Source organism: Anabas testudineus, chromosome 22, assembly GCF_900324465.2.
Source record: "Anabas testudineus chromosome 22, fAnaTes1.2, whole genome shotgun sequence".
Taxonomy (NCBI): domain Eukaryota; kingdom Metazoa; phylum Chordata; class Actinopteri; order Anabantiformes; family Anabantidae; genus Anabas; species Anabas testudineus.
This window is the reverse complement of record NC_046630.1, coordinates 13668729-13812907: the sequence shown is the minus strand read 5'-3', so window position 1 is coordinate 13812907 and position 144179 is coordinate 13668729. Positions and strand designations below refer to the sequence as shown.

The following is a 144179-nucleotide window of genomic DNA, read 5'->3' as shown; positions in this document are numbered from 1 at the left end:
CTTCTGTTTCCTCTGGGTCCAGACAGAGCCTGGGGACTGTGGCTCCACACAAACACCATTATATCATCTTTCGGTTCTTCGCTCATCCTCTTACTCATCCTCCCTTCCCTCTCTTGCATCCTTTCACCTTTTCATTTTCTCCTTTCCTCCCTCCCACCCTTTTCAACCCAGGCGGTGGACTGTGGAATCATACCCTCATTACTGGCCTGTCTATATGACGGCTTGCAGCGTCCTGCGCCAATCCACAAAAGTGATCATTTCTCACAGACTGCTGCAGGAGGTGAAGCAGGAGGAAGCTGGAGGCTCAGACTTCTGCAGCGTTCTCACATATGTGCCTGTCAAAGCGGCTCATAAACATACAAGGGGAGCAGCAACATGCATGCCACTCTCGCAAAACAAATCGCGTCACATAACTAATTCAGAAGCCATTTGATGACATTCTTTGTATGACAAAGGCTTTTAGCTCAACACTCTGGGAGAACCAAAGAGGCATATTGCATAACACCACATTACCTTTCGACCTCGAGCTCCAATTTGCTCTGTTGGAAGAAATTAAAAAGAAGACAAAGAACAGAGAAACAATATGTGGCCATGCAACTTAAACACTCAGATGAACTCAGGTAAACAAAATGTGCCTATCTTATTATTCTGCCCTGAGGGACTACAGGTTGTTTTGGGATTCAGGGCTCAACCTCTAAACATTTGTCAGTTCATTAAAGTTAAGACAGGCTGTCTGCTTACTTCAGACTGAACAGAGCAATTGTCTCCCAATCAATACTTTGAACAGGTACCTCACTGAACCTCATATATAATCAATTTGCTACAGAGCATTATAGCAGAACTTCACCTCCATTACTTTTACACTCTGTTACAAAACAAGTCTTCACGCCTGTCACAGAGAGTTGAACCAAAGTGGTAAATGAATTCTTCAATTGAATATTCCCAACAGTGGCGGCAGCTGTGCCGAGACACCATATGCTGGCTGCTTTGTATGAACGATGTGATATAGTGCGGGCGCAAAATAATAAATCACTTTTCATGAGGTTAAAGTGATAGTCCACACATGATCTATCTTTTGGGTGTCAGACACTCACCTCCTGTCAGTGTGAACAGCGGCTGTAAAGATAGCTGTTTGTATTTTTCTTTACTGAGACAGAGCAACACATGTGGTCACCTTGAACCGAGTCACTTACAGTGCGTGACAAGTTTTCAAGGTGGGAAAACTTGTCCAGGGAAACATGTCAGACTGCTCCACTATCTGTCTGCATGCTCATAGTGTATTACAACTCGCTGCTTCAACAGTTTCTTGCAATATGAACACTGGTGAATCAGTTGAATCAGTCAGTTACTGCATCCATTTTAATGCAACCCAGTCCTGCAGCATCAGCTCATGGGCGAATCAGTGACCGTTGCACAGCTCTCACAACCCAAAGGCCTTAAAGTATGTTCTACTGGTGCAGGCATAAGATGGAAAATGTCTCTGGATAATTATAAACAACACAGTGTTTCAGCCTGCTCTCTGGCTCTATTTATCTGTTTACACTATTTGTTTGACTCTGAAATGTTTGTTTTGATGTTTATTTCTCAATTGTTTTTGCCGCTTTTTTTTTTACCCATTCTAAATTTCCATCTTCTCCAAATTATGCAATTAATTTATTTAAATGAAAAAAAAAAACTAATTAAATTGTAGCTACTGTACAGATCAACATTGCTTGGCATTCCAGAAAACTGCAAAATTTTCATGTGGGTGTCAGGTAATAACCACGCGTATGGTGACTAATATTTGCAGTGATGAACATTTCTTGCAGCTCAGGGAGTAAAATGCCAAGTCTGGGTTTCATGGTAGCATCTATACGTCCTGAGGCGGTGGTCAGGATAAAATGGGCTTTACTCAGCACCAATTTAATTCGGCTAAGAGCTGCTGTCTCGCAGCATTTTAATTCTTCCCAGGAAAAGGCCACAGGAAAAGGTCGGTGTAGTCAGGGAAATGTTCTGCTGATTATTAAAATGGTTGCCTTTAAATAGTTGTGATGATAGCAGCAAAATAGATTTCTTCTTTTCGCACTTCCTTATTCAGCTAGTAGCTGGTATTTCAGTGAATTAAGCTATTGTACCTGGTTATATAAGCAACTGAAAGCTAATGGGTCCAAGTAAGTGAGGAAATGAGAAAATGGATTCTGAACAGTGAATTTTGTAAATGATTTTTCTTCACCAATTAGCGACTTTTCTGAATAAGCAGCCCCCTACGGACAGAACTTTACCCAAAGACCAACTGGTGGTAGACTCGACCTTGATTATTAGCCATCCTCGCCTGTATTTGCGGATCATTTTCTCCCTGTGTGCATGTAATTACGCCTCATTTTGTGATAGAACCTAAAGCATCCGTGGCAGAAATAAGAGGCTGATGAAAAACAAAATACATCTTTGGTGAGATTTAATCAATGCATTGATCACTTGCTCATAATGAACACCTGAGATAAACAGCCTGGAGGAGCCAGCTCAAAGGATCTAATCTACAGCAACCCTACAAACAAAATCCACATGGATTAGTGGGGTTTCATTAGGAAGCCCATTAATATTTATAAATTAATTTCACACATTGTTTAACCTGAGCTGGTAAAAAGGCTTGTTGCTTTGTGAAACAATCACAGGCACCCAGGAGGTTCATTAAGCCTCTGCCAAATTCCAGCAAATCCACTCATTCCCCAGAACTCTCTAACCTGAATTGTCTTACTTCTAAACAATAGCGACACCTGCCACATGAAGACACTCGTCCTTGTTGCCTCCTGTCTCACTCATCTGGTTTGGTGGCAGTACAAGCCAACACTGGTGAAGTAGCCAAATGGTTTTTCCTGGGGGCATTGAAGTGGCTTTTTGGTATTTCTTATGTTTCCAGTTTGAATCTCCAGTATATTCAATTGTGAGGAAAGGGCAGCATGTGTCAGTGCTGCCATCTATGCTTTGCACAACCTGAACATCACTGCAGTGTATGACCCACCCAGCTTGTTTGATGTGTCAGTCATAAATCATTGTAAAAAGCATGAGGAGCAACACTGAGCACCGTCTGAAGACCGTATTAGGAGGTTAAGATGTGGCGTGTGGAGCCTCAGAGCAAACTCTTGCCTATAGCTCACTAACAGACAAGACTTGTACGTATCACATTGTGAATCTAAATTAGAAAGTTCTATATAAAGTTGAACCTTGGAAACAGAAGTTGACGAAACAATTTCACCTCAGGGTCCGTGCAGGAAGTGCTCTGTATGGGACGCTAAAGGAGGTCACCATTTGTTTCCTTTTTCCCCTGTGTTTGGTGTTTTATACCTGTTGTAATTCAGTTTTATATCAGCAGCAGGCACTTATAAACAATGTAATAAATGGATTATGAGTTTGTATACGCAACTCTGCCAGCTGCTTTTTTACTTTTTGGTGAGTATATGAACGCTGTCCTGTTGTATGGAGATTAAACCGCCAGCACGTGTGTGTTTATTCCTGTGAAATGCATTGGCTCCCTACATGCAAATATAATTGACAAAAGGTTGAAGGGGAATGAATTGTATATATATATATATATATATATATATATATATATATATATATATATATATATATATATATATATATATATATATATATATATATACACACACACACACACACACACACACACAATCTGGTTTCAGATCCTGATGCAGCCTCGTCTGACAGTTAATGACAGACGGTGTGTGAGTACAAGGTTGTCAGTGTGGTATTAATGGAACAAGCCCATTCTGGTTGGACATTTTGTACAATATATACTTTGTACAAACATGAAATATGTATGCCAAATATTTTTGGCAGGACTATAGATCCTTTACTCTCTTGTCACCAATGAATTCTGACACATTGTATAATGCATGACAAGCAATGGTAAACCTAATGTGGAGGGTTTGCATTTTTCAAACCCTGTTGTGTGTGGCAGGATGTAAAAGGTTACAGATTTCACTGCTGAGACTTGGAGGATTTATATTTATCCCCTGAGAGGCAAATCTATCTAATATGACAGTTTAATCCTCTTAGAGAAGTATTAACTGTGATCAAAGAGAGGACTTCAGCATTCAAGTTTCCCCATGTTTTTGCCACTGTCTAGTAGCCTAACTCTCAACATAAAGCATAACCTCACTGATTGTTTTATCCAAACATATTCTGAAATTCAATCTGATTAAAAATACAGTAGCATATACGTTTCTAAACGGCTATGATTACTGTCACCTACAATCAAAATCACAATAGCATCATCCTGCTAAATCCATATTGAAGTCAAATTTCGCAGAATGGTGTCACCAAACAGTGCTTCGTGCTTCAGCTGGATCTTTATGTGAAGGCAGTTAAAGGCTATTTTCAGAGTTTCTTAATTGTGGCACTCAGTTGGGACTAAGAGTAAACCCTGCAGCATCGCAAGCTGATTGTTAAGGGGAAAAAAATGGGCTGTATATTTTTTAATTGGGACGCACAGAGAAGGGTGTGTGGTGTCGACGTTTAGGATTCATCAGTATGGAAAACGAATCTTTGAAGAGATGTTTGAAGTTCAGTACGACCTATGAAGACGACCACTCCTGTCTTTGCACAGTGGAAACAGACAGTTTACCAAAATTGGTAAAAAAAAAGAAAAATTTTCATGCAGTGTACTGTGTGGACCAACCTGTGAAACACCTACATGAAGGTGATGCCAGGATCAGTGTATGTCCTCATCCAACTGTAAATCTTATGTTTTACTAATTGACCTGAACTGACCACCAGAGAAGTGATGTTGAGCTATAGAAAACCAGTTTTGTCTCCAGGCACAAGCTATTTTTTACAGCCTTACAGGGTACATGTGTTGTCATAGGATTAGTTGTTTTATCCCCTGTCTTGCTTGAGGGCGTACTCAAGCAAGACGAAGCACAAGGTAGTTACCTGCATACAAAAGCAAAAGTATGTGTAAAAAGTCCTCGAAGGAGGAGTGATTTCCGCAGTTTCAAATGTTATCTTCTATTAAGACTTTCAAACAGGACAACAACTGCTCATTTCCCATTTCAAATCAAATCAAATTGCTGGTGTTTAGTAGGTATTTCAGTAAGTAGTTGAACTCAAATGATGTTTACCTATTCTTAACCAAGACCTTTGTGCCTTTGTCCCTAAGCTTGAAAAGTCTCTGTGATGACTATTGTAACTATTACAACAAAGGTCTAAGTCACTAATTGAGATCAGGAAGAGGTGGAGTGGGGTCTTACTAACCCACACAGATACTCCTGATGATGACAAAGGAGTCAACAAGACAATTTAGTATGGGGTTGATTTGTGGAGACACTATAAATCATCATTCATCCATCCATGTGAGTGATCCCATGTTATGTTTTGTGGCAATCACATCTTAACTTAACTTAAAAATCATATTATACTCATATAATAGAACTCATCACCTATTAATAATTGATGTGTGTTAAGACAAACCTCAAGTCTTAACTCAAAGAATTTTTTTTCCTGGTGACTTATATGGTATGGGGTATTTGTAGCTACAGTATTATTATAATTATCACTAGTTACCTTCTGTATTAATCTACTTTAGCCAGTTTTTTTTTGTCCTGCTGCCAAGTTATTATATAACTATTAAATTAACTGTGTTTTATTTTAATCACACACAATACACAATTTTCCAAAAAGCCATTAACAAGATATTCTGGGGTCAGGTATGTGTTGTTGCATTCAGAAAATACCTAGAATAGAAAATGAAGAAATAGTCTGAAAATAATTAAGTGGCAGGAATCAGATTTTATAACAGAACAACTTGGATGCAGACGAAAAAAAATGGCTACAAAAAGAAACCTGTTTGAAACAAACACTGGGAAGAATGAAACAAAACTATACATATCTAACAAGTATATTATATATATATATATATATATATATATATATATATATATATATATATATATATATATATATATATATATATATATATATGTATATATACTATACTATACTGAGTATACTGCATTCAGCTTCATTCTTCTTCATCTGACATAAATAGGCTGGGGGACATAACTATAGCAATTCATAGCTGCAAACAGAAGTGGCTGTTTGCACATGCCACTGTTTTGTAGAGGATTCTGTTTGAGTCCAAGTATAAAAAATCTTTAATCTTTAAATCATTTGGTGTAAATCTGCTGATTTTGACACTACAGTATATGCTCCTTTGATTTCTTTGTGCTATTACACAACTTCAGCCAAAACAAATAGTTTCACAGCTGGAGTGGCACTTTATTGTTGCCAAGCAACACAAACAATGATCCCACACATTGGCTTAACTAACTAACTACATTACATGTTACAGCAAGTCACTACTTTGTTTCATGAACATTGATCTGTATGTTTCCATTTATCGTGCAACCAGAGAATAAAGTGTCTGTGGAGGTCGGACCTATGTGTGAATCCACAGCGAGTTAACAGCTTGATCCAGCAGTAACTCTACTCTGCTCCATCATTTCCTGCTCTCAGCTGATGATCAGTGGGCATTAACTCTGTATGGCTTATAAAGTATAGTAAAGTACATTTCACATGGCTCTGCCCACTTACTGAGTTTGACAGATATCGTACAAGCACATGGGAGATTTGCTCAGAAATATCCCGGCGTCCTTCCTTCTTCTCGTCCTCACCTGATGCCCATTCATATTTAAATTCAATTATTCGATTATATTTCAATTATAGGGATAGATACAGTTAAATGTTGTTGTTGGTGCTGTTATAGTCTATATCAGGATCCATGGTCTCTTGTTCAAACAAATTACTTGGTCAGAACTAACTGTTGTACAAGCATAGCTATCTGCACACTCAACAAAGCATGTTCTTATATCCTTATATATGACAACAATTACATTTAAATTCCTTCCTAAAAACGTTCAATGTTCAAGTTCTGTAGTGTTCCCAGTGCTCTGTTATACATTTTCTCATAATTACTAGATCCAGATCTCACGCTGAAACCAGCAGAATTAATAAGAAAACACACATTTCAAAGCAGACGTTTAAACCAATTATTTTATTGAACTCAATTAATAGAGATGTGGGAGGAAATCAGAGCACCCGGAGTAAACCCACCACACCTGGAGAGCTGAGGGCTGAGTTTGCTCCATAACTTTTCTGCCAGTTCTATGAGCACGTTTCTGTTCATTGTTCTAACAGAACTGATCTGACTGTTGTGTGTTCTCTACTCATATCAACTACTTTCACTAAATCTTTCCCTTTAAGGACTTTTTAAAGCACTCTGTGACATTATCACTGATGTCATTGACTTCAGTGTAAACATGCTGTCCTATGAGCATGTTGTCATGGCAACAAATTGTATTATTAAGTTTAAAATGGTGACATTGGAGGGATCACTCCTTAATTCTCTTGTTTTTACAAATAATGAAACAAGTAACAGGTTGTAAAAATATTACAGATATGTCTATTTGAAGAAACCCCTCGTTAAATGACTTTTAAAACAATATTACTAGGACTATTATATTTATTTCTCTTATTTTCTTTTTTTTTATTTTGTTTTGCTTGTGTATTGTGTACTTGCCCTTGATGTATATGATGTGCTATTAATTTTTTGAATGCAATATGGGAATACAAATTGCTATTAGCCTTCATGTTGCTGTCATTAAAGCATATATTGTTTAATATCACATTGCAACAAGAAAGCTAGAAAAATACTTTTATTAACTTTTTTAAACAAGTAATTTAACTTTTACTTGAGTACAGTTTTACGATAGTAACAGTACTTTTACTTGAGTTAAATAATTTAACACTCTTTGCACTTCTCCAAACAACACAAATCTATGGAGACTTTAATCTTACATTTCAGGGCACTGAATTACCAACAAAATGCCAAGGGGTCCAGCAGCGAGATGGAGTTCATGAATTTTTTATATATTCCCTAATGTCAGACGCTATGCTTGGTGAAGAGACCTGATATTTGGTGTTGAAAAAAAAAAAATGCTGTGATTAATTCTTTAGTATTGCAGATGCCTTCATGTAGCATAAATCAACTATTTGAAGAGACAGTGTTATTAAAAATAATAATAGTTTTACATATTACAATACCAATTCCCAAAAACAATTTGACACTGAACACAATGCAACAATACTTTATTCCCAATAGAAAACATATGAAATGTTTAACCTGGGACAATGTACTTTTTTTTTTTTTAGAAAAAAATGCTTAGGCTTTTGAACTTGCATTGAAGCATTGATAATAAGCCAGAATGTTCCTTTAAACATTTTATATGCTTCTCTTTTGAGAATAAAATACAAGTTTGAGATTTGCAAATCATTGCATTCTGCTTATGTGTAGAGTTGATACAGTTTCCCAACTATATTGAAATTCTTCAGCTGCCAATACTCATAATAAAAAGAGTTGGTTATTACCCTGGCATAATGAAAGAAACTTTAAGAAGCAAAAAATCTGAAAAAAAAAAAAACAAAAACAAAAAAATACACACAACCTTGAAAATAGTGAGTCATTAGTGGCAGAATGTTGAAAATGAAGACTGAGCAAAGTAAAGTTTGAACAAATGTGACCTGTGCCGCTGCAAAGTCTTGGAATTTACATCATTTAAGAAACTTTTCATCTCATCTCCCTGCTTGATCTGGTCACATTCACCTCCACACCAACAATATTTACAACACTAGAACAATTATTGCCACTTTAAAACTTCACATCCAACTTTAGCTCTTGTGGGAAGAGGACACCTGTTACCTTTGTGTCATTGATTTCGCGATATGTCACCACGGGCTCAGCACGTGGAACCGCCTTCGTAACACAGCAGGACCTGCAGCTGTTAGCCAAGTAGCCAACCAGTTATTGAACTATGCACTTAATAACTGTAACATTAGTTTCACAAAACTCACCAGAAAGTTAAGTGCTGACACCGCGCGCCAGAGAACAGCAGCGAAAGCGTGACTCACCTCCACGGTGAGTATATATACACATCCGTCAATGGAAACCACACAACTACGCATTCACTCCACAGACACAAGACGTGAACTATACTGTACATATAGGCAACCCAAATACATATAGTTAATATAGCCGTGGTGTTTGTTGCTGCACAGGTATAAAAACCATAACAAGATATTTAAACATGAAGAAGGCAGAGGTGCCAATGTGAAGGTTAAGATAAAGATTCACTTTCTGTCAACAGACCAGCTGTGGTCTGAACAAGTTAACTGAATTAAAAGATTGATTGGGTTATACTGATACCATAATCGCTTCATTCAAAGCCACACTGCCTGTGTCTTCTGATCTAAACTGACAGCATATATCTCACAAACCATTCCCAGTAAGATAAAATGCTACTTTTATGAGTGCTAGTGGCCTCTTAATGACGGTAAATACTGTGGTCATTAATAATGAATATGCTGCAGTCACTAAAGGTTCACTGGAGTCTGAAGAGTGTTGTATTGTTTGTCACTATGCGTTAATGAAAATCATTTGTTAAGTCATTCTGTTGGCTTTGCATTTACAGCAGCTACAATAGTTTTCTGTTTGTATGAAGACACAAGAGTTTGAGCCGTTTGGTTTAAGTCTGGTTGGTGTTTCTTTGTCTTGTTGTTTATTTCTCTAAGTTATACTTAGAGTAAATTAGAGCCTGTTATGTGAAGCCTGTATGGTCTTGTGGTTCTATGGATTAAATATTTAAAGGTGTCATATTATCCTTTTGTGAAAGACCATAACTGGCCATCTATTTTGGGCTCCTATGCGCATTATGCCATACACCATCGTGCCCACCCTCTCAAGTTAGATGTGACTCTTCCCTAACAGCTAGCACTAGTTCGAGTGCTCAGGCAGAAATTGATATGCCTCACAAAAAGATGTTTGCTAATTTACACCATATACATAAGCAAAAGCATGATGAAAATGGCAACTGTGATAGGGAGTTTGGGTTATGTAGGAAAATGATTTACCTTAAACACCTTAAATTACCTTAAATACCTTTAACAACGAGGGGCCTCGTGCATAAAGAGGATTTTATTTGCCATTTTTAACATGAAAATCATATAATCATGTATCATTGAAGCACCAAAATGAAATAATAAATAAACCCTAAATCAAGCACAATATTTGTCATAAAAAATACCCAAGTGTAATTTATTCTATAGTCCTATTTTATTATCTGCCTTCATTCAGCATAATTGTGACAGTGATGAAATGTCTAATTCCATTTTGTATATACAGCAATTCATGAATCTTATGAGTTATTTGAGTTGGACTTAAAACATTGCCCTGAATAAAACTCATTCATAGCCAGCAGGATTTGTTGGCTGAGATTTTATGTGTGTTATAAATTAATAAGAGCACAATATGTTCTTCATTTAGTTTAAGTAATTTTTATATTTTTGGTAAAGCTTGTTTTACGTTTCAGATTTTCTTTGACGCAAATACCACAGTAAAATTCAGCTGAAGCTGGACACCTGCAGCTCAGAACAAGTGTCTAGATAAGGTCATTATCTATTATTCATATTTCGAAGCCTAGGAGAAGATATGCTCTTCTGGAGACTTCTCTGTTGTTTCCAGGTAATGACAATGATTCATCACTGCAAGCACAAGGGAGAGCAATAATGAATTATTGAACTTTTGCACATATTTCCTTCCCATGTGTATTTTTGCAGTCTATATCTAATAAATAAGAGAGAACGAGCTTCTGAAACAAAAAACAAAAGATTTCTCTGTCTAAAGCCTGTGGCCCTAGCATGTTGGCTGTTACTGTTTTTCTAAAAAAAAGCTGTCATTCTAGAAACCACTTGGTCTTATTCTATTTTGGAGATCATTTTTATGTCTGGCAGGAAGTTTTCTTGTTGGAATCAGAGACCATTAGAAGTCGTGTTCTGCATTTTGTCTATAGCACCATCCAGCATCTTGTTGAGCTGTATCAGGGGTAAAAAGCATCCTTGGACATTCAGCCAAAATCATTTTTCCATTTGATAAATGGACATATCCACTCTCAGTGAGTGTTCTGGTTTCTGAAAATCCAAACATATATACCGGGTGGATGTAATCCACTTTAATAGTAGCAATTATTGCTACTTTTGTTGCTCACATTGGTGAGGGTGTTTATCCAACTGCGTTGACATTTTGAAGGCTGTTAAAAATGTCATTTTTATGTTGGCACAATACCCTGCCTGATATTTTACCTGTATTATTATTAATATTTTGTCTACTCCTGTACATACTGAACACAAAATCCCCAAAAGACTTTCAGCTCAAGAAAGTGCTTTCACTCCACTTTTTTTTTTTTTTTATTTCTCCTGCTGGTGACCGCCATGACCCATTCTGCTGCAGAGGTCAGGCAACCTTTATATGTCAGCATGAGCCTCAGTTTGAAATGATGCTGAAAAATAACAAGGCCGACATCTCCCAGTTTGACTTTCTTCAGTTCCACCATTACCTGAACCCCTGCTAGTCATAAATGAAGGTCATTACAGCCTGTTCATTTGAAATTAGCAAGCCAGAGCTGTCACAGAGTGAAAGTTACCGAATCCACTGCTGTTAACATTCATGAATGTTTGCATGAAGGCTGTACTCCTGGTGTTCAGTAAGAGGAACACAACTCTTCTAGAGTTCATTATAATATGAAACACTTTTTTATGCAGAACTTCTGCAGCTTGTATTTTGCGTCTGTGAAGAAAAGAACTGCAGCTACGTCTTTTTCAGTCCATTTGCCTTAAAAAAAAGCACTCTCACCAGGAGGAGCTGATGAAATTAGTAATTTATTTGGATATAGGCCATTTTCACTGGACCTTTAGCTCTCACAGTTATTACTTTCGAAAAGCCTGCTCATCTGCTAAGCTCAGCCTGAAAATCTTCGCCTTCTATCCTCTTCACTTTAGACTTATTTATAAGGGGTTGGATGGTATTGTTATGAAATGGAACCATTTCATATTACTACGTTCCATTACTGTGTCTATATTCTATTACGACTCCCACCTGTGCTGCGCGGAAAGTCATTTATTTTTGACAGAGCAGGGAGAATGGAAGTCTGCAGTCTTAGAGACATAAAATAAGATCTTTGTGGATTTCCCATCCATACAGACTGTTCCTCTTCAAATATTACATCTTATATGGAAGATAGGTCCATACTAATTTTGACAATGTATATTAGTTTTGTATTATTTATTACATCTGACTTTAATTTTTAAAAATAGTTCAATCTCTCCATCTAAATTATTAGTATAGTTGTGTACTTCATTCACCAAGCGTTGTGTTATTTGAAATAATTAAAAAAAGTTAATTTATAATATCCACCCGGTGTTAATTGCTCTGATAAGAAAAGGACGACACTTTTTTTAATATACATTTGCACGTTATTGAGCTTTTACAATGTTAATTGAAAATGAAAGGCTTTTTTTTTTTGTGAATTTTCTATTGCTAATTTATTATCTTATTATCAAAGTCAAACAAATTTATTTGATCTTACAAGTTTCCAGTTAGTTAATTAAATAATCATTTCAAAAACACCTCTTTGGCTCCTCCTCCTTGCACTTTATTGAGTCCATTTTCTAGTATTAAAAATAATTTCTGCCAAGAATGCATATGCCACGATTAGCATTATCAGTACTGGGTGAGTATAAATTGTATAACCAATTGGTGTTGTTGACCTGCATCTTATGAATGCCCCATTGGTAACTTTAGGTTAGCCAAAGATATAAAATCAGATTAACATTATACATTATCATTTTCATTTATTAATCACCCCTTCAAAGTCTGATGGTAAAAAAAAGCCTCCTTGTCATAAAATTGTCAACTACTGTGCCATATTTCTGTCATACTCCTGCTTTTTCTACAAACCATGGGCAATCAGGAAGACTTCTTCCACTTTTTACTTTAAAACCATGCCTCTTCCTCACTATAAAGGCTCCCTGCAGGAAGGGCCACCCACTATGCTTTTTAAGTTGAAGCAGAGTGCTGCACACACAAAGGAAATACAGCTCTTAATAAAACACTACAGTTCTTAAAGTACCATTACAGTATAGTACCATTTTTATTGGCAGGGTATTCCAATATTTTTCTAGTATTGGTGTACTGCACAACAATAATGACACCTTAACATCTGAAAACATCATCCAAATGTGGCCCACTTTTATCCTTCACACCTACAGTAGGTGCCTCTACAGTTCACAAAAACAAAAATGTTTACTGTAAGATGACACCAGCCCGACTCTTCATTGACTCTATTTCAGTGTAAATCGAGGTAAGTCTGACTTCCCTCGCCTCCGTGTTAGAGGTTAAATTCCCCGGTGGCTGTGAGATTTGGTGACTGATCTCAGTTTGTTTTGTCTCCAGTAGACTGTGATGGAACTCCAGAGGCAAACGTCTCTCGGGGGATTGTGGCTGACAGGGTGAAAGTTGGCGAGAGAAAGATCGATGAGCTTCACAAGAGGTTGGACTGGACTGCAGTGGGTACAGGCAGGCTACAGGCCTTTGCTTGTAAACACATGCTTGTTTATTATTTGTTTGTTCTTTGGTTTTTGCATTTTACAATTTCTATTTGTGGTAGATATTACATAATTAATCTATTAGTCAAATTGCCCCTTTTTCCAAATGTAACATGTTGAGTTCAAGAACAGAACAGGCTTCCCACTTCCTTCTTTTACATATGGTCACATTTGGAAAGCACTCCTTCCGATATCTGAACAGCCAGTGGCTACAACTCTTTAAATTATATTTTCAGTATATATAATCATCTGTTTTGTCAGTTATGTTATATATTATATATTATATCAAGTTTTTGCCTGTGTGTTGCTTGTCTGTTCCATGTACCTGACTTCATCCAACTCTATATCCCCCTTACCTGTCTGCCCTTACACGGTGAGTTGTGGATTTGAGTCCAGTATTTTCTGAGCTGCAGGTAATAAGTTAGCTTGAGTGGATGGTTGGGCACAGGACTGTAGGAAAGAAAGGAATGTGTTTTTGACTGGTACACATGTATTTTCTTTTATTATAGGCTAAAAAAATACAGTGGGCTTTAAGTGCACCTGATTTTAAAGAACACTATGTGAATGTCAAAGTATACTTATTTTTTTACCTGGGAAGAAATGTTTGTTGCTCATGTAAGAAGGTGCCGTTACTACTCTGCCCACAACTGTGAGAGCTTTGAATCCGATGTCACTGAGAGCCAGTGCAGAGTCTTATTAGTGTTGTGTTGTGTCCTTTTTGGCTGATCATAAGGAAGACATGCTGCTTCATTTTTTATTTTTTTGCATATGATGGTAGATTAGTCAGTAGGACATTGCAGTAGTCAACACGAGAGATAACAGATGCCTGTACTGGGAGCAGAGGCAGGGTCTGACTTTTCTGATGTAGGATGCCTGAGAGATGGAGTCGGATGGAGATGAAGATGTGGTCAGCAAAACTTAGTTTGTTGTCAGCAATGACCTCCAGATTCCCAGGAGACTTTGTGGAGACAACTGTAACAGATCCACAGTTTATGCTGATGCTGTGCTGAGGTCAGAGAAGATCTGTGGTCTTGCGTGATTGGGTTAAAGGCATGTTTCCATGCAGATGAATGATTATCTGTGTCCTGATTTCTACTGACATGAGTCATCTTAGAGTTACTCAAATGTGTTTTTACATAGTGGTAGTTACACAAGATTTCTTTCTCTTCTTATGCCACCCCTTCTATTACTTTTTTTGTCTGATTGAGAGTCTAAGGACAAAGATGCTTTTAGTTTTTAAAGCCCACTGAGATAAAGTTGATCTTCAACACCAGGTAGTTGTGATTTGACACGATCATGTAACTATTTGCTTCTAGGTTGATATGAAGCAGCTTGTATTGCAACGAAAAGTGTTCTATAAATAAATTTGACTTGACTATGTAGCCTATACTTAAAAACAGCTCTGCTCCAGGTCATAGATCATCCCAGTATTTCGCAAATCTTTGAATAGATGTGCATTGTTCACAGATTATTCTGTTCAGATGGTTTTTGCTGGAGGCGTTTTGTTGCTCTACCTTCCGCTTTAAAATACTCCAAAGGTGTTTGATTGAATTTAAGTCAGGGGACACACTAGGCCAGGTGATAGTTTTCACTTTTCCTCTTTCTAGTCTGTGATTTTTGCACTGTGCTTGGTATCGTTGTCATGTTGTAAAATTCCTATCCTGCCAAGTTTCACGAGCAGGGATCGTTTTTGTAAAAAAGTTGCACAGCGCATCTATAAATGCAGCTTCATATCAGCACGCTCCCACCTCCATGGTTTACTATGAAGTTACAGTGGTAGTCCTCACCAGGACAGCGCCAAACAAGCTGGAATCCATGTGATCCAAACAAATTTGTTTTGGTTTCATTTAACAGCATGCTGCCAATATTCATCAGGCTTCTTTCAATAACAGTTCATCTGCAGTTCTGAGTCACAGTGTGAGCAATGGGCTTTTTCTTGGATGCTATTCTTGGATTTTGTCTGATCAGTCATTGAAACACCAGTTTTCACAGATAATCCTGCCAATGCGAAGAAACTTACTGTCTGATTTTACTGTAAAGTGTGTCAATAGTGAAATAACTTCACTATTATATATCTATAAAAGATTACCACTGTGACTTCTGTTACCGGTAGTGTGACATTACCTCCTGATCACAGATGCAGCTACATGTAGGTCAGTGGACAGTCTGGTTTAATTTTTATTTAAGGCAGTTCCTCACTACTTTTTTTTTACCTTAACTAAATAATACAATTATTGTAGGGTGTTACAGTTTTGAATCATTTTACATCTCAGTGATATTCACACTTTTGTTGTGTATATATAATATAGTTTTAGTAATGTAATTTGTTATTTGCTGTTCTGGTGAAATTACAGGACACAAGGTAGGTATTGTCTTGATGAGTGGATGGATGTGGATCTACAGGATCAGTTCTGGTTTTATTTTAAACAAAAAGTTAAAAGACTGGGTTGAAAGTTTGGACTGGATCAAACTGTTAGTAAACATTATAAAATAAAATGTCACTGTACAATATAACACAAGTGAAATGTTTTATTTTTTTGGCTGGTATTAAAAATGCATAAACATTTATTTGCAATTCAGTCTTAACTGGAGTTCATTTTACCATCTTAGGATGTTCTTGCAGTTCTTCATACAGTAATTGAATATTTTCAGCCATGATGGTGCATTTAAGTACTTAAACAAAATACCATGGAGATCTAATTATTAGATAGACAATACATTCAAGACAGGTAAAGACTTCTAGCTGGTGACTACCCCGGCTCGTGTCTTTGAGCCACATGCGCCTACACTGAAGCTATTCCAACAAGCAGCTCCAACAATGTGTGCCAATTAATGCTGAATGCAGCCAGCTGAAACCGTCACTTAAATAAAGTTATGGCCATTAGTGCCTGCTGATCCATGAGAGTTTTACGTTCTCATTACTGGTGTCTATTCATCCCTGTGACAGCTGTGGAGGATGTTTACTGACCTGTGATTTGTTACAGAGGGGAAACAATTGCTACCATTAAATTAGTCCCAGACACCATGGCTGCTCAATGGGGCTGACAGACATGATTCATGTTCATAAAGTGGGTTTCTAGTTTTCTTTACCTGCTTTGAGAAGTACCTTTGTTTTCATCTGGTTTTCATACGTTTTGATAGCTTCTTTTTATTCTAAAGAGATGGTAGGGCTTTGTGTACAGAGCTGCGATGAAGAGCTGCCTCTATATAAAAACTGTGTTGTGCAGTGGATGAAGGAGAGGAAGATTGAAATGCGCATTGTGTCTGCTGTCACTATTCTGACACACTCTTGAGCTATAGACACAAATCTTTGTTAACAGGAATAAGTCTGTTTTGAGGTTTTTTGTTTATTTTTTTATTGATATATTTGTGAGCAGACTGCACTTTGAACTTAAGGGCACAGAGGTGGAGAGATCCACCCTGGAGAGTAACAGCTTCCCTTGGTTTATCCAAACAACACTTTCATTCAAGGAGAGCAATACAGCAGGACTCATGGTATCATGGTATGCTGTACTTAGTGCTGTTTACTTTTATCCTTCTCATCTGTGTTTCTCTCCTCTTTGGTTAAGATTTTTTTTGCTTCTTGTAGCTTCTCCGTGGCTTCCCACTCTTGTCCTCATCTGTTTTCATGCCAACTCTGTGCACAATGGAAAAAAGGGTTTTAGCATGTGACAATAAATCCTAATCTCTAAACCAGCACCCTGGGGAGGACTGAGGAAAACACATGTGAAATGTATGCCTAATGCGTGCTGGTTTCCATATCTCCTTAATAGAGGTATCATTATAGTCAACCAAAGCAATGACTAATGTTTTAATATCCCACTCAGCCCTCTTTTTGATGACACCAGTGATTTGGTTAAGTTTAGTTTTCTCTCTTATTCTGCAACCTTTCATTTTCATCTGTACTGCATGTGCATTGCATGTTTTTTTTACATCCTGAAAAAATATGTCGTCAGTGACTTCACAGTTCTATATGTTCATCAATACATCCTACTCACGATTGTATAAAAGCTGTACAGTCTGTTGTTTCCAAGACTCCTACACGCAGCCGCGTGCGCTACATACTGTAGATTTATATATATTCCACCAACATCAATCTTGATTCAAGAGCAATTGTCCTGCTGGCAAAGCTTGCAACGCTTTAAATTTTCAAATGCCCTCACTTCTCTTCGATTCTGTTTCCAGTGTGTGTTCAGCATGCAAAATCTAGGAAAGGAACATACAGTACAGTATACAGCACAAGTTAAGTCTTTTTTCCCCATTAGACCATTCATGACATACAGAGAGTTAGATAAGAAGACTGAAATTCTTCTCTGACTTTATTCTCTGTATGCTAAAATATTATATTATATATATTTTTATATATTCGCTTCGCAAAAGACCAGAACCACATTATAACAACTAGCTTTACTCTGTCCAAAAAGCAACTCTACAGCAATACGTCTTGTTGAACAGGTTTAAAATGAGATGTGATAAATTATATCCAAAGTATAAAAAAAAAAAAATACATGTAAGAAAGAGCAGTTGTGTGAACAGCACAGCACAGTAGTCAGATTTCAGCAGCCCAGATACAGACACGTTGACAGGATAGGAGATGAGATTTAGCGAGGTCATCTAGAGAAATTACACACTAATGGGCATCGACTCGTTACCAAAAACGTTCTGTTTTGCTTTACTGGCAATGGTTGTTATGGTCACCATCATATTTGTGAGTAAGTAAGTCTCCAAAATCAGGTCCAGGATTTGGGAGGAGCTAAACAAAACATCCTGAACAAAATCCTACTGATATAAATGCTTCAATTGGAACAGAGGTATTGTGACTTCTTAATGAAATAAAAAGGACAAGGTGTTGTTGGCAGGCATCTCTCAGACAACTTTAACAAATTAAACTATTTCCTGAACTTTTTCTTCAAACACACGGCAGCAACAGAGTGAAAGGTTCATACACTGTACATTTTCCCACCTTACATTAAAACTGCTTCCTCCTCCTATACTGTATATACTGGATCTGCCGTGAAGTTGCTCCTCGTGCTATTATAAGCAGAGCTGTCCATATATCTTAGTCGCTTAAAACAGAAATGTGTATGCTTTGCCTCACATCACCTCCACACTAACAGAGTTGTCCCACCTAACTACACCTTAGTAAGTCTGATTGGTAATGAGGGAGAAATGAAACAAAACACAGCTGCATAAATATGTCTCTGGCCCCAAATGTACATCCAGATTGTAACTAATGGTTTCCTTCTAATTTGTCCTTGCAACTGCAGCAGCTTTGCTACCAGACAGAGACTTAGTGCTTACCTCTGTCTCTCTCTGACAACAATTACCTGAATGGTCCCTGAATGCCCACGTACTGTACCTTCTGTCACCATAAGCATGGCAGCAAAATCCATAGCCACCTGTGCTTTTCTTCCCATTAGACCTGCTAGGGTTTGTGACTCATATTGAATTGTTACATATCGAATCACATTTTAGTGACTTTAATGAACACATTTCCAGTTCCATTCATCTCTTTTTTGTGGATTTTAACATCATTTATATCAGTTACTACACTGCACACAACAAAATATGATACTATAGTAATAATACCTGATTGCCAGAAAAACTAAATTGACTTAATAAATGATTTTAATATATTGTGATTAAATAAAAAATGACTCATAAAGTATCTTAACTATCATTGGATGAACCAGTTGATGTTCTTTTGCTGGCCTTCATAATTTACCCAATTTCACAGGGTTACAGGGAAGAGTACTCACCCAAACAATCTTTATGCAAGTGAGTTTTTCCAAAATCAATTCTTGCCCTTAGGCTGCAGCTCAACCATTGTTCCCCCACAGCCTGACAACCAATCATAGATAGGGTGTTCGATATTGCCAAGAATAGCATCAAACATAAAAAACTCCTAACCTGCAGTAGTCTGATCAGGAATACATTTGTTTGAAGAAACCTTCCTTGGTTTACTCATGGGTTGAAACAACACAACACCAATTACAAGTTTCATTTCATGCTTCTCTCTCTCTGTCCCGCTCCTTTTCTCTCTGTGCATTAATCTGTGAAAAAGATGAATAACTGAGACTTACCCTGCAACAAGATCTAACACACAAATAACAAAAATGGTCGAATGCCATTGCTTTGTAAAAGGGCCCAAAGGACCAATACAAAAATGGATTCAAACATTTTGTCATCTTCCTATGGATGTGGTTTAGGCACTTAAACTACTTGGCAAAGCCTAGGGAGTGATTGTGACCGTGGATAAAGGACACCATTATTGACTTGTAGGGAATGGGATGTCAAGTTCAGACACACAAAACTCATTAACACTTTATGTATCGTTAAATGACTCTTTGATTTGCATGTAGCTTGAGTAAGCCAAGATGAACTGCAATGCTGGACAACAGAGGTGCATCTGGGTAACTGTCAGTGAAAGGGTACAGTATTCAATCTTATCTGGGTTTAAAATGGCAAGAGAAATATATAAATACCCAGTGTAAGCCACAACAACGTCATACTGTTCATCTTTTTGTTGTAGAGAGAGAGAGAGCAGCAACTGGTTTGGAAAATAAAAGGTATTCTGCCACTGTGTGGCATCAACATGGCTTTGTAACCATAGCAACATCAGCTAGATTTATCGAGCCATGATTTGAGGATGGACGGCCATGTTTCAGCGTCTTCAACTAGACTATTTGCAAATTAGAAACTTCTTTAGAAGTAACTTTGCCACTTTAACAGATGCAGACCTAAAGTTTGGTGTGATAGAGGCTGATAGTGAAAATCATTGTTGGCTAAGAGACCCAGAGGATATTTCATCTTACTGATGCAAAGGCTTAAGGGAGCTTCAGAGACAGACTTTAAAGTAACAATGTTTAAAGATAAATGAACAGAAGATCTCTGCAGTAACCTATCAGATGATCCAGTACAAAGTAGAACAGATTGGTAACGTAAAGCTGAGAAAGTGTATAGTCAGTGCATCTGCTGTTTCTGTCAACTATGTCAAGGGATCCCTTGCTCATCATTTCTAGCTTTCCTCAAAGCATCAAAAGTTTTCCTTGCAATCATTACTGTTCTGACAGTTCTGATCTGTCTGCTGCCTTGATTTTAAGTTGGTCATAAAAGCTAGAAAGCCGCAGTCGAATCAAAATTCTGGCAATTCATTATGTTGTGGTAATAGCCAAGAAAACAATTTTAGAAGTGTAAAAGGAACCTGTGATCATTTCAAGGCTTGCATGACAGAATTTAGCAATATGTAACACATGGAGAAAATGAAATAGGAGATTGCTATGAAACCAGGACCTAAACATACATGCTTTTGAAAAACCTGTCAGTTACTTGTCAGCATGAGGAGATTTGATTTTCTAATTTGAATTTAAACATTCATTAATGCATGTGAAATATCCTTTTATCACTGATATAACATGGGGCTACAGAGGAAAATTGGTCTGTGTGTGTGTGTGTGTGTGTGTGTGTGTGTGTGTGTGTGTGTGTGTGTGTGTGTGTGTGTGTGTGTGTGTGTGTTTGTGTGCATTCAATGTGGCTTTTGGTCACCTGGTTAAATGAATTTATTGACTATGTCTCATTTGCTGCCAGAAATTGAATTAGCCTCTGAAATATTAAATTGAAAACTCAGTTAATGCTGCAAACAGAAAGTTACAGGAGGATAAACAGGCACTCTGACTAATTGAAAATAAATCATTAGAATATGGTACAAGGTGCCTGCATCTCACTTTATTTGTGTTGTCTCTTTGTGTTTATCTTTGTCTTTCAATTTTAATTAATTGAGCTTATTATAAATTGAGGCAGCATTTTTATAAATCAGTTTTAAAGCAGATTACTATAAGTATCCTTAGAGAGTTTTTGGCAGATAAGAACTTGTTTATTTATTTTGAAAATCCCGTAAAACGTGAATGTAATTTTACAACAGATGTCAGAGCTTTTGGAAAAGCAAGGTGTAAAAGTAATGAGTAGACATTCAAAAAGATTATAGCCATTAATCAGATTTAAAGGAGTAGGGGTTTTGTGAAGCTTGTCTTAATACAATATCGAGATGCTTATATGCATGTACTACAAGACTCTTTTCATTATACAGGATGTATCACATTTGTCCTGATATTACCTGAAACTTGGAAACACACCTACTCAATTAAGCTTAGTGGGACAGTTAAAGTTTCATATTCACCTCATATTTCAGTGTTTAAAGTGCAGTTTGCAGCTGTATATTTTGGTGTTCTAGGTGAAATCTGATGTAATAATTCTACACCCACAACATGTCCTCATCCCACAGTCGTATAATGACGCTTCCCAGGTTCTCAAATTGCTTCCTTTGGCATCTCATACATCTATATCTATATCTATATCTATATCTATATCTATATATACATATATACAATTGATCAGTGTGTGATTTTACAGATGGTACCTTTGGCATCAGCCTGCAAAAGAACTTTACAAAGTGTGACTATATATAAATATGGGCATGAGAATCATCTGCACATATAAGTATCTCAACACTGTATTAAGACGTGCTTCAGTGTAATTTTACGCTGAACAAAACAAACAAAGTAATTATATTAGCCATTTTAATTATAAGTGTAAAATGTTCTCAAACTATTTTCTAAATTTGTTTAATAGTTAATCTTCTAATTATTTTAGTTGTCATCTTAATTTAGCACAGAGTAAACACCCATAGTATGTTAAATTCATTAATGTACAAAATTAATTGGACTGATCTTACATTGCAACTATTAAACTATACTATATCATTATAAATATTGGATATTATTATTATCATTATACAGATGTGGACAAAATTGGTAGTACCCATCCCTTAAAGAAAGAAACTGCTCCAGCCATCTTAGGCTTGAAGAGTACCTCCTCCAGACTGTATGTTTCAGCTCTTTCCACATATGTTAAATATGATTTAGATCAGGACTCATAGAAGGCCACCAGAGGACTCGTGACGTGCGACTGAGACCAAGCTTTCTGACACTGGGCAGCAGTTTTGCTCCAGAATGCCTTGATAGTCTTGAGATTTTATTTTGACCCTGCACAGATCAAGACACCTAGTGCCAGATACAGCAAAGCAGCCCCAGAACATAACCCAGCCTCCTCCATGTGCCACAGTAGGTACAGTGTTCTTTTCTTTGTATGCTTCACTTTTGCATCTGTAAACATAGAGCTGATGTGACTTTTCAAAAAGTTTCAGCTTTGTCTTATCTGCCCAAAACTCATTCTTCCAGAAGCTTTGTCGCTTGCCAATATGCAATTTCTCACTTTTTTATGATTTACTTATATATTTACAGTTCTCCTCGGTTTAACCATCTCACTATGGTTTACCCATAACAATGAAGTCTGTCATCAAATACACAAGTTAAAAATTACAATACACAAGTGATCAACCATAATACCATCAGCCAGTAGGAAACCACATATACAGAGTCCAAACTAAAGTAGTATCACTGGGCTGTAGAGGAGAGCAGTTCCCCATTCAGGGAATAAAGAAGGACATATGCTACACTGCATGCACACTGTAAATCACCGCAAACGATGAATCCTCACCAAACTGGATTTCAATAGGAATCTACTTCTCTACCTGCTACAGTGCCCAGCTATAACTCTATCAGTACAAACACTTACAGGCATAACAAAATAAATACAATTTCATGGTAAAACCCCCCACTGTTGGCTTCTTTCAGCTAGTCATGAGTTATAAAAATGTGGAATACTCATATGAGAGAAGCACATGCTCACAAAAACAGAAAAACCAGGAGAAAACAACACACAAAGACACTTTAGCACCTGGTCACAGACAAGTGATAAAGGAGGCTCGACTCAAGTCATAGATTATTTTCAGCTTATGTATACATCAGATATTTGCTCACATAAAACCCAGCCTAACGTGTAACGATGCATATAATCAGCATATATATACGCAGGGTTTTAAAAGGTAATGCACGAACATAAAGCTACAATGCTAAACATACCTTCTAGAGAAACCCACCACTACAATCCCGCAAAACGATATACACTCTCTGTTTTAGGAAATGCAGATGCATTCAATTTGAGTATTTTAAACTTTCTAACCAGATACAACAGGTTGTACGGTTTCTTGGCATCCACCTTATAAGGCAATCAGAGAGGATGTAGTGTCACAAGGGAGTCCCAATTAAAAACAACTTACAGGCCCAAAATAACAATGGCACCCTCAATATCAAGTTTTAAGTTACTTCAGCGACCATTGATTTTTCTTACTTCAACGGAGGGATACCAATAATTTTGTACACGTCTGTGTGTTTTCTCAGTTAAGCCTTTACCTGGATGGAGTCTAATTGCTTCATATCACTTTATAATTTTTTGGTTAGTGTGTTTCAGCACCTTAATGAGGTGTTCCAACCAATTAAGAGCTGTTTCAGCAGAGATTCACCACTCTGCTAGATTGACCCAACTCTTTAGTAGGACTGACATCTTCATGTTGTGTTACTAATCAGTAGCTGTCATTCGTTGTTTGGCCTGTCGTGCAGCTGCTTTGAAGGTCATACTGTTCATAAACTGGTTAATACACACTGCTGTTTGCAGTTCAGATTGCATTCGTTGGTCTTTCTTCTTTATCACTTTTACCTGAGATATAATTACACTTGTGAGATTATAATACAGTATATTCTAAAAAAGCAGTCAGTTAAGCCCCCCTTTGTTCTCGCACAGCAGGATGGGAGCTGATGGAAAGTCTTTGTTGAAGGAAAACCTTTATGTTTGAGTCTTTTTGCTGAACTTCATGCTGCGCTAGAGCTTCTCAGGTTGTCTCGAAGGGCTATGCAAACAAACAAAATTCTTAATTAGGTGCATAATATGGCAATCGATTTAAGTGTTGTAAATCCTGTCTGGGTAAACCTATTCCACAGCAACAATTACACATCCGCAAGTAAATGGCAGTACCTAGCAATTCAGAACATCATCCAATTTTAAAGTAGACATTTTATGTGCTACATAAAATCAAAGCTTTTTTTCTCGATAAGTTTTCATCTGAATATAGTAAGCTTATTATCTCAGTCAGTGAGAATGGTTATTGTGGTCAATTCACCACAGGTACTCTATGTGATTGGTTATTTAAATAGAGGATTTTGAAATGCATTTTCCCTGAGAGGACAAAGACTCACAAAGAATGCTATTTAATTATCCCACTCAAGGCACAAGTGCATTTTTACAAGAACATGCAAATTAAATGTAAATTAACTTAAATGTGTTAATCTGGCCACCTGACTGGCTGCAGACTTTACCTTTCTTCCACTAGCACATACACTAAAAAGAAAAGGGTTTTAAAACATGATACTCATTCATTTGTAACAATTTAATCAGAAGATAAACCGTCTAAAACTTAAAAGGTTACCTTTTCCAAACAACTGCCATTTGCAACTCAAACTTTGTTTTTTCCAGAAATGTAAGTGTGGGTGGTCCTAAATTATTCATGCCTGCACTCCCAGGCAATTAATGGCGATGCAAGGGTAATTTCTTTTACTAGTTTTTGAACATATATTGGGGTGTTTGCACTGTGTACTGATCCCCAAATGTTAAAACAAGCCACCCAGTAGTTTCCTGATATGCCTGCTTTCTCTGTGGTCGAATGCCTCATTTTTGATTTGGCCACCAGCAATGCCTCACATTGCACATATCGAAGGCCCCTTCCTTTCCTCTTGCTACACCTAGTACCAAACTCAGGTGAAGAAAGTCAACAGTTGGCAAATACATATTGCTTGTGCAAACCACCCGGCCATCAACACCTTCCAACTGGGACAGCATAATTCAAACAACACAATAAGTTGAGGACAGCTTTTCAAGAAGTCGTCTGAAACCAGCTGAGTGAATTGCATAACCTTAATTTAAAACGTAAACAAGAAAACTTTTCAAGTTTATGATCCAGTTTAGATTAAAAGCCTCTCTAAGGACTAATTTGTTATCTGACAATTTAAATCCATTAACTGTTAAGTGTAGAGGAGTGTAGCCAATTATAGTACAACTGAGGCTGCCCTAATATGAAGCTGCTTGGCTTTTCCACTGAGAAATCTGCAGTCTGGTAATGTGTGTTCAGGGCTAATGGGATGCAACTATTATTGCCTTCAGTGGTTCTATTATTATGCTTCCTGTTTGAAAAGCAAGGCTGAATAGGTAACTTGGTCACAGAAAGCACAGTTTAAGTTTACAGAGAGCGGTTACTTTATGATCTATATGCACAACATTGCGAAGGCCTTGTTCAGTTTCACCTTTGGTTAATCGAGCCATCAGAGAGAGAATCTGCAACATGAAGACTGGACAATCTTGGTTAAACGTAACTCATTCAGGCAATTTTCTTAATCTCATAAATTTTCACCAGTGTTTATGAATGATTAATGATTTCCTAGCTGCAAACCAAGGTTATAGTGGGATCACAAACAATCACATCTTATCTCAGCTTAACTTTATTACTGTTAATATATTTGCTTTGAAACCATTAACTTTCAAACCCCACTTTCAGTTTATTTTAGTTAGAGCTACAGCACAACATGAGAACTGAACAAAAACCTTGCACTCATATGTAACAGACAAAAATCAGGGTGGTCCTTGAGCCTTTTAAAACTCATTTTGGAGCAGTGTATGTGCTCTGAGATACAGTAATGAGGCAGCCATCTAAGCACATGAACATAATCTCAGTGATGCACGTGTAGGTTATAAAGGATCAATGCAACACAAGTATTCACACTGTTAAATTAAATCTGCTGAGAAACAGTCTTTACTGACAACATTTGAACTAAATAGGTACTTTAGTAGAGACAAAATAAAATTCTTCCATTTTGCAGGTACCTGTGAGTTCATTCCCCATGTTTTTACAAAAGCAAATTACCTATTGCCTCAAGGCATGCAATGGTATTGCCAGTACCTGCAATACCACAATTCCCAATCAAACCTGATGTCCTTTTTCAGCCTGAGTGAAGCACACTTGCTTGTCATCTCATCGCTTTGAAGCAGGATCCATGTTAATTAGAAACTCTAAGATCACCAATCTACAGCCCTCCTTAGTATAGGCCCAGCCAGATGAGGACTTTTGGTGAGCAAGGTTGAGCTATGCCAGGGATGTCTTGATTCACTGCCAGTGTGCAGCTATTTAACTTGATGCCCCATCTGCCTTGAAATTAAAGTGCCATAGTAAGCTGTGGTCTTTCTGGCCACCTCCAGTCTGTGTGGCCAACACCTAAGAGGATTGTGTTCTCCTCTACAGTGTCCTGCTGGTGTGAAGAGAGCGAAGAGAAGAGAACAACAGCATGGCAAATGGAAGTAAATGGCATGAAATGTGGTGCTCCAGTGAAGGAAGAATACAAGGACAAACCGCTGACACAGACCTCTACCACACCCAAAGAAAATTATGTACTCTGATTGTTATGTTTGTAAAGTGACCTTGCAACAATACATTTTTTTTTATGTAAAATTTTGTGTGTCGCACACTGTTCTATTATTATCCCTTTTAGGCCTTGAATATGTTTTGAATGACTTCTGTGCATTTTAAAGTGAGTGATTTTACATTATTTAGGTAGGTATTGAACGGTTTTTAAATCAATTTTAGTGAGTTAGTGAGTTTAGAGTTTTGTGATGACCTCCATTCTTTACTAGGAGGAATTTATACTGGCATAAATTAACTTCACACTACAGTATGAAGAACATATTAGCAACAGGTGGGCAATCAGCAAAGGCAAATTAATCCACATAGGGTGTAGACAGGCATGCAAACAAGCTGATGGCTTCACAACAGAGCTAATATGGTACAGTATTAATGATTTGGCAGAGGACTAATGATTGGGGAGGCATCTATACTGAGTGGGTGATAAAGAGGAATAAGAGGCAGGTGTGCTGCTACATGTAGGTGATGATCAGCTCATGTGTATTGGAAAGTAGAGTTGAGTGGAGCTCCGTGCTCACACTTGAAAGCTTTACAAAATTCATTCTCGTGTGCTCAGATCCTATCTCCTTACCCACTGAACTTTTTTTGAATTCACAGAAAAAGTATGTTTGCACTCAGACACTCTTCTCTGTTGATGTTCGGCTAGCACTTCAAGTGTCACTGCTTGATCTCAGGTTGTTTCATGAGTTCACCACTTATTTTTTATCTGGAATATCAGTGTCAAACACCAGCTAATAACCAATAACCAACTAACTAATCAACCATACATATTTGTTGATATTTAACTGGCTGCCCCATCTATCTTCCAGCAAAATGACAGGAAACATTAGTTTTCAGAATGAAACAGTGCCCACAATATGTACTCTACATACACATTAAATATACATACCATCTACTGACTAACAGCTTTTGTGTAAAATCCACATTCAGAGCGGCATCTTTCACTTTGCCAGTTGTTCTGATGAAGAGTAAATCTTTCTTGGGGTAGCCCAGTGTGCTGTGTTCAGCCCGTCTTTGAAGCTGTTGTATGAATGTAGATCGCCTTTGCACACACTCAAACAGCAGTTGGTCTCACTAGTGCACACTACAGAGCTGATTCATCTCCTTGCTAGATCGGCCACTACTAATCTTTCTGTGGCAGGGGAACTACCCCCAACAGCGAGCCTTGATCATAGACTTCATCTTATAAGGGGTAGACAAAATCATGCACACACCTCAAGGAGAATTCTTGAACTCAGAAACACCTTAATCAAAATTACAAACACGGCTGCAGGGGTGAGTTATGTTTGGCTGAATGCTAACGACCAAATTTGTAAGTGCCCTGCAAGAAGTCAAGGCAGCACGAGATGATAACAGAGCTCTAAATCAATTGTTGCCATTATGGTGGTCCATGCGTTTGTTTCATTGCTCACAATATTGTAATCGGTCATTGTTAAGATTATTGTTAGGGAATTAGGTTTTAAATAAAATGATGGCTTAGTTTAAACTTGTCATTAATATTTAGTCTAATAAATTGTTAATGTTATTTCACGTCACTTAATTGCTATTGTACGGGTCTTACATATCACAAATATAGCCTTGTATTTTAAACATTTTAACATGTTTTTGTATATTTGAATTCCAGTGTGCTGTTTAAACATTACCAAAAGTCTCTCAAGGTTTGCTTTTCTTTACTTCTGTATCATTCTCAGCCCTTCAGCAATCCATGTTTGGACTGGGAGCCAAGAGCACTTGGTATTTCTACAGAGGTTTTCAAGTTATCTGTTTTTTGCAGACAGGTTTGCAGTGGCAAGCAAGCCACTGATACAGGTTTTGCGAAGGTATTTCATTGATGTGCTGTGATAGAGGCTTTACTTACCTTTTGCTGGCACTGCAGTTTGCCAGTTAGGTGACCAAGCAAAGCAGTCTGCACTGAACTGTCTGTGATAAGTATAATGAAACTGCTGAAGAAATGAGGTGAATTTCATGGGCAATTTTCCATGCAAGTTGTGAGTGTATGACCACATAAGCAAAGTCAGTATACATATTCTGCAGGATGAGTCTAATACACATATATCGTATAGCATATGCTTACACATTAATTGCACAAAATGCAAGTTCTGTACTGCATTAATAGAAAAAAAAACATTTGCTATATAAATGCACTACAGAATGCTTTCTAAGCTGTAATATATTGCTTGAAAATTAATGAGTTTAGACTAATTGACACCAGTTGCCACCAATTCTGGAATGGTGGTCCTCTGAACAGAGCATTAAGCTTCCGCTAAGTATTTGAGACAAACAGCTGACCCCGACTAATGCTGGTTAGCCCCACAATGCTCAATGCTATCACTTCATGCTGGCAACCCTAAGCACAACTCTAAGATCTTCAGAAATCTACTTTGTTTGAGCCATTCAAGACTTTGAAAGTGAAGGGGAAAAGTAATAGATTGAAGCCTCTGACTCCAATTTCCTCCTACAATAAGTAGAAGTTAGACTGCAAGATCTTTTGATGGGAAATTGAGCTTGAGGTTTACATACTATTCTTTTGTCACACAAATATTAAAAAACGGATAGGTTCTTCACTAAATAAACTGATTTCTTTGTTTTTCTAGTTTAATTGGGTTTCTTTCACCTAGTTCAGGGCTTGTGTGAAAATCTGATTAGGCTTATTAGGTCCTATCTATGCAGAAATAATAAAAAGGCTAAGGCTTCATTGTATTTTAGTGCACTGAAGTAGGTCTGATGCACTTGGATATAGAAAATATTCAGTTTGAGGAAAATCCAAGGTCTAAGCTTTCAGAACCCTTTGCATTTGATATCAGGCTGCACTGAGGAAGAAAAATTGCCCTCTGTCGCAACACTGTGCCCCAAGCCATGGCCAAATGACTGATCAAGACAAGATAACATCCAAATGCAACAGGAAAAGCAGTGAATTATGAGAGCAGCAATTCCCAAGCTTCCTTGGTCAAGACACTGAATGCCAAACCCTCTAAGTATGTTTAAATAAATATAGTAAAAAGTATTGCCTCATCATTAACACATTCAATCAGTCAGTACAACAATTTGAAATCTACCAACAGTGAAGGAAACCAAAACAAAAACACTCAATGGCGTCACCAACAACCTCCACAGTGAAGGGGTGAAGGTATCACAGTCCACCGCTCTATAAAGACTTGACTATGAATACCTCATCAGCAGGAAGAAACGGGGAGAGAGATATACTGCTAAACTGGAACAATGTTTTATGGATGAATGACACCAAGATTAACCTCTACCAAAATGAAGAAAAGGTCCAAGTTTGGAGGTAGAAAAGATCTGCTCATGATCCAAACCATACAAGCTAATCTGTGAAGCATGGTGAAGGCAGTAGCATGGCGTAGGCTTGCATGGCCACTTACGGAACAAACCCACTAATCTTTTTTGATGCAATAAATCTGCATGGTAGCAACAGAATAAATTCAGACATTTTTACATTATGTCTTTTACTACAGAGAAATGCTTCAAAACTAATTGGGAGGAGATTCGTCTTGGAGCAAGACAATGATTCAAAACACTCTGCCAACTCAACATAATGTTGGACTTCATCAGAGGGAATAAGTGGAAGGTTTTAGAAATGCCAAGCCAATCTCCAGACCTTAACCCAATTTAACATGCAGTTCGCTTAGTGAAGATTAGAGGGAGGACCTCAGTGCCAGAAACTGCTGAAAGATGGTGCAGTAAATCAAATCAAAACAAAAAACCAACAATGTGGTGATGTTGGTGAGTCACTAACTAGGTTTGATGAAATTCGTGTAAAAAGGTGATATGCAACCAAGCATTAAGTTTTAAAGTCAGATTTGATGGTGCTAGGTGTACGAGTAAACAGTGCAGCATAATTGCCATTGTTAAAACACATTTCTATTCAATTTACTGCTTAATTGCAACTGTACCGCACATTACACACCATTATGCACTCCTACTGTCAAAGAAGAGATTATCCGTCACCTGGACGTAATCCACAGTCATCAGCCCCCTGAGTGAAAGGTTTTCCACAACACATTTGTTAAATTGTACAATTTTTGAGTTAATCAGGAGACAGAACACACAGAGCCGCAACAAAAGAGAAAGGAGGAGGGAGAAGCCCTGGTGACCAAAACAAATTTCACCGATGGGTGCTTTTCATTCCGGGCAGCCTGCATACAGTCTGGCCACAGCCTCTGCAGCCTATGAGCTTTGACTCTACAACTATTCTATTTGCTATTATTATTATCATTTGCAGACCAAACATTCAAAAGCATTTCTTAAAATTCTATATTTAATATTCCACAAAAAGCTTCTCTCTTTCCTACTGAACATGCAAAGGACCGGCAGTGTCAGTATGAGCAGCTATTGTTCTGGTATGACTTGGACTGGAACCAAAATGATCACTGTTTCACACTTTTTCTTTTGCTTGCCTTTGCTCCTCCAGATCATTAAAGTGATTCTCAGTTCTTTCTCAGTTCATTTCCTACAGCTCAGCTCATTTCCTTCCATCTTAAAAACGGTTGGCTTCCCACATGCACTTTCAGATCAATCTCAACACACTTTCAAATAAGATGCAAGCGGGTGGCAGGAAAAGTTGGTTTATGAACATACTGATGGCCATGCTTTTTATTTATCTCAGGTATTGCTGTGATACATAACAGCGTGACCATAATGATCGCTATTGCTCTGCATCATCTGTATTTACTGTAACATGTTGGATCTGAGGATTGTTGTGGTAATGTGATGCCAGGTATTGGGTCATCATGCTCTTGATTCAATCAAACTGTTATTGATGTGTGACTGTATTGTTTTCTCACCTTTGTAGTCTTTAGGACATCAGTATTCTAGTTTTGTGATATGTGGATATTGTTATTAAAACACGGTTTTGCTAAATTCCCCATTCGCCACTAGGCCAATAACAATAATACTTTGCTGTTGTCAGATTTGTTGGACTCTCCTCACTGTAGAGGAATAACAATGAATGAATGAGAATGCTGATCTGTTTATGTACTCCAAGCACATGTTTTCTTATTGCTCCCATAGTAATAGTAGTGAGCGTGCAGTAACTGGTCTGCAGAATAAGCATTACAGCTCTGATTCTCTGTTATTGTCTAAAAGGGACTTCCAGTGTTGTATTGGAAGGCACTGATGAAGATGTTGTTCCTGAGGTAAAAAGCCATTGTATGGTTTCTACAATCTTTTTGCCACAGGGAGCAGTGGTAGAGGAGGAAGGAAATAATGTGCAAGGCAAAAGCAGACAAAGAAAATGAGTCATAGAATTTCTATTTATGATAATGATTGTCACAAGAAGATTGCAATGCCAGTCTACAATAATTCAACAAATGTTGATATACACTTCCAGCTTTCAGGTGCTTCAACACAATTTGCTAAAATTACCACAACCCCAATAAGACTGTATAAACATACAACAATCCTGCTTTGGGTTTGAAACAGAGAGCACAGTGAGTTGATTGCATATTTTACTATTTGTTGTATTTGTTCAACAGGTGTTTGACAAATTGCTTGTACTGTCTCCATTGCTAGTATATTTAGTTGCATGTATGGTACAACAACATCATGATTGATGTAAGTAAAATATAACCTCCTCTCTGCTCTGCTCTGCTCTGCTCTGCTCCACAACACAGAGAGCAGGGAGGGGAGGAGAAGAGTAGAAACCCTCAGGTTAATAACTACAGTAGTTTAGAAAAAGGATCAGAATTACATCAGTTTGATTTTTGCAGATAATTCTCCATGTTGCAGATGATCCATCATTGGCTCTAAGATAAACCTTTAGGATCAGTGTGGGACATTTGTAAGAAACTATAAGAAGTGTGTTGATTTGAGGGTCAAACTAGATGTTTTATTGTTTAGTTCAGGGATACTTTTTGAAGGATTTAAACCGAGTTTCTGAAACGTAGCAGAATAGTTTGTATATTACACATTCTGTCAAATTATCCCATAAATAATGTATTTCCTAGCAACAGTTAATGATTATGGTTTAATAGTCACTAGAGATCATTATTTTATATTGTGCATATGCTTTCTCTGCATGAATTAGGAGATTGCTTGGGGTTGCACCCAGACGGGGATACATTTCTATTTCTATTGTGTGGTTTTCACTAGAGCTTTGTTTGAGTCAGTGACCTTAGAAGCAGATGTCTTCTTGTCATTTAACATTTATTCCCTCCCTTTGTGACCTAGTTTCACTTTAACATCTTCTCATCTCATTTTAAAGTTTTACCATACTCCTTTTGGATTCACTGTTTTCATTGCTCTTTTATCTCTATTACCTGTCCGGCCTCCTCCCTTTTTTTTTAGTTTTTCCCACATGCATGCACACATACATACACCTCTATGAAGTATCACAAATCCCAGTTCAGAAATGGGCTGGGGAGGTTGTTACAGTGCAGATTAAAGTTAAAAAGCAGAATCTCTCACAATAGCTACACCATACCCTGCATTTTCTTTTACTTTTTTACTTTTTTTACTGTGCTTATAATCTTGAACATCTTGAGCCAAGCAGTAGAACTGAAAACCATCACAAATGCAAGAAAAATCAGGCATCATAAGCCAATTACCCAAACATTTCTTTCTCCATTTAATTTTTTAATGATTGTATAACAAGCTAATAAAAGTAAAAAAAATCCCCATGCCAGTTTTACATCAGAAGTTTATGACTTTTTTTTTATAACTCTTTCAATCATTCTTTCTTGTGTTCATTTTTTGCTGGGATAATAAAGTGGAACAAAACTCATAAATGACGTGGGAAATCAATTGGTCTATGTGAAACAAGGTTACAGGAGGCCGTTCTCTGTGCTAATTTCTGGCCACAGCCTCTGCAGCCCTTTAATTAGTTTATTCGTTTCTAAATGCAGATAGAAGATTTAGGAGTGTTCTCTTTCCTTCCTTCTCTGACCTACATGGAATAAATGAGACTGGGATTAGTTCTCGGCACAACACTCAGAATGTGATTGCTGAAAAATGATTCGTCCCACAGGACATTGTAGAAGCCCAGATATAAATGAACCACTGAGGGAAATGAACCGTCCTGGGATAGAAACAGTCATTTGTTCTGAATGGTTCCAAATGGCTATAATTGTCAGGTCTGATGATCATTGTGTTTATTGATTACTGTTATTGTCATATTGAATTTCTCTGCCTTATAATTAGTATATAATTTGAAACATATGTAGATATAAGTCAAGTTAATCTCCACAGGTGCTGGTTTATTTTTATTCAAAATGCAGCATGCCAGTAGATGACATAAGCAGGACCACTGTTACTAAGGTGCTGAAATGGTTTTATTTTAGTGATGTAGCTCATGTTTCTGTGCAAGTAACAAACTAATACAAACTATTGTGTGTTTTTTCATTTTAAAATACTTAAAATGTTTTTTTTAGTCTCTGAATTTCCAAATAGTCTCTACAGAAATGTAGTGTAATTCATATGCTAATCCTATTTTAAATACATATGATATATGTCCACATAAAGCATCGGTAACATAAAAACTGTAGCTGTATACATGCTGTGGTGTTTGTGTATTTTGTTGATACTTTATGCTCTTTGTATGCAGACAGGGTCTATTTAGTGGTTTGAGTAGACTAATGCAATATGTCTGTTGCCTTGTGGTGTTGTATGTATTTTCTATTTTACCCCTACAGTCTGACCCAAAAAGGCCACAATGAAAATGAGTTTTTCAGCTGTCTTGTGTTTTTATGCATGTACATAAGACCCAAGGCTTGGTTGTATGTGTATATCCAGTCCTTTATAATATAGAACATAATGAAAAATCTCTAGAGTGGGATGTAGGAGTCCCACAGTTTATAGCTGCTCTTGGGGTCTTAAGTAGCCTGATTCAGAAGGTAAAGAGTGCAATCTTCAAATGAAAAACATTCGACTGGACTCATCTCATTCCATTTATCCAGGGGGATTATTTATTGTATAACATGTCGGATTGCCATGCAGTACATCAGTCCCATGATACTCATCTTGTCTCACTGTGAAACAACAGAACGTCCTTTTAACGCCAGTCAAGACAGAGAAGATAAATGCTGGTTGGTCAACTATGCCTAACACTTGAGCACAATCTGATATTCCTGCAGAGCAACTCAAAGAGGACATCAGCAGGATCAGTGTTGCTGAAAGAAATGGATGGAGAGGATAAAGTGCAGCCTATTTTCTCTGATCTTAGTGAAGAATGTCCCCTCCCTCCAGTTCCAGCACAGCTATCAGCCTTGTGAAGGTCACTACATGCATGTGTATCGAAAGGATTAGGAAGAAAAGGATGCCTGTTGGGGTTGTCAAACCAATCTACCAAGCTAGAGGAGGTATAATAATCGCCAATCTGTTTGTACACGCTTAATTATAAGAATCTCTCTGTTTGTGTGCGTCAGATCTTTGTGACTCCGTCTCCCTCTAGGTGTGGGTCCATTCTCCTGTGATCCACGTGGCCTGTTCCTGCTGCACTGTCGGTGTGCGGTGCCTTGTTTCCTGGTATTTCCTGTGGTGTGATGTGAGCAGTGCGGCTGTTTAATTGACTGGGCTCTGTGTCTCTGTGTCCATGCTCTGTTACAGACAGCGAGGCCTAGTCCTTTGGGAAGAATGTCATCCCTGCGCAGGCAGCTTTACACCAAGGGCTCAAGGCTTTGGCAGCTTGCTTTAACATCTTGACACAACTCACCCAGCTAATGAACAGCATTAGAGACCCATGGGCCAGCACATACAAACTCATGGACAAAAACACAACAAGAAAAGTTATTTTTTTCTATTTTACAACTCACACAATTTCAGCATGCTCTTGAACATATTTACGATTCACTTTTTTTGCTCTCATTGTTTTTGTGTTTTTTACAAATGTCTTTGTTTGTATCTCAGTGTTACCTTGTGTGTGTGTGTGTGTGTGTGTTTAATATTGCTTGAAAGAACTGGGGCAACATTGATTCTCTAAATGCTGTCGTATGTAAGGGGAGTTCTACTAGATCCATCAAGCAAGACAAGACTGCACCAGATTCCTTTTCATCTCCAACCACAATCTCACTAATTTCACTTGTGCATGAGTGAACTCTTTCCTTTCTTTGAGCTTGTCTCATCCTGTCTCCTCCCATTTTTCCCTTATTCCGCTATTAGACCTCGACTAAGGTCAGTTTGCCCATTAAGAATCAATATACGTGGTAGTCAGGTTTTATCACTTCAGGCAGGCATGGCTATAAATCTCTCTCATTTAAAACCCCAAACACCATTTTATGTTAAGCTAAGGGGACAAAAAGCTCTAAATAACAGATGTGTTTGCATTATGTGTATATGTACTGTATGTACTGGATTTGTCTGTACACAGAGGAGGAGACACTTTTCCAGTGTTACTATTCTATCAGCTCCATTCACTTACATTGCTCTGTTTTCAATGGCTAAATGGCTCATTTTTGCTCATTTGAACTAATATACATTCTCAAAGGTTGAATTTGATATTTCATTTCCAGAAACAAAATAGTTAAATATGGGATTTTCTTTTGCTTTTAAGTTTTAACAAACATCTTATTTTAATAATGGGTTATTTTCTTAGAAACAGCAGGTTGTTATTCTCAGTGATATAACTTGTCAATGGAAAGATGTCATCATTAATACCAAACAAGTCCTAGTGGTTTGGGACAAATGTGATAAAAACGATGATACATTAATGTTGCCGAAGAGCTAAAGTCTGACAAAACCTTTGTCAGCATGAAACATTTACACACATACACACACTGAGTACAGATACACACACACACACAAACTCATATCAGACATTTTTAGATATATCTATCAATCTGTTGTGAAGCCAAGACACCTAAACGCATAAAGATACTGTAGAAAAACATGTAAAAAGAGTCATCTCAAATTCAGTCGTCAATGAATGACATCAACACAGTCCTCTGCACCTGAACCTCCCTCTGCCGTGCTCCACCTGTCCCTTCAGGTATTAGAGTTAAGAAGTATAAACATGCCAGTCACACATAATTCATCTTTACTGATTGGTTAGAAGGGTAAGTAAGTAAATAAAAGCCTTTAGAACTTTAGAAATTATTTTTTGCCTCAATTCATTCTCCTGATAGCAAAATAAAAGCGTTCAAAAGTTGACTGCCATTATGCCATCATGATTGATTAAAGGGTCAGCGTATAATCCTTAGATACAAATCATTAAGCTTCTGCATACTGTGTCACAAAGCCTGTCAAACCCAACTAATTAAATAACCACTAAAATGTAGATGATAGCGCTTGGCAGGCCATCACAGATTCTTATCTCTGTGGATCTTTACGCCGTTGGCAGGGATTGTACCTGAATGAAAAAAAAAAAAAGATTATCTTTTGTATTTATGTTCATTACTCTCAGTGCAGTTTAGCTGTTCTTTTAACACAGTATGAATGTGTAGAAGTGGCAGATGTAATAGTCAGTTTTGAGGCCCCAGTGTGACATAACTCTCAAACTTAGGTCTGACTGAATTTAAATGTTAGCTGCACAACTCAGCATGAGCCACAATTGTTCACATCCCTGCACCTTTTCTTTTTTGATCTAAACCACTAACTTGGTAGTGAGCACAGGATGAACACAGGACTTAAAGGATCCACAAAGATAAGTGCAGCACTTATATGAGTTTGCAATCTAGCCTGCAGATGATCTAGCCAGCACATTAACCAGCTTGAAAGGTTAACCAGAAAAGCCTCTTTGGTTGACACACACAAGATGTCGGTGTCGCAGAGTCTCGTCGGTGCTGCTAACAAAAGTCTGCCTTGACTCTGCTCCCCTGCTGGGCCTCACCTTTAAATATATTTGTGATTTTAACATCGTTTTTGCAAGTGATTGATTGATGCTTCAGTTGAACTTTAAGAGCCTATTGTGTGAGGTTGACTGAGGTAAGTAGGGTTTTAGCACTCTGCTGAGATGTTGCATAAGTGCATAACATGAATGCTTTATTTTTAGAGCAATTAATGGAAGTTACTTGCTCTTCAAAATGTTGTGTCATTGTAAAACACACTTGGAAGGTCTGCAGTTCACCTTTGATTTGACTTAACCTGGGCTCACTTAAAGGTTTGAAACTTCATTTTGGCTGATTCGAACTTGTCCTAAAAGACTTAGAACTTTGAGTTTTTATATTAAAATGCAAGTACAGACTTTTTTCTTGCATTTCTCTACTCAAGTTAGAAAATGTAAGCAGATTACATCACATGGGCTCGGTTTCAGTGCGCAAACAATTCTGTTCTGGCCCAAAAACGGTGCTATGCGAGCAGCAGAAGCAGGAGTCCAGGGAATAGCAGCCAGGAGTTTGCTGGGGACACGGCCATGGCCCTGCTGGATAAGGTGACCCGAGGCAGATTATTTGCAGACAATGAGATGTGGATTCTGGCAGCTTTGCCTCTTTGTTTTTCTTTCTATTTATCATGACCAACTCTTTGCAGCCATGCGCCCTTATCATTCTACACCCTTCATATCACCGCCTGACACCCATTCTGGATGATGATCTATTCCAACCCACTGCTTTCTGGAACACAATCATTTATCCTTCTGCGAGTCGGTCTCATTTTAACTCTTTCTCACAGAGCCTGATGTCTTGTAGTTTTATTTCCTCTGAACTGTGCTCTTTCCTTCAATAATTTTGTTCTTCCTTCATAGATTTTGTCTCTTGTCCTCCCCTCCAACTCCTTTGTCCTCATTAGGACTTTCTAACATCTCTACCTTAACAGAACAGCTTTTAGACACAGCTACAGACACTCTGTCTGGTTTTGGGACAAACTTTCAAGTTGTCAGTCCTAATTTCAAACCTGACTCTCACTCCCTATTGCTTCATTATCGCTCCCTCAGCCCTAACACCACATAGTACAAAAAATAAAAGAAAAAGGCTGCATCATCCTCTTATCTCTCCTGCTGCCCTGAATTTTTTTTTCCTGGTCACTTAATCTTGTGCTGTTTTATTTCTCTATTCTTTTTTCCTGTCTCCTGCATCTTTTCTGTTTCTTTACTCTTTAATTTGTCACTTTTCCTCACATCTGTGTTTTCTTTTCCAGGCTCATCCCTCTCTCTGTCTATTGCTCTGTTCTATGTTGGTCCTGACTCTTTGCAGACTAACAAAGTGAAGATAATGAGAATAGAAGATGGAGACCAAAGATAAATTAGGAAAAAAAGTTAGGGACACAGATAGTTTTAGTCTTATAGCAAGTATTCACTGCAACTATTCAACTACTGCTGAACCACAGACGTATAATAGGTTAGTCAATGTGTGACTTCCCCAAAATGTAACTGTGTGAACAAGTACAATAAGCTGTACTGAAAGTATCATGAATGCCGTACTGCACGATTTTCCAGCTCCATCAGTGTAAATCTTAATTATACTGTGGTGCACTCAGTTTCACATTAAATTCTAAAGGGTTCTTTTTCCTCTATCCATATACTGGATTGTAGAAATGTCCAAATGTGCTGTGAGGTTAATCTAACTCACTTTTTCCTTGTTTGAAGCTGTGTTTACTGCAGTGAAGTGTCTCTGTGTACACATACACTCAGATGTGATTCTGAGAGATTTGCTAATGAAAGGAGGTGTATTACTATACATTTCTTTCACCTCTGTATAAGATTTCCTATTTATAAATGTCCTTTCCCCCAGAACAGACTCACATTCTTTGTATCTATGTTTTTATTTGAATTGTGGAACAACAGGGACTATCCAATACAAAGGACCACATGTTAAATAAGGCACTTGTTATATCCGAATATGTTATAAACCTATAATATCATATCAAGTCACATACATTTATTTTAATGAGCAATGCTGTAATGTTATAGATAATATTGATGTTGTTAAACTCAATATATATTATTAAAATATTTTTATTAAAACCCTAACAAGTCTCTCCCAAGGTACATCTATGGAGACTTTCAGTTATCAAGTCATGGTCAAGGCCTTTTTTGTTCAGAATGGAAGAAATCTTTCAAATGAGGGTCAAGAAGACTTCAAAAACGTAACACCATCCAAAGTCCATTTACCACTGAATAGCACTTTTGGAATAACTCAAAAGGACATTTTTCAACAGCTCTTGTAACCTTTAATTAGTAATTAGTCACATTCTTTTTTTTTTTTTTCTTTTTTTTTTCTTGACAACCTGACATTTAAAAAAAAAAGCTGTTTCACAATAGGAAACCCTTAAAAATATGAATATGGAGTATATCACTCATCCAAGTCATGGTTTTCCCAAAAGTGCAATTTGAGGCAGCTGGTCTGGGGTTTTAGAAGATGTTTAACCTCTTATCGAAATGGCTGTGAGCATAACTGTTGAAATGATTTTGTCCATAACATTTAACTGTTGTTGTTAAATTCATCACTGCATACATGAGGAGAGTTTCTTCATTATTATATCGGTGACTAGTGACCTGCTTTCCATTGGTTCTCGTCTAAACAAGCAATTCATAATTGTAAATTGCACCAATTTCCTAAAACTAAACTAAACTAAACTAAAAAAATGTGGTATCCCTTATTTTTTGTTTGTTACAAAATCATAAATCCCTAAAGTAAAGTTGTTGCCAAATGTATGTATGTTTTCAGATCCATCCCAGTTTTCAAAAGGCTGCTGCAAAAGGCTAATGTGTATTAGCTGCACAACCCTGAATTTTGAATTCAATACAACAGGCCCTAATATAGTGTTGCAATGTTAATCTAAGCTAATCTTAAATGTTGAACTTGTGTCTAATAAAAAATAAATAAATAAATAAATAAAAATCAGATTGAACTCAGGTTGCCCCATTCTCCGGTGGATGGTTGCACAAGGTTAATGCATTATCAAGTGTATCCAGCAGGTTACTGAACTAATTTGAGCAAACCATGGTACACTTGGGTAATTAAAGTCACTTAGGGGTAGACAGTTAAATCTAAGTGTGAAGCCTGAAGGCTGCACTGTGTTGGATAACCTGCACATATATTTTCTTTTCTTTTTCATTAGCCAAAGCTGAGTAAGTTTATTTCTCTCTGCAGGAAGGAGAAAGTAATATAATCACGATACAGTCTTTGGGGTTTTTGCTATAGCTTGATTCGTTTAACAATAATTGTAATGATACCATTTTTGCGTCTGTATATTTTATATCAGTGTGTTAGTGAATGTCTTTCTGAATGTTGAAAGAGCAGCTAAACCAAAGACCATCAGTGAAGATTTTTTATTTAAATCAATAAATACGCATTAGTAATGTGTTTCATGTACAAAGGCTGACTCAATTCACATTGAAGGAACGTTCAAAGGTCTTGTCTCTGTTGATAAAAGGATGCTAAATTCTAAGTAATAGCTGGGGTAGTATTGCATAATATACTTCATAATCATATTGTATGTGCTTATGTTCATGTGTGCAGGGAAACAGAAAGTATCTCTATCAGAACATATCCTTGGAATTAGAAAGAACATTGAGAGATTGGCCTGCTTATAATAAAACTGATTGAGACGTTGCTATGGGCCAGAAAAATTGGCATAAAAATCCACAACTGTGGAGCATGCTAAATGTGTTTGAGTTACTAAAATATCTTTGCATACTTTTAAGTGTTGAAGAACAGTTCCTGCTACTGCAAAACCTTCAATTATGCTCAGTGACGTCTAAACATTCCTACTGTAAATCACAGGACTTCTTATTAATTATGTTTCAGACCTCAGACTGTAGGTGTGTATCTTTTCTTTTTCCGATCATTAAATGTGTATGTGTAATGTACAAAAATCTAATTTCTTGACGTTTGTCAACAGTTGAAATGCTTTGCTCATCATTTTGCTGTATTAAGTAATTCAGTTCTCTGTCCATGGCATTCTCCAGCATCCTATAGGAGAGTTCAGCACAGAAGAAAAGACCTGCATCCTTCCCAGGGAATTTTTCACCAGAAGTTATGTGTATAATTACACACTCCATGCTGATCCATTAAGAGCATTTTCAATATAAAGTTCATTAAATTGCCAATATGATGAAATACGTCATTCTTAGGTGTTGTGTGGTTTTAAATGTGACCTGTCATGGCATTTAAATCAGCTTATGATCTAAGTTTGACAAAAGGCCAGAAGATACTTACTACAGTGTTTAGACCTGAGGTATGAGTTGTTTTTTTGTTTATTTGTTTTTTGGAAAACAGCCAGAAAGTGAGCTGCTAATGGCCAGGGAGTGAAACTGGCCCATTTGGGCCATAGGGGGGGTCTTAGCTTTGACAATAATATATGTTTCTGGGGTTTTACAATGAGGTGGGCGACCGTTATTCATAGAATGTGAGTAATTGGTCAAATATCTAAAGATTATTTTCAAAGCAGCATATTTTTTGAACAAGGCTCTGCATTCAGTGATGGAAACACAGTCACGTGGAGGTGCTTGGGGTGGATGGTGGGAAAACAAAGTGCACAAATGTCACACCACCGATCCAAATTTAACTCTTGATGTGCTTAGGCAGCGAAAGCACATTGTTTAAGGTTAGGGATCGTTTTGTTTATAGGTTTAAAGGTTAATAAATGTGTTTTCTCTGAGGTCACCATTAGGTTTTTCTCTATAAAGCCACTCCACAATCTTTCTCTGACCTTGACCAAGTGCTGCATGTGCCAACAGTAAATATAACCAGAAAAAATGGATGTTGTACTGCAAGGTGCAGTTTAGTTGTATAGAAATGTAATTTAAAGGGGACACTGTTGCATACACATAAGGATACAGTGGAATCACAGTAGAAGTATAAATACATGATGAATTAGAAGTTTGGAGAGTGACTCTTGGTAGTTATTAGCTCAGAGACATATAATGGGGCATACGATGTTCTTTTAGCAGATCATTTATCCGAGGGGATCGTTTGTCAGACCTAATTGTCTTGGTTTTTACAGAGAGCAGTAATGTCAAATGAAGAGAGGAAGACGTGATTAAAATCACTTAGTAGTCCAGTAACTGCCTTACAGATATTACCTCACTTACACTACATTCATCTGAGTTAGCACTTTAGAGTGGGATTTCTCAGTGTTTCCAGACAGTGCTAATGCAACATAACATCTTCAACTTTAGAAATGTAGCTGAGTGATGAATGTGATTTTTCTCAAAGGCCTAAATACACCTCAATTCTAGAAATATGAACTGGGACAAATAGTTTCTCGTAAGATGTTGAAAATGTTCAGCTCCTATAATCTGTGTGTTCACATTTGGTCAATATATATATCTCTCTATATATATATCTATATATATCTATCTATATATATCTATCTATCTATATATATATATATATATATATATATATATATATATATATATATATCCGTTGACTTTGGTGCTAATCATTGCCTGGTTTGCAGAATAGGACTTGGCACAGTGAGCCTCTCCATGGCAAACAATGGAGTGAATGTGTGTGTGTGTGTGTGTGTGTGTGTGTGTGTGTGTGTGTGTGTGTGTGTGTGTGTGTGTGTGTGTGTGTGTGTGTGTGTGTGTGTGTGTGTTCGGACCAGCACAATTACAGCCAAAAAATAAGTATTCTTCCACAACAGCACAGCAATGTCTCTAACACAAATAGGAAATTAAATTAGAAATACATTCAGGAAATAACTCTAATCTACTTGACTATAGTTTCAGTGTCTTTCGTGAACTGGAATGTTTTTACATTGTGACTCAAGTATTCCTCTTTGCTTCTTTCTCAACCTACAGCTGCTGATTAGGTAGCTTTTTTAGATTGTCAGTTATCTCCTAAGTTAGTTTGTAACAAGTGATTGTAAAGCACTGATTTCTCTACAGCGTTCATTTCACCATATGGACTTTAAACATTGTCTTGTGGTTGGTTTGACAGCTTTTTGAGACGGAGCGGTAGAATCCCCTGTTGTAACTGATGTCCGAGCCAAGAGAAACAGTTGGAACTTAGATGTTTTATGAATGTTTAATAAGAATTTAATGAGTCAAGTTTAAACTTTGGGAATTTGCACAAACGGAGGCACTTTAACGGCTCAATTTTAATTCAGTTCCATCTGTGGGTTATCTCACTTGCTGTACCCACATTCTCCTCTCACATTCATTCCCTCTTGGAAATTCAAGCCAATTTGTCATTATCAGTTGGCCTTAATTATGCCTACTTTACGCTGCCATCCTGATGATCCTTTGAGTAAAGTCTACAGATGGAATCATTTAAGTACCAGGTTTTAAAACACTTACAGTATATTAAGAAGCCAGAAATTAGGAAGACTGAAGGGGTAGGCTGTCCTTTTTTGGTGTCTCCTGCTCAGTCCTCCTTCAGATTTCCTGTGACTGCTCTTAATGAAGTATTTTCTGTCTTTGCTCAGTGAATCTCTCACTCTCTGCCTCTGCTGTCTCTTTCTTTCTTCCACATTTCTCTTTTCATTGTTCATCCCCTCTGTCTGTCTGTCTGCCTGTCATTTCTTCTCTTCCCTTATTACTAAAGGTTAAATGAGCATGGCATTTTCCCACGCTGCTGGGGAAATTTTAAAAGATATTAATGTGAGCTCAGATCCTTCTGCCTCTTGCTCTGTCTGTCTGTCGCTTCCACGATTGTACTTCTACTCACTGGAGTATGTCCATGTTTTGTTAGTTTTGGTTTTGCTTTGCTACATACCAGAAGAAAATATTGTACTTTCACTCCACTACATTGAAATTAACATTACTTTTTGCAGGATTTGTTTTTTATATACGTTATTATATATTAATAAAATGCTGGTTTAGCATTTATATATGAGCCTGTCACATTATAAATTCTACACTGTTACTTGCACCTTTACTCGAGTATTGAGTTTGCCTACTTTATACTCCTCTATCTACCCACTACATATGAAAATAAAAATGATGGATGATACTGAAAATACAATCCAGTCAAATTTTACATATGTCATAGTCTACTTTCAAAACACAAACCTTTTACTAGAGGAAGACTTTGCATAAACAATGTCAATCTATGTCACAAAAAATAAAGAGAGCAGAATCAATAATATTTAAGTCTGTGGTATTTTCTCCCCAGGCTTCACGGAGCAAGGTATCCTGCATTATTCCATCAAGAGGCTTTTTTCACAGCAGACATGTTGACTTTTCATAATAGAAAAGACACAAACTAACAATGGTTGTTCTGTTCAAGTGTCTCCGAGTGACACATGCAGCAGTGTGAATGAGTCAGCGTGCACAACACCAGGACCCTGAAAGTGATGCAGCTAAAAGGAAGTCAGTCCTCATTCAGTACATTATTTACACCTTTGCTTTTTTCCTGCTGTGACATGTCAAAAGGCTTTTTGTGAAAAAAGCCTGCTGTCATTTTATACTTTTTTTTTTTTTTAAATGCACTTTAAAGTAAGGTTTCCTTAGTTAAAATGATACCAGAAGGAAACAAATTACAGCTCTTGGAGGGAGAGACAGTTTCTTTCATTCACACCCACCTAGCTACAGAGAAGTGTTAAAAAGAAAATGTGGTACTAATCATAACAATTAGGAAGAATACTAAACATTAGGCCTAATTTTACTTACATTGATCTTGATAAGGTTTTATAATGTGTTTCACTTTTGGGACACTTTCATCTATTTTGCCTTTTATCTTTTTTATTGGATTCATCTTTTACCTTTTTGAGTTTTTCTGAGCGAGCACCAGGTTCATTATCTCTGCCTGGGGGAATATAAATTGGCTACATTAGCATCAAATGGTTTCACTTTTTTTAAAAACTAATGTTTGGGTGACCAAGTCTCAAAGCATTTTGTGATCTTGAGAGAGAAAGAAATTCCAAAATGTGTTTGATTTCAACTTTTTTCTCAAATTAGAAGATGATTGAATGAATGAAGGAAAATAAAATAGGCACGATGTTCAGGTAGAAGGGGAAAATGTTTGTTGGGCTAAAGTGAAAAGTATCAACAAGACTGCCAGGGTTCCTAAACAAAGATGATGCTTTATTTTACTGAAGTGTTATGCAAATGAACTCTATAAAAGCAGAGACAATACATTTGTCTTTAATGATCTTAATAGTGCACCCTAGGCAGGCCTAATAGCAGATTAAACCACAAGCATCTATAAAAATGCTTCGTAGTATCTTGGAGTTTGACGTTGTAAAAGTAATGAGCCATTCATGGGACTTGTATGGAAAAAGTTTGGGAAATCTTGAACAGTCATAAATCACACCTGGGTAAGTTAGTTTGCATGTATGTGTATTAGTTAGATATGGGAGTTATTTTAAACAGATTAATTATCCCTAACTTTCAGAATTCAGTCAGAGCTGTACATCACGAGCAGCACTAGCCACCCAGCATCTGGACTGTGGGATGCTGCATTTGTGGAGCATTGCATGGATGCTAGAGAACAAGCTGTAATTATAAGAGACGTGTGCTCAGCGGTAGCTCTGTCTCAGTGGTAGTTGGTGTTTGCCAGGTGAGATGATTTGATTGAATTGTTGATCGTCATCACAGACTCCTTTCTTCAGACATATTAGTGCATCTGCTCACGCTCACTGATGGCCCACATGCTGAACTGTGGCACTGTGTCTGGAATAAATTGTGAAAATTCATCTTCTCTAACAGATTGAATCTTGGATTGAATCAGACTAGATCTCGCAGTGGCATTGTAAATCAGCTATGCATGTTCTCCATGTCAAGTTTGAAAATTAATTTCTGATCCTCTAAGTTAGTGAAAGCCGTGCAATTTCCCCTTCTTTGAGAGGACCCTATTTTATTTTGCACAAATGCAGTTTTCTTCAGAAACATGTAGTTTGATTGCAACATACCAGACTGAGCCAATTTCATTTGGATATACTTTAAGTGAAATTGGTTTTGACGGCCCTGGTGGCACTTCCTGCATGAATGTGTCCCCTCGATTTTTGCTGGAGAAGCCTAATAATCTCGGAATAAGGGAGAGACATTCACAATTTTGTGTATATTCTCTGTCACTAATGAGGATGTTTTGGCCAGTGGCCGTTCTGGTATTAGTCTGTGTGAAACAGTCTTGCAGGGAGCTGTGACTGTTCGAAGCATCGTTACTGTACTGCATGTGCTCACCGTGGCAGCTGGGGGTCTTCTCCTACTGACCGGAGCTGAAGCAAAGGCAGACCAAAATAAACCGATGGCCCCAAAATCTAACAGTATTTATTAGTTGAATTTGGAATAGGGGGGGATTGACAGAAATCAGCTATTACCATAATTCACTGTACGTGAGTTATGTTGCTAATGGCCTCTGCAAGGATAATTGCAGCAGGATGCAGCCAAATAAAATGGAATATGAAATAGTCTAGTGCATCACATGTGGCAGTTCCACAAATACAGGACTGCATTACTGGTGCTTATAATGTCTATTTTAGTTGAGGCTGTGACAGGAAGGTCTTAACGGTAATTGTGGAGGTTACTGTTTTGTTGTTGCGGCGAGAAGCACTGTGGGGTTTGTTTGGTATTTTGTGCCTGCAAGCATGGTTGTGGAAGCTACTAATCCAACAGACGGGTTGCATGTAGAGTTGGTAAACCTTTCTGTCTACCCATGCATTTACTATACACCACTACATGAGATATTGTGTTCTTGTGTTGGTATGCAATAGTCGTGTTCAGAGGATTAAAAAGGAAGATTGATTGGTAAATCCATTGCAACGCTTTCCGAATTGAGGTGATCCACCTTGATCATCCCCCTTACTTGTCTTCCCTGGTCTTCGAGATTCTTTACTGAGCTTCTAGTTAATTACTTTCTATTAAGACTGTTAAAAACAGTTGTTTATTTGCAGCCTGATGATGACCTCCTTTACCATTTGGTCCTTGTGTTGAGACTTCCAGTCAGCAGCTACCAAATGCAAGTGTAACACTGACTTCTGATGGAGTCCCTCTGAAATGAGAAAGTGGCTGTAACTCCTGATGCCTTTGGAACTGTATTTATTTAAAAGCTTTCTGTTTCATCCAGGTTCACTCAGTAATTTCACGGTTACAGAAGCTTGTCTCTGTGTCACTGGGAGACCGCACGCCGGATCTTAGATTATGCTCTGATGTTATTCTGTTTTGGGTGTGTGTTTGTGTGACAGCTTTTCTGGGATCAGAGTAATCAATAGAGAAATTATTGACAAAGCTAAACAGAGAGTAAGGAGAAAAGGGGGGTGGAAATCAAAGCTTTTTGTCTTTCTATATATGGCCATAAGTGTTTATTACTAATGGGCTTTATGCACCAAACCTCTTTCACATTTATCAGTGATAGGATTCATTTTATTGCCTCAGTGTCTTTGATTGTGTTAAAGCCTCATTCTGTTTTGACACAGCTGACCACCATTTTTTTTTAAGTGAGTCAACTACATTCAGACCCAGACGAAACAATGTCACTTCACCCTTCACATGCCGTCCAACCTCTGAGGCTAAAATTCATCTTTACCTCTTCATTTCGACAGAATGTACCCACATAATGTACTCACTCTTCTCTGCAAAAAGACCTGCACTTAACTTAATACGACATGTTTTAACTGCAGCTGTGCTGTTGAAATTTGCCACTGCAGTTGTCATTGCCAGCTCCATATTTCCTAATTGGTAAGTGTTGAAAATACCTTATACCTTCACAAAAAATAAGACAGAAGGTAGTTGTTGATTTGCACAACAGTATTGCCAGCAGCTGAGCCATGTCATCCCTAGGTAATATAACGTATAATATAATTTTTACTTCACAGATTATGAATGCGACACGTTCGAATGACTCCCACTGATTGTGTAATAATTACAAGTTGTTATTATTTGTCCCAAAACCAGATAAAGCTGTGTGAATATGCCTAAAAGCAGTAACTTTCTCCTGTGTCTTTTCATCGTGCCTACATGTTTCATCTCTGCGTCTTCATCTTAGATTTATTTTGTCTGGAGCCTCAGCAGCTTCATTACGGCTGTATTATGTCTTGAGCAGCATTGTGAGCTAGAACTAAAGAAACTCACCTTTGAAGAGAAACATATGGTTTTATATACCTGACTGAGAAAGCAGCTCATCAGGCAAGGCTGACGTGTTTTGGTGCAGAGAATTTTAAGTAGGGTAAATAATTTATACTGAGTCTTGCATCCTGTTTAAGGAGAAAAAAAATCTTTCTCCCAAGTGATAATGGCATTCTTCACTGTATTTCTTAATTATGTAGCTGCTAGAGGGGTGTAGTATATTAAAGTAGTAGCCCTCTATTAAAGGTTGTGTTTTCATCCTTTTGTTACTTTCATTTCTCTCTGCTGTTATTTTCGCTCTCATTCCCTCTGCCTTTTTCTGCACCTCATCGGTTTCTTGAGTAGCTATTTTTATTTTTTTATTTTCCCCCCCCCCCACCACATGTGTCTCAGCTGCAGACTTTTCTGAGTGTTTGTGGCTCGTGTGAAACTGCCCAGAAAGTTTCAAATACAATAAAATGGCAATTATTGATTTGTTCCTGTTGGTTTTGTTTGAAAAGGTGACTGATCAAAATAATCGTTTTCATCTAATTAAATTCATGACTGATTTATTGTTCACTGGCTCTTGTACATATTGCAGTGTGGAGATATGGATCAAAAGGAAATTGCTACTTGTTGCTACTCTTGACTGAGACCTTTTATGTTGCCCGGTGCCTTTATCATGACACACAATCTAGATAGGTTACTCTTGACTGTCCTAAGAGGAAATTTAAGGCAATACAGAAAATACATGAGAAAACCATGTGTACCATAGATCGTTAGCTTAGAAAAACATCTGGGTGACAACAACATACTTTGGGAGTTCAAAAAATTAAATAAACAGATGAGGACTATCACTACTGTTGCAACTAATGCGTTTCATATTTTCCACACACAAAACACACAGAACCAAAGCAGCCACAGCTGTATTACAGCATGAGATCATACGTCTCTGGAAGTATGTAACAAGACACACTGGGGTTCAAGTGGTAACACTTTTCACACTGTTTCACTTGAGTTTCAAGATATCACAAAGCCTTCTTGAGTTTTGACATTTCACATTGCTGTGATAAATCTTAAAATATGTGTTTGTCCAGATTACATACGGTGGCGAGAAAAAGTATGTGAACTTTACATTTCAAGGTTTTCTGCATACATTTTCATAAAACATGATCTCATCTTGATCTAAGTCAAGAGTATAACAAAATATAATGTGCCTCAAGTAATACCGCCCCCAAAATTCAGATCTTTCATGTCTTTATTGAGAAAAACCATAAAAACCTCATAGTGCAGCAGTGTTCTTCTTAGTAAGCAGCAGCTTCCTTCATGGTGTCCTGCCATAGACTCCCTGCTTGTTCAGTGTTTGACCCACTGTAGACTCATGAACACAGATGTTGGCCAGTTCCAATGATGTCTTCAAATCTTTGGCTGTCACTCTGGGTTGCTTATTTATTGAGTGTTTGTTGAGTTCTTGGGGTCATTTTGACTGGCCGCCCACTTCTTGGTAGAGTAGCCTCAGTCCCAAAGTGTCTCCATTTGTACATTGTTTGAATAACTGTTGACTGGTGAATTTCTAAAGTCTCTGATGTCACTGACTACCATTATTGTTTTTTTAGCGAGGTTATTATTCAAAGGGTTCACTTAATTTTTCCACAAGCACTGTGCGGTCTGTATCGTTGTTTTTAATGAAGACATATAAGATATACAGAATTTTTTGTGTTGTCATTTTAGACACATAATATTTGTTAATGCTTGACTTAGATAAAGATCAGATCACTTTTTATGACAAATTAATGCAGAAAACCATGAAATTGGTAAAGTCACTGTAAAAACTGATTTTCTCACTTACTCCAAGCGGATCCAAGAAATCTATTTGAGCAAAGATAGATTTTCGTTTTATTTAACCGAATGGGACAGATGTAGATTTTTTTATTTAATATTATTGCTCAGTATTTTGAATTAGACAAAAATTAAACAAAATTCCACTCACCTTCCTTAGATTTGGGTGGGGGCTAAAACCTCACCTCTCTACAGTTTGCAAGTGGACATAGTGCAAGAAACAGATTATCTCAGCCCAGACTTTTAACACTTGTACAGCCACCCAGCAATTTATCTATCCAGTGGTAAAGAGTAACACTGAGTACCTTTTCTTCAGCTATTCACCTTGAGACATCCATTTTAACTTTATTTCTCTATTTGAATGAAAATAGCACTGTGTGAAAAAAGGTCAATGCATGATGATATCGTTCAAATCAAGAAAGCTGCTCCGTTTCCCAGTTGATATCCTTTGTCCATGTACAGTCACTGTCAGAGAATTCACAGTGGTACAGCACCAAAGAATAGATTTTTTCACACCATTCACCACTAGTCAGTGACAATCAAAGCCTGCTTGATAAAGGACGTGTATCTGAGTGTTTTTGGACTGAAATCCTCCAATAATCCCAAAGTAAGTGAAATCACAAAAGGCCTAATTTTTTTGGCACTCCTTACTTCCATCTGTGAGAGTGTTGCCTTGAAACAGTATGACACATGGGTCAAACATTCTGCTGTTCTGCTGGCCAATCCTGTGCATGTGTATGTAAAAAGAGTTTTATTTGATCACTCTCGCCTTTTATCTTCTTCTACAGCTGTGCTGGCTTTGATAAAGCAGAGAAGTGAGGGCTTTTCAATGCGTAATTGTCCCCTGCCACGAAGTAATAGATAAGTTTGAGTCAAATCGAGTGGAGCAAGGAAGCTTTCTCACAATGAGCCCATATCCCTTTATTACCACAGCATATATTCTTACAGTATATTCCTTCCCAGCATGTATGAAGATTGCTTAAGATTCAGCTTTAACCGGCACTGTTCCAGTCAAAAGCGGAGGGCTAAAGGTCACTTCTATGTTAAGTACTTCAGGATATCTGCACCAGGTGGAAAACTTTTAAATGCCATCTAGACTAGTACATAAGCTAAAACGCAGAATGAAGCCGTAGAGTCAAGATTTATTTATTCAGCCCTTCACCACACTTTTCTCCCACCACCAACTTCCACTCCACAGCCTTGTGCCTGGTTTTAATAAGGTCTGATGACAGAGTTGGTCATGCGTGACCATAGAGCCAAACTGACATTGGAGAAGGGAACTGCTCTCTTCTGCACTTTTTAATAACATTTGTGAGAATGTCTGCCTGCGTGTCCTCTTGGAAATACATGTTGATATGACTAATAAACTGAAAAGTGATAAAATCCCATTATTTCAACCAGGATAGAGCCCATTAGAAACTATTAGAGAACACACAGCCCACTCTACTGCAGTGTAGCATTGCTGTTCCCTTTATTAATGGATCATTTTTGACATGCTAATCTTTCAGAATAGTGCATGTCAGTCAGGTCATTTGCTTCCTTTGAGTGCTCCATTTGGTCTTGATAATCCCAAAGTGTCCAGCCATGCAGTACTGACTGGCATTTGCAGGATCATTAACTTGTTCTAATGAAGACCAAATGTGTGTGTGTTCGTATCTGTGTGTTTATAATAATTACACTGCAATGAAGGGCCTGTAACCTTCTTACACAGTAACATTAAAGCAGTCCACTCTCAGGTCTTAAAAGTTCCATTATAGATTTAAGATCACTTTTGGTAAAGTTTAAATCGTTTCCACTAGGGAATCATTACATATTGTTTCTTGCAAAGAGTCATATAAGCAAGAATCTTACCATAAACTTAGTTTAGCAGAAATACTTTGAGATGGAGGATACAACTAGCCATTTGACAATTCTTGTTGTCATGGTCAAGTTGCTTGGAAACTAATGAGCATGTGTCCTTTCTGTCAGGTGCTCTATTTTTCTCCCACAGATGCGACTGAATGGGATCATACTGCACAGCCTGTAGGTGTGAAAACGGGTGTTGATGTGGTGTCTTAGCTATATTTGTTAGCTGTCTCATAAACTAGGAAGGTCCAAATTCACACATGAAGGCTGTCCTGTCCAAGACGATCACAGCCCTCGCTCGAGGATCGACTCTGGACGTCTCTGTGCTTTATGTTGGCAGGCCTTGACATTCTGATTTGACTTTCGTGTGCTCTAGACCCGAACGATGGTTGCTGAGGTGGAAAACCTTCGCCCTGCAACGCACTGGTTGTGCTTTTTAAGCCGTTCTGGGGGAGGTCATCTGCTAAAAGCCTAAACTGTGAAGAAAGAATAAGCACAAGGGTACACTGCTCTGTTCACTAATTACCCTTAAATGTACTTTCTTACTTACTTCTTCCCTCTGTGTTTGCTATTTGTTCTAGCCGTTCTCTAAAGTGTTCTACAGTTTAAAAACTGTTGGAGTGCCTTCAAGTGCATGCTTCAATTGATTCACTCCTCTTAGTCAAGCAGTGGGGACATGTCATGGTGCTTTTAAAACCACTTACCAACTTCTATTTCAACAGCTCTCATATTGAGTATTTGTCTTGATCACACTCATCGTCTTATCTTGTCTTTGGTTGTCAGCCTCCCATCTCTACCTCCTTGTCTTCCCGTCTTGCCATTTCTCTGCCAAACTGTTCCCCTGTATTTCTTTTTTTCTGTTTTTGCTTACTTGTCATAATGAGTATTTCTCTTTAGAGAGTGAACAATAATAGTTGTAAAAAGATGAGAGAGTGCTAAACGCAGGGATACAGAAACAGGAAATCACAGGGGCTGCACGAGAAATTAGTCATAGATGAAGACAGAATAGTTATTTTGCACTGCATGGCTGCAGGGTTTGATTTAGGGGAGCATTTTCCCTCAGGGTCTCAGCTGGATGGTCTATGTTGCATGTAGGAATGCCAATTGGCCATTCAGACAGTGACTGAACACAGGGGAAACACTGCAGCTTCTGCCTGAGCCAGTGGACGACAGCAGCAGCAGCAGCAGCAGCAGCGGTGGCGGCGGCGGCAGTGGTGGTGTCTCTCTTTTGCTCCCCTCTACCCTGTCTTGTCCCTCCTGGTGCAGTCTCTTGGCCTATTCTCACAGATAAACGCTGTTTATCCGAATCCTACTCAGAGTAGAGCAGCCATTGAACCCCTTAAAAATAGGCTGTGTCTGATATTACTCCCTACTGACTTACTCCCTACTCTCTATATAATGTACAGTACACTCAGAAGTTCATCTAATAGTGTGCAGTAAACGTCTTGCACTTACTAATCTTCACATTTTGCGTCATCACAGCTGTGCAGTTGTGCAACGCTATTTTTCTCATCTGTGCGTAGTGTTGCATTGTGAAATTATTAGTGTATAAACCAAGCCTTGGACACTACTTGTTTTTCTTCCACAGTTACATTTACACGTTTACTCAACATTTGGATACTCAATTAAAACGGTGGACAGTTTATGTAGCACATTACATAGCAAATAATGGAGTGATTCCAGACAGAGCCATAGACTCCTTTATATCCATCCTCTCAGGCTCTCAACTCTGGACCACAGCACTACTCTCTAAACAATGGCCTATGAATAAGTGTGCCATTAAATATGCAGACAGAAGTCTTTCCACTGTAATTGGAAAGACCTCTAATGAGTCAGGCTGAATGCCTGACCATGGGCCACCAACCTTGAAGCCTGGGAATTAAAAGTATTGTCTTTAGCTTTGGAGGGGTTAAATTTAGCACAGCATGTGTGCTGCACCGCTGTCAATAGTCTTTTTGCAGGGGGAATTTTTCATTACACGCGTCCCACATCCTTGACATGCTAAGAATAGAAGCGTTTTATAGGTGAGTTTGCTTAACGTTAGTATCCCCAGGGGGCATTGTCATATTTGTAGTGTGGGTGCAAAGAAATAAAGGAACTAACAGTGTAAACAAACTAAAACACATCACTAGTCTGTCGGTGATGTGTTTTTAGTCTATGAGAGACAGCGACACCAGATTCACATGAGAAGAAGGAGGTACACAAGCATCGCCTTAATAACATTATTTAAACTTAGACCATTGAAAAAAGCTTGTTAACTGTTTACATATACACGTCTACACAAATAATTCACGTTTTCATTTCCTTCCATTTAGCTGATGAAATGTGGTGAGAGCTAAAGAACTGCACTGATCCAACCACTACCTATTGAGCCCCCGCAGTGAACAAGAAAACAAAGATCAATGTCAGGTAAAAGCGTTGGCTTCCCTCTGCAGTGGATCCTATTCTGCTCACATAGCACTTGTTAGAGTGGCAGGAGATGAACAGCTCTCAACTGTTGCCATTTTTTACTCAGTTTGAGTTCCTGCAACCTGCGTCTTGCGTAACTCCACCAGCTTTGTCTTTGCTGCCACCAACCACCACCGAAATCATAACAGGAATTCCTTGTGCATGATCACCCTGCCAAAAACAGAGCAACAGTGGTCTCCAGCTTGCTCTGATATTACATGCCAGCCTCTTCATATTCAACAAAGAGTGAGGTCGCAACCTGCCTGAGCATCATTCAGACTGGCAGGCATGATGGCCCTGCTGGGTTTCTCTTGGCAGGAGCGGTCTGTATTTAATGTGGCTTGGACAAAGCAGACCTGGCAATACACAATTTCCAACCTAAATAAGATGCAAACAAAAGGCGAAGCAATAAGAAAACAATGACACTGATCCTTCTGTGTTTTCTTAGAGACAGACAGAGTAGTTTTTGAAAGTATTGACCCGTAAGCGCTGTGCTCCATTATTTAAAGTATTGTGTTTGTGTAAACGTAAACCCTGGTGAAGTGCACTCTATGAACATGTGGACTGACATGGGTCAGAAGAAGTGATTTCTTCTTGTTGTTATTATTAATAATGCCAATTTCTCACAGCCATTTGTCATTTCCTTGTTTGCGTCCTATCTGAGGTCATGCTGTGTGTCAGTGTGCTGAAAAACTCTAACATTTGTCAGTATGTGTTTGCGCCACTGTCAGCTAGACGGTACCCTACACATTCATCATTCATAAGAATCCAGTGCATTTCATTCTGGTGATGTCCCACAGCAAAGGGGGGGGGGGGGGGGGGGGTGACTGCAAAACATCTCGTTGCCTGCTCTCAACTAGTGGATGATATAAAACTGTCACTACTAATCAGACCCACTTCTAAATCATAATAATTTTTTTAGGACAGAGCTGTGTAAAAACATTTGCAACAGTGATGATTTATTACAGCCTTCCTTATAAACACACACACACGCAGACACACACATTCAGCTGCTTAAAGCCCAAGTAGAAACAAACCAACCATTACAACCTCTACAGCATAACGATCGGGTACAGATTCAGTGCCTTCAGCAGCCATAAAATACCTCAATTTTCATTAACCCTGAACTGAACCTGGAGAACAAGGAGGAAGGGGCTTCACAGTGACAGCTAGGTGGGCAGGGGAAATTTACAGCTGTGCCTTCTAGATGCTTTATGGCTCAGAGTTCCCCTCAGACATCCAATCAAGGAATCCATAACTTATAATTGCTACAGCAATGATCAGTTTTTTCCTGTGTAGGATGGCCAAACGCTGCCCACACAGACACATGCAGATGTAGGCATTAGAGAATAATTTGAACATCTAATATATAACCTGTGTTCATCTTCTGTCCTCTCTCAGTGACACTCCATTTAACTGTTCCATTAAACACAAGTGGGCCTGAAAAACCCACTGATTTATTCATAACCGATCATCAGTGAAGCACGGTTAAAAACCTGCTCTGAGCATTTCTTTCCCCTAAAACTACATCATATACAAACTTAGTCAACGTCTCTATGGCAGCAGGGAGTATTTCAACATTGCGGCACTGAGCGAGTTATTATTCCCACTCAGTGCTAATCGTATCAACTATCTGGCTGCATGAATGTAAGAAAGGATTAATGAGAGTGTGAACGAGGATCCATAGCCATTCCATTTCTCTCTATTTAACTGGATTATCAGCTTCTTCTTCAGCTCCATGAAATTGCCTAAGCTGCACAGATTGTGATACACGTTTGCCCACATGCACTTCTATGTCCTTAACTAACAATAGACAAAAAAAAGGAAACTATTACTCTCTCCAACATAATCCAGCAAAGTCTCCCTCACTTTTTTTTTTTTATTCCCCCTCATTTCTTTTCCATCCACTTCTCTGTTTATAACTTATTTCTTTTCCTTAATGCTGCCGCTTCCATCATCACCCATTCTTCCTAACTAATCTGGTTAATGGACCCAGCCCCTGTGTGACTGCGAGCAGAACAAGTCCCACTAAAATGCTCAATACAAACAGGACAACCACACACACATGCATGTACGCACAGAAGCCACACTCAAAGGAAACATCCCACATGCGTACACACAGCTCAGCCGAATATAATGCACAAATACACACCTTCAAGCCAACACATATGCAAGGAGAAACCACGCTCTGGTATTGGCTGTGATGATTCTGCATTCTGATGTGTGTGTCCTGTGGATGAACCGAGCAACCCAGTCATAGCACTCCCTTAATTAGCAACCAGATCAGAGTGAGTGGCAAGGCGGAGCATTATGGGATTGACTAGTTGAGGGGTGTTGAGGCTTTCTCCTCTATTACTCATCTGCTAACACTTTTATCAAGGGAGGATGCAAAGGAAAATGGAGCAGTCGTTCTCCCTCTCTAAGAAAGATAACATCAAGAAAATGCACACCTTCCACTACATCTATCCTTGAGCAGGGCTGCAGTTGCCACTCCAACCAAGTAGTTTTTATTCATTTATTGTAGAATTGTTATCATTTGTAGACACTATTTTAATAGCTTACTTGTTTTTTTATGTATTTATTTATTTTTTGACAGCACCTAGGCCCTCTGGAAACCTATAAATAACGCTGCCTGTATTTTTTAACCATTTATTCTCTGTTAAATCCTGTCAGGCAATTACAAACTGCCTCACACAGAGAGCATGAGGGGATGAAATTGTAGAAATCACCGCATCATTGGTGTCTCTATTATGTCTATTTAATGTGCCTGGAAGCAGCTGCTCGTGTTTTTTTTTTTTTTTTTCCTGAATGATAATATTAACCTAATATTCACAGCTGTCAGTGTCAACTTGTCTATTCTTAGCCTACATGGTCTGTTCTACGTGGTTAAATAAAGGTTAAATAAATAAAGACGTAATGGGTATTTGCTTCATCTGCTCCGTGGCTCAGACTGCATCAGCGAAAGAGAAGAAAGAAGAAGAGTCATCGCCATTTAATAGGTGCATCCCAGTCAATCTTCTTCTTCCTCGGTCTTGATGTGTGTTTTTGTTAGCGGTTGACTCAGCATGTCTGAAATTAACCTATACACACAGCACACTGTTCTGCTTATTCTACTCTGAGTTGTGTGAAAAAATAGACCTAATTTACTACATCTGTGGTTCTGCTTCAAACACCGTTGGACGTCCGTGCATGTCTCTGGCTCCGATTGTTCAGTCAGTGTTTATTCTTCATTGCGGCCTCGCTGCAAAAGCACTTTCATCTAGCATGAGTAGGTGGGTTGATGGCTGCTTCACGCTCACACGACGATCCAGTGGAGGACCGAATGACGATTTGCGACAAACACAAACATTTGAGGTGGCTTTTTGGGCTCTACACTACATTACAGTGCTGGAAGACAGACATCATTAGCAGCGATCAGTGGAATCCATATGGACTGAAAATGCACTTAAGGGGCCGCATACAATTGCACGCACACATATTCTATATATACATATATATATATACACACCCAGAAATACATTTACAAACATCAAGTCCTCTAAGATCACAATATCTACATCCACTACATATTCACACACACTTCCTGTTGTCTTTTGTGCACTCATAACAACATGCTTTTCTTGCCTAAAGAGACATATTCTATAACTAATGAGATATTGGCCATGTATGGACCATATTTAGATCTCCACTTTCCTTGCTGAATGCACACTCCTATATGCTGTTTTGCCCACAGGCTCTGAGGTATTCAGGAGGCTTTATCTTCTTCTCTGGCCTTGCTTCTGCTGACATTACCCTGACTCACCCTGTTTGCTGTTGCTGTGATCACTGAGCTCTGATCACATCCCTTTATCCACTGTCCTCCAGCGACTTCAAAAGCTGGAGTTTAGTCTGTTTACCCCCAGTTGATATATGACTAAGAGTCACATCCATCTGTTTTCTTAAATGTACACATGTTTTTTTATGCTTCTATCAATGATCAGCTTAGAAAACAAATGGTATTTTTTTATAATAGACAGGCAGATGAAGGTAGAGGGTTGTATGGCATGCAGCAAAGGTCCTCAGCTGGACTTGCTGCAGTTATATGATAACAGGAAATATTTAAAACGGCTTTGACCTATAATTCGGAATGTATGAAGTTATACATTACAGGATGTAAAATTTAGTAGTGATGAACCCACTGAAAATTAGACAATCAGTTTCCTCCAGTTCAATAGTACATTTTTTTCCTCTTTGAGCTTCTTGTTTTGGGACAGTTTGGCTGTTGAGCCATGAAAAACTCCAAAGATCAATTCACCAAAGACAGGCTGCCACACACATTTACAGTTAAACACTGGACACAGCATAACTCTGTCTCCTAAAATCAATCCAGTCTCCTAGAAATCATGCTTCTTTATAACTAAACTGCAATCACAAATACATTTTGTGGGGATGCAATTGCCACTGGATTATGTTTTCTATAAACAAGCTGACCACATGTTCATATTTAATCTAAATTTACCAAGTCCACACGCTGTTGTCTCTTCTGTGATCAGTTCAACGTCCGGATATCCAAATCTAACATTTCTAAAGTTTGTTTTGGTTGGGTTTAGGCGCTCACAGCACTGGGTTAAGATTCATTCACAATGCCTATATTAAAAGCACTTTTCTTGCCTAAACCTTACCTACATTGGGATGGGGTTTATTATAATTTATACTTCTATAACAAAAGTGAGGTGAGTTATAGAAGTCAGTATAGAGCATTTGTTTATCTTGACTGTTGATCATTATTTTGTATTGATTTTGTTTTGTTTTTTGAATTGTAATTCCAAATGAATGTTTCTACTGTGCTCTCAGTGCTTTCTCCAGCACCGATTTTGCAGAGAGGCTTTGCACATTTATTTGAATTAGGATACATTTACAAAATGTGCGTGCATAGTATTACACTAAATAGTGCCGCTGCACACACACTCACTAAATAAAGGCACTCTGTTTAATTGACAGCAGTCAGTGATTCGTGTTTTGTATTGAACAGCATCCTTCGGGGGCTGTTTGTGTGGAATGAGGTCTTTATAACACCCTCTTTGTTGGCACAAATAAATTGGGCATCTCCTTTCGCATTTCCACAGCATCAACAAACAGCAACAAAGTCTCATCTCTCCCAAAAGCTCGACACGAGTTTGTTATTGGCTGAGCATGAGAGAACGTTAGCTGGAGTCACTCCTAAATCAGCTGCATGCACCAGCACAAACGCACATCCTCAGCCTTCGCAGCATCTTTGTGAAGCTTGTTCATTACTCCATCTAAAAGTCAGGGCTAATCTCAAGGGGGATCAATATTAAAGCGCTGTGTGTTTCATTTCATCTCTAGTAAACATGAGGACACTTGCTCGCTAATTTTGTTTCCTGCAATTCTTTGATCCTTTCATGGTCTTCAGCCCATCTGAGCAGTCAAGCTGTTGGAATAATTCTGCCAAAATTACAATTGATCTTTAAACAGTTTATGACAATATAACAAGACCCAAGGGAGTAGAGGACATCCTTTATGGTCATAGAGTGCTGCCTTAGTGAATGAATAAATTAAAACATTATTCCCTTAAAGATCAAGAGTATTAATACTTCTCATATAAAGTAGTAGTCAAATGAAACTCTGACTCTGTCACCTGTAAATTATGAACATTTGCGCTGTTAGAAGACATTTTATTATTCAAAAATAAAAATAAAAATCAGACTCCTTCTGAGAACATCCAGCTGTGGTTGGTTTAGTCAAAGTATCCAACAGACTATGAAGAGGAAGTGAATGCCCATTTATACAAATCAACTAAAGTACAGATGGACTAATGGGGAAGAGGTTTAAATAAATGTGATAATGTAATTTATCAAGCCTTTGAAATTAAAGCCAATTTAAAGCCTTCTGCACTACTTTTAAATTCCATGAAAACTGACTGAAATATGGATCTGAGGTTAACACAAAAAAATATTATAGTGCTGATAAAGGAGACTCAGATTGTTGTTGCATAAACATGGCAGGTAAATCCAGTTCAAATTCCAATTGTTAAAGAAGAGAAATTATATTTCCTGCACAACTTTCTACTGATAACAATACAAGCAAGTTGCACATAACTTACTGAGGGGTCAAATCCACAGAGACAGTCCTTCAGACAGAATTTGAAATATTTCTCTTTTTGCTCTACACAGTAGCCTTGAGTACAGAGTGTGATTGCAAAAGGTTGAAAATGTCTGCCAGCTCTCCCCCTGGTCAATAAGTTTACACAGACTTCTGTCCAGACCTGGAGCAACTAGGGAAAAAGACCCAAACACCTGACCGCCTGTGTATCCATCATCAGAGTGAGAGGTCCTTGCCTATTGTCTCAATCTCCAGCACAGAGTAAATACTCTCAGTTAGTCAGCTGTGGTGCCTACTAATTTGACTTCCTGTGAAAGTTCCCTACTAATAAAAATATTCTGCTAATGATAACCAGCAAAACGTCACTGAAACTCTCTCATATGAGTGAAACTTCTCTCATCTATCTGTCGCATACAGCAGAAGTGTCCTAGCTTCCAAATGCATTTACAGGAACTGCAACTGGTGCCTCACTGGGAATATTTTCTTCTAATCCAGGAATTGTGACATCATTGCAAGAAATAATGGTTCTTGCATCTGCAAGGTGAATGGTAGAATATAAAAGACAGGAGACATTAGAGGGTTGTGAGTGTGTACTGTACTGTACGGTAAAGGTTAAGGAAAACAGTTTAAAAGTGTTGTATTTAATCAAACGATGGCATATACAGTATGATCTTTACCATCTTCTATGAGCTATGTAAACATTACCACAAACATTAACATGGCACTTTAGTTTCCTAGGGCACATATTGTAGAGAAAGCAAATAAAATATGTCAAAATGTGAGAAACAGAACCACGACTGTGCGTCTGGCAGCTCTAATTGCTAAAAATTATTTCTGCACTACAACTGACTCTATTAAAAAATAAAATTACGTCTAGAAATTAAATTAACAATAGCAATGTAAAAGAGATAAGGCCAACAAGCTTCAAATGAATAATGGGTGTTGGCAAGATTTCTGTTCCGAGTGTCTTCAAAGGAACATCTTCACATTCTCGGTGTAAATCGGCAAAGTGCAAAACGGATCCCCTAAGAACCCTGACAAGGCTCTCTCCTCTGTGCCAGAGATGAACATGGAGCTTTCACAAGCTGTTGCTGTGGCAGAGTCTGCAGGAAACATGTGGCACAGATATCAAAACAGGACTGAGTAAAAATAAAAAAATACAGATCTTGATGTTCAAGTCACAGATCAAACAAGGAGTCACAGACAAGCAGTCATCACTGGTGCCATGTAGAACAGACACAATGGGTGAAGATATTTTCCACTGCTGAACATGGGATCAATCAAATAATAATAATAATAAAAAAAAAACCTTTTGAAAAGCGCAGTCTGGTCCTGCTGTAAGTCAGTGCAAAAACAAATAATCCCCTTTCATTTCCCGTACTACTGAAATTTGCACCTCCTGAACAGAGAAGTCAGACACGGTACAAAGACAAAGTTACTTTTAACTGGATGGTGTTAAATTCAAATAAGCTATGTGACCTCAAGTAAGTGGGACTTCATGTTATGAAGAGCCATCACACACACACTCAATGTATTTATTGTAAATACTTTGTTGTCAATAGGTTTCCTGCCTTAATGAATTCAGAAGTACAGCATAGGTTCTGCTCATGTCAGAGATGCAGATCCACTTGTGAACCAGAACATCACCACTGAAGCAAGGTGAAAACATGATTGAAAAATTAAAAAAGCTATTTTCCAACAGCACTTTTTTTTATTGAGTTTATTTTTTTGTGATTATTTAATTCTATTTAATAGCAATAAGAACAATTCTGAAATCATTTATGTGGAAATACGATGCCCTAGTTGTTTTGTAGCCGACTCCTTCACTCCATGAAGGAGGATGATAGCAATCTTACAGTATATTGTTATTTTGTTCCTACAAACATGCATAGACACAGAGAAACTCAAATTCCTAATGAAAAGAAGACAACTTCGGCAACTTGGTTTTTATTTTTCCCTTTTAAACCAAACTGTGAGCCAAAGTAAGGAGAGGAGTTGTCAGAGAGTCGGCGCTTACTGTCACACAAAGATGATAAATTCTCTCCCAAATTAAAGAAGTTGTTCAGCGGTAATTCAGACTCTGATGGATAAAAAGGAGAAGAACCGAGAACTGTGCCTGGTTTCGCTCAAGCACCAGAGAAATGCTGTGAAGTTTGTTTACTTGCACTCTGATGATTCCATTAATGTTAATAGAGGAATCAAATGGGGAAGTGGAACATTCTGAAAGCTGAAAGCAGCATCTGAACCACGCTCTTATGAATAAGTAATCAAGCAAAAGGTTAAGACCAGCAGCTAATGAAGACAGCCCGCGTGAGCAAATCAACCTTATTGTTGTTAAGAAATAATATGTCGACGTATATGATTAAGCAAGCAAGCAAATGAACTTGGGGTCTTTAGGGTTCTGCTATGAATCGTGTACATCAGATGTAAAAATAAGATTGTTTTTTGGCATTCAGAGACAAACTATTTACATAGTTATTGTTTAAATGTGTAAGGTCAAATAAAATACACATTTTTAGAGTTATTCATTTTCATAGAAGCTACACCTGTGGTAATCATTTAAGGGCATTTCTCAGCATGAGTAATGTCCTACAAGTTCCTGGTGTTCACATCTAATTAATGTGTGAGTTTGGATAACTCTCACAGCAGGATGTTGCTCTCAATGTCAGTGTGCATGAGCTCTGCTTACAGTCCCTTGGGCCTTTCATCAGCTCTAATACCTTGTTACCTGCAGGAAGGGACGAGGTAGCAGAAACAGTTGTGGTATAATTACCATAGAATAAGTCACTACTGTAGCTGACTTTCATTTGTCATTGTTACTCCCGTAGGCGCAGGTCAGCACATGCTTTCGCCTCTAATCCAAAGAATCCTCCATCATAATTTATATATGGAACTGTGCATATTGATTATCTGGGTTACACACTGTACTTACATGTTGTTTTCCTTTTTTGAATTCTGAGCCACAACTGGTGAGTTTTTCTCCCAGTAGGACCCACAGTCAACAATGTCACATCATTGGCCTGTCAACTGTTCATACTGTCATGATGGATGATGCAGATACTCAGGGTGGTCAGAGGGGGCGATCTAGCCATCTAACCTCAACCTTTTGTCTTGCTAAAATGTCACCCGTCCTCTCTGTTAAGACTTAGAAGGCACTCAGCAAAGACGCCGTGTAGCTCCTCTCACAATATGGAAACATATTACTAATCAGCAGTAGGTGATTCTTGGACCAGAATGAAACAGACACTATAAAACCCATGTTTCACTGCAGTCTGCCTATTCTACATATTGACAGTATGGTGAATAGCCTGTTGGAACTGGCCCAGCTGGATAGTTCCACCATTATATACTTCCTCTGAGGCACAAGAGTTTCAATTCATTTTTTGATGCTGGTTCTAAAACACCACCTGGTAACCACCGGCATAAGCCTAACCCAGAGCTGGAGGACTGCGAATGGCTACTTCACCCTCTTGGGTCTGATTATATATTGGTGCTCACAGATGCCCTTCCTGAGGGATTCAGGAAATGTGCTTGAAGTTCACAAATGCAGTCTGAGGTGGTCAGGAGAGTGTCCTCTCTGTGTGCAGACTGCACTGCTGAAGTTGAAGGCCAGAGAGCCACTGGCTTAAGACATCAGATGCTGTCATCTGCATTGTCTTAGAGCACTTCAAGTCCAAGCCTATCAGTGCCAGGGCTGATACCATAGCATGAGATGTGTTTGCAAAAACAGAGCTGAAAACATTGATTTGTCTCTGTCCTCCATATGAACCCTGCCGTTTGAGGGACTAAGGCAGGAGGATTTGAGAGGCACTTTTTGCCCTGAATATACAATGACAATGAGAGATCTGGGTATTACATAGCACACTTTTGGGTTAACTTTAGTTTGTAGCCATGGAGTACACCGTTTCCTGTCCACTATCAGTTACAGCCCTTTAAAGGGTGAGTGATAAATATGATGGATGGATGCTACTTATTGCTGAAAATCCCTAGACGCCACCTAAATCAAAAGCTTGTTGGGTTTTATTTTTTGTATTACCTGTGGGCTATTTACTCAAACCAAAATATGATGTGTAACCTATATGAACCTATATGCCAATATTTGTTATTGTTTACTGCATGCTTTGTATTTTTCAAGATCAAATATAAGATAAAACATAAGGTGTTTTATTTGGTGTCTGTAACAAAGGTCCTGTTCATTATCTATGGACTTCACTTTATTTGATTACATTTGCTTACTTTCATAGTTTATATTCATCAGTCAAGAATAACCTGACATGTTATATATCAAGATATTTTATTTAAATATATTATTATGTATATTACACTTAGATTTTGTTAGGCCAGAGGAGTACAAATATGTTGGGGTTGATATGTGGTAAAAACTACAACAGCTAAAAAGTTTAAACAAAGTGTAAAATAATTTAAGTAACTTACCTCATGTGCTCTTTCTTCAGGGTGTTCAGGCTAAAAGAGTCCCCCTCACAACTGAGCACCATTGTAAAGGTTCCAGCCTTAACCAACTGTTGATTAGCATGGGGGAGCTTGCATTTCTTTTTGGTTATAGTTTTATTTAAATGACCTCTAACTATTGAATGGGGAAAATTAAGAGTTTAAGTCATGATAAGATGTATTATCTTTTTATTTTAATGGGTGTAAATTTCCCTTTTGAGTTGTGGATGATCTAGGGCGGGGCAGGTCTCAGTATAAAATGGATGCCAGCTCATTCCATAAGGGGGAGGCTGTCCAGACCTGCTGTCATTTTGTAGTTTTGATTCTCTTTTATTTTGTTTTGTTAGTCAGGTTCATTATGTGGGTGCTTTGAGTGGGTGATAATAAACACCTGGTTGGTCTGCACCTCATCTCTGCCTCAAGCCAGTGTCTAATACTAAATTAAATAATCATATTTTAGTTTATGGTAAATAACCCAGCAGTAACATGAAATAACACCGACATGGGATTAGAACATTTATATTATAATATTATTTATTATTAATTGATTTTTAGTGTGCAGACTTTGAAGCAATGTCATCTTAGTTTTAGACATTTTTTCAAAGCAGGAGTTACCCAGAAAACGTCCTCATAGAACAGAGATCTGAGAACACCTATAATCAAGATTTATGTGCATTTAGCTGGAAAGAGTTACAGAGTTAATCCCAAAGACTTTAGATATTCATCAATCCACTGTAAGAAAAACTTTCTATAACAGGAGATAATTTGATACTGTGGTTGCTCTCCATAGAAGTAAACACAGAAATAAGATCACTCTAAAGGCACAATGCCAAACACTTAATGAGAATGCTTAGAAGAGAACTAGCTAACTAGAGAATAAACATGCATTTTAAACCACTTGTCCTGTTTTGCAGATGAATGGTTTATTACCTGACAACATATTGGTCGTGGGGAACCTTATGATAATGTCTGTTAGGGAATTTTCTTTTTGTTTTGTATCACTGATATAAGAACTGTCCACATAAGCTTTTTCTATATGCCTTATTCAGCTATTATTGTTTTTGCACAGGGATGTGAAATATCTTTAGGCCAAACTAGTGAGTGAGCTCTCGCTGGAGAGCAGTTTAACGACAACAGACTTCCACTAAGTTTAGGGAATACTAAGCCTATTGTGTTTTGTTCTTGACCCTAAGTAAAATTAGCTGAAATACTTTTGAAAACTGAGGGTCTTTGCAGCCAAGGAATCTTCTAATTACTTGGTCAGCATCTTAGACAATAGCTTGGACATGACGGGTTTTAAGATTAATGCATGAATGAAATCCCAGCACACAAAGTGACTAATCTTCCAAATAAAGTCTTTTTTTGCTTTGCATTTTGCCTTAGATTATTTTATTTTACTGCAGCGTCAGTGCCTGTTCTTATGAAGGTCAGTCTACAGTCCTAAAAGCATGTTTCTGAGACACTTGATTTGCTATGATGCAAATGCTGCATTTTATGAATTGGAAGCTTCATAATTGCATTTTTGACTTTCTTTAGTTTAGCATATTTATGTCTTGTAAGCTTGTGAATATTTTAAATGTGTTTTAATTGGAAACAGTATTCAGTATTGTTTTATATTCTTACAATCCATTTCACATTAGTAAGTATTTTAAAGACAGACAATTAGCAATATTCACCAACCATGTGCTTTTTTTTAAGTCACAATGTTGTGTACTTACTAAAATTGCTACCTCTAATTCTAATTGAGTGTATATTCAGTGCTGGTGAACAGCAACATCAGTGACTGCCTTCAGGATTTTCAGGTTTTAGTTTGAAATCTGTATGATTTAAATTTAAAAGACTCTGGTGCATAATCAGCAGCTCACCTTTGTAAAATAGTTCATACATCATATATTATATACATTTATTAGCAATAATTTAGGAATTTTTATGATCTAATAAAACTTGAAAACTGTCCACTTTCAGCAGAACAACTTTTACTGAGCATAAAGACAAAATGAGTCAGGTGTTGTCCTGGCTGTGAGTTGAGGAGGAGGTGAAAGGAGGAGTGAAGAGGAAAAAGGAGCACAGCGGACAGACTAGAGCATTGCTTCAGTGATGAATCACTTGGCTGCATCTCCTACGGTGCAGCTCTTTATTATTTGTCAGGGTCACAGCACCACTGAACTGCAGCAGAGCAGGCAATAGTAACTAGTCTTTCCGTGTTGACACTTATTAATGATGGAGAAATGAAGCCGAGTAGCCCCCCCCCCCCCCCCCCCCACTCCCCCCCCACCCACCTACCTACCCACATCTACAGAGGACGGTGATGCTAAATGAGTGCTGTCCAAACAAATACGTACAGAATAGCCCAGTTAAACATACAAATCAGAACCATGTCATGACCCGGGGACAAACACAAACATTCACTTGTATCAAGGTATCAACTGGTTGTTATTTTTGCATGCTGTGTGTTCTGCAGTTGCATGCAGCTGCTGGGACATGGCGGCTCGGAAAAAACAGATTACCTCTTGGCAGGTGTAGACAAGCCCCAGGCACAGTTTCAGAGAAGCACTTCCAATCTAGGACACAACTTTCACAGAGCCTCTGGGCAGGAGGAACCATCAGGATTACTCCCCAGTCAGATTAACACGAACCAAAGGCGCATACAGTATCTATTGCCTGTGCAACCTCTTGACCTTTCTCGTTTCATTATATAATATCTGTTGGCTTTTTAAGATTTGAGGAAACAATGAAGAAAGAGACTGTAAATTCTGAACCTCTGGACATTCATCTTTTTTTTTTACAGTCTGCAGTCAGCCCTTTGCAGCCAGGATATCAGATTTCATTATGCAGGGCTGCAGCTAGGGTGTTAACAGATTTAATCAAAGGCCCAATTGTACTTTTGCTAGTAATCACAAATACATCTTGAAATCAATATGGATTTCACACAGGCAGAACCTCTCAGCAGAAACCACCGAGCTAAGTGTGTTGCATCTGGTATTATAACGAGCTGGAGAGATGGATGAATTAAATATGACTATCATAGCGGTACAAGCGAAACCTCCTCTGTACTTTTGCATCAAATGCTACCTGTAATGAATAATTTATTAGAAGAATTAATTTAATTATTAGTTAAAGGCAGGATAATTGGAGGAACACCCTGCCCGCTAATGTGAACTTATGTTGTGCAGAGGTACCGTGTCATAAATCTTTCACGTGACATTTGAACACAAGGTAGAGATCTCACAGGTTTATGCATAAACCAAAACCCAGTAAAAACGGGTTAATATATGATTTATGAGCTTAGCATGAAATGGACAAGTGGAAAAGAGGAGGTAGATGGAATTCATGTATGATTCAGAATATAATTGTTAGGAGTAATTTCTAAAATGACACCTTTCTTGTAAGATGAGTAGTGTACTCTATAGTAAAGTGGCACTTCCCCAACTCTTCTTCCATTTTCTGTTGTTCTTTGTAGTGAAGCATTAATTTGTTTATGCCTGCAGTTTCACGTTTTGTCTTGTCTTTGAATGTTTGAATAGAAACCTTTTTTGTGACTGCTGACAATAAGAGTTATGTAACAGGGTTTTGCAGAGGTTGGAGATTTTGTTTAATTAATGACACTAGGTGACGCTTGGTATCTTTCTAATAACCAGAGTAAGGTCAAAAAAAGTGACAGAAACTGTCCAGACCCAGTGTTTTTTCCCCCGGCCCTTACTTTGCCATGCCTCATTAATCATCCGTCAAATCCCAGAGCTGAACAGAACAGGCTAAAAACTGGCTCTTAGTCATCATTTGTATTTAAACACCAAAGTAAATGCTACATATCAGCATTTTAAAATTAACAATTAAATCTAAATTACAAATCTGACAAAAAAGACAGCAGTCCTCTTTGGTCAAAAAACCCTGAAGCATTCTTTGCTTTCAGCCATAGGGAAACATGCCAAAATGTTGCAAAGAAGAAATAATCAAGCAAGTAAATAATACTGCATTTATTAAATGGATTTAGTAACTGACATGCCTCATTTCATCTGCAGATTAGAAACTTGGAGTCTGTGCCTGATTCAAATTCATATAAATGTACAATAAATTTATTTTTATTATTTTGGCCATTTACATGTTACAGATACGACCAGACAGTGTGTCATGCTGTGATATGAGTATGATGTCTACCAGTGCTGATGTTGAACAGTTTACTGTTTCTGGATCCTACATGTTGCCTATTTATACTTTTCCCCTTAAAATAAGTGCTTCCCACAGCTGCAGGTGTAAATGTAATGAAGTGCTCTTTGTCAAGAGTCGTTCTAGTGGCTACGTACTGACATCACTGTGGGTGTTGGCACCGCAATCAGCTCCCATATTATATTATATATATATGATATTCTTATTTCTTCCATTTGACGACAAAACTGCATCAAAATGATGCAAATGTATGAACATCTAAGTTACACCCATTCTAGATCCAAAATAAAGGTAGACCTGGAGCACAGAGACAGTTTCAGGAGATGAAATGAATATTTTTTTTTTGTAGAGTTTAATGCAACTGCTTCATTTGCAAGGAGAATTTTGCCATTCACAAAAGTGTATTTTGAAACATGCAGAGCAGTATGTTACTGTAGATATGAAGGAGAGTAGACAGATAGACGGGTTGCTCTGCTTTTTTTTTTTTTTTTTTTGTCAGCAAGCAAAAAGAGAATATGATGCAGCAGTTGAGGCCAGCTATGTGGTGAGTGAGCTAATAGGAAAGTGTGAAATCCATTTACTGAAGGACAATTTGTGAAAGATAGTATGGAGCAGGCTGCTACTTGCGGCTACCCTGAAAAAGCAGCTCTATTCAAAAATGTCAACCTGTCCACAAGCACAGTGGGGGAGCGCATTGCAGAGCTATCTGATGACATTTCTAATCAGCTATGCAATAAATTCCAATAATTCTGTGTCTGTTCTGTTGGTCTTGATGGAAGCACTGATCTAACAGACAGCGCTCACCTTGCTATATTCCTCAGGGGGCTTAGTCACCAGTTTGAAATGACTGAAAAGCTGCTTAATGTGACTGCAATGAAAAGGAAAACTACATCTAAGGATATATTTCAGCAGTAATGTGACACAGTTGAACATGTTGGACTATCATGGTGTAACTGGTGTAACCACAGATGGTGTGTCATCAATGATAGGGAGCATGAATGGGCTGGTTTCATGAGTTTAGAAAGAGTTCGAAGGAGGAGGATAATGCCAAGTCCAGTTATCACCCTGCACTGCGTTATTCACCATCAGGCAATATGGTGTAAGAGTACGAGGAGAAAGCAAAGCAATCATGAAGGAGGGAGGACAGTGTGAGAGCATTCTCCGTAAAACTGAGATTATGGAAAACACAGCTCCCTGACAAAAACAACAACATGCAGGGTCTGGGAACTGCATCTAGTTGTGAGCAATATGCTGCTGCCACTGAGAGACTACAGCAGGAATGTGACCAGCGGTTTGCTGCCTTCAGCTCTCACAGTGTCACTGTCCAGGTGTTTGCAGACCTCCTGTGTCCTGTGATGTGGACAGCACGCTCATTGAGCTACGAATGGAACTGACAGACCTGCAGCGTGGCAGCGACCTGAAAGTCCAGTTTAGAGAGGCACAGAGAGAAACCTGACATGATCAGAAAATTTCTAAGGGAGCTTCCTCGTGTCTTCCAGGATCAGTCCAAGCTGTTCAAGCAGGTCATGTCTGTGGTTGGAAGCACCCACCTTTGTGAAAAACAGTTTTCCACAATAAACTTTAATAAGTCAAAACACAGATCCAGACTGACTGATGCCCATCTCCAGGCTATTCTGCGGATCTCTGCTGCCCAGCTCCGTCAAACCAAATGCGGCTCATCTGGCTCAGCAGGGGAGCTGCCAAGTATCTGGCAGCTGATACTGAGCACATGTTAAACAAACCTTTTCTGAAATGGAGTGTTGTATATAGTTTTAGTTCATTGTTTAAAAACTAAAATAGGGTTCCTTGTGGATGTAATTTAACTGATCCTTTGCTTAGAGAGATCAAGCTGACGATTGGTCTCCAGGTAACATGAATTTGAGACTCCTGGTCTTACAGTATATTTACTCTCAGACTGAAACAAAACCTCTTACATATTACTTTTACGAAATTAAGGATGATGGCCTCAAGCAAACTCTACCCAGAGAAAGTGTGCATAAAAGCCTGGGATAGTCAGTAGGAGGGCGCACAGTATTTCCATTGTAGATTCTGTGGCAGGGCAGCCACATTAGCTCTCATGGACTTGGAACTGTCTGTGAGACTGAGGCAGCAAGATTTAAGTCAAACATGCACACACACACACACACACACACACATATATATATATATATATAATGTACACAATGTAAGATTGATTAATTAAAACTCATCATCATCCATTACCATGTTCGATTTTCATGTCCAGCACGATATTGACAAGTCCTCCAACCAGAATAAATGTTATTGAAAACACTTACAATGAGGCTTGTGCACATTGGCACGCTAACTTGGGTTTATTACACGCAAACTTCTGAGGGGTGAGGATTTGCATTTAACCAATTTAAGTTTGTTTGCAATTTATGCATGTATCCTAAGGGGAAATAAAACTGTATCTTAAGTTTCACAAACATATTTTTTTAAGAGTCAGGAAAAGGGCAGTATATTTTTCCATGTCAATGCTTCACCTAACTGAATCTTAATAGAGCAGCAGCACCTGCTCAGGATGAGGGAAATGCAACAAATGGACCGCACTTCCATAAATTTAAGATTTCAGGTTATAAATTAGTTTTGTTCTGGGATTTTAAATAGGTTAATCATGGTTCTATCACCTCAAAGAGAAAGTATGTGAACCTTTTGGGATGTCATGGTTTTCTGCATTAATTTGTCATAAAATGTGATCTGCTCTTTATCTAACTCGAGAATATTAACAAATATAATGTGCCTAAAGTAATAACAAAAAACCTCTGATCTTTCATGTCTTTATTGAGAACAACCATTTAAACCTCATAGTGATAGTGGAAAAGGTATGTGAACCCTTGGAATTAATGACTGGTTGTCTTGACTTAGGTGAAGATCAGATCACATTACAGAAAAACATTAACGTTCACATATTTTTTCTTGCTACTGTATGTATTTTAGATTTTTGTGTGTTGTGGCAAGCATATAGAAGAGGATGTGGACAGATGTCCATGTTAGAATAACGATTTGATGTGACTGGTCAAACATGATTTACAGCATAATTAGGTGGATTCCTAATTACTCATATGAAGAGTTGCCAAAGTGTTATTAGAGATTATAATTATACAAAGAAATGCTGATTGTTAGAATATCATATAAATGCTAAGATATATTCGTTGTTTACTGTACAGTACATTTTAATGCACGAATGTTTTTTTAATAGGCTTTTAATTGTAGAAACTTTGTGCAATATGCAGCATGTTGTTCTTACATAAGCCTCTAGTAGGAAAATTGTATCTAAGTCGTGTTCAAACAACATACCAGAGCTGAGGGCATGATGTGATTATTATGACGTGACTTGATGGTATACAAAGATATTTAATAATACTCATCTATCCTCAGGATTTCAATCTCAGCAATGCAAGAGCTCTGCAGCCAACTTGGCACCATCTGCTACAACAAATATTAAAATGCATGTGTTGCTATTGCAAAGGAAATGCAGTCCACGTTCACGTCGGGCAATGGGTTTTCCTATAATTATACCATCCGACCATGAGAAAATGAGCTAAATTTCTCTGGGAAATTGTCTGAAGACATTGAAACACTTCAGGTAAATTGTGCACAGCAAACTGAGTGGAGTAAATGGATGTTTTAACCTCCTGTTAATAGGAAACTGAGTGGCTAATGCCTATTTTTGCCAGCAGACATGCTGGGAGACAAAATATTCAGATGCAATAATTATCATAACGTTGTGACTTCACAGCAAGTCTGACTGGGACTGGAAGCAGTAAAGTTCAGATTTGGGCCGTGAAGACTGAGTGATGGCTGAATGAACTGAGGTTTGTGCAGGTTAACAAGGAGAGCAAAATGAATTTAAACCAAGCAGCAGTCAGTCACGTCAGCTTTTATTTAAATGTATCCAAATGCTTTAAACTAACACATCAACTGATCAGTCAGTCTGCCGAATGGTTAATATGCTACAGAGGCATGTAGCTCTTAGTGACTGTTAGTCATTACACTATGTTCCTTCATTACCTGGTGGATTTCAGCGTTACGCAACACAAAAGAAATAAATAAGTGCATTAGTGTTTCCTCAGAAGAAAGAAGCAGGATGATACCAGTGTTTCATGTAATAATTATCTCTGCAAAGTGTTTTGTGCTTTCCTCTGATGTTTTCCCAAATCTGGTGAAAATAGAAGTGCAATGAGGGGTACGACAATAAAACATCTTTGCATTCTCAGAGACATATGTAGTTTCTCTAGTTCAGTGACCTCGCCTCAGCTTATATGTAGATTTAATTGGATGCGATTTAACTATTTGAATGCTCATTACACATGTTACTGTAAGAGAGTAATAGCATTAGATGGTTGTTTAGTAGTAATAGTGGTATTTGCCCCTGCTCTCTGAAAAACCGATCTGATGGACACGTTTACAGTACACGTCTTTAAAGGGCACTGAAATGATAAATAATATGATAAAGGCTATACTGCGTGTGGAATATTGATTAACTGAGGTCTGAGGAGAATATAATAAAATTACCTTTTGTTTTGATCTAGTTTGAGATTTCTCACTGGTGATGCAGTAAAAGAGCAACCAAGACAGTCAGTTGACTGTTCCAGCTCTAAAAACTGATCTTACTCTCTTACTTTATCCAGTGCCTCTGCTTCTTCTCCATCATTTCTGTGCTGTACTCTTTAAAACCAGCATGTCTCGGGTTAGATCAGGGAAAATACAGTATAAACAAATAGAGACAATTATTAAAGACACATGTGCATCAGCTGTTTTGTAATTGTATGTATAAAGAAATAATGATTAAGGACTAAATGATGTGAAGCATGTTCTCCAATATAAAGACTAATGCCCGGACGTTTGAAGATGTCTTCGTGGACAGCATAAAGCATTCTGTGTCTCTTCTAGCACAGACCTCCCCACCCATGCTGCTGCATAGCTGGGGAGGTCTGTGCTCACGGTAGCACCGCTAAACCTAATTCATTTTATGAAAGGACACATGAACATTTTACATGATTGTGGTTTCAGATTGACATGCCACATGTGAGGCTTTGCATTTTACTGCTGTGTCGGCAATTTACAGTACAATGAAGATTTACAATGAAATGCACCTCGTAAAATTCAAGCGTGCCAAACAGTAGAAGCAGGCAACTGCCTCAGGACTATAGATACATATGGCTCCCAAATTTATTGTGTGGTTTGTATGAAGTCCAGTGCACAGTTTGCAATGCACTGTCCTTTAACCTGCAGTAGACCACTGGTTAGTCTAAGTTGGAAAGTAGACGTGCTCACTGTGAAGTACTGATGTTAAGCAGGTGTGGAATTATGGAATACTTCTTAACCCTGATTAGTGTGTTTATATCAGTATAATAGTATTAATGTATATTGTATGGAATTGTTTACCTACTGATGGCGTATCAGAGCCCACAAATCAGTTTTGGCTCAGGAGCCCCATAGGTTGTAATCTGGCCATGAATAATTGATTCACATCTTTGGACCCCACTGATTTGGTTGGTGGTTCTGATATCAGAACCAAATCATAAGAAGTGATGAGTGATCATCATGAGGTAGATACTGGATCACATCGTCATGAAAACGTCCCTCTTGTTTTAGAAAAATATTCTGAATTAACTTCTTGAAACTTCTGTAAATGGTGCTGTAATAAAGATGAAGGCAGCTGGTTTAAATAAGGGTTTATCCCCCGTCAAGCCGCGGACCGTTTCTTTGGTCCTGACCATTGAGACGCGCTGTGCGCGCTTCAGTAATTCAGTAGTGTCCAAGTGAGTAGAAAAAGGCGCCCCCCCCTCCTCCTCCTCCTCCTCCTCTCTGCCTCCCTCCTCCTGAATCCTCCGGGCCAAACACTCATCCACCCTCACTCAGTCAGTGTGTGTGTGTGTGTGTGTGTGTGTGTGTGTGTGTGTGTGTGTGTGTGTGCGTCAAGGAGCGGTCTCTGCTGCTGCTGCTCGGGACAAAAACCGCACGCAGCTGCTTTCATTTTCCAGAGCTGGAGTGTGCACCGGTCAGGAGGAGAGTCTGCGCTTTCTACTGCACCGATCCCACCTCTGATGGACTTCATATAACACACAACACATATCTGGACTCTTCTGGTCGATGACAGTTTCGAGTGCTGCGCTGTGGACAGTAAACTTGCCCGTTCGTCCTTTTGATGTGCTTCACGTGCCTGCGCTCCACGGTGAGGTAGACCTCCTCCTCCTCCTCTTCTTCTTCTTCTTCTTCTTCACCTTTCGCTCAAGTGTCGGTGATTTCTCCCGTGGATGCGGCTGTCGGGGTCGGTGTCTGAGCCCTGCAGGATCAGCCTGTCGTAGGGCGTCAGGACTTCTCCGGGTCTTCACGAGTGCAGGAGGAATATTAGTCCCGAGATGCTGCTGTTGGTGCCCATATTGTGCTTTTTACCTCTGACCGGAGCGGCTCCTTCTCTGACGAGCGAGCAGCTGGACATGGGGGTGGTAAGTTTGCTGCCATTTCTACACGGGGGAGTGAGTTGTGCTACTTAATATCACTTCTGGAGCTGGTGGGTGGGAAGTTACGCCACCTTTAGACCCAGTGTTGCGTTTCCCTGCCGCGCTGCTCCGGCAGAAAAGGTCAGTTTACCTTCGGACGTCGGAGGCGAAGCGATACTTGATCTGAATTTTAACACCTCGCAGTTTAGCGGACAGAGGGAGCTTGAATCAGGAGCCTGGGCTCCAGAGCAGGACTCGGGATTTCTGCAATGCCTCGCAATAAACGCGTCTAAATGCATTTGCCTTGGCGGATTACAAACCGAGCCATCAGACATTATTGTTTCCTCCTCTCAGTCATGCTCTTTCTCCACTGTGTCATCTCATGCCAAGTTTAAAGAGTCATGGAAGACATAAAACAGTCCAGGTCTGACTTTTAGTCTTTTAGAATAAGATTTTATTAACATACAGAGGGCATGAGCTGTGAGTTTAGTTGTTTTTAGTGGTTAGTTATTGTTATTATGGTGCAACTCACTAAGTTAGTAAGTAAATGAATTAGATGTTTTAAGACAATTCAGTTAAACCTTCCTGTAGCCTGTGTGAGCAAATGAAAGCAATTCTACAATATTTCCATCAGACCCACAGTATACACCAGCATTACAGCTGTAGTTTAAGGAGCAGTTACTAATTAATAACTCCTGAGGATATGATATCAACACAAACACACTTTTACTACCATCAGTCAGGTTTGCTCCTTAAAGCACAGAGGGATTCATGTCACACTGCTGCTCCTCCAGCCTCTGTCTCCATGCATCTCTCTCTCTCTCTTTCTGCCTCTGCCTTGTTTTTCTTGTTGATTTTAGTTAATTTCTTTTAACTCTGCTCTGAGGCATTTCTGCTGCTGGACTCCCAGTGGACGTGTGCTTCCAGGAGACACCTCCTTGGTCTTGGATACAATTAGCGCACGGCGTTGTCTAGAGCTGTTGAGTGTACAGGCAACAACACCGGGCGATCTACAAATGTCACCAGGTGGCGGTTAGAGGACAACAAGGTGAAAAAGGACACGTCTCCAGAGGAGCTGGTAGAGTGTGGCTTTAAAAAAGCACTGTTGGGTTATCGGTTAAGTACATGCTTGTCAGTCGAACACAGATCTCCAGCTGTAAATCTGTGTACACAACTGCTAAGTCTAATTATATTTTCCCACCATTAAAGTGTTTGTATTCATTTCTGTGTTGAAACTGAGTCAACACGTTTGCGTGGATGGATGCAGATGATCTGGTGTTTGGTCAGGCAATCCTTGTTGCTGCTCTGATGCCGTATTATCACGGCTGCTTTATCAAGCTGTGCAAACACTTGGCTTCTTAGGCGTCCAGCAGAGACAGAGTAATGTGGGCATCACTGGAGTTCTGTTCCTCGCCAGATATCCACAAATCACGCCTCTTTCATTTCTGGTTATTTTGAACTCTCGTCAGCAGCCGTGTGTTTACAACAGTTCTCCACCATTTCTGCACCAACTGGTTCGTAGGATTTTATGCCCACAGTTTTTTTAAACCAGAACAATGGGCTGACAGGTGTTAAAGCCTTTGGGAGCCGGATCCTTATTGTTTTTAGGATTTGCAGCACAAGCACATCTTTCTTATTATCGTATAACATTTGATTCAGCATTAATATCCACGTTATTGTTTAATGCTGGTTCACAGTGAGAGGATTTCTTGGTTTAAGGTTGAAGTAATATCTGGGATCATTCCTCTACGCTGAGGTTCAAATTCCCCAAATCTTAAATGTCAAATGAAGTGAAACAGAGAACATAAGGAAATCCTTACAATAGAAACCAGACCTAGCACGTGTGTGGCATTTTCAGTTGAAAATCGACTCAGCAAACAGGCAGTGCATGATGTGCAAACGTGTTTCGACCGAAAACTTTGCACAGTGACTTGTTTTCAACCTCTGACTGAATGAGAGCATACAACGGAGTTCGATCACTCACTCTCCACTTTGCCTCCTCTCGTTGGTTTGCTGTGAAAGACATTTACAGTTGCACAGACTGACAGATGAGCACCCTGCTCTCCTGTGACTGGCTGATTGACTTTTAAATAAGACTTCTCCTGCATTGATGAAATTGATCTCAGCTGTTGAGATCAGGTGGATAATTGGTTGTTGGGGGTTTGAGTAGCTGCTCTGATCTCTCAGCCCAGTTGTGTTCATAACTATATGCTATACATTTGGGACTTGATCCACAAAGCATCCATCTACTCCCAGAACCGTGTCCTTATTTCCAGCTCTGCTGCTTCCCAGTCCCATTAGATTTCAGAGCCACATTGCTACGCCGCTCTGCTTTTAGTCGGGGTTTGAGTCCTAAATGTATCAGTCTCTCTTTGTAACAACTGTACACTGTGACTGCAATTAATGGAATGACAAACTCAAGCACAGCTCTGAGGCATTCGGTTTTCAGCTTTGCTGTTATCTAGTTCAATACATCACTGCAGAGCTCCAATTTGCAATGTCAGCATTTGAGGGAACTGTTACACAACAGTTACAATCCAATCTGCACTATGTTTTCCGCTCATTGTGGCATTTTACTCCTGATTGCTGTTTCCTGTGATAGTGCAGAACGACTGAGCTACTTAAGGGACTGTTTGCCTTCAGATGATGCTCCGTACTTGATTTACCAGCTGTCATAAGATAGAGTGAGGTGACCAAAACAGCTGCAGATAAAAAGACCTATCACTTTCCTCTTTGTGGCAATTAATCCTTTTTTTAAGTTTCATGTTTTATGTGTTGTAAATCAAATAAAACCAAACCAAAGTGTGTGGGGCCTGGTGGGACTAACACACCCTGCCAGTCTGCTTCTGATTCTCATTTTGCTTTATTATTTCTTCAATGAGAATACCATCTGGTCCCATAGTCACTGAATAGAAGAGGAAAAAAAAAAGTCTGGTAGACGGCACCCTCCTCCACCTACTTTTAGCACTTCCCCTGCTTATTCACCCTCCCTGCTCGACCTCATAATACTGAGTTCTCATGCAACCAGCCTGCCCGGCTCCTCTACCACCACCCCTCATTAGCTCTCTCTTTGCCTCTCACAAGCGCACATTGCTCCAGTATCATATTCTTTCCCCCTTCAGTCTTTCAGTCTTCTTCCATCAATTTCCTTCTTCCAGTCCTTATAGGAGTCTGTTTTCTACCATCTCATCATGGTTCTTCAGATTACACCCGGAGGCCCTTGGTGAGCGGGCGCTCAAAGTGAAAACTGCATGCGGAGACAGTCAATTGCCCGGACTGGATTGCTGCAATGAAATAAGTGAGCAACCTGATGGGGTTAAGAAAATAAAACATATACATATATGTAGTGAAAAGGAAAAGGAGAGGACAGATCTTCCTAAATGTTTCAGGAAGAGATGTTTTCTACTTTTATTTTAATGTCCTCAGCAGCTTGTAAAGTATATTAGAGATGCACACAACATGTTCATTTGTTTTTGTCCTCGTTGCAGTGTCATGGTGGACTATAAAGAGACTTTTACTATAGCACTGCTGTCCCACTTCCATCAAGCTGTGTGACCTTTCTGTCTGTGGCACCGCATCACTGGGGCTTATATCGAGGGCAAGGGCGCGTTTTTTTTTCAGCCACGTCAAGTGGGAGATGAACGCACAGTAGGATTGAATGTATCATTGTGTGATGACTGACAGAGAGCACAAGTGACAGCTCGGTGCGTAATATATAGCACATTCTCAGCTTCTCAGGAAGAGGACGATACTGTGGAAACCAACTAGTCCTCCAGTCTGCTCCCATCCAATCTGTCATCACAGCTTTGCTAAGTGTAAAAGTTCCCCTGGGACTTGAAAGTTTCGGAGGCAGTTGTCAGAGTTTACAATATCTTAAATGATCTGACACTTTATTGGCTGCAGTTGTAGTGTAGTGGTGTGGAACTGATGTTTGGCAGCTGTAATACTTCATGATGTTTTCGATCAATGACAACAACAGAACAAAAATGCATGAATTTGAAAATAATATTACAGACGGGAAGGGTTATACTGTAAGTAGTGCCTATGGAAGCATTGCAAGTGTTTCTTCTCTTTGACTACAAGGATAAACCCTGGAGAACTGAATCTAAATATGACCTGTTACTTTAAGGAAACTTGTTTATTTCCTGCATATGCATTTCAGAGGAACTTTTTTTCTGTGTGCCTTCTTGTAGGAGTTCACGTCTTAAGCAATCTAGACTGCCTAATTATCTGTGTATTTGCTGAGAAGTGTATCTAAAATGTTCATTTTAAGCCACAACACAGTAGTTCTACCCCATCTATTTTTGTTTGATTTTACAGTAGTGATGGATTTAATATTGTGGGCAAGTGAGTGCTGTCTTCCATAACAGAGCTGCACGCAATAGTCTTTTTCCATTTCCTTGAACTGACTTAATTGCTTGAGCAAGCCCACTCCAAGGCTCCCCATATAGAAAACCTCAAATCAACTCCATGTGGACAGTTCTATTTTAACCCGAGGAGCCCCGCCTCTCCCTCTTGTCTTCGACCAGATCAAGGATTTAGATGCCGTTGCTATCCAAAGGACGCCTAGATCTTGTAATTACAGTGGTTTCTGGTGCTGTGCTGGCTTGCATGCTGAAGCCTAAAATAATGTATAGCTCTGCCAGTTGAACTGCCAATAGACTCTTTAATAGTATGATCAAGAAAACCCAAAAGTAACAACAAAGCTACTCTGAAATTGCTTGCAGAGATTGGCAGAATCATAATAAATGTGGTTTGTCTGTATGTGTGTGTGTGTAAGTCAGTTTCCTCTTGTTTATATATTGCTAGAAAATGTGTGGATGCATTGTTGTGTGTGTGTGTGTGTGTGTGTGTGCGTGTTTTGCTGCCACGCTGGTGATCTCATAGTATGACTCTCATTAGAATTTGGGATTTCTTAACAAGTCACAGTGGGGCTGGCGATGAAGAATAAAGGAGAAGGGACTGGACGACGAGGACTTCTTATCATCTTTGGAATCAACTACAAGATGGCTGCATGTTCACGATCCAATTCCTCTGAAGGTCCAAGTGAAATGAAGAGAACGAGACAGGAGGGGGAGGAAGACCAACGCTGATTGAGTGGGTGGCGGAGAAAAGCTTCTGTATGTCTCCATCCAGCTATCACTGGCAATTAGGTCCACTTCCTTGTAGTCCAGTTCTGATACTCAACTTTCTATCAAGTGAACATAATGAGCCAGTGGCACTCACGATCGTGTGATTAGACTTGGCTTCTTATGTTTTGGGTTTTGAATTTTGGCTCTAGTCAAAATAAAGAGTCAACCACATAGTGTCAACATGCATGCATGTGGATTTTTGCATGTGCACATTTGCTGTAGATGTGTCAGTTGCCAACATGCATCAACTAACAGTAGAGAGACATCTTCGTCTTTGTAAGCATCACTACAGTAACCTATAGAAGCTGTTTCATAGTTTGTATGTAGACTTTTATGAACTGTAAACAAGGACAATACATTAATACATCCCCATGTACATAATGTTTTTCCACCTACAGCTTTAAACTTTAGCTTTATCTCTAATACCTTCATATGACTGTTGTTGTGGTTTTTGAGCTACAGCCAACATACACATTGGCAGAATAATGTAATATCAAAGTGGGCTTGATTGACATTTTCCCATGTCATTAAAGGTCACACAGATTAAGAAACATTCTACATGTACAGTATTATTGATTAACCGAGCTCTATGTAATGATGACTGACCTTTCACAAAGACAATGAAATGAAAAAAGAGGAGGATTTCCAACAGATTTCCAATTGCCTGCAGCGTGTTACATAGGCGAGAGCGGAGTTAATATAATCCATCTTTTCAATTGAGATGAACACCTGTAATACAACATATAGATAAATAAATACTTTTCTTCAAGGATGGCTGAATCTGAATCTGAATTTCATACCGGAGGGATCAGTCATGGTATATCCTCTGTCTCCTGCAATAGTGTACACGTAACATATGCACTGCATAGTTTATTAGAATTTAATACTCCCGGCAAACTAATTTGTAACTGAAATGTGCGCGTGCCTATAAAACACAAACGATAGAAATTTGCACAGGGATGCCATTGGTGCATCTTGTTGGCCTGTGAAAATGTGGGTGAGCTGTTTCTGGCACAGATGAAGCAAAACTTGCCCTTGGCAAAACTAATCTTCTGACAAGCCAGAGATTAAAAGTCTCAGCAGAGAGGTTAACACAGTGTCTGGAAAAACATTTTTCAAATCATCACGCAAGGAATGGTCAGCCATTGTCGCCATGTGGCTATAGCCATGTTAAACGATTTTACTAATTAACCTAAAGCATTCTTAGCATTATTTACTGTAAGCCTTGATAAATCACAGAATTTGATGAATGTAAACACATAAACTGTGTTATTTGTTTGAACAGACACATTTTCTGCAGTGTCCTTCTCCAATCAGATTCCTTCCAATATCCTGGCTTGTCTTTTGCATGGAAACAGGCTTCATTCAAATTAAAGGCCTTAATGCTCCATTCTGATCTTTATTTAGACCTGATTTTTTTACGTCGATGGTTCACGTTCATATTTATAGGTGGCATGTATCCAGCTCTGGTGTGAACGACGTCCCGAACTGCCAAGCATGTGCAAATCAAGCCGTTTCCCCCCATCTTCATCCCGGTTTTGCTTGAACAGAAGCTTCTCTATAAATGTCCAGCAAATCTGACACATCTTCATCATTCAGTCCGTCTCTCTGTTGGCAAAAAGATCAGATTTGGGCCACTTCAGCGTGTAATTTGAACATAGACATACAGTCTTTTTCTATTCCTCTTGAGTTCCCTCTCCAACCTTTTTACTTCTCTGCTCTCTCTCAATCTCTATTCTCTCAGTTTCTGATGACATTAACTGGCTGTCATATTTCTTTTTATCTTTCCCTCTTTTTCTCTCAGCAACTGTTTCCTTGTCTCTCACGCTCTTTGTCCTCCCCTCTTTGTGTTCTCTTCTCCTTTTCTCCTAAAACCTCTGTCTCTCCATCTTACTTCCTCGCTGCCTCCAGGAACAGGCAAGAGTTGAGTCTCGGGTCTCTGTACAACCAGCTGTTTCTAAACCAGGGATTAAATGATTCACTTACAGTCACATTTTAATCCTCGTTGTCACACTCTCACACACAAAAACAGGCAAATTAGGACAGATTTTCCTCCCTAGTGTCTAGAAAATGACGTTCACACATCGTACTGAAAGAAAAAGGAGTGTCAGAGTAAAAACATCCATCAGAATGTACTGTACCCTCACAACAAGTCACGCTTGTGTTCCATATGCACAGAGCAAAAATACTTCTTGAAGCTAAAAGACCTAGTGGCATGAATACTTATGATATTTTGCAACCCTGCAGAGCTGCAGAGAAAGAAACAAGAAATAAATCATCAATCAATCAGAAAAAAAGAGTTTTTACTTTGTTAATCATTCTTTGGTACCTTCTCGAAGGTATTAGAGCTTAGTTGCTTTTGGATGCCCACTTCTTTGTGGAGGCTTTGTCATAAATCTGTAAAGCAGAAGCGGTGCCATGTTCCTAATGCATTGTAGATTCTCTAGAAATTATATAATATGTGCATAAATAGCACTAAATATACCAACTGGGCCAGATCAGTGGAGGCATACAAAGGAAGTCGTGGTATGAACGTAGGTCCATTTGTTAACAACATAGGACTCATTGTTCTGGGGTTTTATGTTTTTCACAGAATAATAGCTAGAAAGGGAAGTGAGCAGTTTTAACTGGACTGAACTGCATTTTATACTCCCAGGCATCCAAAAGTTGGGTTTCCTGCTGGATTAAGAAATTAAGACCGTTAATTACTGTTAAAGAAGCACAGAAAGTATGTCTATGGTATGTAAAGGAAAATGAAAAGATATATGTGGAGTAATTAAATTTAATAATATATAATATAAATATTATAACAAAATATCATTTTATAAATTATTATAAAATTCATAAATATCATAATAATAAATTATTGTAATATTAAGAGCAGTCTACTTTAGCTGTTAAATGTTAAAATATTTAGGATTCTTGGCTGATTTGTGCTTTGGAAAACTGAAACCACTTGTTGCTACTGTTGCTGGGGAAATCCAGGAAAAAACTGTGAGAGCTCTCTGAGTTTAAACTTTTAGCAGTAACTTTTATTTATTTTCAATCACCACCAAATAGCCTTAGACTAGAGCATGCTGGTTTGCCATCTTTTAAGGTGACGCGTTACTCATGGTCACAGAGTTGGTCAACGATCCTCTACTCACGAATGATTCCGGTTCAGTGGTTCTGCTTTTTGACCTGTGTGCAGCTTTTGATATATGAGATTCTCTGAAACCCTCAATATAGTGCTTTATAGCTTTATAGTGTTTTTACTGCTTTTCAATTGGATGCTATAAAGGTTCTGTTTTCACTCATGGCACTCAACCCGCTCCTTTCCCTGTCGAATTATCCAGTCTTACATTGGAATACTTTCTTTTTTGTGTGCGTGTGTGTAGTTTAGGCACTCAGCCTTTGGTTAAGGTTAGAAAAATATTGCAGTCATGCTTAATAGAGAATAATTTAACTAATATCACTTCACACGCAATGTATTTATTGAACTAAGCTGCAATCTTTCTCTAACTTTGATCAGTGTTGCATGAATAGTTTGTACACCCGCTTACAGGAACGGAAGTTTTAGAAGACAGATTTGTCCAATTTACCCTAAGTGTCTCAAAAACAATCCAGAAGTTTTTTTCTTAACATCATTAAAGCAAATTACCAATCCAAACTGATACATTCCTTTCCCATTCCTGACGCACGCTTCTATTTTAAGTTAATTATCCAGATATGGTCACAGTCAGCTTCAAGCAGTCAAATGAAAGGTGAAGGAAATGCATCAGAGCAGACAGATGACTTCTAGGCATAGATTAATTCTCACTCTCTTGCTGCCTACATTGCAATCCAGCCTCAATTTTCAGTTCGATTAAATGTGCCATTCAGGCTTTATGCCACCCCCAATTTCCCTCTCTCTTTCTAACACCACATATTCTCCCTCTTTGATCTTATCTGTTTGCACAAATGAGACTAAATCCTTCATTTCTTCAGTAAATTGTGTTTACTCTCAGGATTTGCCATCGGAATGGTGTCAGGAGCTTCTCAGTCAAACACACTTAAGTGAGCTTTCGTTCTTTAGATCCTACATCATCCCGGCGTAATACTTTGAGAGAGCCATGTCTCTCTGAATAAGCTGGTTTTAAAAAGGGAAGCAGTTACAACAGCGTGCAATAACAATGGCACCTTCGTCGACTGCAAACGCCCATGGATGTTCTGATGAAATACAGTTGAGAGGAATCTGTGGATGTGAGACGTTTACATCTGTGTGATTCGTGTTAATTGGCTTATGTGCCACTTCGATGACAAAGGATTTTTTTAAGGGAACTGAATAAATTAAGCTCTTTGACTTTGTAGTCAAAGCTGTTTCTTAATCAGGACAAAATTCATTTTGGGGCCTCCTTGTTTGATTTCGCTCTGATCTGTATCTACAGTACATTTAGAGATTTTACCGTTCACATCAAGACACTAACTAGTAAAAGAGAAGTTGGCTATGATGATGTTATCTTATGGACGGGAAAAGAGTGAGCTAAGAATGTGAACATCAGAATATTTCTTTTGTGTGTGAGTCTTGTGGACAAAGTTGAAGCTGTTTTTTTTTTTTTTGGTTCAGAGAAAGAAAAAATACTTGGCCCCTGCAAAAATTAAGGATATATTACTTGTTAGTGAAAAGCATAAAGTAAAAATATATACATATTAGATAGACAACCCCATTTTGTCAACATCCCAGTTATGTTGAGGAAACACGGTCAGGTAATGATAACTTCTCAGCTTTGAAGCACTTTCCTTTGTAGAGGTAGAGGTTAACTTTAAGCATTATTAAATCCATATTTTGTAGCTTGACCAACTGTTTTCAAATGTGGCAAATTCATATCCTGCCTGTCACATAGTCACTCATGTCACTCACACATTTGGTGCATACAGTAATTAACACCTCCCTCGCTGATTGTTCACTCTCCTGTTGACTTGTCTGCTCTGAGACATTTGTTAGCCCCGATCCATCAAAACATGTTGCATTTGTTTTGCAGCAAGAAAATGAGATGGTTGTTGTTCTTATTAAATTATTTTTGTAATAATAATAATAATAAAAATAATAATGCCTCAATAATATATCATTATAATATCATCTTCTCAAACTTTCTCCAAACACCTTGTCTGTTGTGCAAAATCATTTTTTTCTTTCAGCCTTTCTGATCTATAGTGATAAGGGGGCACACAGGCCAACTTGTTTATCTGTGGTGCTCCTCACCCAACTCAAAGCGAGAAATGATGGACCTCTTTTTGTTTTAGTTAACATTGAAAAATGTCTTATACATCTGGACATCACGAGGGTTACCTACATTAAAGGTCACATAAGGTCACTATGGCCTAGCAGAGTCTTAGAGAGATAGAGAGATCACACAGGTATAATGTAGTTAACACTGCACAACAACAAATGCAAACCTATAGTATTTTCCAAAAAATAAATAAATTGTATTAAGCTCTGCTGCTTACAGCTGCTGCCATCAGCGTTCATACCAACAAAGCAGTGTAGAGATGACCAAAGACGGGCTTATTTCCAGATCCTTCAAGAGGTAAAATATGTGTGAAGTGCTAGGGTTTCCATATCATAATGCTCAAAATAAACATTTCGTGCAGCCTAAGGAAGATGCCATTCCTTTTTGTAAGACTGTGATATTGTGCACATGAAATGTTCTCTGCTCTGAATGACTCGTCCTCTTTTGCCTAACAGCAAAAACAAAAGTCTTCCCATTTTGTTTGTCAGCTAAAAGCACCCAAGAGGCAGTAGAGAGCGTCATCCTTAATTGGCATTAATTAATGGACTCAGCATAGTATCTCAAACCTTTTTTTTAAAAAGTGCTGCTTCTCCGAAGGTTACTCACAGACGTGATCTCATCCGTGAGGTACTAGGGAACAATGTTAGCACTTCAGTGGACTGTGCTACTTCATGATCCTTTGAGAGTCAGTGAGGTCGTGGGGTTAAATGTCTTTCAGTGACTCATTTCCTGTCAGTGAGGCTGACGATGAAGGGACTCAGCAGTTGTTCATTAGGACTAAACAGGGAGATATTGTGGGACAGAGGAGGTCACATGCATGGGAGCAAAGCTGATTCTGCTTTTGAGAGATGTTGCTGTGGTGATCTTATAGTATGTGTGTGTGCACAACATGACAGTCTTACTTTGAAGGACCCAAAAAGGAAAGGATGACTTTGTGCTGTAATTTATGTTGAAGCTATCTTTTATTTATTTTCTTAGCCAGAGATAAAATAAATAAAACAACACACAACCTCACAAATCTGACAAAAACTCCTCCATGTTTGCTGGAAGAAATTCAACTGAGGCGCCGGGGTGCATTTCACAAAAAACGATTTGCAAGTATTTATCATAAATGGTGGCAGCATCACACTTCATAAACAACTGTTGATATCAAATTGCATTCCCACGTCTTTTGCAAACTCATACTTGGATCACAACATTTATGTTTGTTTTATTGAAATGTGTGTTATGATGGAAAATGATTTCATTTTGCGTATTTGGTGAAAGGCACCCTCTTAACAATGACAAGACACATGAAGGCAGCACGTATGTTAGAAACAATGCCACGAGACAGAGCCAAATCTGTTAGGGTTACCTGCTGAAATCAATATGAGCGTTTATTTTAATCTCTGTGTTTATTGGCTTTCACTCAGGAAAGTCCACCTGTTTTGTGTCTAAGTATGTTGAGCTAAAATAGTTGTCGCAGAAATAGGCTGGAACAGCAGGCGATTCACAGGGACAATATTTTAATGTTGACTGATTCGTACATTATTATTGGTAAATGAGGGCAGCATTGCGGTGCATTGCTGAGCACTCTCCTCCCACAGCCTAAAAAGATGCACATTACTGTACTGATGTAGTCGCTGTATAGTAACTTAAAGGGAAACTTAAACACACTAATCAAAACTGAATAATAATATAGCATGAGGTAATTTGACTAAGAGGCAAGAGGCCCTCTGGGACTGAGTTGGGACATAGGGTCAAGCCCCCACATCAATAAGAATTTGCCCTGCTGAAGTCATTAACTACTAGATTCAAAGGTGCTGCACTGCAGCTGAGCCAGCGCTCTACAGTAATCTTTTTCATTTTCATTCAATTAGCAAGTCAACTCAGTCTGACGTAACACATAATTATTTGTTTCTGAGGAGTGGATATCAAAACTGATTTACTGACAGTTTCTGCGTTAGACCCACTGTGTTTTGATTTGTTTGACTTATTTTCTGACATTAGCTAGATTCCAGCACTGAAATGAACTGTTCTTATAGTTATAAGACAGTCCTGTTGTTGTTGATATTGTTGCAGCTCTGTTAAATCAGATAATTACACTCATTTGAGCTGTAAGCAGATTTGCTCTGCATGCGCTTTCATTTGCTGAATGCTTTGTCAAAAGGTATATTTTGAAGCCTTTATGTAGACTTGACTTCTCATTAAACACATGTCAATAACCCAAGGCCAAAAAAAAAGACATTTAATTTGAAAACATTTCTGTTTCTCAGCTGGTGTTCATCAGTTGACATTAAACCAAACTTCTGTCTGCTCTCCTTTAGCTTCCTCACACGCGCTCTTTTCTACTGGAATAAATTAAATGAAGATGTAAAAAATAACAAGAACAGTACATATAGTTTTTTTAACGCTTGAAGCAGTGCTTGAACTTTACTCTGTGCCACTCGGGGTGTCCTTTAGTTCTGCCTTTTACAAGTATGCACAAGAAAAGTTAAGAGTCCACATTCTTATGTTATGCAAAACACAGCAGAGCAATAGAAATAGAAAAGACTGCTGCAGTTGTCGAGACAAACAATTTACCACTGTAGCATCAAAGGGCTGAAAAAAGGCTTCTCATTTGGGATGCAATACATGGGTGTTAGACATAATGTGTGTGCATTCGGAGTGTATATGTGTGTGAATGTATGTGTCTGTGCTTAACTGTGTATGTTAATGAGTGATTAAAGAAGACTCAGTCATCCGTGTCAGTCCTCTTATTGTTAATCAGAGATTTGGAGAAGATGAATTTGTTGTTTAGGCCACTCTGGTTTTTTTTTTCTCTCTAACACTTCACTCATTTAATTCTCCTTTTCCCTTTATCTATTATTTCAAGGATGAAGTCCCCAGGAGGAATATATCATTATATTTTGGCTTATTAAATTTGAGATTCATGCAAATTGTTCAAATGTTTTTTCCCTCTTCGGTCGCTTTGCTTGCAATCGTCACTTTATCTTTGGAGTTGTCATGTGTTGTTGCTGCTTTGCAATAAGTACACTTGAGTTTATTGTTAATCTTATCAAGTACTTTTTTTGTTTCTCTAATTGAACTCAGTCAACGTGTGTGAAGCATTTTAACAGCAAAGCCGGTCTCCACTGAACACAGTGACGTCTCTGTGTATACATAATTTAGCAGTTTAGCAGCACGTTGCTGAACTCCTTGGCAGGTTTTACAGTATTTTACAGGTCTTATTTCATTTTTTCTCCTGTGAGCTACAGTGTCACGGTTTAAATTAGTTGCTGGCTCCACAGAAAAGTGTGATGTAGTGCATTTCTGAGCACTGTGTGAAAACAATGAGTTGTGGTTTTGTCGACAGCACAGATGCCATCTATCACTTCCACGCCTTGGTAAAAGGGACGAGAATTTCTCTGCCTGTGTGGATGCGCACATATTCAAAGGACGCACGCAAATATGCATCCACGTACAGCGCTGCTTTGGTTTAACTTGAGTCACTCGTCTGTAAGAGTTATTTTTCATATTTAGCTGTTTGATTTTTCAATCTGTGTCTCAGTTTTCTTTGTGCCCACTGTAGATTGAGTACTTAAATTTGTCACTTTGTCAGTGAACGATTTTGGACATACCAACATTTCTGGAAACAGTCATACACGATTATAGACATGCCACTTATTTAGATAATATAGAATTACTTTTTACTTAGATATTCTCTCTCAGAAAGGTTTGGCCTATATGATGTTTCTGGTCCTGTGTGTACTTTTCGGGGATGTTGGTTGAGTATATTTATTACTAACAATGAAAAACTTCACCAAAACAGTTTTTTAAAACAGTGTCATCACTTTTGTTATTTGTTGATTTATCGAGTCAATTTAATTTTCCTGCTATCCCGTGGCATTACAGTTTGAAACAGAAAGGTAGCTGTTTGTCACCCCCTTTCCAATGTTGCTAAGGGTCAATTCAATTTCCTTTTAAACGTTTCCCAATCCCTTAGCAAAGCCAAGGATAACAAGTCAAATATCAGCCATGAGCCAGCTTCACTAAAGCGAAGTCATTCACTTAATGGGATTTCCCCAGCGTTGTCAATACAGGAGGAATGCCTTGCTATTGATCTGTGTCACTCACCTCTGACGAGTGCGGATCAAAAACCTGCTATGCGCTATCTCTTATTGACTGTCAGTACACGAGGTGGGAGGAGGTTTAGTTCAGTTGAGAGACAGATGAATGGAAGAGAGAACGAGAGAAACCAAGGCAAAAAAGAAACCTCAGGGAAGAAAAGGCAAGAGAGGAAAAAGAGCAGCGCGCAAGTTGCAGCTCAGACTCCTCCATCAGTCAGATCCTGTACGCTACAAAACCAATCAATGCCGACAGTTGGGCTGCGGTGATTGGCAGCAACTTCATTGGTCTCAGATGGAAATGAAGCTGCAGAGCGATGCCTTTACATACATTTCTTCTGTCTTTGTTGTACTTTGTACCATTACTCACCCATATCATTCTCTGAATTCTTTGAATGAAATGATACATCAAAATCAGATCAGCACTACAGGTATGGCAATGATATTTACATGGCATCTGTTTAAAATTCAAACCGAGATCTGGTTATGCAACAGTCTGTCCTCTGCAGATGGAAACTCAAAAGTTCTTTCCTGTGTGTAGCTCGCGCAAGACAGCAAATGAGAAAGATTAAAAGATTTTAGAGAAAAATGTACTTATGAGAACAGAGGCATCACCATGGCCTTGTAGTGTTATGGCCTTGACTCTGGATGTTGTGTATGTAAATGGTTGTGGTGGTACATTTCCAATTTAATATACTGTACTATCTGATTCTATCTTTTAAACCATGTACACAAAGAGGGAAGAAACACTGTGAAATAAAACCTTGTGTACAGTAATTAACATTAGTAAACATGAACAGGTAAGACGCTCTCAGCTACTTTGAGACACTTGAAGTCCTTGAAATGCCTGGGATGACCTTTGAACTCGTTGTCTACTGTTTCCTCTCCAGGACTGGCTGAGCAAGTTCGGCTACCTCCCGCCCCCTGACCCAGTGACTGGTCAGCTGCAGACGAAGGAGGCCCTGACCAAGGCCATCAAAGCCATGCAGAAGTTCGGGGGGCTTAAAGAAACCGGAGTCTTAGGTATGAGGCTCTGTTTGTTTGAATCGAATGTGGGAGAGTTTGTTTTTCGACTGTATGGGTGCATGATGCCATGAAAACTACTGAATACAGTATCATGTTAGATTTCTCAGCACTGCTCTGACACTATCAATCTCTGCTCTCCTCTTCTTCCCTGTTTAGACCAAGCCACACTGGGACTAATGAAAACACCCAGATGTTCTTTGCCAGATGTGTCTGGAGCTGAGGGGTCAGCGGGCCGCAGGAAACGAAGCCTCATTCCACAGAACAAATGGAATAAAAGGCATTTATCCTGGAGGTAGGGAGCAATGAAATGTAATGAATGCTAAGGCATCTGCTTAATATAATTTATAGATGAAAAGATGAATGATAAGTGCAGTGCACTGCTGCTTACTGCTGCTGTTTACAAACCCCATTCCTAGTAAAGATGAGACCTTTTCAAAAAAAAAAAATTTAACCTCTTCAACTTTTATTTTACCGACAAAGGTACAAAGAAAATATTTCTTTCATTATGATTAGGTATAAAGTAGCATTCATCCAAAACACAACCTGTGCTAGCAAAGATGGCTTTGTGCCAAACATCATGAGAGAACTGGCCAATCACAAACATCGAGACAAGATTGCAAGAAAATCTTTTTATTAACTACTGTACAGAAAATTGTGAAGACATTCAGACGCTCCTGGGAAATCTCCTGTGAAACCGTCATGCTACCATGATGAACGTAACCCTGTGGGCTCAGCAGTACTTTAATTGTTTGTCGTTGTTGTTGTAACACAATCTGCATACAACCTGAAACTTTATCACACAAAGAGGAAGCCACACGTCACTTCTGTGAAGAAACACTGCTGAGTTCTTACAGCACCAGCTCATCTCACATGAAATTAAAAGACAGTGGAAACATGTTTTGTGTATCAGAAGCTTGTTTCCAGGAAAAAGGAAATCAGGTTCTCAATGCCAAAGACACAAAAGGCCACCTAGACTGTTACCAGCAAAAGATTTTTTTGATTTAAATGATCAACAAAGTCCACACTGTGCTGCATTAGTGTTACATAAATTACTACTGGAGGTAGACCACAGCTGGGATTCAAACCCGAGCCTCCTTCATGGAGGGTGGTGATCTTACCACTACACTCTCCAGCCGCACCTTACAGAGCGATGCAGATATAAATCCAAAAATCCCTTTTCTCTCTCTAGCTGTGCATCCTTTGATAAATTAGGATAGAGGACTCTTCCTCCAATCTTTTGTACTGCAGATCAATTGTGACCCAAACAACAGGCATTTGTACAGGTGGCACACTGATTAGAGGGAACTTTAACAAACAACAAACACATTTATTCTCTCAGATGATGCTCACAGCTTCATCAGAACAGAGATTCCTCATTAAACGTAAAATTAAAAATTGTCCACTTGCCAAAATCCCCTCATTATTGCAGCAAGTTCATGAAAGTTCGTGAAAATGTAGTAAAAACGTTCTTGAAACTTCCTGCAGCATATTTAAGTTCTCTGTTGGTTATTCACATTCTTAATACAAACATTTACACAGTAATGTACATTTCAGTGAAACATACATAGGCAACATATTTTTGTCATCTTGCCATCTACCCCAACAACCTCCTTGAGACTCACTTTATGTTATTAAATGAAGCGTTCCATTCATGCTAAAAATATGTTTCTCCAGAACTTGATAATTAACTTTGCTGCAAAAAAGTAATCACAGTTGCACAGGATTGTACTCTTTAGACGAGACGGAGTTGCCTGAGATGTACTGGGGGCAGTGAGAAGGTCAGTAATCCTGGAAATCCTGGTTTTCAGTGCACTGGAGAAATCAAAAAAGATCAAGTGAGGGTGTGATGGACTCCATCAAATGCACGACTCCTGAAGACCAAAGATTTGTGGCAGAGAGTGGATGGTTTGTAGTTCTTCCTGTGATAAAATAATATAGTCATCAGTGACATCTGGAAAACCCCCGCATACTGTTAGACAGCACAGGAGGAGAAAGTGAAACATATGGCTGGTCTGTGCTGATTCACACTTTACTTTCATACACACACCGGAACCGCTTCAACAATTAACTGCCATGAGCTGATATGTGGCCCTGTGTGTGTGTGTGTGTGTGTGTGTTCGTGTGTGTGTGTGTGTGTGTGTGTGTGTGTGTGTGTGCGCAGAATATGAATACGCTGAGAAAAGATGAATTTAGAAATCAGGAAAGCCAAACGCACACATATGCACTGTAGTGTCGATGCACATACACCCGGGCAGCCTCCCACCTGGTGGGCTTTAACTTTCTTTCAGTTCTCTGTAGTGCTGCCAATCATACCACGCTCCTGTCAGCTCCCTCCACTCTGAAATAAGACAAGCTTGTCTTTAGTCCAGTGAAACGTCTTTGTATTCGTAGCTCTCGGATTTGTAGAACAGTGTGCAGGAACAGTTACGTGTTGGTTTCAGATCCAGAAAGATTTTCATACAGTACAGATTTTTCAATTTAAACAAAAGCATTGATATTCTGCATAGATTGACGTCCACTGTTAGTCTCTGTTTGTGCTCTCTGCTTCTGTTTCCAGCTGATGTCCTACCACTTGCAAAATTATTTCTATCATCTAATATTTCATGGTATCTCTGGTTCATTAGATCACATGGGCGAATACCAGCGCTGACAGAAAGGAGATAATGCGCAAAACAGCTAATGAGTCGGATGCAATCTGACAAGCATATGAAATGTTCATATGCTGATCAGCTGCATCAGTCAGATTAAAGGGACTTCTAATTATTTATGTTCCAAAAACATTAATATAGCATTAATATAGCATTTCCATTATTCCATTACAGAGCCAGGAAAGCAATGCATACAAGCAAAAGTGTTTATTAAAGTTTTATGACTCTAATGTTTTATTATTCTACATTTTATTACAGTTTGTTCAAAAGTGAGGCATTGATCAGTGAATGATGTACAAAATTGGCATTAACTACAGTCATAATAAGGCATAATCAGGTCTTATGCACATTAAGACTGCAATCACTTCATAAGTTACTGGGTTGCTGGGTTTTCTGTCGAATGCATCGTTGTATTGTTATATTATATGTTGAACCTCACACTGTAAAGTGCCTCCAGCTGACTTTTGTTGTGATTTGCTTCTATATAAATTAATCAAATTAAGACAGAGTTGAATTGACAATTGACTTACAGTAAGAAGCAAAAACCTGCCCACTTACTCCTGATTTAGCTCACAACACTACGATCGACAGCGTCTGACTAACTGATGCTTCATACTCTCCCGTGCTTGTTCAGACACATCAATCACGTCATGTTCTGAAAATGTGCAGACTAGGTGGTGACTCTCACAGAATGAGAAAGATAAGGGGCAAGACAGAGACTTCATTTTAGGATATGGATTCAGGTTATGTTTTTTTTTTTTACACTATAGAAATACAAGTAGATGATTTTTGTGAGGATGACTTTGTGCATTAATTCCAATTTAACTTGTGCTTACCCTTTTTCTGTTTTCTGTTACACACATGTTGTTCCACCACATTGCACACAGCCAAGTATGTTACAGACGCTAACAGCCGAGGAGTGTAACAGCCCACTGTTAGCTCATTATCTCATATTGTTAGGCCATTATCACAGCAGACAGGCTGGCAGTCATTAGCAGCCCGACTGATAACTCAAACAGATAGGTGTAGCGAGCTGAGTGGGGAAGAGAAAAGATGAGGAAGAGGATGAAGATAATGAAAAAGAAAGAAATAAGAGAAGAAGCAAAATGAAAAGAGAGATTGCATTGTTACTTCCTGAATCTGTTGGTCTAATACAGTATGTAGGGTCTATCGATTTAATCCTGGACTGCAAAATCACAGAGACTTCCATAGGCACCTTTTTTTGAAGTACAAGACCTGAGTGCATGCATGAGAGATGCAGGAAGATCAACACTCACTTAATGACCATGAAAATCAATCATGGATGTAGGTCCACAGTGGCATTGTGCTCTTTACATTTCAGAAGGTATTATTATTATATTAACAGCCCCCCCAAGGCTCAGAGCCGTTGTTTTATGAGAGCTGCATGGTTTAGTCATAGTGTAGCACTCTAAGCCCTGTGAGGCTTATTTAAGAAGAGCAGAGCTGTGTTCAAAGTCGAAGGTGGCTGGCAGTGAGAGTATTAAGTGTAACCATAGTCATAACTCATCAGCAGGAGTCCGTCAAAGTACTAATTATAGCTATTGCTCACAGTTGTTAGTGAGAAAGACGAAATAAATGTAAGCAAGAAATGCAGCTGCATCCAAAGGCCTGGAATATTATAGTCGTAGAAGGAGCTCGGGGACTACAAGAATAACATAAAGCTGTTAGCAGTAAAGGCCGGGCGTTTCACAGCCTGACAAACAGTTTTCATTCTCTTACACCTTGGCCACCTGTGAAATATTAGGATACACATCAATGACTTTTTGTTTTTATCACGTTGTGAACTGATTCCTGCACTATTTGCTAAACTAAGAAAAGCAAGTTGATTTAATTCGATTTTTTACAGTACAGGGAAGTCAGACTTTTATCCTGACAGTAAATATATATCCGTGGACTTCCTCCTAATGTATAATGAATCAGTCAGTGTTTAAGTGGTTGGTGATAATAATCAGACAAAACTGGAAGCTTCAACTCAACTCATCTATGTCTCTGACATATTTTGTTCTTGCACAGAGGCAGCCATAGGAAGTGTCTGATATTATTTGAAATGATTACATTTTCTAAAATGCATCCATCCTTACGTGCAGTTTCATGTACTGCTGTCGCGCTGTATGTAACTCTTGAGTAATAGATTGTTGAAGTCATTCTAGTTAGGGGAACATGCACCTTGAGTTTCTCTATTATTGGTCACTCACAAATCCATCACAAAGCGGTTCTGACACACAAACGAGTTTCTTGACATTGTACTATATAATTCTAGGGAATTAAAGTCGTCAGCATTCATCTCTGTGCCTCCATTTGAGGCCACCAACCTGTGAAATTGCTTGGTGGAACCTTAACAATAACTACAACGCTGTTATTGAGTGTTATCTTATTGGGGGTCCATCGTATTTTTCTCATCGCCGTCGTCTCAGAGTTGGTTGGCTGTGATAGTCATGACAGACAAGAGAATGAGGAAAGGGGGAAGAGGCAGATGCCGGCTGAGAAGGCGAGAAAAAGATTCATGGAGACAGGAGAGCCTTTTAATTTAGTGTCTTTGATCTCGGGACTGAATGGCATAACGTCTGTGTGTGTGTGTGTGTGTATGTGTGTGTCTGGGCGTGTGTGTGTGTGTGTGTTCAAATGGAGAATGAGGACTTTTCTGGTCTGCGTCTCTGTCACCAAAACATTTCCATGTATGCGAGTGTGTTTTAGTGTTTGTGCTGCTACGTGTTCATCTACAATCGCATGCAAGCATGAGTCACCGTCGGCATATGAGCTTTCAATTTGCAGGATAATCAGCTTATGTCTACGGAGGGTAACAGAGCACAGGAGGTGCATATTATTACCGAGTGTGTGTGTGTGTGTGTGTGTGTGTGTGTGTGTGTGTGTGTGTGTGTGTGTGTGTGTGTGTGTGTGCGCACGCGCGCGCGTTTTAGCATCACTTTTGATGTCAGCTCATGTCTCTGTGGAGCAGCAGAGCCACAGGAGGTAAGAGCTTGCTGAGAGGCTGAAAGCGGGGGACAGCAAAAGAGTCTTAGGTTTTTCTTCTTTCTCCTCTCCCTCGCTCCATCCCTCCCCGTCTCTCTCCATCTCTGCCTCACCTCTTTTTCTTTGCCTCTCTTTATGTGAATCGTCAATTCATGTATGAGAAAGTTCTGTAAGAAGTGCATAGAAGTCACTTGGGTCAAAGGTATTATGGATGAAGTGCGTGCTCATACAAATATTTGTGTCCCTCCATATCACTTTAAGCTATTACACATGGCACGCACACACACATGGATACAGCTAAACATAAGCCTGGTTTGCTCATACTCATTTGTCAAATCAAGGTGGAAATCCTTCCATGGAATTAAATAGGTCCACCTTAACCAATCTTCTGTCCATCCAGCTAATATGAGAGTCCATTAAATTGCTTTTCTTAATCTTTGGTGCAGAAAGCAAGGTCAGTTTTTGCCTGTCACCGTACCCCATATTCTTTGAGTGAAGTGCTGTAGCGTCCTGAAACGTGACTTCGACTGAATATTGATTTATTATAGAGCTGAAACCACAAACCCCCGTGTTACCTTCTTCCTTAACCAGGAGTAATATTTGATCTGCAGTAAACAAGACAGATTTGTTTTAGGAGGTTATGTGGAAGCCTGCCGTTAATAAATCAGCAATCACAACGACTTGGAAAACACATCAGCTGTAAAAAAAGCGAGATAGTGCTGAGTTCATGGAAACACATGGTGAGTAGTAGAGTAAGGACAGCATCTGCTGCTGTCAGGCCAGTATATTAGTGTATCAGTGTGTGCTCACATAATGAATGATTGAAGGTTATTTTTAGTTAGTTAGGGTGACGCCATTGAGAGTTCACAAATTAACCCAGAATTTTACTTTAAAGCTGTGTAGTATCAGCATTAAAGAGGTGATCTCCTCTGTCTCTCTGTCATACTCGTCCATGTACCGTCTCACAAGTCTGCAACAGAAGCCATTTTTCTACAGCTTTTGTAATGAGGAACTTTTTCTTTCTTTTTTTTTTTGTAAGGAAGAGGAGACATCAGATACTCTGTCAGAGATGGAAATGTGTCTGTGTGATCACTAATCCCTCTGAATGTAGTAGCCTGGAGAAATGCTAAAAGTTAAGGAACTTGTCATTCTCACGGAGAACAAACTGCGTAATTCTCACTAAAGTTAGACGTGCTGAACGATGAAACTATAGGGAGCTGTCAGAATATTTTATATACAGTATGCAGCTGAAAATCTGGATTTCTGCATCATAGTGCCTCACCTCACCTTCCCCTATGCTGGGTCTTTAAGCCAATTGTATTACTCTGCTCCTTCTTCCTTCTCCATCTACTTATCAACTATCATCCTGCAAACTGGACATGTACAGTGAGTTCTTCTGAAACAAAATAGCAGATGTCACTTTTTAAACAGTATCAACAATTATGTTGTTTAATACTGACACATACCGACGGATACATTTGGCAGCACGTAGGAAAACTGACAGCAACACGCTCACTTTCTCTCTGACATCCATTTGCACATTGGAAAGCACACAGCCATCCAGCCTTCCTCACCTGAATTACAACTTGAGTTTGAATTTGTGGAGAGTAAGCATTAACTTTCAATCCTCTGTGAGCTGTAAGCTGTCAGGGTTGGCACACAAACAGAGTCAGTCTCAGTCATCAGACTGCTGGATAAACAGTCCTTCTGTCCTCCTGTTTCACCGAGCTGAGAGCACCGCAGACTCTTTGAGTATGGTCATTAACAATTGAAACATATTCAAATCACACTGGGAAATATTTTAAATGGACAGTAGATGGAGAAAAAAGCAGCCCAGCATGCCTAGAAATGTATGTTGGGTGAATCAGTGGTTTATAAAATCAAAACAAGAGTCATAAGCTCACCAATAATTAGAGCAAAGAGACAAAGATAAAGAACCACAAAAAATAAATGAACCTTTGAAACCAACACTATGAGCTGCAGCGCTGCCTCCACCATCAGCACAGATCCTTGACTGGTAAAAGGGCATAAAAGAGAAAAAGCAAAGCTGTGGGAGAAAAGCTTCAGTGAAAGGGATGAGTCACCAGTGCACAGCAAGAAGTCCTTAATTATTAAAGAATTCAAGTATGAATTGAAATAAATGTCAAACAAATCACTTGTTTGACAGAAACTTGGCTTTCAAGATCCGATTCGACAAAAGAAGAAATGGGAATGACAGACAGCTTTTTCTGAACAATACCGTTTGTAGTGATAGAACTTCAGTCCCTGACCTTGTTTTTTTTACCTAAATGTTTACCGTAATTGTCACTGTCTACGTGTGACAGTCCCATTGCTGGGGCAGCTTGTCTAGGCTGATAAAACTTAATATGGTTTTTGATGGTATTACTGGTGAGCCTTGAGATTTATATATGCAACATAAAGGCGAGAGAGAGAGAGGCAAGCAGCCCAACTATTGCAGTTTCACATTAAGGTTTAGAAACATAGGAGTTCAGTCCTGGTTGATGGGGACACACGTGGTTACATGTCACCGCTCCAATGACATTCACATATCTCATTGTTCTCTCCCTGCAGAGTTTCTACTTCTTGTTGCTTACTAAACATCTCTCCGTTCACCATTTCACACAGTTTTGACTCTGTTTTTTTCCCTCTGTGATCGTCGCCAATTCCATGCAAATGACAGCACAAATGAGCAATGGAGCTGGTTTGACAGATGGTGATTTTTGTTTTTGTGTGGGTACATGTAAGAATCAGTGTCCTCCCGAGGTCGATTTACACCAGGATGACAATGTTTGCTTACCTGTGACAAAGTGTTTTATTTCAGTCTTTCATTGTGTCCATCTTTCCTACTCATTGACATTTCTTTATTGGAAAAATAGTAATACAAATGTTTCAGTATACAGACTGTTTTTATCTTCAGTAATAAATAAATAAATCTGTGCAGGCTGTAAGCCAGTTGTGGTGGGAAGGTGAGGCAGCACCTTCTCTAGCCTAAACAGCTTGCTTCCTACAATGCCTGCAATGGCCAGAAAGTCCTCTTATGGAAGGAAAGAAGACGAGTGCATCATGTAAAGGCAGAGGGGGAAGCAAGACCTGATGGGTGAAGAGAAAAGTTGGGGAAAAGAGAGAGGATGAACAAGAGGTTGGAGAAGGAGAGGAGATTTAGGACAAACTTAGCATGACGGCTGAGTGGTTTTCAGTTTATTCTTGTCTTGTTCCTACTGTAGCTGTCAGAAAGAAAAACAAAATAGCTCTAGAGATGTTAAGATGGTGTGAGGAAGGAAGCAAATGTTTTTTTAAAAAAGTAGTCAGCCAGTGTAAGATGCTGAAAAGCTAATGAGTTTTCCTGAAAGATGATGCCATAATCTCTTCAAAGCCACGTTGTATTCGCAACATTTTGTCAGTTATGTACGGCCGACATGAGCACCTGAGCATGAAATACAAAACCAATGAAATCGCATAAAGCGTGCTAACGGGAATTTTTGTTTTCATGCAGGTGTCCCGGTGGCAAACATTGTTGACCTTTATGCTTTTTTTTGCAATTTACTCACCATCCTGCTCCTCCGTGTGAGAGCGAGTGTGAAGGTGGGCTACGTCACGCTGTGTGGCATATTAAAACAGGGGGGCCTTTCTTGTCTTCTGTCTGCCTTCCTTGACGTGCTCTTTTTGGTTACCGTAGGTTACCTTCATAGCTTAATTTGGCTAAAATGTCACTCAAAATGTGATGGTGAAAGAAAGAAAGAGATAGAGAAGGAAAATGAGCCCTATCAGAAGAAACTAGAGAGCAATGCCAAACAACCATAAATGACATAAATCCATAGGACTTGGCAGCGCAAGACTGGATTACAGAACCCAGTGCACTACATCCACTCACAAACCCAGACATTGTAAATTATCCTGTTCTCAGTGAATAAACTTTGTGAGTTTAAAAGTTATAAATCAACCCTGCTCATTTCCTATGCTGCTACTTTTCTTGTGTCTTTTTTGTCTTAATGTTTGCCTCTGATGTGTCATATACCTGCCCCCCCACCCCCACCCCCCACCCCCACCTCACTCTCTTGCCTTAACCCACTGATTTTGCCTATCTCACCATTCCTCCTTTAATTTTAGTATTTTTCTTCTCTTGTTTCTTGTTCATCATTATTTTTTCCTCCTCTTATTTTGCCCCCCTCACCTCTCCTCTCGTCTCACTCTTACTTTGTTCTTCTGTCAAGTTTCCCATGCACTCAGCACTAGCCTCCTCTTCTCTTGTCCTTTTATGTACTCTCAACTCTCACGCCTTTCCCCCACTCCATGCCAGCTTGTGTACCGAATATGTTCTTTCTTTCTCCTCCTTTTCTCAGAGTCAGGACCTTCCCTAAGGATTCTGCAATACTGGGAAGGGACACTGTTAGAGCACTGATGTACTACGCCCTGAAGGTCTGGAGTGACATCGCACCACTTAACTTCCACGAGGTGGCGGGAAGTGATGCAGACATTCAAATCGACTTCACTAAAGCCGACCACAATGATGGATATCCCTTTGATGGACCAGGGGGCACTGTGGCACATGCATTTTTCCCTGGAGAGAGGTTCACAGCTGGGGATACACACTTTGATGATGACGAGTCCTGGACCTTCAGATCTCCAGGTGAGGAATATTGCAACATCCTACAGAAAACAATACGGTATGTGTGTTTGTGCAATATCTATTTGGTGCCAGCAGCACAGAATGAAATAGAGTCTATAACCCATCCATGTTTTTATCTTCTAATAGAGAATATTGTTTGCTTATTTAAAATCTAACAATGAAAGCAAAGTGTTCAAAGTGCAGATGAAGGATTCTGCATTGTTTGGACTTGGGTGGGTAAACTGGGGCCACCTCGGTGCTGACAGGAGGACTAGCCTGCCTGATGTAGACCTTAGTATATACTAACTTTATTGGACTTGCAGTTGTATGTCTTGGTGAAGTCAGGAACAGGGCTGTCAACTGATTACCACCTGGTGGTGAATTTTGCAGATCAGATGGCAGGAGAGACTGGTGGAGAGTCCTCGTAATCTCTTAACGTCTAGTGAGGGTGAACTGGGAATTTCTGGCTGAGATTGCTGTGCATGATCTGCTCTCCCACCTCCAGAAGGACTTCTCTTGCATGCTGGGATGAGTCAGGGGCATGGCACAAATCATATTAAGTTTTTTAGCAAACAGAAATGCCTAACATAGTCTGTTTTCAGTTTCTGAAGTGATCTTTTATTTTACAGTATGGATTCCTGACTTGAGCTAAGTTAGTTATTAACTAGATATCTATACATCTTTGCAGTGTGTTTGGTCTATTTCAGTGAAACACCATGACACCGTGCTTTTGCTTTGAGCTGTGTGGGCTAATATAATGGTTTATGCAATGTTATCCTGAATGATCTGGTCAAATTTCTTTCATCAGTTGTTTTCAAAGAGCTTGATTAACCGCTGAGGGAGATGTGCGAGTCTGAAATGGGGACAGGATGACAGCGGCTCCAAATGGAATTCAATCAGCTCTGCCAATCACAAATAGACAACGTTATATTAGAAATATTCGTCATTCTTAGACAGCTCGGGAACACACAGCACAATGCTTTTGTGTTTTGGAGTGCAACTCTCTGACATTCACTTGATTTTCATTCATTCACTCATTCGCTTACTGACAATGCAATATCTGTCCCCTCTGCAGGCATCATAATTTACTCACCAACTGCACTTCTGTGTCTGTCACTGTTATCTTATGAATAATAGTATTTCATAGCCTTTGCTTCTTGTGTAAATGAAGTTATTCATGGGCGCAGCAGAAATGCTATTCAAAGCGTAAGTGGCGTAAGTGGTCACGTTCTGTAAACCTCTGCAGTCTTGTCTTAGCATCAACCTCATTTTCTCCTCACTGTCCTTTGCCTCTTTCTTTTTTGTAATGGGTGGGAGGGAGGTGGCTGGCTGCTATGTGTGGGGAGGGGGGCATTATATGTCCACCCATCCGGATAAAGTGAGTGGATAGAGTGATCTAGTTACACTGAATGCATCATCAGACAGAAGCTGTCTCAGCGCGGTCACACGAATGACAGCATAAATCATTAACTGTCCTTTTCTCGGACTTGCTTACTTTATTCTTCCTTTCATCTGGATGACTGAACTTAGAATGACCTTCCTCTCTCCTCTGCTTAGTACTTCCATTCATCCCCCTCTTTTTGAAAAATAGATGGAAAGTAGTGGACGATAATACGAGAAGTATTTTGCTAAACCATCTCTTACAAGTAAGTCACCAACGAGTGAAGTTAAGCATGACAGTTCATATTTGACTTTGGAAACAGCAGAAGATAAAATCCTGAGTGACTTCATGTAGCACCAATTGAAAATAGATCACATTAGCTTCCAAAGAGCTGAGGCTGTTTGGATAACATTGTGGGCAGTGTCTGTGAATTTGTGCTGTAATGCCTTTCTTTGACATTACAGCAACAAACCAGCTGTGGAATGAGTTTGGTATTAAATATTTTGGGTGACACAACATGGACCTTAACAGACTATAGGTGTCTTTTCTTTTTAGATTAGATTTTTAGATTAAAGTTGTCACATCTTGAAAATAAAAGTCACAGATCGATGTTAGTATTTAAGAGTTATATTAAATCTCCTCTCCATTGATCTAGTGAAATATTGGCAAAGAAAATACTAATTTTCTAATCATATGTGCTGCTCCGGGATAATTGGTGTCTGTATTTAGTCTTTATTTCTATAGAAATTGACAATAGTACCTAAGCAAAGCACAAATTATTGTTGCTGCCATGCTGTATCCACCACCATCTGCTGAAAATCCCAAAGCCAATAGATGAATAGGTGCCAAAAAGTTTGTGATATGCCATGACTCCTCCTCAGATTCTAACTGATGCCTTTTTCCTTCCAGGGGAAACAGATTTGCACAGTTTGGCAGCCTATATCTATTTCTAACTATACCTCTTTCTCACCTCACACTCAGGCTTTGCAAATAGAGCTATGGCTGGATGAAAGATTAACTCGATGACAAAAGCTGACATGAATACGTCTTCCGAAGCTGTAAACAAAACATAGAAAAAACTCTAAGCATGCAGCTTTTTATCAACCTGCTACTCTGTGAGTGATTTTGCAACAGAGACTCAATGAGTGTAGGCCCATACGCTGAGAGTTTCAGGGTTACTGTATGTGTGCATAATCTTGTGCAATGCAGTGCACAGAACAGCAACAATACTCGCTTAGCTCTCTGTCAAATTGAATATTTATTGTAACGTGTGTGTTTGAGTTCTTTGTTATGTTGTAAATTATGATGTAAATATAAATATTGTCTATAACAGTAGTCCCGAACTGGCAGACTTTGGTCTAGATCTGGACTTAAAGAGGCATTTATCCCAACAGCAAAGATGCACATTAAATTAATGCATGTCATTTTGACCACCAGGTGTGTGGGTCCTTGCAGCTGCTGCAAGATCTGATCTTGTTCTGTGTTAGATCTCAGGTTTTGTCAGTAGGTGAGGTAACTGGGTGAATTCAAATTAAGGCATACACCATAATCATCTGTCGAGTCATATCTCCTTACTAGTTAGATCAACTTGAATATTTAACTGAATTAAGTTGAACTTATTAACTCATTTAGGTAACCCTTTGTTTTGTTTTGTTTTGTTTTTCCAGTGTATATCTGCTCAGCTATAGTTGCTGCGAAAAGTTAATTCACACATTAACTCAAAAACAAAACACGCTCATAAACTCTCTTACTAAGGCTGTAGCCTAAAAATAGTTATATTCATTTTAATAGTTTAATTAATTTATGATTTGGCCTGTTTAGCCTTAAATTATTAATTAGGCTAATCAAACAATTGAAATGATTAAATAGTACAAAAATAAAACAGGAAAAAAAATAGCCACAAGTGCTGTACAGTAATTATTATCATCCTTTGTGTGTATACATGTATGTATGTTAGCGTGTGTGTGTGTGTGTGTGTGTGCGTGTGCGTGCATGATTGTGTGAGGGTGTCTGCCCCAGCTGGTTAGCTTGTGATGAGTCCAGGAACTGCGTGGGTCTCCCTCTTTTGTTTTGTGCTGTCAGGGCTGTGAACCATATGTTATAGGACAGAGGCTCAATCTGCTCCAGTTAGACAACCCCCCCCCCCCCCCCCCCCCCCCCCACCCCCTACCCCCTCCCAACAGACCACAGCAGTGACAGGACAAGCAGATGATGCTGCAGTGTATCCAGGGTATGTATTTGGATGTGTGATGAGGGGCACCAGCACCAGCTGCATAGATGTGGGCTCGGTTAATGAGAGCATGGCAGTGAAGCAAGGAGGGGTCAGAAGTGTGACCTTGTCAATATTAACATAATTTCTATGTGTCTGTGCCTGCTCCTGTTATTCAGATGTTCTCACAACACCAAGCTTCAGTAAAATACATTAATACTGAAAAATAAAACATATTACGTTATATGTTTGTGTTCATCTTGAACATGACGGTGATTGCGCCCATTAGAAATAGTTCAGGGAGACGTACGGATGATGTTGTCTTGGAATGGTAAAGGGATCCTTCAGTGTGTAAAAATAAAATGTGTGGCTTCTGTAAACCACCACACCTTGTTAAATGTTCTGTTTTCAAGGATACTTTATGCCTCCACCGAGCTAAAAACCCCTTAAGGGTAACGTTTGGAAGCCAGCACATCTAACTTTTTCACCTGTAAAGCAATCACAGACTGCTATTTTTAACAGTTTGAATTTTCTATAGACAAAAAACTCTCCTTAAATGTCTTTAATCAGCTCCCCAAAGATAGCAACAGACCTGCTTGAATTCCCCCTTTAACTGTGTGTTGCTGTGATGTTCTGCTCACCTCTGGATTTTAAGGCTTTGTCTTCTCTGCACTCTGAGGCTGCCACAGTGACGTACTGATGCAGAGGAGGAAAAGTTAATTGAATAGCCTTAATTTCTTCAAGTCACACTCTACCAGCCTCAACCTTGCCGCTATCTCACCGCATCCTCCACCAGCGCCGCTGGCTCGTCTCTAAAGCGTTGTTCGGCTGATGTCGGTAATACTGCTTCCACGTCTTGTTGTGCTTGTCAGACAGGCAAAGCAAAGTCCTACACGGCTTAGCCCTTCTCCCACAGAGCTATCAGATTCATGAGTTGTTGTTCTTAGCAGCTTTTTCAAAAGCATGGATTACCATGCTGAAGCGATGTAAACTTGTTAGGTCAGTCCAGAAGGTAAGAAGTGAATTTTGGTGCTTCAGCAGATTGTTGAGCTACGTTATTGTCTTTAGAAAAATGAACCTTATCATACAAATCCATAGCTGAATAATTGCTTTTGCTAATTCCCTTCTCCTATCTGCAGGTGTATTGTTCTCAACAGGACCCTAAATCTGGGTGCGCCGAGGCCATCTACTAATGTGTATGATGATGCTCAATAATGGATTATTAAGCACCGCATTTTAGCAGTTCACCCCTGCTGTGTTATTGATGGTTGTGGCGTCCATTAGGAGTCGTGAGAGGTGGAATTTCAGTGGGATCAAATTAGTGGAGGTCTGGAAGTGCTGTTTTTGCTTTGACAGGCAGCAGATTGGGTCTGGTAATTATCACTCTGCCAGCAATCTGCTTCTGCAAACTGATTACCCTGACTAAAACAAAAGCATCATTAAGCAGGTGAATTTTTCATGACATTGAATTTTTCTATGTGCTACTGTGGTGTGCGTGCACCCTTCTGTGCATTGTGTGCAAGCATATTTATTTACCTGTCTGTCCGTGTATGTAATGTTCATTGCTATTTTTGCCTTTGATAGGTAAGTGTCAAGATAAGTCAGGGCAAAATGAGAGTGTCAAGGATTTCAGAACGTAGAAAGTTGTCTGGTACAGTAACAAGAGCACCTAAAAGAAGAGAGGCCATGGAAGTATCACTGAATAGCAGGCTTCAGTCTCTCTTGGCTTGTTGTTATGTGTCAGGTTACATAGTTTTGGGATTAAATTGATTAATTTTACTTTGTGTAAATTAAAGGTTTCTAGCAATAAACATAACAGGGTTAGTTTTATGTTGTAAAATAAGATGCAACACAGGCACTAGGTTGCTTGTGGTGACTCTTGTTAAATGTGAACAGCTCGGCCAGTGGGTAAAGCTCATCTAGGATAAACACCTAAAAACACAATTTCATCTGGGCTCGCTAAACATGCAGGAGGGTAGTCCTAGAGATACTTTGGCTGACAAAAACCACTCAGACTTTTTGAGTTTGCTCCTCACAAGGTTTTAATTTCTAACAGGTAAGGGTGTTGTATAATATTATAATTAAGACGGAAAACATGTAGTTACATTTTCCATGAGGTAACATACCATAGTAGAAAGGACAACCAACACACACAGCACAATGCTTTGACTACCATAACTTTTATATGGTAGGTTTATATTTTTCCCACAGAACAGGGACACACCTAACACTCCAATACTTAATACATTCATATTGATATTAAATTTTTTACATTTCTATAACCTTGAAATTACTTATTAAAACCCAAACCTTGATCTCAAACCTAACCAAACCAGTAATTTGTCTGCCATACCTGGCGCTAGAGGTGCACTATTTCTGGAGATGCTCACAGGGGACTTGCCAAGCCGTTGGTCTATCATTATGAGATAAAATTTGACAGAGGCACATCATAACAACATAATAATAGTAAACCTTGTATAACACATGACAATAATTATGTATTTCATGAGGTTTTTCTAGGCCTATTAAGTTCATAGTTTGCCTGTTTCTCATGGACTTTATCAAAGTGAAGGGAGGGGATACTGGGCTCTTGAGCAGAAAACAATATCTTATCGATGATCAAACAAATGCACACAAGTACACAAAATATGACAAATACACAGAAAAATATGTTGAGATATACAGTAACCAGTACTACCAAAAACTTTCAACTTTCACTGAGTGAGGAAGACTCCCACAAGAACATTATTTATTTAAAACTGGAAGAAAACCTTGAACAGACCAAATCACACAGGAGGATGATAAATAAGCAGCAGAAGCTTTTTAGCACAGGAACAATGGCAACAGTTATATATTGTGTTTCACTGTATGGATGAGGTGCACTGGTCAGGGCAGGCCACTATTCTTGTGTCGGGCCGTGTTGACTCCTTTGAGTGATGCATTGGGGGTTGTTAATGATATTGGATGCAGGCTTCTAGGGCCTGGAGTGCAAGACACTTTGGAGAATTGTTCCATATGTACAGTATGTATTCGTTGCTGAACCTTTGAGGCAATGAGATACAGTTGTTGTAGTGTGTTTGAATTTCAATGGAAATTCAGTGTTTAGAGGATTGATAGATCAGAAGATACTTGCACAAGGTCTCCAAAATTTCAAACTAGCCCTGTAACATAAGGATTAGGTGGAGAATTGTACATCACTAGAGTAAAACAGGGTTCACAGAACACAATGCCCAAGTTTTCTCTGTATCTCTTTGCTTCCTAAATGGATCCGGTTCATCCATCCAGTCCTGTCTGCCCCTTCTTTGTCTGCAGTCATTATTTTGTCAGTCTCTGTAAATATGATGACGTGGTACGTATTCCAGGGGGGATGGGGGGTTAAATGCAGATTTCATTGTAACATGTACATGTGGCATATGATAAATAAAGACTTCTTCTCTTGTTCACCTTTCCTCTCCGCACCATGTGCTCATGTAAATTAGAGTCAGCACTTGGCCTTCTGAACATCCCCAGTGGCTACTGTGAGCACGAGTGCCGGTCCCGAGCTGAGGCCAGCATAAGGTTAACTGAATGCAAACTCGAGCCCGGCCACCAAGGAACTCTAAGCTAGCTTGGCTCGACACGCTGGCTCTCCATATTTTTGCAAATCTAAATCTCCAAGCCCTAGGTTTTGTCTTGCTTCACAGAGCTAGACAAGGAGTTTTCGGAGGCTTTTCTTTTTCTTTTTTTAGCTGAACACAGAGGGAAAGGTGCTTTAATAGCCTGCAGGCTCTTTAGGTGTCTTTCCACACACAGGTTTTGATTGGCAGCCCAGGGACTCGAGCAGTATTACCATAGTTATCTCACTACACCACATGCCTAACAGCACTCAAAGCCTCCTGAGCTGTGTCATGCCTCTTAATTTGCACCATAAGCAGATGAGTTGGCGAAGGATGAAATACCTGAACAAGGGCTTGGCTGGGTCAGTTTAGGACCACGATTTATGGCCAAAAGGTCACATTGAAGACTGTGACCACTGAATCTTCCTAAAGTCATTTGCCAAAGTCTTTCATTCACAATCTGCAACATATGCGGTAATCTATGCATTTGACATTTAGGCCCGGCTACAGGTGACCCAGTTTAACCCAAGCCATCCTCACATGATTAAACAAACCCAGGTCTGCAGCCGCTCTAGTACAACTTCAATACATACATTGACATTCAACCTTGTAATTCTATGCACTAGAGATGATTGTAGTACCTCATGTTGACTCTTTCTCAGCACTGCTGAGTGGTGTCTGTGTTATCAGGAGCAAGTTTGTGGATCCAGCTTCATTTTTTTCCTCCAGGTTGATGAGAGGTATAAATATCTGGTACTGTTCGCTGGAGATTCGCTGGATTATAAAGTCAGAATAACTATTTATTAAATCTCTTCATCCAGTATATTTACAGGTCTCTATATATTTGGGCTCTATATATGCAAATGAAGACAATACTTACATATTTACTTATATATTAATGGTGAGGTTTCTGTTCCTTTCCAGTAATAATTTCAATTTGTTATACTGTTGTCCACTATTGGGAAGCACAGTGATGGAGTAGTTAGGAGTGTCTCACAGCTAGTGCGGCTGATCTGTATTAACTGTATTAACTCCATGTTGGTCTGTTTCAAAACCCTGACAACTCCTAACAGGATAAGCAGTAATAGATGGATGGATGTTCTCTACCATTATATTATCTGTTGACATTTTTTTTAAATGATCCTTTTCTCTGTCAACTTCAGACTCCCATGGGATGGATCTGTTTGCAGTTGCAGTCCATGAGTTTGGTCATGCCATTGGCCTGGTCCACACCTCCGCCATGGAGTCCATCATGAGACCGTACTACCAGGGTCCTGTAGGAGACCCTTTGAAGTATGACCTGCCTTATGAAGACAAGGTCCGCGTCTGGCAGCTCTATGGTATGATGTGTGTGTGTGTGGGGGGGGGGGGTTATTTACAAGTGTTTAAAAAAATTAATTGGCTGAATTTCCGATAATACTAATAATGGCTCAAGTGCTACAAGAAGCAAACACACATGAAAAATGTGTCTCAGTTAGAGATTAGTACTCCAGCAGATGCTGTGTAAAAATGAAACAGTGTGGCCACATAACTATGAAGGGCACATTAAAATGGAAATAATAGCATGTGTGACATTTAGGGAAAGGTAGCATTAAGTTTTGTTTTTTGTTTTTGTTGTTTTGTTTTTGTTGTTTGTTTTTTTTAAAGCTAGCCTCTCTGAGCATTTCCAGACTAGTTAGAGATACTGCTCTCCACCTCTCTAACTATACCTGCCACTATTTATTGGACATTTACTTTCCCATTACTTTGTACAGTATTATCTCATTATGAACAATATATACTGGATAAATGTTCATTTGACTTTGACTGATAATAGTAAGTAAGTTTTGATTATATAAGAAGATATCACTGCTTCTTATATAAAGGCTGTGAAGTCTCTGCATGTGTGTGTGAACGTTAAGGGAACATACTTTCCCCATATCAGCATTCACAGAACCGTCTTCTACTCCACTGACCATGACTCATGAGCATCTGCTGTAATTATGTATGTTTCCCAGTGCAGTGGTGGAAACATTTGCTGGTGACAGATCAGTAGACTGAAAATACAGAGACCTCCTCATGCAGGAAGCAGTTGATGAGTTTTGTAGAGCAAGGGTATTGATTTGATGAACACACGGATGGAGTTAATTGGGCCTTGTTATGGCATGTGACCTTATTGTACCATCCACTGACATAGAAAATGGTGCGAGAAAAGAAAATGATGAGCATGAAGTGGAGAATGGAGAATGGGGATAATGGGGGAGGGAATATGATGTGAATCAAACAGAATCAAAGTGGAATAGAGTACAAAGAAATGATACAGACAAAAAAGACGAAAACAGAGTACTGACAGTATGTACCATGTTAATCTATAGTACAATATAGGGGAAGAATGATGTGCAAAGGCTCAGGAATAGAAACTAAGAGTCAACTCAATCAAATAAGATCCATTGTGGTTATTATTCGACCTCATTCCAGGTGTGAGAGACTCAGTTTCCTATACAAATCACCCGGGCAACCCATCCCAGACGCCTGACCCTCCTGTCCTGCTGGACCTTCCTGAAAACAGATCCACCGTCTTGTAAGTAGAAGATTACAAAGATAAAATGTATGTTTTACATGCAACAAAAAAGAGGTCTGCTGTTATAAAACCAACTTACTTAAACGTCCATTTCAATAGACTCTCCAGATTCTAATTTTGTGATCAAAAGTGGAAGAAAGCAAAGAAAGTTGCAGTGGAAGAAAGCAAATGCTTTCCAGCCTCCACTCACTCTGTAAATCTTGTAAGTGCTAAGGTGTACGGCAGAAAGGTGTGTCAATAAAAACTGGATGGCACAGTAAAAGTTTGGTACCACTCCATAGCTGTTCAGGACACATCTTTCTAGGACAGCACTACCCTTTGATATGTTTTTAATGCTTCTTTTGGCAAGAATACCCAGTTAAAGTTTTGTTAATGTGCCAATTTTTTCCTGTTTCAAGCCGAACACAAGCTGAATTCAATTCCTTAACTGTCCATGCCACACAAATGTGACTATATTCACATTTCACAAGGCAATAATAAGAGTTCATCTCAGTGCACTCTTAATAGAAATCATACAAGTGGTATTTATTATAAGATAACTGATCTAAAGATATAGAGGTGTCTATTTTTATCCTGCACATCAGTATTTATAATGTTGTGATTTCTTTAACGTTGCGACTTTTCTCTACTTCCACTAACAAATAGTTTAATGAATACATTCAGGAATAATCTACATTAGTAGTAAAAAAAAGAGTTTTGGGAGCTTGATATCAAGTCATGAGGTTCCAACAAAGCAAATTAGCCAAGAGGCTGAGGCTGAGCTTGGGAGCCTGCCCGTCTAATTAAGTAATTCCCCAAAGCAAGTTTAGCGGCTATCAGTTTGTAGTTTTTCAGACTATCAAGGATAATTCGATTGGAGTGTACATAAACACGCTCACACAAACATCCAAAGCACTAAGCTCTAACCTTTAAGTATCCCCCAACAGACTCCAAACAATAATTCTTTAGAAAAAATGTCCTTGTTTCATTCTGAAGGTCCAATTAGTGGATGCACACACACACGCAACAGGAAACGATGAGGTAGAACTGAGAATGATGTTAAGCTCAACAGGCAGTGAAAGGATATTTAATCATCTTTAGCTCCTCAGACTTGCACTGGCATCATTAATCATTTTCCGCTGGCTCCCATCAGGTCACGGTGCGCGAAAAAGCTGGATTAGGTCTGACAAGGGCACCAATACTGACCACTAGGCAGTGGTCTGGTGTGAAAAGAGCTCTGAATAGAGACCCTTGTTGGTAATATAAGGCCGGGTGGGCTCCCACTCACAGCCCCATAGCGCTGATGCCTTCATCATTGGCAGGCCGACCACGTCAGTGCTTTAAATCACTTATAAACCCCAGGGATAAATGCAGCGAGAGACCACACTGTGCTAGTGTGATAGCATGTCCTCCTTTGTTTAGCCTTGTTACACTCATTCATTGACAGGCACCCAGCCACAGTGGATGAGAGGAGAAGCATGCTGAAAATTTGGATGCATGAAAAAGATCAACACAAATCTCGTTTAAAGCAGAAAGAACTGATGGATTTTTAGAACAAATAGATTTCATAAATTGTATGTTATCTTTCTTTTTTAGATTGTGTGGTTAAAGATTTAAAGTCTTATAAATGTCCAGTTTAAAACAAGAGGTTCCTTATTCCCCCATTTCTTTATAATCTTCTCTCCTCCTTCTTTTTTCCACATCTCTCTCAGGCTGGCGCGGGATGCGCCAGACCGATGTACCAGCCACTTTGATGCAGTGGCCCAGATACGAGGAGAGGCCTTCTTTTTCAAAGGTACAGTGGCACAAAGGGAGAAATACAAACGCAAAGCTGCAGAGCTGCGTGGGAACAATAAAAAGAAATTAGCTAAATGAGTGAAAGTAAGTGGAGGAAAAGCAAATTAAGGAAAGAGACAGAGAAGAGGGGATGGAGGGTGGGTGGGGGGCTGTAGACTCCCGACTGAAGCTCTGCTGAGAGACTGCAGTCCAGAAATTTCATCAGGCTTTCATGCTTGCCCTCTAGAGGAATGACCCCCCCCCCCCCGACAACAGAAACAAGAAGCAGACTCACAAAGTACGCTGAACTTCAGCTGCCATTTTGCAAACCTTTTTGAGCATCTTTAGCTTTTTATATATATATATATATATATATATATATATATATATATATATATATATAGCTCAGAAGAGAGGTCATTAAAAGTTTATAGATGTTCATCACAACCATTTAGACGTTTGAATGAATGAGAACTGACTCGTTACGTTTGAGACGCTGTCTGGAATTCATTTAATACGTTTTTCTGAAAAAAGTATCACAATAAAAATGGTACAGTAGAAGAAAACAATGCAAACCTTTGGTGTAATTTAAGCATACAGTCGCTGCTTATAACATTCCTGTACAGACAATGACAACATGAACCGTGTTTCTCTTCATTATATTCATTTTTCTTTAGGCAATGCATAAAAATATAATCCTTAATCCTCCTGATCCTCTTAACTCCAACCTTCCTGTCCCTCATAGGGAAGTACTTCTGGCGACTAACTCGAGAGAAGCACTTGGTGTCTCTGCGACCCGCTCAGATCAGTCGCTTCTGGAGGGGTCTCCCAAACAATCTGGACAGCGTGGATGCCGTGTATGAGAGACCTGGGGACCACAAAATAGTTTTTTTTAAAGGTACAGGAGCAAAAACCAATCTGCTTTTCTATGTCACTGAATCTTGGATTTTTACACATCATTTTACACATACAGCATTTGCAGTCATATTATTATGGATGCGAATTGATTTTCTCTCTCTTTTCTGTCACAAGTCAACAATGTTTCCAATAATCTGATTTGCTTTTAAGTGACAGTGCATCCAATATAATATTAAAAAATAAAAAATGCTGATAACCCAGCGACATTTAAGATGTGATTCATCTACACTATAAAGAGGCAACATGAACAGTCAGTTCACACCTTCTTTACAATATTTCTGGGACTTTGAAGGAAAACTGTGATGGTATTTCTTTATCTCAGACAGCAGATGAGTTACAAATGTAATAAAATATAACAGAAGTGCAGAAACAAGGGCAAGTTTTGATATAAAATGTAAAACAGCTTTCCTGGCAGAAAATGTGTTTCATTGGCTGCATAACAAAAATATGTGTAAACCTGTGATTTATTTCAAGACAGTGTGTCTTTTACACATAACTTTCAGGTCGCTCGTATTTTTAATTCTCCCCCGTCTGCCCTCCTCAGGTCTGAAGTACTGGGTATTTAAAGACAATATTGTGGAAGAAGGTTACCCTCGTCCAATCACGGACTTCGGTCTACCTTTGGAGGGAGTGGATGCAGCCTTTGTTTGGCTGCACAACGACAAAACCTACTTCTTCAAGGACAACCACTACTGGCGCTACGATGACCACCTGAGGCGAATGGACCTGGGCTACCCTAAAGACAGCACGCTGTGGAAGGGGCTGCCTTCACAACTGGATGATGCCATGAGGTGGTCCGATGGTGAGTAGCACTTTGGTTTATCCTGTTGCTGATAAGACATGCACATATTAGTCTAATCAAACACCAGTAAGTAAGATAAATAACAACAGTAAGAGTGAATACAAAGCAATTGAAAGAAATATATATATATATATAGTCAGAATAAGTCTGCTTTGCTACATATTTAATAATGTATAAAATAAATGATCAAAAATGTAAAAGTAATAAATCACGCAAAGTGAAAAGGTGTGTAGAAGGACACTAGTGACATATTTTGACCTCTCTGTGATTAAAATTTCATTATAAGGACATTGTGATTGATTGCATGTAATTTGTAAATGATGAATCGCTACTGTCTGCTTTTTTCAGCACTGAATAAGCAGAGAAAAATAGAGTTTTAATATTTATTACTTAGCATTAGATCGCTGATAGCTCTGACATATGCTGTTGTCTAAAGCAATTGGCAAAGCAATATCCAACTCAAGGGAAATTCTCAAGGCGTATTGGACTAGAGAATATATGAACAATTATGCATGTTACTGTGGCAAACATGCAGCTTTAAGTGTTGGATCAGGTTTTACAGGCACAGATTGCAGGACTGGCAATGTTGTCATTTGTTTGATCTGTCAGTCCTCTGCTGTGGCCCAGACTGAAATATGTCCCCAACTGCTGCATGATTTGCTTTGGCATTTTGCACATACATTAATGGTTCCCAAGAGAGTTTGGATTGAAGAGACACTGAAGGATTTGTAACATAACCCCTTTCATTTTCTTTAATACCTCCATGAAATTGATGGTTTTTACGTGAAATGACTTGACTATTGGATGGACTGCACTGGAATTTAGTACTGAAATCTATAGCTGCAAGGCAATGAATCCTACACTGGTGATGGGTGATCGTTTCACTATAAGGAATATATCAAAAATGTAATGTTTGCATGACTAGCACAAAGTATAGTACAGGATGAATCCTAAATACTGATGATAATCCTTAGAGTTCACCATGAGGCTGACATTTGTGACTTTGATGGGAAGTCTGAAGTGTTTGATGTTGTCAAGTGTTGCCATGAAACAATAACATGTCATTTGTTTTTCTAAATAAAAAAAAATATTAAATGAATTTTACATTTTCTTAGATAAATCTGCATCCACTAGAGCACATTGAATTTGAATATAATATTAAAATTGAACAATTTTAATATTAGGTCACTTCAGCCTAAAAAAATAACAGCTCCCTGAAGAAAGCTGAGAACGACTCAGTTCCAAACTGGATCCTCTGTTATTAGAGTTGTTACAAATGGAATATTTTAACGTCTTCTTACTTCTGAACAGAGCTGGGAAGTTCCAGACCAGCGTGGCCCTCTATTTTATCTACAGGTGGGACTGTTGTTGTTAATCTTAACGAGGGTTTAAAATCACTTTTATTTTTAATTAGTTTAAATTAACATCCTTCTCTTGAGTTTCAGTCATTCCACCTGAGAAAATCTATTCCAACTGAAGATTCACACCGTTTATTTTGCCTTATTTATTAGTTTATTTTATTTTGGCCGTCTCTGCTTGTATCAGGCATCATTTTTTTTCATATACTGTATCTGCAGTATGCAGATTAGCAGCACATTTGCATTCGATTTTTTTTTTTTTTTCTGTGTGTCAAAATAGTTTTTTTAACCTTTATCTGTTATTTTGAAGTAGCATGCATGCCAACACCCGGCCCCACATTTACACAGTCAGACACATTCAAACCTTGGAGCTTGCCCAGTGTAATCACAGTGAGCAGCACCACAGTAGTAGCTGAGTGTCAAGGTCACAATGCCTGCTCCCATCAAAGCTTCACAGTCATCTGATCGCATATACAAGTTCAAGAGTGCGGCACAATTTAGTTTGAGGACATTTGTGCAGCTTCTCTTTTCTGATGGGCAGTCTTTTAGGTTCCAAAGCATGATTTTGAAAATATCCCCCAAAAATCAGTCCTGAAATTTGAGAGCGCTCTCAATTGGAGCCACGATGTCCCTAATCCTCCCCCTGCAGCATGTGAATACAAGGAAGCTCTTTCCCTGTCAAGCGTTTAGAGGTCTGTGTTCTGTCTTCTGAGCTTGCCGACTCAGAGGTCTTGCTCCGAGCTCTTTGATATATGTACGCAAGTGTGTGTGTGTGTATGTGAGTCTGTGAGAGAAAAGGCCAGTCACATAGCCCTGTCTCTGTTTCACCCTTGGCCGTTATCACCACAGAGCCTGGAAAGGTAAACTTACACGCACAAACGCACATAGAAAGACCGTGGGGCCTGGAAACTGGCGCCACATCAAAGCCTGTTTCTCTTTTTGTTTCAGCTCAGGATGAATAGAGAAGGAAAAGAGAGGGAGAGAGAAATATGACAGCAAGATGGATAGAGCAGATACGGTGACACCTCGTTATGAAAATAGTACAGACAGGCTGGGAGGGATGTGAGAAAGACAGAGAAGGGGGAATTCAGACAAGAGGAGATATGGGGACACCTGAGGGTGAAGACAGCAAAGACTACAAAAAGAGAAAGAGGTGATATTAGAAAGATGGATGGCTCAACTCAGAGGACAGAAAGAAATCATAGAGAGACAGGGAAACGCAGTAAAAGCACAGAGAATGGTTGCTGGAGGAAAAGGGGTATTCATGTAGCTATAATGATGATAATAATCATAGAGACTGACATCAAAACGGCATCCAGAAATAGTTTAGCTTTGTAATTGTTGCAAGAAAAGGGTATAAATGAATGGTACATTCCTTTTTTATGGCGTGGAGATTGTATTTAACGTAGAGGAAGTTCACATACAGTGGCAAGAAGAAGTCAGTGAAGCATCAGTTTGTTATTCACAAGAAGAGATGAAGTGAAAAGAGAAATGTTGGGGAGACTTAAAGTAAAAAAAAAAAAAAGCTTTATGGTAATTTAAAGAGAAATCTCTCAAGGCTTGATAGCATCATAAAGCTCATTGAATCGTCCTGTTGAGAACCTTAGGTTTTGTATGTAATTGTTGCACAGTGAAAACACTCTTCTCAGACAATAATAATGACACTTACTGTAAGATCCGCACTGAAAAAAGTGTCCTCAACATCCACTTCTTTTTTTTTCTTAGCATGGATTCATCTTCACTCAGAGAAGAACAACTCTATATCTTTTCTATGGGGTCATTACTCACTAGTGGGTGAGATTTGACATTTATTCGCCAACTTTTGTGGCTGTAGGATTTTTACTGGCAGAGGAAAGACTGCAAAGTAGACAGAGTAGCATTTAGCCCTACAGGCTATGGCGATACATACAGTATGCAGTATGCAGGTATATACAGCATACATTACTTTGCGTGTTTGTGTACTCCTATCTTGGCGTAGGTCAAGCTGAGTTTTAGATTTAGAGAGGATGTTATGGTCGGACCTAGAGTCCCAACCACCTGTTAGAAATGCACTGTGCAGTTGATGGTCCTCAGCATAGAGCATCTTTTATAATTATTCAAACAAGCTGAAGCTCAGCTTGAATATATTCTTATGATTATTCACTAATACACAGGAAATTGACTCCACTAGGTCTTCTGAGCCTTCACCTATGTAGAAGAAACTGGACAGAAGAGCACCTCCTTCTCTCCCTTAACTTTACATTGCACATTTTAAGTATTTTATTTGTTGCCTTAATATTAATACCAAAAAGAGCAACAAAAAAAAAACAACATTTGGTGTTTGCATGCTTAAAAATTAGGGCCACTGCAAATATAACTCATAGTTTTTCATCAGGCAGAGCTGATTTGAAGGAGATTATGTCTGCCATATGCCTGGCATTTGTTATCAAGGCCATGCACAGATAGAAACGTAGCGAAAGTGCTGCCTCCACAAAGCAGCAAGTTCTCACACATCTCCATAGTTTAACAAGCCATGCAGATCTAAGTGCCAAGACGCTGCTGCATTGTTTATTTTAATTTGAATTTCAGAGATATTTCTCACCCATACTCCATGGTAGGGTATTGGTCCTTGACTGCAAGGAAGCATTGAGAAAAGTGAATGCTTTAATCATTCTCTGTCTTTCTGTCTCACGTCCTCCAAAACTTTGGTGAATGCAGGGTCTGATTGCCTGTTTCATATGTTGGAATAGGATTGTTATATTTCATAGATTTTGTGAGACAAGCATTTAACGACAAATACTTTCTTCCCAGGGTTAATGCTGAGCTCCAAGGCCATTAATGAGGAGAACATTTTTCAATTCACTCGAGTTACTTCACTTTTTTTTTTTTTTTATCTCCCGCCACTCACATCAGCCCCTTGTTGAGCCTATGAATAAGTTGCAGTTTTATGTTATTGTCATTTAAATTATTAGTGCTGCATTGTGTGCCAGTATGAAGCTTTTATATTGGCGTACAATGCGTTTTGGAGGATATGTTCAGCAGGATTTTTATAGGAAACACGCAGCATTTAGTCTGTTGTGTTTGTTTTTTTTAATCTACCAGCGTCTACTTGGTGTTTTGGTGACTCTAATCAACTTAAATATCCTAAAGTGAAAGGACAGGCACAGTAGGGGTGTGTCAGTAATAATAAAGTGACACCGCACAATTACTGTATGTTGTCACAGTTGCCCACAAGGCGTTGCTGTGTTGTGTAATGAGCTGCACACCCACAGAGACCCTATAAAGTTACATTAACTTTTATGCAAATATGAATCCTTTTATGTACGTATGTATTTCGGACCTACTTCTGTTTTTTTTTATTCAGATAGGGCATTTTAAGTGCATAAATTATGAGTACAACATTAATTTTACAAAAGCAATAATAGAAGAGACTTTACATATATTGGTGATCTACTAGAGAGGGCCTATCATTACACCAACCAAACACTGACAGAAAACACACGAGGGCTGGTGATACTATACTCAAGTAACCGGATTAGAGTCGGCTTTCTCAAGAAGATGATTCTTAATTTTTTTACAAGAGCACATGCGCATTACAAAGGCTGCAGAAACTCACCACTCTACTATTATCAGCTGAGAAGTGCGTCTGGATGAAAAGGAGAGATCATTACAGCTCGGTTTTAGATCAAGTCCGCAAAGAAACCGAATAAAATTGAAACCAACACAAAGTTCACCGTGGATGTCTAAATAAGTACATTTTAAGTCTTTAATTCTGATAGTTTGTTGCCGTTATAATGTCAGTCACCTCCCCTGACGAACATATAAAAAAAAAAAATCTAAAAAGACAGTAAAAGAAAAAGTAGAAGGAAGCAAGCGTCTTTTCTGTCTCCAAAATCAGCTCAGGGCAGAGAAGAAATCAGATTACTCTTCTGCTGCATGTACATTCAGATTTCCAGTAACCAGGTCTGTTGAGTGCATGTAAACGCGTTCCCTGATTACCCGAGAAACCTGGTTTCTCTCAGTAACCTGGTTACACTCACTGCCGTTATTTTCATTTGGAGAGAGTGGAGGCTCTCGACCAAGCAGCCGGCACACCAACGGTTTTAGTTTTACAAGACTAGCCTTGTGTCAGTAGACTAAATGCTCTGTTTTTGTGTGAGCACATCCTGCAAACTGCAGATTTGAGTGTGTGAAATGGTGTTTTGTCACGGTGGGCTATAGAGCGTTATTCTCCCGAAAGGTGAGCTTGACTCGAAACTACATCAGGAGTAAGATATCTGATACATGGAAAAAACCTTTGCTTCTGAAGAGGAAATAGTACATTTGAATCAAAATGTAAAATGTTGTGCTTTTGGGCAAAACATCCATGCTACTTTGTAAACTGATCAGGGCCCTCGTCTCCAGAACCCACAGGTGGGAAATGCAGCTGTTACAGTAAATTCATTTTCCACGATGAACCTATGCACAACCACTGATGTGAAGTTTTTTTGTAATCCCACCCTGTTGTAAATGATTGCTGCTGTGTCTCAAACAGGTGTACTGTGTGGTAAGCTAATAACAGTGTGGAAGTATTATACATAACTACTTTGCACCCTGAGTCACTGATTCATGAAATTAAGGCTCTTGATGTTTTATATGTTGTGCGTTTGTTATGTATTTTAAATGGAACTAGCAACATTTTTTGAATAACAAAATAAACAGTATACTGTACACATATTCTAATAGTCTAATTCTCTTCTCTCCCTTCGTGAAGGCTCGTCCTATTTCTTCAAGGGCAGGGAGTACTGGCGAGTGCCGGGCAGCGACATGGAGGTGGAGGCGGGATACCCCCGCCTCATCGCTAAAGACTGGCTGCTGTGCACCGAGATGCAGTCGGACTCTCCGGAGACGGATCTCAAAAGCACAGAGACGAGAGTCAACGTGCACCATGGCCCAGACCACGCAGAAAACGGATACGAGGTGTGCTCCTGCACCTCTGACACCGCCTCGCCTTTAGGCGCCCACCCCTCCCCGTCTCCCATCTGGCTGCTGCCGCCTCTCTGGACGCTCTCGCTGGCCCTCCACTTTGAGCTGCTATGATGCCAAAGCACTGGACAAAGCTCCTGAGCTGTTTGGTCTTGGGCCAGCAGACACTCAATCAAACTGACAACTGGAATATTCTGTTCTTATTATATCATTTGGAATCTGTTTGCTCCACTTTTGCTATTATTTATTTTACATGTCATTTGGTGGGCGCTGCCAGCTGAGGTGGTCATCGTTATAGGAATCAACACACTCACTATGCTTTACAAACCTTTTGACTGGACTGGTCAAACATTGTCATACGTACTCCAATAGCACCCGCAGTAGAGTTTTTTCCACATGTGCATATATGCAGACAGGTGAAAGACATCCTGGAACATAGGCAGGTGCGAATGTGAGCGATTTACGTTTACACTATTTGACATGTTTTATTACAGGGTCAGTTCACCAAAAATGTGCTCAAATAATATTGAGCAAAAACACTATTTTTGCAGGCGTACCTCTATTCTATCTAGCCATGCAGATGTTACAGTCTTTGTGTGGTAGTTTCTGCCTCCAGCCTCACTACAATGGAGGTGAATGGATTCTTGTTTGTGCTGTTCAACACGACTCTACAGCCATCGGAAATTGAATGGAAATTCGCCTCCATTGTATGGAGTATCTCCAAACTGGGCAAATAAACCTAAACATATGTTCATAGCATTATAACTCAAGACTTTTGTATGTGTATGTGGAATTTCACAGTTTTCTGCATTCATTTGCCATAAAACATGATCTGATCCTCATCTAAGTCAAGAGTAACAGATATAATGTGCCTAAAATAATAACACAAACAAATGCTGATCTTTCATGTCTTTATTAAGAACAACCATAAAAACCTCATAGTGTAAAAAGTATGTGAACCTATAGAATTAATTACTGGTTTACCCCCACCCCCACCCGTTGGCAGCAATAACCTCAACCAGGTGCTTCCTGTAGCTGTGGATCAGACCTGCACATCATTCAGGAGGAATTTTAACTCGTGGTGTTCTGCCATAGACATCCTGCTTGTTCAATGTTTTACCTACTGCAGACTCATGAACACAGATGTTGGCCAGTTCCAATGATGCCTTGAAATCTTTGGCTGTCTCTCTGGGTTGTTTCTTTACCTCATCTTTTCTTGGTAGAGTAGCCTCAGTCCCAAAGTGTCTCCATTTGCAGATTGTTTGTCTAACTGTAGACTGGTGAATTTCTAAAGTCTTTCACGTCACTTTATGTAAATCGACAATTCCTAATCATAGATCTTCTGAAAGGTCCTTATAGAGAGGCATGGCTCACATAAGCATCTTCTTCTTGTATGGAGGAAACTCAAAAAGTTTGTTTGTGTGTTTTTTGTCAGTAGTAGCTCTAATAAGGTCATGATTCAAAGGGTTCACATACATTTGAGGTTTTTATGGTTGTTCTGACAAAAAGGCGACAAAAGACAGAGAGAATGTTTTTGTGCATATTGTATTTGTTAATACTCTTAACTTATATGATGAGCAAATCCCATTTTATGACAAATCAATGCAGAAAACCATATAATTCACATACTTTTTCTTGCCACTGTATTGTGAAACTGACCTTTTAATAAACCTCAGAATCCACACACACATATATCCTCCATGTTTAGTGTAACATCTTAAGTAGCTCAACTTAAATGCTTGTGATAAGCATGAATGTGTGGGCCTCTCTGCATTGCAGTGTAAAAAACATCTTATTGTGAGAGCTAGACAGATGTATCTGATGATTAGGTGGATGGATTCTGGCAGCACCGGTTGCCTAAATCCCTCGAACAAAGCGAGGAACTGTTGCTCACAAACATGTTTCCATGGGTTTATTATTTTCACCTGTGTGTCGGAAACATTCCTATATTTTGGTAAAGTTTATTCTTTTTGCATCAAATTCTAATAGTTTAACATTTACCTTCATTTTCCATTGCTTTGATCAGGTTATAAAGAATTCATGGAGTCTTTTTGTGACAGATGGACAGTGGTCTTTACACTCTCAACTCCTTTTGAAGACAAAAGTCACAACATGGCCTATGGATTTATTCTTACTGTAAAGATATATTTACCTAGATACAGTGTACCTGATATATTTGAGTTGAAAGGTTCTGCAGTTGTGGAATAACCAAGTGGATTGTGTGTATTTTAATCTGTGTTTTTTTTATGTAAAATATTTTTGTAGAAAAAAATAAAAAAATCTGATTTTAACAGCTTAGTGTGATAAGAATTTGTACTGAGAAAGATTTGGAGTGCTCCGTCTTGAGTCTTTGTCTAGTGTGTAATTATTGGCTTGAAGACAGAGGAAGGTAACATGACAGCTTGTAGACACCAACTGGGAGCTGCTCTCCATCTCTCTAACGTCCTTAAGCAATGTTCTGTCTTGTAGTGGTCACTGCTGTTTATCGGGAATGGAAGCAACAACACGTCTATTACACCGCACGCTCACTCGGAGTGGCTTTGTGAACAGATTTGCTGGCAGGAAGTGTATGTGTATGTTGTTGTTTTTTATTAAGGAAAGTGAATCAGTAACGTCACCTAATCCAAAAATATTCACCAGCTCAGTCACTTTTAATTCAGAGATCAAAGTAAACAGGTTGTCAGGCCTGAGTGTTGGTAGATTCACTCTCTCACACACACACACACACACAAATAAGCGCACAGTGAACTGCTCATTCTACCAAAGGGCTGCAGAGAAAACCCTTACCAACGTAATGCAGACCCAAAACCTCGTTTTATTTTGAGGTAAAATGAAGTTTAAAAGTTGAAAAAGTCACTCAATCGCTATGTCTGCCAACGGCAGCAGTTTTCCTTTCCTCCTCTTGACACACTCGAGTGGTATTAATTAACTGGTTGGGCTCAGCAGCCACCAGGAGAGTACCTGCACCCACGGGCAAATGCAGTGGGGATGGGTCACCCTCTTCCTGTATGTCCTGTTCAATAAGTTACAATCAACACTCTCATTATATATGTTTCATTTAGCAAAAAAAAGAAAGTTGTCTTTTTTAAGATACAGACGTTTGCTGAAAATGGTGCCGTAGATGACACATGACACTGTCACTGTTTGAGTCTCCAGATGGGTCATGTGGAACCAATCAATCAGCCCGTAAGTAAAATATTCAAGACTGCTGGAACTGCTGGCAAAACTACGAAATTGCAGCTGGATGTTTTACACGAAGAGAGTGTACAGTAAGAGGGGACACGGACAGAGAGGGACTGATTACGGTGCCGAGCAGATGCACGGGGTTAGCAACAGATGCAACCCAGAAAATAGAAGGAATGAAAGCCGGGGAAGAAAACCAGCAGCACACCTCGAAGAAGAAGACGGATGTAGATGTGGAAAAAAGAAAATGTCATCTCCAGAGAGACAGTGGCAACGATAAGGAAGCAATTTAGCAGTAATCCGCAGAAGAGATAAGAAAGAGTTACCACATGCAGTAGCTGTTCATGCCATGTGCTAAAGGAAACTACTGTTTATTACAACTCAGGCCATATAATAATAGTTTTGCCTATACTGTAGTTTCTAGTGTTTATAACAACGATAAACTGTGGCAAAGTCACTGCTCATTTTGGGTTTTGTTAAACAGGATAATTATTCATTTTAACAATAAGTATAAACGTTGAGTTATGCCTTATAGAAACATGTAAATAAAAAACTGGAGAACGCTGCATCGAAACCAAAGGTCCTTCTGTTTAAACAGCTGCCTGCTGTCAGAGCTCTGACGAGCTGCTGCTACCAGAAAAAGGTGTTGTGAGTGACAGTGTGAGAGAGTTCGCCTGCGATAGAGGGGGTTAGTGCTCTGCAGTGACATAAATTCTGAACCACAGTCGCTATCAAACACCCTGACACACTCTTTGTGTCACTGGTAGCTTGCGCATTATTATTTCTGTGTGTGTGAGAGAGAGAAGGGGAGAGAGAGCTAGAGTGTGTGTGTGTGTGTGTGTGTGTGTGTGTCTGTGTATGTTTTTGGTTGTCAGGATAGCCCTCAATAGTCCGGGAGGTGGTGGTCGTAGGGGAAAGGAGCAGCTGTTGTCATGGCTGTCCATTTTTACATTTGGCCTGTCCTCACACACACATCAAAGAGCCTGGAGCGGGACCCCAGTAGCTGGCACAGGAGCAGAGCACTGTACACGACACAGAGCTCTAAACAGCTTAGGACACAGGAATGTCTGCAGCTATGTAGTCCCACACATAGCAAGTCATGATGACACCTGTCAACGCTGACCAGCATCTAATGTTTCCGCGATGACGCCTGAAGTGTTAAAACCACCAGCTGGTATTAATGTTGTGGCTGATCTGTGTATAATACAGGTATAAAAGCACATGAAAGAAAAATGAGTTATGCAGCCCATTATCTATCAGACTCAGTGGAACTGGGACCAGGTTAAACCATGTCAAGAAAACAAATGGTAAAGTTGAAGTTTTACTCTAATTATTCTTTAAAGACACAGAAATGTGACTTTTAAATAATTCTTAAAACCACTGAATACTGTGAGGTGACAATGACTTTGAGTAAGTATGAATCTGCATCTCATTTCAATATAGTGTCTCTGGCTTAAAGACATCATTTTTGTCATTTATTGGTATTTTAAAGTCAGAAATGATAGAAATATATTGATTTAATCTTGCTCAGTGTTGCATTGGTCTACATGTACTGTAAATAAACACAAAAGTGGTGCTTTGCTGCCCTCCTCTGGTCAAATGTAAATATCTGAGTTGAAAGAAAGCAGCTCTGGTAAAAGAAGTATCTGCAGGAGCCTCTGCTCTGATCTCCTCAGCCTCTTGGTAAAGTTTTCTGCAGCCTTCTGTTCACAGACTTTCACTGTCTGCGTCTTGATCTTCCTTGTTCTCTCTGTAGGTTTTTATGAGATCTACAGCCAGTTGCTGACCAGTCAAAATAATGTGTTATGAATCATTTTAATCATCATAATCACAATATATAATATGGTAATATAATTGATATATAATATATATGAATTGTTTGTTGATGATCGATGCTGGAATACATTTCAGGGTTTCAAGGGTTAAAAGTACCTCTTTGGCAATAGCATTACCTTCCTCCTAACATTACTATTATTATTTGCTCTGGTAAATTAGCATAAGGCTCCTTCAGAAGGATTACTGTATGTTATTATATTAGGTGCTGTTACCAAGTGCATGCATCAGCATGCTCAGCAGACTGGGGAATTATGCTGTGCAGAAAGTGCCACTTTTGCTACAGGCCTTTATACTTTGTTATGAATTTGTTTTTAATTTCCATGATTACGTCTATATGATCTCTCTTGTCGTCTTTTTGTGTTGTTGTCATACTAAATGTCCCTCTAGAGTTGGACGATTGCAGAGAACTTGAATGGCATTGCGGGTATTACAACAGGAAATATACATACAGTGTACTGAAAAACAATTTAATGGTCCAGTAGGTGGCACTATAGGAAAATATGCAGCTTAAAGACAGGAACTAATTCATATCTTGTTCTGTTATGTACAGTTGTTAATAGATGTGGTGTCTTTGTGTGTACCAATCTTCTATATTGCTGTTAAATGAAAAATTGAATTGAATTGAAACGACTGCTTCATGGCCAAAGGCTCTGTCTTTGTGTGTTGCTGAAGTTCTGAGTGCTCTTTGTAAGATGCTTTGGGAGGATGTTTACTAGGAGGGAAAATACTGTGAATTTGCACTCCCCACACAAACACCACAGCTCTCTTTCCTTGGAAATGAAGGGGGGGAAATGAGGGGAGCTTGGTATTTATGGTAGTTTGTAAAGGAGGAGAGAAGATTTTTCCAGTCACTCACAATCCCAGTTCATCCCAGGGGTGAACACATTGCACAGCCGTGTCTCTGAACCACCACCGTCCAGGTCATGAGCTGCATCATCCAGCTGCAGCTGAGACGTACTTATCGAAACTGTCGAAAACCACAACATTTCCTGCACCATAAGATATTTTTAATGCAGCAGAACCGACGTGTTAGAGAGAAACACAGGGCACAAGACAAAAGTAGTGCAACTTACAGCATCTTACAACATTTCCACCGTACAGCTTGGCAGCTTTCACCTTTTAAATATCACTGGTAATCAGTAGTTTACTGTGCTGTTGGATTCACTGCAAATCTTTGGCAAAGAACTCTGATTTAAATGATCTAAACACTAGTGTAAAAATCTTGATAGGCGTTTATTTACATACAGCACTGCCATTGCCCATTGTCTTAAAATACCATTAGCAGAATCAGATATGAGCAAAATGTGTTTCTACTTGAAGCCGACTATGTAGCAGAGCCGCAGAGGCGACACTCGCTGCAGGCAGGAACACACCGAATTCCACCTTCAAGCCTTGAGTTGATCTAAGCAGAGGAGAAATGTTTGAACATGCCTGCAGTTGGAGCGGAAAGGCCTGGCAGAGGTAGTGAGCCAGTCTCTTACTCTAAGACTGCTGTGAAATCCAGAAAGGTGAATCACGGTGCTCCGGTACACAGTGTAGTATGATACTACTGTACAGTATGTCCATCGTCAGACACAAGTTTCCCAACATGCTTGCTCTCATTTAGTATCAAGGACATCACTGTGTCACAGTCAAACATTTAATTGAATGGTTAAGTTCTATTTTTAAGCTGTATAAGGTTAAAAAAAACCAACATAAATAAATAACATTACAATAAAAATGTTAAAAGTTGTAATTCTTTTGGTTATGACAGATATTTATTGTTATGTAGATGTAATTGTAATTAATTCTTTGAAATAAAAGGTACTGCTTTAGAGAGGTTCAAGAGTAAAGGTCCTGGGAGTGCAGATCCCAGGTGACCTCTCCTGGACTTAACTCCTACATGTTTAGCATTTCTTGAAGTAAGTGAACAATTATAACCCTTTAGCACTTGTTTTAGAAAACTTCCCCTCATTTATCTCTTTTGTTCCCTCAAAGTTGTAAAACTCCACTATCACATATTTCTCTTGCTGTTTCATGGCTTGTAACTGAACAATAACATCAACTGGAAATATTCAGGATGCCCACATTGATACATTTACACTTCAAAAGTGAGCCTGACATATTTGGTATAATTTTAAGCATCTTCTGTGAGTTTAATTTGGCTCCAACAGCATGAGTTTGTACGTCCTGTCCCATCTGTAGGTCCACTCAGACATACATCTAAATTATTTGTTGGGGGTAATGTCGAATTCGATTTGGGGGTTGTACGCTTTGAAGATTGAGCAGTCACCTACCCTTCCTCCCATTACTCTTTCATGTGAAAGGACTGCTAACTGATGGCTCCATCAGATGGCCCACTCTCCTCCCAGGGCACTTAGGTGGGAGGCAGGGCCAAATGGCCACATAGGATTAGTAGCATTGTCAACCATTGTCAAGGCCAGACCCCAACTCCAATCACCTCTGTAATCTCACATCTTGTTCCCAATACACAACCCAAGCTGCTGGGAAGGGACCAGTTTGTCTGCTCTTCCATCCCCCGAGGCACTTCGTGCTCACCGTCCTCCAACTTGGACTGCACCAAGAGAGAGGAGAGTGAACTTATTATGCATTTCAGGCCTTGCAGCCAGGCAAAAGTAAGAGAAAGTGGAATGAAGATAGACACACTAGGTTTAATATGTCTATGTTGGACTTTAATTGATTATTGTTCATATATCACAATCATTTTGCAGAGTATCTCTTAGATTAAAATACCAAAATAGCAAGAATGACCTATGATCTAGTGGTTCTGTGTGCTTACAGAATGACTTTCAAACATCAACATGGCAGGATTGAAAAGTCCCACATATATATAATTAGAAAAAAATAATCTACACCAACATCTCCACACTATGGTTAGAACAGTAGCAGACTCTGTGAGTTGACAACACCTACAGGTGATAGTCTCACCTACCTCCTGCCCCCCCTCTGCACCAGCCCTGCACGGCATACACGCCCACGATGTGTTAGACCCCACCCTTTCTGCGATGACCAATAAAGTTCAAGGTTCAGGTCCATCGAGGGCAGAGACCCCTGATATATATCGACTGCAGTGCTGCCACATCAGAAAGCAGCAACAGAAAGTATCCACTAGGTGCTGCTGCTTGTGACAACAGGAGGACACAGTCATGCAACACTTCCCTGGTAAGTTTTGTTTCATGTGCTATGTCACACTGTAATTATTGATGATCATTTTGAGCTGTGGTGAGTTAACTCCTGCAACATGCATTTGACTTACAACTTTAGTTGGATTTTGTAGCTTGTATTAAGTCTGTTGTCTTAAAATGGACACTGCAATAAGCCGCATGTTCTATAAATACAGCTACAGGACTTTTGCATCTTTATTTAGGTTGTTTTTTTATTTGTTTTCTCCTCAGACAAGCTGAATCTGAGCATGCCCCGCTCCCCTCCAGCAGCTGACTCATACCAGCAGGGCTGCATCAGGATGACCCTGGAGAATGCTGATCTCTGGAAGTCTTTTCACAGCATTGGAACGGAGATGATTATAACAAAGCATGGAAGGTACCAAATACTGGCACAGCTGGTTAGCTGCTGAATTAAGAGAATTTCCTGCTCTCTGAAAATCCCAGCGGGGCTTTGTATTGTTCATCACAGATCAAAGCTTACACGAAACCACACAGTTTTTTCAAGAATCATAAGATTTAATTCAGTCACACTAAAAAAAAAGTGTCAAACTTTTAAGACTGTTATTTTTTATTTGTTTCAGGCGAATGTTTCCACACTGCAGTGTCAGTATATCTGGGCTCCAACCTTTTGCCAATTACGTCATCATGATGGATATGGTTCCCGTAGACAGCTTCAAATACAAGGTAAATGCATATGCAACATACTGTGGGCATTTTCTGCTTCTTGTTTTGTTTTGCTGGCAAAAACTGGGGAGTAAAACCAATTGATTGCAGTATGCAAAAAACAGCAGTCTGCGCTCAGACATTGGTCTGCCTATTCTGGGCCATTCACCACTGCATATCAAAGCCTTTCATTGCTTCCTGTTTGTGCACTCTCGGCTGGAGGCCCAATCAATTAGCATCCCTCCTCATTCACTATCAGTGAATGGGAAGCAGTCAGCCATCCATACATTCAACGACTGTTACATCAGCTGGCCCATTTGGTCAAAGAGGTACACAATGAAAAGAAAGAAGAAAGTACTATAGGAGAGAGCGTTTGCTTTTTAGGTGTTGTTGAATTTATAGAAATATGGACACAAGAAAATTATTTATATAAAAATAAGAGAAAAAAAAGGAACTGGCATGGTCCCTGTAATAATAAAGTGAAGCAACACAAAGATGTCTTCATGCACTTTGTTACTCTCTATGAGATCATCATGAAGAGAGAAACACAGGATTTCGTGCTACAGAAAGAAGTCGAGTTAATCAGACGTGTCCTGAGTTCTCACCCTTGCTGACTAACACCCCACCTCCCTGTTTTTCTGTAGTGGAAAAAGGAGCAATGGGAGGTCGCAGGGAAAGCAGAACCCCAGCCCCCATGTCGGACGTACATGCACCCGGATTCTCCTGCACCAGGAAGTCACTGGATGAAGCAGTCGTTCTCCTTCCTCAAGATGAAGCTCACAAACAACACCCTGGACCAACACGGCCACGTAAGACGCCCCCTTCTAATGATTGTGTCATGTATTTCACTTTACTCCACTGTATATTTTGCTAACTTTGCTCTCTTTCTTCTCATCAGATCATCCTGCACTCCATGCATCGCTATTACCCGAGGTTTCACGTCATTCAAGCTGACAGTCCTTACACTGTCCGCTGGGGCCCATTTCAGACTTTCTCCTTCCCAGAGACGACCTTCACCGCAGTGACCGCCTATCAGAACCCAAAGGTACAAATGTACAGCTGTTTTACACAAACATTAAACATGACCTCATTTCTGTTCGACTGAAGCAGAACACTGCACCATGCACACATTAACGCATTTTTTTACGCTTTCATTTAAAGATCACCAAGTTGAAGATTGACCACAACCCCTTTGCTAAAGGATTCAGGGAAGGGGGCACCCATGCCCACAGTAAAAGGTAGGAATTCATAACCATCATAATCATAACACACAATTTTCAGTACACACTTAGGCAAAACAATCAGTTTGCATTTTAAAAACGCTTCATCTACTCTTTTGTAGGTGTCGTTCAAATAGAAGTCCCCCTGCAAAGAGAGCTGCATTGGATAGGGAAGCTCTTTGCAACAGTTCTCCGGGTAAGATTTTGTAATTATTGAGTTTTGTTATTTACTTGTATGGTTCCAAGTCAAAGTCAACATATATATAATAGAAATCACTGTATTTGTATTTCAATAACATCATAATAAACACTGTATTTCCTTCTCAGACCTGCAGAGGATGCCCTCCACCTCCCAGTCAGTGCAGGTAGAAAAGAGTCAGGCTTCCACACAGCCATCTTTGAAAGGGGGTCACCCTTCAGCCTGGGCTCTGGAGCAAGACCCATCTGAGAGCCTACATGCTGAGCTCCTGGAGCTGCACGAGTACGACTACAGCTGTGAAGAACAGATGGTGCCTGCTTCCGTGGCATACCAGCCATACAGGTATGATTTAGGACATAGAGGATGACATAAAAATCCCATGATGCTTAGCCGGAAGGAAAATAAACGGCATAATGCTTGAGGTTTAACTGTCCCTCTTTCTCTTTCTCAAGATCCATGCAGTACGCCAGATTTCCATTTCCCTCCAGCGAAGTGGACGGGACGCACACCCTGGGTCACCCACCACCTTTTCCACTCGCCACAGCTGAACAAAGTGCCCAACAACATGGCTACCACCATCCTCACCACCACCAGGGCAACACAGCAGACTGGAGCCAATATCCTCTCTTCTCTTACTCTTGTTGGTGAAGTTTGACCCTTTTGCAGCGGTGTCAACACTGATGGAGGAGAAAATCTCTGAAGCCTTAGGTGTGTTGTTCTAATGAGCAACGAACTGACAGGCCGCACAGACATTGGTGTGAAAACTGTATAAATGTGTATAAAGATTTGTGTATTTCTGGGACTGTATAGCTGTACAATGTACAGTTTATGGGGGTAACATGGAAGACTATTCTATTCCCCTAAAGTGAAGATTTATATTTGGCTATCTGCATATATTCACACTTTCCTGTGCGAAAGTAGATACAGTATGTGTTTGAATGTATACTGTGCCAGCTGGGAAATAAGTTTGATATCAAATCTGGACATATAAAAACTAGAATTTATTACATAATCAAAATGTACTTTTATTCCCCCTCCAAACTGTGTGAGTCACGCCAGTAAGCTGTATTTTGTCAGAAACCGTGCTGCCTCAAAAAGCGGCAAGATGTATATTAGTGTAGATGCTGGAGAACTAAATATAACAATAAATTCTGAGTTGGAAACGGATGGATGGAAGAGATTTATGTTTTTTATTACCTTCAGTTATTCAGATTATTACGTAGAGTACAGATGGTCTGTACAATATGTACATGTGCACACCGGCAATGTTAATATACAGTACTTAATAATGATTATAATAATAACTCATGGCAATGTGTAGCTTTGCCAGATAACAGTTGCAGGTATTAAGTCATGAAGAGTATAAACAGACGTGTTGTGGAAAGAATACTACAAGTATGGCGACCCTGCTAGTAATCTAGTAAGTACAGAGTGCTGCTATGAAAGAGATGAAGATGGAGCACAGAGAAACTGTCCTAGAGCAGTGAGTCTGACCTGATAAAGTGATGACAGACAGCTAGTGTGGAATTACCACCAGAGTCTGGCATAGTTTCCCCAGCAGAAGGCAGAACGTCTGTGCTGTAAATGTTTTACGAGAGAGAGAGGGAGTGAGGGGGAAGCCATATCTGGGACATTTATAAAGCTCCAGGGAGCAGACACCGCAATGACATTTTCTAGACCACATCAACCGACGTGTTTTGGTGTAATACAAAATGTTAAATATGATGCTTACAGAGAGCCAAAGCATGTGTAGTGCCAAAACCTGAAGAAGACATAGTTTCACTTATTTCCCGAGGACAACTCATTAGGATGCCATGCTTTCACCTCCAGGTCTTTCTGAGCGTGACCTATATAGGTCATTCTGAATTCTTCTCACCTTGCTACACAATGAATTATAGATGGGGTCATTTAATGTGCCCGAGTTATAATGTCAGTACCACAAGGCACGAAAGTATGTAACCGTGGCTTCATAGCGTCAACCAACAAGCATGAGTTCTACTCAAAACCTAGACAATTACATTTTTTAATCATCAAAAATGAGCTTGGTTCTTCCATTTTCTAATTTAGGGGTAGTTGGAACAATGTGGCAGAGAGGTCGCATATAGGCACAAATGATTGTTACATGAGAGACTGAGGTAACTGACTAACAATTTCTAATTTAAAGCAAGATGCAAGCCTGATTTTCCCAGTCACAGTGCTGACTAATTTATGGACTTCCTGTGCTAGATAAAACAGGGGCGGCTTGGAAACTACGTTACAGTTGTTATTTGTTTAGAACTTAAAAATGGCAGAATTCAGTATGAGGTACGGTGCAAGTAATTATTCTAATTTTAATGAGTGTTATGATTAATGTAATGTCTCATCTGAATTCAATCATTCCCTGTGCGGGGTTAAAGAGAGAGGTATATAGTGGGCCTGGTTCATGTGAGGTTTTCTGTCAAATGTGCATGTCCAGAGGGAGTTTAGTTTTTTACCTTTTCAAAACACAAATTATATTAAAATTATAATATAATTTATATATAATATAAAATATACACTTTTAAACTCAATTGATGTTGCTGGAAAAAGCTGGCTAAGTCTGATTTCATGAAAAAATGTAAAGATCGCCATGTCTGTGGGCCACATACTATACAGCATGACCGCTGCCATCGCAGTTAGCTGAGGGCGGTGGTAATGGACTGGAGTTAGGCCTGCATCGACCGTGCCCCACGCTTAAAACACCCTAACATATACACTGTGCCCTTAGGACTGAGCTAAGTGTGATTCATTACAGTCATTCTCAGTGCAGCCACTGCCTATCACAGGGCAGAGGAAGACATTGATCGGCTATAATGACAATTCAACCTGGAACAGGACCAAGACAGACAGGATGGAATATTATGTGAAAAACTAAATACTGAACTCCTGAAAAAAAATGAAGTCTGCCTTCCTCATGGTTTGAAAATTGCTGAATAACTAACAGTCACCGAACAAGTCCTCCTCAAACATTGCCCTTGAAAAGTTTTCCACTTCCATCTCTAGGTCAGCTGATTTTCTTTTATTAGCACTTCATTAAAATTCATTAATTGCTTCCTTTCTCCTGGGTGCAGGCTGAATCAAAACTGGAACTATCAAAAATTAGAGCATGAGCAACTGTTCTGTGCTCCAGATACACAACCTGTGACACTGTGCTGCTGCCAACCTGTCTACACCCAAACCGTGTGTTAGAAACACGCAAACAGAGGACGACAGAGATGCTATCACAAATTAAAGAAGTAGACGTAAATTTTATTTACTTGTTCTGTACATAAAGGGTCAATACCAGCACAGGTGTTAACCATGGGAAATATTAACACATGTAAATGGTATAAGAAAAATAAAAGGCACAATTTTCAATTCTTAAGTAAAACACAGGCTTCCCTAGAATATGAGAAGAGAGCACAGTAATACTGTTAATGCCATTACAAAACAATTCTGAAGCATGAGAAACGCAAGATCACCTGAAGAAGAGAAAGAAAAAAACAAAAAAAATATCAAGGGTGCATTGCTTAATTAGTAGATTTCATGTTTGATGAGGAAAAGCCAAACTGGTTTGATTGTACAGACCAGCAGGGCTTCAAATAAGAAACCTTTATTAAGGAAAATAAATGACATTAAGCAGCATTTGGCCTGGTAGAAACCCTCTCTCCAGGCCAAGAGGTCATGCACAGAGGCAACCAGCAGGCGTTTTTCCCTTTTGAAAATGTAACCTTAGGTACTTCATTTTAATAACATCACTCTCATTTGGAAAAAAAAAAAAGGAAAAATAAGCTTGATTTAATAGTTGACTACAAACTGACAAATAAGGGGATACAACTAAAAAGCTGCACAATATTACTGTCAGTGAAGAGCTGAGCAATGATTTGAAGAGGAGAGCAGTAGAAGGGAACCGACGGAGTGAACTAGTTGGTTTTTACAGCAGAAATCTAGGGATTGGCACTGTTTGCACGAATGTTTAGTCCTGGCCGTCTACTGAAGAAATAGACCTGGTTGCAGCACAATATGAACTAAATGTTTCGAATATAACTCTGATAGAGTCTGTTTGCATAAAGAGGAAAATTGTGCACAGACTGAATATTGAACAAAGCAGGTTGGAATCCTAAATTGTCAGGAATAACATCACACTAAAAAATGGTTTGAGAGGGAGTCGCATGCACTAAATGATGCGTTTATCATACTCTCTGTAAAAGGCATTAATGGGATTTCATTGGCTTGCTAAGACATTTCCTGACCTATACCTCTGGAGGTTGAGCTTCTCAGCGGGAAACCTTAAGTTAGCCTTGTACTCAGATGATCATGGAAAGTGCTGGCCAAGGATACAGCCCTTGCTATTAGACTTTTTAAAACCTTTTTGAAGCTTGGCACTCGAAAAATTTTGAAATGTATCATCTAGTGCTTGGTGCTGTTGGCACTAAAAACCTGCTAATCTCTAAGCATGTCCTTTTTAGTTCAAAGAAATGTATAGGGCAGTAAAGAGGCACCAAGTGAACATGCAAAAGTTACCCCTCTACCATACATCTTCTCCATGTCATAAAAAAAAGAAGAAAAAAAATGTTGATCATGTGGCACAAATAAAAAGATGAAATCATAAATGACAGCATCATGTCTTCTTAACATGAGATAAATATGTTTATGCAGCCAGACTTGCCAAATTGTAGAGTGAATGGGATAATGGGATCTACCACGTCACATTACAACCAAGACCACCCCCAAGTCCCAACTCCAGGACTACATCACATGCACATCGTGAAACCGCCAAACTGAATGATTCACGGCTAATAGGTGTGTGTGCATGTGTGTACCTGTATGATGGTTAGGGTACAACAGTGACTTGATTGTTCAGAGAAACAACATTTGACAGGCTGGTTAGCTCCTCACTGCCTCAGTGCTCTCTCAAGTCCATAGGGATATTGCTTTTTCCCTACTTCGTACAAAAATCCACACATCAACAGAACAATCACACACAGCAACAGCAAGTCTCCAAGACTGCAAATGATCAAATATTCTGATAAATCCAAATAAAAAAAATGTTGCAATGTAATGTTGTAAATATCCATTAGGAACACATACGTACACACACACGCACACACACACTCACACTCATACTGATGCCCAGTGATCTGGAAATGAAAAGGACACTAATGCAAAAACACTGCCCAGCCTAAAACAAAGACATGGTAAAAGGGAAGCGGGAGAAGTGGGATCAGGTTTTAGTTTGGATCCATGTCCAAAGCTGTAAACAGTCAGAAAGCCTTGCAACGGTTGGCAACAACAGTGGGGTTGCTTTCATGGTACAGCCCCAAGCAGGCAAGCACGTAACCATGGTGACACTGGCGTGAAAGGTAGATATGGCCAGCACATTCAAGTACAGGCCGATGCTGGCGAGAGGCTCCAGTCGAACTCTTAGGTCAGTCACTCTCATCTGGTTTCTGGGGGTCGATGATTTTGACATGAGTGAATGGAAAGAGACCCCTTCGTCCATTCACCTCTCCCTCCCACTGACCACTGATGTTCATCCGTGTAACCTTGACAATGTCACCAACCTAAGGACAGAAGTACAGGACACAGAGTTACAGGAAGAAAAGGATAACTTTATATGAATAATTATAAAAATAGATTTAAAAAAAAAAAGGTGAACTACAAATCTGAACTTGTCACATCACCATGACACTGCATCATTTAAGGCCACTTTACACTCAAATACACCACAGTGTAATGAATATATACACTTTGTCAGGATGCAAATCCCATTCGGTGAGCCCAGAAACTACAATATAATCCACACATCACATTTTAAATACATTAAAATCTGTTGCACATGTGAGATTCCACACCATTCCACTTTTTAATATGAAAGATCTTCACATGCGCATTACACTTTGATTTAATCAGAGTGTGGGGCATAGAGCTCTCGTTCAGATGGTTACATGACACTGAATGTGACCCCAATCTGTAAAAGCCATATGTTCTTTATCAGGATTAGAAGGGAAAGTCTCCATCATTAAAACCACGAGTGAAGCATGAATTCAAGGGCACAATCTCTGTAGCTTTAACTTCAGAGTGAGCCTTCAAGAACATCCAGCCCCAACATCAGCAACAATAATCCTTCCCCCCTACTCTTGGATGACAGAAATGCTACATAGCCATACAGGCTCCAGTGAAATCTGTCTGTTAGGGTTTCTATTTTAAAGTGCTGAAAATGAAGACATTATATGTTGAAGGTTATTAGGTATACACATTCTAAACACACAGATGTTGTCCAATTTTACTGGTACTAACTCTTGTATTCTCAATAAGTCCTTGATAACCCTGTACTTTAAGTATTTTATACCTGGAATTAGAGCAAATCACAATATATCTATGAAATTATATTTTTAATTACAGTGATCACAGAGAAGAGTGTAGTAACAGAAAGCATATCTAAATCACTCGAAAGAATCCTGTTTAATGATTATGATAGATGTAATAAAAAAAAAATGCTACATAGACCAACAGTACTAAAATGAACAAGATACCTTAAATAGCAAACCTAACATACTGAGGGCACAGCCTGGTTTCATTTGTTGGGGACTGACTGACTCTGAAGAGAATAAATAATGACTCACAGCTTCTGTTTCTTGAACCTCTGAGGCCACAAAATAGCCCCAGTACAAAAGTTTTTTTTTTTTTACTGCAAGCAGTGACCTATTCTGAGCCAAAGACACAGACAGATACAAGTGACATGATTGGACAAGGTGAGGTATGCATTTTTGGTGCAAAGCATGTTTTAGACTAGTACATTCATGTACTACTTAAAAACTATGTAATAGTATTACTATTGCACCTAGTTTCTTTCCAGTCATTTGTTTGTATGATTTCTGGTAGCTTTACTCAATATTGTGGTTGTGCAGTGACTATAAACTGAATTTGTCTTCAAACAATTTACTTTCACGCCATTTAGTTTGTTGCGTGTTAAAACAATCCTGAATGATTAGACCATTGATTAATAGTCATTGATTTGTTAAGACGTTTCTGACTAAATACTTGACAAATTGCATAAACGTGTAGTATTGTTGTGGACAGACAGAACATTTAGTTATACATAAGAGATGCAACTGAGTAAAGGCTTCTCTATACAAGCAAAAAGGGTTATTAATTATAATGTGCCTATTGCAGCATAACGTTCTGCATCTCTGAGCTGCACATTAAGTATTGGAGCTCATGCTTGAGCTGAACAAATGTGCCCCCCAAAAAACAACAACAACAAAAAAACAGACCTGACATTTTAACATGAAAAACATAGAGACAGAACTTCTGTACCCATTCTAACAGGGCAACACACAACAACAAGACTAACAAGCTGAAGATGCACTAAACCATCTCTGACACTGAAACAGTACAAGAACAAATGCAAACCAACCAAAAGATATGTAGACGACCACATTAGTCAACTATGTTATCTACACTATGTCCACACTCTACCTGAGAGATTTCTTTGAAACATTACTCAAAGTATACATTTTTCAAAAGAAGAAAAACAAACAAAAAAGCCCATTAGATTTAATATCTACTATAAATTTACTTTTCTTATTAACAATGTGTAATGTAGGACTGATGTTTACCATCTGTTTTCATTGAGATACTTCCTACTGACTTGTTTTGTCCATGTGGGTGCTGCATCAGTTCAAACATTTGAACCACTGCTTTCATTCCTAAGTCCAGATACACAACAGTAGCACATTGAAGGTGTAATAATGAAGGTGTTAAAATGTTGCTAAAATAGAGGCAGCATGACTCATTTTAATCTCACGGAAGGTCTCGTCACTGATGCTTTGCATTTTGCTCATATGCTTGAACAAGCTCCATCTACTTTCACACACATTGCTGGCACCTGGCTAACAAACAGTGTAATGCCGATACAGATACAATACTAACTGGGTGTGCTTAAGTACTGATTCAAGCCAAATTACATGGATTGAGTCAAATAGCATTAAGAATCATTTAGACCAGCTGGGACACCTTTTGTAATAGGATAAAATGTGTATTAAACACAACTGATTAGTAAACAGGATTAATCAAAACATGGTTTAAATGAGTTTTTGCAGTAGCAATAACTGATTTATTAACCTTAAATGTTAAATCAAAAGTACTCTGAAATAGGAAGATACTTATGGCTCTGTCATAAGCAGACATGTATGATGTGAGTCTACATGACTACCCTATTTAACTACTCTTTAAATCAACAATCTAGTATGACACAGCAGTCTACAACTCTAGTGCCATTCACATCACTGCAACACTGCACAAAGTGCCAAATTGTCATTATCTGTTCTCACATTCTTACTTTATTTGACCATCTGGGCATGCATCACCCCTCTCTACCAACTCTCTTTTTGTGGAGTTGCTTAAATTAACATTAGGGCATCATTTTCATTAAAGGTTCCACCTCTGCGTCGTGCAGCTGTTGACAAAGGATGGGCAGCACAGGGTGCAGTCAGTGGACAGCTGACATGTCTGTTGACCCAGTCAACTCACATCACAGTGTCTGAACGAGGTGTCAGTCATCTCCTGAGATTAATGTAATTAGTTGTCAAATGTAAAAAGGGACATGGCTGATGTAAGTTAGTGTGCACCATCTAACCTTTAAGCATGAATACCCTTCAACCACTTTAACCCTTTGCTCTAAATTTACAAGCTAATTTATGTACAAGAGTCATCAGGGCAAGTGAAAGACTGTTTTCAGTCATCCAGCTGTGACAACCTGAATTATTCCCTCAGCCCACTGACAAACTGATGTCTGTGAATGGCCACAATGATAGGCTAAGATAACCTCTGTGTTCATCCCTCATTTGGGGTAATCACTACAACTCCGTTTACTATTAAAGTACAGCATCCTGTAGCCCAAGTATATGTGAAGGGAGCACGCAGCATTGCATTACATGCTTCAACACGTTACCACTGTCAAAGCAGATGTGTATTAGCAACAGTGCACAGTTGAGAAATGCAAGAGTGCTGTAAAACAGTGCTGCCTGTTTAGCAGCTTGCTGACTAAAAAGAAGATGGAAAAAGATCAAACAGAGGGATAAAGTGAAATCCTATATTACAATACCTCTAAGGCGAGAGCTGTTTTGTCATAGGCACATGGCACTCGTTTCTGGATGGCCTTTGCCATGACGGGCCCATTCTGCATGGATGGTAGAGGATTGATAACGCCAGGTGTGCCAGGGGGCAATGGTGAAGGTGTTGGTGTCTGTGGCTGGGCATAGGCGTGGACAAGGGCATGGGCAGGCTCAGGGATCCCATAGCTGTTTGAGTTGCGGGATCCATGGGAAGGCTGGCCAATGTGGGGTGGAGGTCGTACCAATTTCTCCACGTAGGGCACAGGGATCATCCCGACACGCCCCTCTTTGCTCTTGGCACTCCACCACTGCTCCTCTGGCTTCTCCAGGATGATAAGGATCTCCCCTTTCTTGAAGGGAAGGTCCTCTGCATCGCTGCCAGTGAAGTCAAATAGAGTCCGCACATACTCCACGTTCTCTTCGCTGCCACCCATGGGCTGGATGGGAGCGCTCACTGTGCTTGGGTACCTTGGGAGTTTGCAAGAATGAAGGAAAGGAAGGATACAATAGAGTTATCATAAAAAGAAGGCCAACGTCAAACACATAACATAAAATCTTGTTGGAGACAGGTGTTCAAGCAGAATGTTTCTTTGTTCAACAGTGTGGCAAAAAGGCTTTAATCCAAGTCATATTAATACTTGTTTTTTTTTTTATCTGGTGTCTTGGGACACCACGTTGCCCTCCTTTAAAACCAGCCTACTTGAAGTGTGATAGCAGCAGTGTGTGCAGTCTCATTTAAAGTAGGTTAGTTCTGATAAAAATAGACAACCTAGTTCACATTTAGCATTTCACAAGATCACAATTCATTGAGGGCCTAGGTGTTTTCACATTGCATCACTAATGTACAGCCTCTCTAGTTAGCGCAGGGAGGCTGGCTGACTGTCCTACCTGGGTGCTGGCTCTATCAGCGTGGTCGTGTCCAGGTAGTGGATTTTGTAGAACTCCAGGAGGGCAGGGAGGTGTTCAAATTCTTGATCGCCTATCTTAAACCTCTTGGTGGGCAAAGAGTTGATGATATAGTGAGACACTTTGGAGTTTTCCGATACTGACAGCACGTAGTCGCCGGGACATGTCGACGAGTCTCGAACGAGAAACATGCCATGTCTCTGTCCTTGTAACCTATTCTGTGCCTCTTGTCGCGACACGGGTCCAAAATACCAGGCGGACCTATCCGACGAATCAAAGCGAGCAGTTGACATTTCTGTTCAAAAATAAGTTAACAGCAGTCCACAAATTAGAGGGAGAGGAATAAAAAAAAAAAAAAGAAAGAAGCAAACTAGACAATAAGTTAAAACGTGGATGGGTGGTTGGAGCTGGCCAATCACCGCAGGCTGGAGGACTGTGAGGATGCAGGGCAGGGCGTTCGTCGCCCCGTGAGACGTCGGCACAAAACGCTGCAGGCTCCGGAGACCTCTTCTTAAAACGAACACAAAACAACAACCAAACAAAAAAACAAAACAAAACAAAACACACACACACAACCTGACGTTTTCAGAGACAGGCTGCGACTGGCTTCATCCAACTTTGGAGCATAATGCGATTCCTGCGCCGAGCAGTCAGCGGCTGAGCGGCCAAAACAGAGAGGAGAGCTAAACTTACGACGACCATCGACGGAGGCCGAGGACACAAACGATCACTGAAGCTTCCCCTTTTCGTTCCGCCTTCCGAGAAAACACCAGGCGTCTCTTCTAATAATTTATATCCTCCAGTCGGTGTCAGTTATGAGAACGGAAAAGGTGGCCTCAGATTTCCACCTGATAAATCCTCATGTCTGCAAAAGGTCGCCGAGTAGCCGCGGGTCGGAAACGAGGTGGTACTTTGTGTGTTGATCTCACGATAAGGCACTCGTCATGTAAATGTGGGTTTGAATCCTCTCTCTCTCTCTCTCTCGAGTCGAAGCAGACTTTTCAGGCAGCACAGCAAAAAAAAAAAAAAAAAAAAATGGCGGCCCGCAACACGTCTTCACACACAAAAAAATGGTTTCACAGCAACGGCTCGTCTCCGGAACCAGAACCATCCGCTGCAGCTCCCCGGTGCATTCCCGTCCGCTTCACGGCTTTGTTTGTTTTTTATGTAGATTTGTTTCACTTTCCCCGTATCTCTGCTCGTCCCCCCCTCACCCGAGCCGCCAGAAGTGCGAGTACGAGACCGAAAAAATGGCGACGGGAGGGCAGGTCCCGCTTTCTACCCGCACGTCACTGACGCCCGGAGGGAGACGTGGGAGGAGGAAGGCGGTGGGCGTGTGACAAACGGGCCCCCCCTCGGCCCTCCATAGGGAGAGCGAGCTGTCAATCAAGTCTGCACATGACACAGCGAGGAAGAGGCGAACGAGCGCACAGGGCAAACATGTTTATTTATACCTAAAGAAAAGCTCTATATAGGCCGCGAAGCACTTTAACACGAGTGAATCGGAACTACTGGTTAAAGACCAACTCTTTATGATAATGTGTTAGCAATGATGAGTCACAAATTACTGCTGTCTCAGAGTGGAGGGGATCCTGTAAACCTGCATCGCATTATGTTTTATAAACTGTTCTTCATCTGTAAAGTAGACTAGAAGCTGTCATAATCAGACTACATGCTGTAAAAATGCAATATCTGTGATGAATGTAGCAGGTGTGTAAAGCACAACTACTTCCTACTTTAAGTTAGAGCCAAATTTTATTTGCTGATCATAAATGACTAATTGCATTTTAATGCCTTAAATTTTAATTAAATAGCCTTTCATTGTAATGTCTTATAATTGATTATTATAAGTTGTTGTAACCCAGTCACCTCTCATGACTCCATCATCTCAGACGACTTCCCCTAGGCCACAGCTGAAACAAGTAAGATGTAATGTAAATCTGCTACATGACAGGATTGTCTTTGTATCCTGTATGTCTGTAGCTTACTGTGGCTCATGCGGTTGAAATGCAAAGTACAGTATATTTGCTCAGTCAATGGCTAGTGCACGCCACCACTCAAAAGTTTTTAAATATTTCCCTATTTTCATTTCCTGTTGTTGTCCAACTTCCCCTCCTTCCAATCTCATAATAAGTATTGTCTGGCACACAACTGTGACACATTGATTTGCAGCTCCCCAACCTACCCAGCCCACAAAACAATATGCTGAGAGGGAGAGAGTGAATTTAAATGCAGGGGACGGTGTCTGCAATGAAGCCTCAATAAAAGAGTTATACAAACAAAAGCATGTTAAAAAAACAATGACTGAATATGGCAAGCCATCCGACATGCAGCACAATGTCTGCTGTTTAATGATAAAAAAGTATATATATACATATATCTATATATGTATATACAGTATTTCTAAAGAGGTCTGTTGTTTATTCAGTTTTCAGTGACCCTGCCACATGAGACTGCAGATGGCACAGAGCAGCTCTCATCTGCAACACTGTTTGAATTTTAATAGATTTGCACCCACTGGATCTTAATGGCTACTGCCTGCCAATTCCCACATTTCCACAAAGACGCAGTGATGCAACAAAATGGG

The 144179-nt window shown here is 39.3% G+C and overlaps 3 protein-coding genes across 3 annotated transcripts; 2 read left to right on the top strand and 1 right to left on the bottom strand.

Moving 5' to 3' along the window:
• The first annotated feature begins 75604 nt into the window (after window positions 1-75604).
• LOC113148353 (matrix metalloproteinase-17-like) lies at window positions 75605-122070 on the top strand. Its single transcript, XM_026340034.1, has 10 exons — window positions 75605-76051; window positions 91402-91534; window positions 91694-91829; window positions 101517-101803; window positions 110132-110308; window positions 111426-111528; window positions 113220-113302; window positions 114029-114181; window positions 114746-115003; window positions 121094-122070. Exons 1-10 carry the CDS (start codon window positions 75965-75967, stop codon window positions 121417-121419), a joined length of 1743 nt encoding a protein of 580 aa, XP_026195819.1. The 5' UTR covers window positions 75605-75964; the 3' UTR covers window positions 121420-122070.
• Window positions 122071-129292: 7222 nt separating this feature from the next.
• LOC113148376 (T-box-containing protein TBX6L-like) lies at window positions 129293-132263 on the top strand. The gene is made up of 8 exons (XM_026340065.1): window positions 129293-129864; window positions 130070-130172; window positions 130796-130960; window positions 131050-131196; window positions 131313-131389; window positions 131494-131567; window positions 131699-131912; window positions 132023-132263. The coding sequence occupies exons 1-8, from the start codon at window positions 129737-129739 to the stop codon at window positions 132216-132218; spliced, it is 1104 nt and encodes a 367-aa protein (XP_026195850.1). The 5' UTR covers window positions 129293-129736; the 3' UTR covers window positions 132219-132263.
• Window positions 132264-134816: 2553 nt separating this feature from the next.
• On the bottom strand, window positions 134817-142860 carry crkl (v-crk avian sarcoma virus CT10 oncogene homolog-like). The gene is made up of 3 exons (XM_026339815.1): window positions 141575-142860; window positions 140677-141154; window positions 134817-137131 (listed from the first exon to the last, which is right to left on the bottom strand). The coding sequence occupies exons 1-3, from the start codon at window positions 141883-141885 to the stop codon at window positions 136997-136999; spliced, it is 924 nt and encodes a 307-aa protein (XP_026195600.1). The 5' UTR covers window positions 141886-142860; the 3' UTR covers window positions 134817-136996.
• Between the last annotated feature and the right edge of the window lie 1319 nt (window positions 142861-144179).

What these genes read in the sequence shown, in the direction of transcription:
- LOC113148353 (XM_026340034.1), top strand. Translation starts at nt 75,965, where the DNA reads ATGCTGCTGTTGGTGCCCATATTGTGCTTTTTACCTCTGACCGGAGCG. An exon ending in CTGGACCTTCAGATCTCCAG is followed by an intron (nt 101,804 to 110,131) that starts GTGAGGAATATT and finishes TGTCAACTTCAG; the next exon opens with ACTCCCATGGGATGGATCTG. An exon ending in GAAAACAGATCCACCGTCTT is followed by an intron (nt 111,529 to 113,219) that starts GTAAGTAGAAGA and finishes CATCTCTCTCAG; the next exon opens with GCTGGCGCGGGATGCGCCAG.
- crkl (XM_026339815.1), bottom strand. Translation starts at nt 141,885, where the DNA reads ATGTCAACTGCTCGCTTTGATTCGTCGGATAGGTCCGCCTGGTATTTT. An exon ending in CTGATAGAGCCAGCACCCAG is followed by an intron (nt 141,155 to 141,574) that starts GTAGGACAGTCA and finishes CAAACTCCCAAG; the next exon opens with GTACCCAAGCACAGTGAGCG. An exon ending in AAACAGCTCTCGCCTTAGAG is followed by an intron (nt 137,132 to 140,676) that starts GTATTGTAATAT and finishes TTCTGTCCTTAG; the next exon opens with GTTGGTGACATTGTCAAGGT.
- LOC113148376 (XM_026340065.1), top strand. Translation starts at nt 129,737, where the DNA reads ATGCCCCGCTCCCCTCCAGCAGCTGACTCATACCAGCAGGGCTGCATC. An exon ending in CCGCCTATCAGAACCCAAAG is followed by an intron (nt 131,197 to 131,312) that starts GTACAAATGTAC and finishes TTTCATTTAAAG; the next exon opens with ATCACCAAGTTGAAGATTGA. An exon ending in GTGGCATACCAGCCATACAG is followed by an intron (nt 131,913 to 132,022) that starts GTATGATTTAGG and finishes CTCTTTCTCAAG; the next exon opens with ATCCATGCAGTACGCCAGAT.